A 144,179-nucleotide genomic window follows, 5' to 3' on the forward strand; every position below is an offset into this window, starting at 1 on the left:
CCCCATACAATCTTCACACTAAAACATATGTATAATTCTTGCCCAGAGTTTCATTGATTCCACAATCAATACAACTTCCCAAGCTGTACACTTTCAGCTATCCTCAACACACTGACCCTTTATCCTTACCATTCCCGCACAAAATGCCTTTTTTTTTTTTTTCCACCTCTATCTCACTCAGTGCCAAACCAGGCAGCTTCCCTTCTTAAACCCATCAGCTATTACACATTCCTTATCCTCTGCACCACATTAATATACATTTCAACCAGGAAGATGCATAGAAACATACGGGTGTTTTATGACTTTCACACTGTGCAGAGTAGTGGGATGTTATTATTTTCTAGCCATTTAAGAGAACAGAGAATCTGACGCTATTCGTCTCTTGTGGAGAACCTCACCTGCCATTTACAGGCGTTTACTTTCACCACAAATGTCGCGCGAGAGCAAGTGAGCAGTGTTGCAGTACAGTTTGGCCGCTAATGATTTTATTCAACACCACTACTGTATCATGATGCATAATGTGTACGGGGCTTAATACCATTCTTCTTGCATTTTAATACTTTTTTTATCTATTTATTAATTCATTTTGTTTTCTTTTTTTAATACATGGGCTCTCTTCTTTCTGTATTTCACTTTACTTCCTCTTATTTCTTCCTAATGAACACCATGATGTTCTTTGGAAGCTTGAATTTCAAGTCAGTGGCCCCTTTGGTGGGCTTGTTCCATATGAATAGATTTCATAATAAAAGGAAACCCTTATTTAATCAATACACCTTAAAAACAGAGGAAATATTTAGCAGCAAATAGATGTATTTAAAAGCGTAGAAAAATAATCGTATAGAGATCATTTTTAACAGGTAAAAAATGCGCCGAAGTTTCCTCGGCGCAATCGAGTTTTCTGTACGGCCGCTACAGTGTATAATCAAGGGCACCGAAAATAGATTTATCTTTCGATGGTCTAGGTATAATACTGTGTGACCAGCGGCCCATGAAACTTTAACCACTGCCCGGTGGTGGCCTATCCTATATCGTTGCCAGAATCACGATTATGGCTAACTTTAACCTTAAATAAAATAAAAACTACTGAGAATAGAGGGCTGCAATTTGGTATGTTTGATGATTGGAGGGTGGATGATCTGCATACCAATTTGCAGCCCTCTAGCCTCAGTAGTTTTTAAGATCTGAGGGCGGACAGAATAAAGTGTGGACGGACAGACAGAGCCGGCACAATAGTTTTCTTTTACAGAAACTAAAAAGTAAAAGGTTAGGCTTCTATCACAACGCATGTAAACATTTCTAAAACAATCGGAGAAGTTTATTGTCAACTGTATAAAGTTAGCTTTGAACTTTACAGAAATTATTAACCTGAAAAGGGAATCCTAAAGGTTAATAATTCGTCTAGAAAAATAAAACAAATTTACTTTGCAAAACAGTTGGCAGTTAGTCTCAATTACTCAATGTTAAGCTAATTTCTTATAGGCCTAAAACGCCTGATTCCTGTAATTTGTAAGTTCGGCTATCTCACGTGAACCTCTCTCTCTATGTATATATTACTCATATGTATGTAAATACACACTCTCACACACTATATCTATATATATATATATATATATATATATATTACTGTATGTATGTATATATATATGTATATATATATATATATATATATATATATATATATATATATATATATATATATAATGTATACACATCAGTTACTATAACCCTGGGGCTTTCAGTACTAAACACAGGGACATTTGATCCCCTAAAATACATTTGACCCCCAGGGCTATTACTAGACATGGTGAAGTACATTTGATCCCCCGGGGACTAGTACTGAACACAGCAAAATACATTTGACAGTCAGAGGCTAGTACTAAACACGGCAAAATACATTTGATCCCCCAGGGTCTGGTACAAAACACGGTGAAACACATTTGACCCGCCAGGGGCTAGTACTAAACACAGTGAAACAATGTAGGTGAGTCACTGCCTCCCCCGTGTTTAGTACTAGCCCCCGGGGGCATCAAATGTCCCTAAGTGCAATTTGCTATCTGCCTAAAATTTCAGGCAGTTTGCGAAATGCCTGGTTTCCCAATCATATGTGTGTGTGTGTGTACAGTATATATATATATATATATATATATATATATATATATATTATATAAACGCATTGATGCTGCAGTAAACTATGGAATATTGATGAAAATGATGTAACTATTTTGAAACATCACCGACAGCAAAAATATTGCTAGACTAATGAGTGGTTAATCCAAGACAAGGGGAAAGGTGAGAAATCTAATGCATAAGTGGTTCATTCAAACCCATGGAGAAGTAGGAGAAAGCGCTAACAGCTAACAAAAAGGAAAAATTAAAATAAAAACACAAGAAATAAGACAAAGATACTTTTCGAAGCAAATATCCGCAGCTCTCCCGTAATATGATCGTTCGTCTCTCCCACAATGTGTGTTTGCGTGTGTGTGTGTGAGTGAGAGAGAGAGAGAGAGAGAGAGAGAGAGAGAGAGAGAGAGAGAGAGGAAATGTACACGTTTGTCTCAACAGGAGATTCAGCTGAACAGAAAATAAACTGCGATGTCTATCTAACAAGGAGTAATATTTTAGGCCTGGTGTCAGTGAAGAAAACTCCTTGTTATTCATTCTTCCAGTCATTTCCCGTTGTCAGTGGAGGCCGGGATATGTGTAATGTTTGTATGGGCATTCAACAATGACTTCTGACAAGTCCCTGAACTGTCAGGGAGATGTGACATCCATTATACATTAAAAAAAAAAAAAGATGGATACTTTACAACTCCCTAGAAAGAGGGAAAATATAGACACACGTGGCTTCTCAGTGTTAATGATCTTCGTGTACGAATTTAATATTCCTGGAAGTGTATGTTCATACTAATTAAAAAAATGATTCAAGTCTCCTTGAGACTCTGCAGTTTGGTCTAAGTCTGAGCTGAAGATAAATTGAGTGGGCTTTAATTAAGCCATTCACAAAGTGAGGCCATTGCACTAAGTCAGAAAACTTGCTTACCTGCTCCTCTCTTCCTCGTCGTCTCGATTTGATTTTCTGCTTTCCAAAACCAGAAGGATTCCAAATGGTCGGTTTTAAACGAAGATCCGTATGTCTGGACTCTTACTGGTTTGTTCCCATTCAGTGCCCGATCGCAAAGCGGAAGATCAAGTTAGCTACAGTTCTCAGGGACAATTTTCAGCCAAGACGTGTCCGTTGATATTCGCTTCGGTGTACCTCCTCCTTCAACCTCAGCCCGAGAGCGACTGACTATGTCCTAGACCCATCCGCTCCGAGGGAACCCTATTTTGACCGCGGAGGCGCCGCTGCTCTCTAGAATGCGAGAGTTGCTCTTTCCGTTGGTATTTGCCTTTGAATGGGTCCAGGAAAATGTATCGGAAGCTTGTTTTTGAAGCAAATTTCCGAACCGGTAGACTTCTTAGGCCTACGTACATATTAGATTTTATACCCGTCGGGACTGGTTCGTTTATAATCTGAAGTAGATTTTACTTTGCGCGAATTTTATAAGCCTAGGAAATTTGTATTCCAAACTTGTAGGTTTAGATTTTGATAATATGAGTAATAATTCATAAGTGCTTTTGAATAATTTATTCATGTGGTATAAGGGTAAAGACTGATTAGCAACGTTGACACTATGCCCTTGGAATAACCTGCCGCGCGACGTTAAGCTTGGAATAACTAAATATATCAATAAGATAAAAAAGATTAAGTGACATATTAAAGTGAAGGAATTGCAAATAACCAAACAGTATGTATGTCTGTATATATGTATGTATGTACACATATACATACAGTATATATACATTATATATATATATATATATATATATATATATATGTATATATTATATATTTTATATATATATATATATATATATATATATATATATATATATATTGTGTGTGAATGAGCCATAGGAGCTTAGGAGTCTTATTTGAACAAATAACCTTCAAAATAGATGACTACTTTTTAGTGCCTAATTTTAGATTGCCTACTAAAAAAACAAAAAAAAAAAAAAAAAAAAAAGTCTAATTGTACAGGTAATGCAGCAATCTTCGAATTGAATTCTGGTTTGTAATTATGTTGGTCTCGCTGGACAAACCCCAGTTTTCAGGGGACAGAATTTTCTGTCAGAAGGAAGATGTTGTAACTGATGGAACAGAGTCATCGATAGTCTTAGGACTACACCTTTTCTCCCCTTTGACTTACTAGCTTAGGAATTCTCTTCTTTCTTCTGTTCTTCCTGACACACACACACATGTATACATATATATATATATATATATATATATATATATATATACATATATATATATATATATATATATATATATATATATATATATATATATATATATATATATATATATATATATATATATATATAGAATCGCAGGGGAAACAGACCCGACAAACATCTCAGGTTGAAGAGGTAAAGGCATGCATGTCTCTTACAAGATTAAGTTTATTCTGCCAACGTTTCACATCACATGATGCCTCATCTTCAAGGCTGGAAAATTACAGACAATAAATACTTAAAATGTCACTTATACAATGGGAAAAACTTCTTGAAAAGTCTAAAAATTTAAAACATTTAAAATATACAAAAAATTAAAACAAGAACTTGGAAGGAACACCTACCAAGGCAAGAGCTCAAAAGTGAATAGAAAGACAGGGAGAAAATAAACAAACGTTTTAAAAAGAAATGTAACGAATTTAATTCAACAAATTGTCAGCTGTAAATTTGAAACAATTCCACGAAATCCTCTAAATATCCGTCCTTTTTGAGTGAAGGACATTAGTTTTTATTCCTTGACATCCAACATTATCTATAAATACACCGTCCTTATGTAGTCTGGGAACCTTTTCAAATGGATGCACGAGGAGTACTCCAAATCTTCTGGTTCCAACCAAGGTGTCAGCTTCAGGAGATTGACAATGTCAACCCCCTGAACATTCTAAGACCTTGATGGAACCCGAAACGGATATAAATGATTTGCCTGTTATTGTCATCCAACGTAGGTTCGACTAGTTGATCTGGGACAGGTATATTTATAAAAACTAATGTTGGAACACTAAAGGGCACCAGTCGTCCTCAACAAAAAAAGAACAGATTTTTAGCATAACTGCCCGTTTGTTTAGCCTCCAGATTTTATAGGTTTCTTTTTGTTTGTTTATTTTCTCCATTTCTTTTAAAACTTTTGTCATGAAGGAAAGGTGAACTCCATTCAATTCTTGTTTTAATTTTTTTGTATTTGTAAATGTTTTAAATTTTGTTTTCATTTTTTGCCATTGTAAGAGCATTTTAAATTTACTGATGGAAATTTCCAGCCTGGGATGAGGCATCATGTTGATGTGAAAAAAATTAGCCAATAAACTTGATCTTGAAAGAAATGTATGCCTCCAGCTGGAAGTCAGATATATATATATATGGAGGATATATAGATATAATTCAACTATAAAATTGAAATTACATGAGCCATAAAAATTGGTGTTAGGAAACAATCGTAAAAGCCGATTTTTCCTTGAATGCTGGTTTGAAACTCATTATTTTCTTGATGCGTAAGTTGAGAAATGATGGATGGCGTTACGAGTTTCTTTCAGTCATTCTAGCAAACGAGTCAGGTTGGGATGTTGCAGCAAGCCAGCTGAGTTCAAAAGGAACCGTACCTCAAAATCAGGTCCAGGGCAGCAGAGCAGAGCAGCACATTTTTTTATAAAATAAAAATACGTTAACCTCTGAGTACAAATCCGATGTTGGATACAAGGTTCACTGACGTTATTTGATCATTTTATTTTGCGGGATTATTTAATTGATTGCCCTGTTATTTTACAGTTTTTTCATTATTTTTAATTTTTTTGCCAAGCGGGTTTTATCAAAATGGAAGAAGTTATGCAATTCTTATTTTTAACTGACTCTGCCTAAATGTTATAAACCCAACTCCCAACAATTTATTTGTTTATGGATTTAATCTTTTTTTGTGTTCCTGAAATTATTGAAATTGGTTCATGTTTAATTGATTTCATTTTTGAGGATTCATTTTTAGTACTGACTCTATTTTATTTATTTTTTGTTTTTGATTGGGCTGCTACTTTAAGTAATTCATTTGTAGTAATGTTCATTTTTGAAGGAAATTGAACCTTGACTCGACTATACATTATGTAAATCTTAAAGGTAAATAAACTGCAGTTTTAGATAAGCAGGACTATGTTTTGTTCTGCTCCTCCTCTCAGTTTGTCACCTTCCAGAAATTAACACCCCAATTTACTTGTTTATTTTAAAGAACCCGTCGATCTCGACATTTTAAGTATTCATTGTGTTAATTTCCAGAGCACTTGAAGATGAGGCAGCATCATGTGATGAAAACACCTTGGCAGAATAAACTTGATCTGAAACAGGCATGTATGCCTTTACCCACAAGGACCCCATATATATATATATATTATATATATAAATATATATATATAAATATATATATATTCCATTGTATAGATATATTACCAATAATCTTTTAAAAAAGGTGTGAACAGAAACAAATTTCTGGCTCACATCACTTGTTATGGTCAGTTTCAGACGGAGTCCTGGTATTTCACAAAAGACCTGGAGTTCTGACCCTGATCGTAAAATTTATGATATAAATTCCATCCATGTATATATGTATAATGTTTGTATGTGAATCTGTGTGTAAACAACTGTTAGTGCAATTAGTCTACAGGAAAGGTGAAAAGAAACGGCAATTAAAATTCACAAAACTAGTTATTAAAGTACGTTCACTTGCGGGAACCGTCGGAGGACATACTGGACTACATAACAGCCAACGTCTATAAAACTTCGGTGCGCAGGAGGCAACTTAATGTAAACAACAGGACGACAGAGGAATACACTCACAACGAGGCCTATTTCAGAGAGAGAGAGAGAGATTTACTACTTGATGGCCTCTTTAAGTCTGTACTCTTAATAAAAATTCCAACTTAGAATCTAATATATGACAACATCCCAATATTATTTATCAAAAGAAACTCGAACTAGATTTATAATTAACGCCTCGAGTAAGGAAAATACACGCAGACTTTTTAATATTCCTTTCCGTAAAGTTAAAGCAACCAGAAGCGTTCTTGGCCTTATTCTAGTCAATTTTGGAAATGTATTGCTCCAGTTTGTTGAGTTTTGTTCCTATTAGTGATGTTTTAGAATTTTTACAAGGCGAACTCACACACTGCGTTCTAACTTTGCCTGTTAGCGTTATTCTATGCCTAATACGTCTGTCTGTTGTTGTTGGAATGCAAATGGACAAATGTATATCGACTGTATTGTCTAATATATGCATAGAATGTTTTGCAGGTAGGTTAGTCAATGGCATTTTAACAGACAGTGTTTTGTGGGTGAGATAATTTATGAAGATGTTTTTGACATCTTAAAACAGGATCATAATATTGCAACTGTAATCAGACGTGCAAATTCCTTCAAGTTCCAGGTTTACAGAAAAATCTCGCTATCAGTGCTTTATACTTCCCATCCGTTCTCTTTAAAACAGTCTTCCATGAGGTCAATGAATGCTACTTTGGCTTGTTAACTACGCCCATCAAGGTGTCAGCTTCAGGATGGTGCTAGTACAAACATAACTGAAGCTCCTGGGAACCATGTGTTTAGTACTAGCCGCTTGGATCAAAAATTTTATATAGAACCATTTCTATACTAATAAACGATATCTTCATGGTGCTTGGAGTTGACATTTACCATAAACTGTTTAGTACCAACACTAAACACCCAATAACGTCGTCCACAGCACCAGGCTCTGAGTACGCTGCCCGAATATTTTGATGAAGGTATTAACACAATCTGTTGCTGGTTATTCTTATAATAATTTCAAAGCACAGGAAATTGACCAGCGTTTTAACCTACGATAGAAAACATTTTATAGTGAACACTGAACCTAAGATTAGTTGTAATTACATATCAGTGCCTTGAAAGTCTCTCTTTCCTACGCTTTCACAATTAGCCTCATTGTAGTCCCAAATATGATGGTGTTATATATGATCCAGGCAGATAGCGAAACCAGGCATTTCACAAACTGCCTGAAATTTCAGGCAGATAGCGAAATGCACTTAGGGACATTTGATCGCCCAGGGGCTAGTACTAAACACTGTGTGATGTACATTTGACACCCCAGAGCTAGTACTAAAAACAGTGTAGATGAATCACTGTTTTGCCATGGTTAGTACTGACCCCCGGTGGGATCTAATGTCCCTAAGTGCATTTCACTATCTGCCTGTAACATACATAAGATACTTTGTGGTTGTAATAAGACCTGGTTGGACCTGACTGGGAAAACAATTGAAAACATAGATGCTAAATATAGATGTAATATAAATAGAGGGGGTTTAAAAATTTTAATTTTCAAATTAAGTCGAATGAGACAAAGAAAACGTTCAATTGCTCTGACTTTACTGAAATGAATGTTGCAGAATCTGCTTCTGTTTTCCTTACTCGAGGCATTCGTTGCAATTCAAGTTCGGGTTTATGTGAATTAGATCTGGCCGTCTCACACATTTTTTAACCAGAGCCCCTCGATTTGTAAAAATCTCTCCTTCTGTGGACATGTTTGTGTGCATATTCTCTTGCAGTTTTGTTTTCTTTATGTTACGATATCGCCTACGTAACTATCTTTTAGGGACATTGGCTGGTGTTTGGTAGTATGTTTTCATGATGTTGCCTTGTAATATGTATATCAACCCATAGTTCTGATATATTTACTTTTCTATTTATCATGCATTATGTGCAATGATAATGATTGTTGAAATATCATATGTAACTGGGTCTAATATCATATCTCAAAGGAACTAATAGATTTAAATATTAACAGTGCAATGTAAATTAATAATACATTTTTAATAGTAACATAGTATATGTGTGTCCTAGTGAAGGGTTTTGTTCTTATTTCAGCTGTCAATTTTGGAAAAGATAAAGCGCTGACAGGTTGGGATAATGATTGCTGATCCAACTCAGATTTTTTTTGTTTTGTTTTCAAAAACATGCCAGTCATATTACCCACTTACAATCTGTTTGACTGCGTTAGCGTTTTCTGTAAACGTCTGCTTTGTCTGTTGAGAAGAAATGGACAAATGATATCGAATGATATAGAAATGTTAGAATGTTTTGCATGGCTCTGGTCACATATGCCCTTTTGTGGTCACTGGTATTAAATATAGTTTTTGAGATCTGAGTGTAGGTAAAAATTTGTAACAGTGCAGGACAAAAATGTGTTTTGTGAATCAAAAGCAGCTGCAGGAAATTTTACAAATTTTCAGAAAATTGTGTAAGGTAAAGTGAATTTTTCTTATTATTACCATGGTATAAAACAGGTATATTGAGCTAATTTTTGTTAACTAAGTGCATCACCTACCCGAGGTTGATAAATCTTTTGTGTCTTTTTGTGTGTTCTTGTGTTTGCATTCTGTATATTTTTCACATTTATGTTGGTGATTTAACATTTATTTACTTAACATTTTAAATATTTCTTGATAATTTAACATTGCATACTTGATTTAATTTTCATTTATGAAGATTTTCTTTACTAATCTTGAGTAATTCCTGGTAGTTTAAATTTTGCTTGATTAATTTAATTTCCTGATAAATTAAAGTTTTGTGAGTTAGTTTTGTTTAATAATTTAGCTCAAGAATTAAATAAATTTTGTTTTGTTTTCAAGTAATAGTAAATTTTTCTAATTATAAATTTTGAGTTTAAAAATAAATTTTTGTATTTAATGTTTTTAAAAATAGTGTTTCATTTGTTGACCACCAGTGAATAGGATTAATTCATGGATAAGGCAAAGTGATAAAATGTTTTGTTCCTTTAGTTTTGCTGAAGTGAATTAAGACAAGGAAACAGTTAAGAATTGTTTGATGGAGTGATGCACGCATTTACTCTGGTATATTCCATTTTTAGTTGTTGATACCTCACACTAGTCTTGATTAACTTAGTTTGATTCTTTCATGTGATTATTGAGTTTTGTAAGGGATCATTGTTACCTTTAGAGTACTCAGTCGTAGTTCTTATTGTTATGAGAGTTCAGGTATCTGGATGAAATGAGGTACATTTTTTAAAATTTTCTGATTAGTTGTGTAATAACCAGGTACTTGGTACACATCGTAACAATGTCCTCTGAATTTTCTAATATAACTGAGCCGACTTTTAACGAGTTTTGTTAATTTTAATCGTCTTTTGTCGAATTATTTCAACTATCTCAATTTTCCATTGTACTTTGGAAACCACACCGTTTCATGTTGTACCTCATGTTGTATTTCATGTCGTATGTGGTATGATTGCACATAAGTATTTCTTTGCGTCTATGAAGATTATGCATACACACACATCACACACACACACACACACATACACACATATATATATATATATATATATATATATATATAATATATATATATATATATATATATATATATATATATATATATATATATATATATATATATATATATATTGAGTAGCAATTGGATTATTATTATTATTATTGTTATTATTATTATTATTATTATTATTATTATTATTATTATTATTATTATTGAGAAGATAAACCCTATTCATATGGAACAAGCTCACAGGGGCTATTGACTTGAAATTTAAGCTTCCAAAGAACATTATGGTGTTCATTAAAAGCTAAATGCGTGCAGGGATTAACTGATTTTTTAATTTTTACTATCATTTCCCCAAGAGGTAGAAACTCTCTCTCTCTCTCTCTCTCTCTCTCTCTCTCTCTCTCTCTCTCTCTCTCTCTCTCTCTCTCTCTCTCTCTCTCTCTGCACCTGAAGAGTAACTTTTCATGTTGGAGATTCACTTATACACCTACTACTGTACAGTTAGTGCTTACTTCATATAACACCTCTCTCTCTCTCTCTCTCTCTCTCTCTCTCTCTCTCTCTCTCTCTCTCTCAATGGCTTTCACGGCCGCTGTCCTTTGAGCATAAAAACTGTGTCTAGAGAATTTTGACTGCGTGGTTGAGATCATTGCTTTTTAGAGGAATAAGCGAGAGACATGTGCTTTCACCACTTGTGTGGGATTACGTCAGTGAAGAAAAGTATTAACTGAAATTGACAAAGCACATTCGAAAGTAACGACCCAGCATGGAATTACCACTTTCATAATTCGCAACATATCACTGCTCGGAGAAACTTAATTTTCTTTATTGTTTTTTTTCCTATTGTCAAATTCAAGTAGCTATTTCCTGTGCTGAAGCCGTTTTTCAACTTAAATTGTGCGAATCCTTTTCCGGTGGTGGTCCAACTTCTAAGCCTTTTTTTTTTTTGTTCTTTTTGCGATACAGGTTCAACGCCATTTCAAAATACTTGCTGCCTTTTTCTCCCAGTGTGACTAATTTGGTTGCAAGAGTCAATCAAGAGAGAACGTAACACCATTCGATAAAGCAAATGGGATCCCACTAGGCCTATGGGATAGTCAATAGGCTTATAGGCAAGTATATGACACTAAATCTAGATGATGATGATGATGATGCTTATGCTTTTATTAATGTTTTATCGCAACATTTCATAATGTTTATTTCAAAATCAATAAAAAGAACGTTTAAACGATACAGCTACAACGATTACTTGGGAAAGTGAAGAGAGTAAACATTCCCAGTCACGTTTGTAAAATAAGTTAGAGAGTCACTATTATAACCGTATCCACAAGTGTTGTCTAAAGTAAACCGGCGCGTCTAAATCCACACCTGAAGCCGTTCACAAATAAGAGTACCATAAACGAAAAATATTTATCGGAATAATTATTATTGTCGCCCATCTAGAAGTAGGGCTACTGTTTCGGATATCTTACTTTTCTGTGGCTTATCCCATTTCTTAAATTCTTGCTTCTGGCGATAGATTAAGTCTTCAAGTATCCTTCCATATCCTTTTTCTGCTTCGAAATTAAAAAAAAAAAATCGACTGAACTGCTCTCATCTAACAACATTTTGGGTATCTGGGATACTTCAGAATTTCTTGGAGAGATCTTTTTGTAAACTTTTTTTTTTTTCTCAGGTTCTTGGCCTAATAAATACCCGTGCTGCAGATTCTCGTATACTAAGTGTGCTTAATTATTTTATGTCTCCCTCCTCAACAGGTCTGAATCGAAAACGCATTATCTGATCATTCATACCTTCTTTCTCGAGCCAGTTTCTCTCTGCGAGAAGTTGGTTTCTCTGCCAGTGATTTATTAAACTTAACTTCTAAGAACTGAGTCTTCCATCTTATTAGGTGGGATCATAACACTTCCCTGGGCACTTTATCTCATGATTACGAAATTTTTATGTTATGTGTACAGTACAAGTCGCGATGAGCACAATCTAGATGTGACGATGTACTGTAGGTCATGTTCAGCCGTAAAACACACTTTTAATAAAATTTGGTGTAACCGTTTAAAAGTAATTTTTAAAAAGTTACAAAAGAATAAACAGAATTAGTGATATCACTTGAAGCCAGAAAATGTACTGCACCTTCAAGTTAATAGCAGAGAACAGGGATATTAAAAAGAGCACGAATTGACATTTTGTGTGGAAATATACATTAGGCTATACAAAAATATTTTTTGTTTTCTCCGACCAATAACCTATGGAAGAGAGGTCTGACATACAAACTAAAAAGTTAATATTCATTGAGGGATGTGTAGGGAGGAAAAGTAAACGTTATCTCAGATAATAATATCTCTAGCGTTAGAATAATTGAAATTACGCATGCTGATACTGCCGAGTGTTGCAGCATGGCTGTATAAGGGGTCCTGCATTGAGACTAACAAAGATGTGAAAAGCTAACCGACAACGCTGATAACGACGTCCAGGTTTTTGTCGCATGTCTAGGTTTTTGTCACATGCAACCATAGCATTTCGATGGATGATGATCCGTTAGACCTGTTGTACTCTTAGAATTTATATAAAGGAAACGTGAATGGTTATATTAAATACATCTAGGTAACATGGCTGTTAGAAACGTTCATATTTCTAAAATTCTCGATCATTAGCCAACGACTTGCCGTAAGCTTGCGCCTTGCTGTATCGATAATATTTTAGCGTTCGATTCCAGTGAGTCTCCTCCTTTGAAAACAAACCAAGTTTAAATTCGTTAGATTATTAAGACCTTAAGACCGGAAGTCAAAGTAGCGAACGTTGGAATGGAACATCGTACATCTGGTAAAGTGCAGCTTTTGAAGATTGTGACACTTCTGGGCATGTATACGACAAATTCGATAGGACGAATTTGTGTTTTACTCAAAGGGCATTTCAATTATTTTTTTATTTGGTTTTACAGTTTTCGTACATGGCAGAATTAAGTTTTGTAGAAGAAATTTGTTCCCGGATTTTTTTGATTCATTAGAGTGTTTAAGATATTTTGTGCGGCAGAATTCTCTAATTATAACGATTGTTAATAAGTTTAAAATAACTTACTAATACGTTCATACCATGACACTTACTTGCTGCACAAAATATAAAGAAATAACAATAACGGCAGAGTGTCATACAAACATTTCAATGATATTCAAGCGACTTCACGGCTAAGACTTCACCCAGAACCCATCGACTGCGAAGCCACATCCCGAAACGATATAAATTTCAAAATCCTCCACAGATATGAGATAAAAAAACATACCAGCGTTCAATCAAATCATTAATTACGATAACGAGCGAGCTTGACGTTTCTGAAAGCCAGCTGGAATTATAATTGTGATAGGTTTTGGGTGACGAAATTCGCCGAAGTGGCAACTCTCCGTCCACAGACATTCACCCGTCAATAACCACAGAGTCACAGACACTACCCAACACCAGGCTGGCCCGTTGCGAATATTGATTTCAGTCCTCGTTTATAGGTAACCGCCGCGTTATTTCTTCGTTTCAGTGGGTCTCCTGGGTACTTTAGTGCGTGTCCCCGTAGATTTAGGTCAGTAGACGCCTTTGCAGAGGAAGGACTGCCCTTAAATCGCCCTTATTGGAGCCGACACTTGACGGGGCACTTCTAGACCTGGCGGTGTTGTGCTCGAGTGCCACGAGTTTGTTTTGGTTGGGGTAGGCCCTTATACGCCAGGTGTGTGTCTTTAGGTCCCTCACCAATGATGCCGATTGCATGACCTGGACCATTATTCTCTCCTATATAAGATTAGTTCATGAATTACTGCCTGGTTCCCGGCAGTCGGCGACCGTGTTATTTGTCGCCTTCTGCGTTAGGCCTAAGTTTCGTTTGGGCTTCTGATACCGACAGTCTTTTGTTCGTGTTTTTACTTTCATCCCCAAAGGACGGGTGCTGAACAAGGCAGCCGTTTTCCACGTTAACCGGTAGTTAACGAACCAGAGGGGCGCTGTAGTTGTCTTCGGTTAGCCTAGGCTAAGAAGGTCCTTGGCAGACTTGGGTATCGGGTTGGGTACGCTAGGCCTGACGGTAAAGAATGCTCTGAACTCATAATAACCAAGGACAAATATAAAACGTTTTTTCTTGTTGTTTTTCATGAGACATGGGACAAATTTGTTTGGCCCAAGGTCTGATAAGTACATTGGACCAGTAGGCAGCTTCCAATTCGTGGATGCAAAGTTGTACCCGACCACAAGGGCTTTCCCATCTCCCTGGATCCATCCCAACTTAACTAGACCTATAAAATATAGGTAAAATTATACTCTACACCCAGACTGCCTCTCAGGCTACACACGATATTTTTCTTGCTTGTTTTGATGGTTTTTGCATGTTTCATAACCATTATTGTTTTAGGAAATGCTTAGTTTTTTACTTTTTTTAAAGTTGAAGGTCATTGTTCGGGAGCCTCCAGCCAGCATAAAAATATTTTTTCCAGTTTTCTTGTTTTGTTGTTTTCTGATGTTGTTATCTTTGGCAAAACTATCATTTTCGGATTGTCACCACCTCAACATAACCCAACAGTGTGGGTTACACTATTTTTTTAACGGTCATTTTTTTAATGTTTCTGCTTTCAGTGTGGGCGTGATGGAACGGCGCTTTGTGCCCTATCCGCATTTTGAAAGATTCTTGGCAGCTCGTATGATCTGGCAGGCAGTAATGTTACGCTGACCACGCTAACCATAGGAGTTACAGAAAACGAGCGATGTGAGGAAGGTAGTAACAGAAAATGAGGTTATATAGGTCTATCGTATATTTGCAACTTTTCAACATTTATCAATCATCTCTCTAAACTATTAATTAGGGAATGGAAAGATGGGGTGTTTTGAACTCCTGTCATTGCATACTACCTATCTATGTGGGTTTCATAGTTGGGTTGCAGACCGGGTGTAAAGTAATAATACCAAAATATATATTAAACTTTAAAACTTGAAACTGCCATCACAAACTACTATCACACCCCAGTAGGTTCAGCAATAGTACCAGCCCCTTGGGATTAATGTAAATCATGAAACAAGGATGGTAAATACCATAAACATGAATGAAACCATGGACAAGAAGCAATAAATAGTCTTGTCAGCAACACCAGTCCATGGTAGTAGTTTTATCAAGGAAACTAGGCCCATATCCTAACCTTGGTCCAATTGCTTGGAGTAGTTTTTGGAACAGTGGGAGCAGGCCCTGACACTACCTCTGAGCATGTTTATGATGTTTTGTTATGGGGAGGGAGGTCTCTCTCTCTCTCTCTCTCTCTCTCTCTCTCTCTCTCTCTCTCTCTCTCTCTCTCTCTCTCTCTCTCTCTTCATGACATTGCACCCTAAGTCAGGTTAGGAATGTAAGATCTGGTTTGGTCATGACATGGCATTCTAGGAAAGATTTTTTTTTCTCTCTCTCTCTCTCTCTCTCTCTCTCTCCATCAGCAGAACCTGTGTCCATCTCTCTCAGCTTCCCTCTTTGTTTGCTTACATAGTCTAGCCTATTTGCTTTCCACAAAACTTACCCCAGCCTTAAGATTATGCTTTTTCATCTATGCCCTCCATTAGTAAGTAACCAGTTGCCATGGAGATGTAAAAGTTGTCAAGATTTCATTGTAAAACTAGAAAAATGTATGGCCTGGCCATTTTTGAATTGAAATTATGGTATTTCTACATTTCCACACACTGTTTATTATTAAAAATTTTTGTTTGAACCATAAAGACAAGGCTTTATATAATGCAGTACAGGTGAGATCATTTGAGAAATTTATGGAGATAGAGAAAATTCCCAAGATAATTTAAGAAATTGCAATCTTTTGTTTGTTTTTACATTCATCCTTGAGGAGTTGGTACTAAACCCAGCACCTGACTGAGCTTTTTATCAGGATTACCAAAATTACTTCAGATTTATCAGGGTTCTTTGACCTTTACATATCCAAATGCAATTTTGTCAATGCTGCAGAATAGTTACCCACCTGTTCTGCTGTACAAAGCTGTCCGTGCCAGGTCAGGGCATAACACTAGGATAGGTTAAGTTACAGGAACGTGTTTTTGATCTGCTCTTATGCAGATTGTGACCCATTGAAATAACATGCATAGCTCTTCTGTACTTTCACCTTGACTAGATGTTAAATAATTCTCATCCAATCTAACAGATCCCATAGAGGGGTAATGCCATCAGTGCACCTCATGTGATGTACTGTAGGCATTACATAAGCTTTGAAGCGTACCTTCGGCCCCTAATTACAGTCCATTCCCTTCCTTTAACTGTACCTCCATCCATATTCACTAACAGCTTTCTTTACACTCTTTCTTAACAATTGTTTCATTGTGCAACGGCAATGTTTTTCTCCTGTTACAGCTTTAAAAATCTTTCACCCGCAATTTCCCCTTCAGCGCTAAATTACATCTTAGATGCCAACACTTGGTCTTTGGCCTGAATTTTATATGTCACTCCATGCCAAGCTAACAGAAAAACCTTACCATAGGGTATTTATTACTTAAAAATCACCTAAAGTTAGCCTGATTGATTACTTGTGTTCAAATAGGGTGATTTTTCCTAAATATCATTTTCAAGAGAATTTATTTTTATTCAAAGAGAACTTTTGTGATGGAGCTTAACAGAAGGTATTGAATTTTATACCTTAGGAAGACAAATTTTGTAATGGAGCACTTGCCAAATCCTGCGACTGAGGTGATATTGATATATGTTTTTTATCATAAGTAAAAATTATTTATGTAGTAGTACTGTATGTAGCCTATAATTTGTTTAATTATTTTCATCTCTAATGTAATGGCCAACGTAAAATTTTCATGAATTATGAGAAACATAAATACTGTATTCAATTATGTATGCAAATGTTAAATGTTTTAAGGTAAGCTGTCCACCAAAACACTTGTCAAAACTTTTTCCACATATCAGTCACCTTGATCAATAAGGCTAATGCTTTCATTGACAGAAAATAACTTCAGCTGGTAGGATCTGCTGGTATGAAATCAGTCGGTTTACTGCTTAGTTCATATAGAATGTAATAACTTCCATTGTGGTTGGGAGTTTGTTGTTGGACTATCAAACGGACAATTCTTTCAATAACCTCTATTCCATCCACTCTTGGAAGGAACTTTCCACAGTGCGGTAGTCCTTTTCGGGTTTGTCATTGGTATTATGCATCCCACTACATGTCATAGGAACAGTTGTGGCCTGCTCCTTAGTCAGCCTTTATCCTCAGCTGTTTGCACCTGGTACCAGGTAAGCCTTTCACAGGTGTTGAGCATGGCAGAAGCCGTATGTCTGACCAAGCCATGCTGTTTTGGAGGCAGGTGATCCCTGTGTAGTGTATCTGCCCACTGTCATGGCAGTCTTGTCAGCTTTCAAGTCTCATCAGGCTTGAATCCTGTGAATTGTAAAGTAATACAAAATTACTGATTATCATCATAATGGTTTTACTGTACAAAGTTTCTTCTTTAATGGGATTTACTTGAATTCTTATGTGGTTCAGGATTTCCATGGTTTTCTTGGCCTCTCCTGGTCGTTGTCAAGGCTTTTCCTTATCTGCTACTAATCTGAATTCAAAACTGATCATTTCCCCCCCTCCCACCTGTTGCCCAAATCACCTCTGTGAGATCTAAGGCTCTAGATTTCCCAGTAGTAAAGATTTAAATTTTTTTTTTTTTTTTTTTTTTTTTTATGCTGAATAATGGTATTCCCTTTTTACAATTTCTAAAATGGTATTCAAATTACTAAAGTACTAATTCCTCTACATTCATTCTGTTTCTACCCTTTCTTGCTGTCTTTCGATACCAGCTTCTCAATACAAAGCATTCCCAAGGTAACAGGAGTGTTCTACCTGTTCCAAGGCATGGTTGTCATCTCCTCCGTCTATTTGCCCCACATCAGGTTGGAGATCAAAGTTCCTTCTTCATTTTTGGGATGAAAGGTCATGTTTTAATATGCATTCTGCAATCTGAGCATCTCTTATGCCATTATTTACTGTCAATGGGTACTGCAGTTCATGCCTAGAAGTCTCAAATAATAAAGACAGTACTTTGTGCCCCTGAAAAAATTTATTTTTTATTCAGTTCTAAGCATTCTTATTCTCTGTTGAGAAATTTTCAGTGATCAGTGTGAGAGACAGTGAGAATGCAGTGAAAAATTTAGAAATACTGCCATTTGAATTAACTATTGACTACAGTACTGGCAAACTGCCACTGCCCTCAGGCAGAACTTGTTTTCAGGATACTTAACTAAGAGATGTGAAGGGCACTGCATTTTGTTTATGCCACAGTAGTACTACTTTATCATTAAAAAAATTTCACTGCATTCATTTTATTTTTTTATTCTTTTTCAGACATGTCTTCAGATTCAGAAGAAGAGAATGGAATGCGTCATGATGGAGATGAAAGTGACGAAAGGCAGTCGAGGTCCCCATCAAGGTCTCGATCCCGATCTCAAAGTCGCACACAGTCCCAGTCTCGTTCCCGCTCCCGTTCAGAGTCCCCTGCGAGAATGGAAGAGGATCACGATGAAATGTCAAATGTTAGGGAGTCCAGTCTAAATCGGGAAGAAATGTCAGATTCTAAAGAAAATGGAACTAGGAGGGAGAGCACTGATGAAAATGAGGTTCGACGTCAGGCAAGCCGCTCAAAGAGCCCCGAAGACAACGAAGCCTGGAGAGGGACAGCGGAAAAAAGGGCTTCACGAAGCAGAAGCAAGAGCAAACCCAAGGAAAAAGAGCCTTCCAAAGAAAGTGATAGAAAGTCAAGTGGAAAGAAGAAGTCTAGGTCAAAACGGTCGCGGTCAAGGTCACGCAGTAGGCGCCGCTCACATTCCCGATCTAGGCGTTCCCGTTCTCGCAACAGAAGGCGGTCACGATCAAGGTCTCGCTCACGTGGTTCTAGGTAAGTTGTTTTACTTTGCCTAGCATCATTAATTTAATGATTTGTTTTTTATTTTTTATTTTTTTATTTATATTTTTTTAATTATTTCTTTTTTGGGGGGATGCCCAACAAATTCACCCGGTTATTTGAACTTATGCCTGAATACTAACCTTCACTTTACACTTATGTAAGCTTCAAATAAACATTGAATTTACCATTAAAGAAAATAAAACTGCATGCCATAGGCAACCTCCATGATACTGGTGTTAGATTTGTATAAAGATGAAGTGATACAGTATTTGGTTGCCAGTTATTGATATGGGTACACAGATGTGGTTATGAAGTTTTTTTTTTTTTATGTAACTCACTCCATTTGGAGCATACAGTAGCCTTGTAAAGGAAAAATTTTTCTTGTGAAAACTGTGGAGAAGTTAGTAAAATCTCAAGAAAGTAAAGAAATTGAGACCAGAAATCTGTAAATCCTTAAAGAAAGAATGAGGTTGAGTTTGATACCTGTGGTGCTGCATGGTTTTCATAGTAAGAAAGCAGCCAAAATCTTTACCTTACAATTAATTGCATTCATTTATAACTTCTCTTCCAGCCTCAGCATCATCATACTTTGTGTTTTTGCCTATTGTTATTTAACATCAATGGAAAATGGTTTTACTGATTGTTACTGTGTCTGTGGAAAAAACTTATGACAGCCTGTCTCTGAAGGTTTTTTTTGTAGAACTACACTTACATTTTTCATCCAATTATGAAGGTAAATGTATAGTTGGAGAGTTCATTAAAATTCCTGTTATGTTTGAATAATTTATTACTTTGATTATTTTTTATAATAATTAGGTAGTAGGTAGTATTGAAGATACAATTTTGTTGTATGCTGTATAGGGTAACAAATGAAAATGTGGCTAGTAAAAGTGTTAAGAAGATAATTCAGCAAACGAGTTTACTGAGGGTAAAGGTTTCCAACTTTGCTTTTTGGGGGATTAACTTGAAATATAGACGTGCTAGGAGTAGTATGTATAAAAATCATGAATTCCCACTTTTTGAAAAGCATTCTGGTGCATCCTTGTTATACAGTACCCAATTTCCTACCACCTTTACACTCACATGCAGAAATTTTGTGAAGGCTTTTCAGCACACATCTTTCCAAAAACTGAACTTTCTAGAATTTATTCTGTTGGTGGGGAAGCTCTTAACTTATCTGATTCCTGTAACCAGTCATGATTTTTGTGTTAGTATAGATTCACTTGGCAAAGTATAGGTGTGGCAGGAAGTTCCAAAGTTGGTCAGGTGAGAGTAAGGTTTTGTCAGGTTAGAATCAGAATTTCCTTGCCTTGTTTGTTGCACGCTCAGCTTTCGTTTCTGGCTTGCTTGCTCAGTCTTGCCTGGCTCTCTCTCATCTTTCCTATCTTGTCTTCCTGTCTTGAGGCTTGTCCTCCCTCCCAAGTGCTTCCTCTGTTCAACAGGTAACATTCTCTGTTACTGTTCCTTTGCAAAAACAGGCGCTAGATCTCATTTGAAAATTTATAAAATAGGTCTGAGATGTAACTTGTGTTTTTTTTTTTTTTTTTTTTTTTTTTTTTTTTTTTTTTTTTTAATGTAAATAAGCCTGTGCACTTATCAGGTATGGTAGAAGTTTTATTAGAAGAAGAAAAGATATCTCTACAGGTTTTGTAAGATAATGGTGTTATAATTCTGTTAAGAGAAAAATAATCAAAGTAATATTTTTATTGCATCGGTTGAGATATTTGAAAACATCTCTATTATGATAAAGGTTAATTTTGTTTAACATTTTTTCTTAAATATTTAGGTCAAGGAGGAGATCCAGGTCCAGATCAAGGCGCAGAACAAGGTCAAGATCTAGAAGTGGTACTCCAGTTGATGGTGCTCGACTGCATGTGGCAGAATTAGGTAGGGAAAGTGTAAATGTGCTTGTTATTACCATAAACAAATTCTCCCTTTGGTCATTTTTGAGTTTTCAAGGATTATATAGTTGCTTCAGTAAACCAGATATTATTTTCCAGGTCTTATACACTTAGTGGGAGAGATCTTTTGAAATGGCTCTTTTCTGTGTTACATTTCCGTGTAAAAACGGATCTTATGGTTATAAAAGCCCTTAGTTAGTTTGGATAAACACTTAATTCTGTGCCATATACAGACCACTTGTAAATACATTTTACCGAACAGTATGGTAATGTTTATGAGTACAGGCAGTCCTCGGTTATCGGCGGGGGTTCCGTTCTGGGGATATGATGGTAACCAAAAATCAGCGATTTCTGGAGCTTTTTCAGCGATTTTCGAGCTTATCGGCGCCGAAAAGTGCCGATTTTCAGTTATTGGCACCTCTGTTAAGTATGTATTGGCGCCAGTACCCAATTATCAGCGCCGATAAGCGGAAATCGGCGATTTTCGTCGCTGAAAATTGCTGATTTTCGCACTAGACAAGCCCCATAAAACCAGATCACCATTAACCGAGCCCACCACTAACCAGGGACTGCCTGTAGTCATGAATTTTTTCATGAGGCTTTGAGTCTCTTTCTTGGGAAGACACTTGTACAGTATTAGAAGTTTTGTAGAACCCAACTACATGTTTTTTTTAATCTTCATACTTTCTGGTATGTAATAAAAACTTGAATGCATCCTGGTATATAATAAAAACTATCACAAATACTTGAAGTGTTCCTAGAAAAGAATACAACTAATTTTAATTTTAAAATGTCACTTAAATTTAGATGTAAAGAACTTGAGATACTACCTGCTTAAGAACACTACCTTTGAAAGGGTAGATATCACTAAATAAAGATGGAAATACAGAGTATTAGGTAATCCTGGAGTAAGGAACAATTAGGAAATGTTGCTCAGGTAATAACAATTTGGTAGACAAAAGTAAGGCAAGTGACTAATGGGTACTCAAGGCTCAGCTACTACATTTGCTGTCTGTTAGACAAGTACTGCATTAACTAGGACATTTGAAGACCACAAATGCTGGCATATACATTTGAGATGTATTGGGCTTTTCTACTTTTCTTTTTCCCAAAGGCCCTTTTAACATCTTCAGTTGTTTTCTATTGGTCCCTCTATATCATGCCAAAACTTTGCTGTTAACAACTTGCTCATTCAGATTTTCAAACTTTTCACAATTTTTCCATTTACTTTTCAACTTTGATATTTCCATTTGCATTTACAGTATGTAAATGCCTCTTTTACATCTTTATCTTTGCTCAGCAACTTCACTCCTGAATGTATTCTCATCCATATGCTTTGTTGAGGTTGTGATTACCATCCTCCTCTCTCTCTCTCTCTCTGTCTGTATGTATGCATGTCCTCTTCCAGAGCTTAAAGGTAACTCCTTTCCCTTTTATTGCCTTTTGTACATCTAGGTCACACTACATACTAAATTTGCTGCTTTTTGTATGTTATTTTTCTGTGGTTCCTACTAAGTTTTTTTTTCTGATGCTCCGATTCCTGATTTTCAATTCCATTCTCGTAATTTTTTGTTTTAATTATTTACCTTTAACCCTTACTGGCAAATTGGTTCATAGCACTCAATGTAGAATTAAGCATGGCTCGCAGGATGTAATAGAGCAGTCTTTTCTTTGATGCTGTCAGTACCTTTCAAAAGAAATAAAACTTTTCTGTTTCTTCACTAATGCAGATACACACATAATCAGAATATATCACAGAAACACACACACAAAAATAAAACAAAGCATCAATAGAACAGGAAGTGCACAGAAAACCCGCCGTTATGCTAGAATGGGTAGAGCACATCTTGCTTGAAGACTGTAATGGCCTGCTTTGAACCACCACACTCTCAATACTGTCAATAATAGATTCAGTATTTGCTAAAACAGCGATAAAGTCCACAATGGGTGGAATCTTGCAGCTACCACAAAGTGTGCAAGAGGATTCAAGGGGGTAAACAAACACTGACAAAAAAAAAAAAAAACAATATTTGATACCTAATCATCCGACAGAAAAAACATGAACCTCGTAAATACATAAATGAACAACAAATACCCTTAATTAACAAAACCAAAATACTCATACACTATTTTGGAAAGCAGGCAACACACATACTGGAAAGGGGACCCAGAAAGTAAGGGAGGAACGAAACGAAGCAGAATATCCCAACGATATACAGTACACTTTAAATTGTACTGATAAGATGTCATGTTCTCCTCAATAATTACAATACCAAACTCCACGTCTGGAGCTATCTCAGGTTGGCTGGAATATTAAGGCCCAAACAGGTAGCAGTAAAGCCCAAAATGCCATGATCACATCAAGCTGATGACCTCGCCATGAAAAACGGGTACCTTACCAGATTGCAGTGAGGTCCCTCTGAAAGATACAGAGCCAGAGGCGATGACAAAACTGATGAGAAAATCCTGCAGATGCTGGAAAGGATAGCTCAACACAGCCAGCTGCAAAGGCCAAAGGCAGGAAGGATATCCAAAAATATATAATGATCGTGCAGGGCAGCAACATATGAACCAGATGCCTGGAGGTAATGGCTCAGATAACAGAGTGGTTTCTTACTGTGAGGAAGCATGGGAGGAATCCTTGTCAGCAGGCGGGGCATAAACAACGTCCAACCAAAAAAAGAAAAACAACGGTAATAACAAGTTGACAATTGAAGGGCTGGTGAGGAGGAAACTGTAAACCCTACAAATTACTGACAAAAAATTACAAAATAATACAATACTAAGGTATGAAAATTAAGAGCAAAACGGGCAACATACTGACAAGGCGGTTTGAGAGAGAACTGGCGACTCACAGCTTATGCGAAGGAGGGAAGAGGTCAGGCCCCACCTACTTGCTCCACCCACTGGCTGATACACTCATGCCACTAAACATTGTTCTATTTTTAACCAGATCCAGCTGCGGTAGAGAGATTTTCCACATACATAAAGACCTCAGGTTTGTTAGTTAAGAAAAATACAAATTGATTAAAAAATTTTCACATTATCAACATTAATGCTTAGGTTATGCAGAATAAATTTTCACATTATCAACATTAATGCTTAGGTTATGCAGAATTCTAGTACTGCTTTATCTTGGGCAAACTGTTGCTGAAATATGATAGTTTGTGACCACTCATTGTTAGACAAAGGCCTTGCTGAAGTATTTGTTCTTAAATGATAATTAAATATGGAATAAGGTTAAATTGAAAAGGTTTGACAGCTAAGGGAAAGAGAGATGAGGTGCTGAACTCTGGAATAGGCATTATTGGTAAAATTATTATCTCATCAGAGAGGGCCAGCCTTATGAGAGCTGAAAGTCAGCTCAGTGGTCTGGTTAAAGTACTCTAATATTAATAATAATTTCATCAGAGAAAAAGCAATAGAAATCTTAAGCACAATGGGAGAACCTTTGCCCTACATTGTGTAGGGTCTTTTTGGATGCCTTACTCAACCCATCATATGCTTTCTGTTTAGTATTTTCTATACATTTAGTGAAAAAAGCAAAATTTCCATAGTGAAAACAGTAAAATTTCCTCTTGGAGATTCAGGTTGACCATCACTACTCCAGCAATCAGTAGTCCGGAACAGTCAGTAATCCGGCACAAAATTCAAAATTCGGCTAGAGTAATTTCTAATGTTTCCGCACTAATTTTCAAATTTCCCGTGTCGCTGCGCTAACTGGCTCGCCAGCCGCTTCAATTTGGTGGCGCTGTGTGCTGCATCGACAAACTGGAGGTATTTGTAAACGCAGGCATGCTTTTGCTGTTCCATTTTTTACATTTATTATTGTCTTTTGGCCTACGCTATGGTATATTGTATAGGCTACATATACGGTAGCCTAGCCTATATTATACTGAACTCTATTCATATATTAACAGTATTATACAAACATCAACTCAACGAATGTGCATCTTTTTCATGGATCTTTTGAAAAGTTATGCTTTACTACATTGTATCCAATTGCGTATATTCTTATATTGCTTTTGTATTATAAATTGCGATCAATGTTTTGTTTTGGGAATCGATAACTTAGTGTTTGTTTCGCCGCATTTAACTCAGTTCATGGCGCTTTTTTTGCTTCTAGTAAGCGTAAATGAATATAGATACTTTATTTATTTGGGACAAGGATATTTTTTGCTATACAAAAGTGTTTTTAAGTCGAAATATAACTTAAATACGTCTTGTTGTGAAATTAATTTAGCTATTTTTTTCGTTAATATATGACGTTCGCGTGAATCACGGCTGGCTGTTTTGGGGCATGTTTGTTTTGTGTAAAAAAATCAAGATTCCGTTCGCTATTTTCTCTTGATTTCATCATAATACGAGCTTTACGTATTTATCTTTGATCAGCGTGAAAACAGCAGTAATTTGTATTCTTTCATGCGCGGTAGTTTTGATTAAATACATTCTCTCCAATTTTATTTACGGTCGAGTTTCATCCATGTTGCCGATGCACGATAATTTATAGTCATTAGCAGCTTGAACATTGTTTTCTCAGCTTCAGCTACAACTTGCAGCTTAAAGTTACTGTAGCAGTAATTTCCTTGCCAATCTTTTCTCCAAAGCGAATAAGGGTATAGTGTAAAAAATATATCAGTCTTATTGTACAGTACTTAACGTCATTTGTAACATAACGACAGTAATTGTTTAACCGTACAATGGTTGAAATACAAGCAAAATAGTTGTTATCCGGTATGATTATTAGCAAAACAACAGTTTCCCGTTCGGTTGTTTATGGCTGTACGCATTTACGCAAGAGTATAACGTTACTAACAATACTGTTATCATTCTCTTTTACCTTTTTAACTAGCAGATGGAATAAAGAGGAGGAGGAAAAGAAGTTGGTCTATTGTAAGTTGATATCTCTCACTGCCTGCGCCTGCGCGAAATCTAAAAATATTTCCTAAATATTTTCGTATCGGTATTAATTGCTAACCCCATCGTAAATTCGAAATATCGTAAGTCGAATTATCATAACTCGAGCACTACCTGTATTTGATAATTGTCTTTTCTTTATTAACCAACTTGTACTGATTTATGGGATATTTTAACTCTAGGATGAGGTGCTTAGCTACTGGGTTTCGTGTATTCTAGCCTAATAAATGGCTAATCCGGCACCTTCTAGGTCCCATTGATGCCGGATTAGTGATGGTCAACCTGTACTCCAATGATATTCGAGAATTAACCAAAGATTGTAGTAGGTCTTAGCACAGATGTTTTATTCCCAATGCAGTATGAAACTTTGATGAAAGGTTACCGTTTCCTGAAACTGCTGACAGAATTGCAAGCAGGTTTCAAAAAAGTCATTTAGTTTAAATTTTTGTGTTTAAACTTCAATCAAATCTTTCATTTCAGACGTGGATACAAGAAAGAGAGATCTGGAGCGGGTATTTGAAAAATATGGCCGTTTAAGGGAAATATGGATGGCACGCAACCCTCCGTGCTTTGCATTTGTTGTCTATGCTCATCAGAGAGATGCAGACAAAGCTTTAAAGGAGACAGATGGCATGTAAGTTGAAGATGTACAAGGTGATTTCAGAGCATGACATTGATTTATATATAGATTTACATATATATGTTTTTGAAAATTATACTGTCGATAGCTGTATCTTTAATCTTAAATTTTTTTCAAATTTCAGTATGATTGGTCATTGTCGTATTAAAGTGACACAAGCACGTCCCAGGGTCCGCGGAGGCCGCATGAGAGGTGGCTATGACCCTAACTTGAGATGTTATCAGTGTGGGGAGTTGGGGCATTTTTCAAGAAACTGCACAGACACAAAGTTTGGATATAAACGACCTCCGACTCCACCAGGGTGAGTTATTGCTTGTCCAGTTTTCTCTTAATTAATGAACCATCAGTTGCTTTTGATTTCAGTCGGTAGGTAAAAGCAAAAAGATATCATGTGGTTATCTCTTCAATTCTCTAAGGTCAATAGAAGTAGACAGTATAGTAATGGAAGTTGCCCCTTTTGATTAGGGTAGGATTATCATCATCTGCTTCATCCATTATGGACAAACTTCATTCTTCAAGGTCATATGTCATCAGTAGTTCATATGGCACCAGCTATCATTATGTTATTACTGATTAATTTTTTTTTCATCACATATCTACCAATTTTTTTACTAGGATTTGTTGGTATGGGTCCCTCTCTCTATGTCTGTTTCAGCCAACTTTAATCAATAATTTTTTATGTTTATTTTTAGCTTTAAAAAGTTAATGAGCACAATTATTTTACCTATTGTCATAGTATTGATATAGTTTCCCTAATTCTGCAACATTACTTCAGTACAGGCTCCAAAAGTGTATTGAATGTTCTTTCATAGTATAATGTATTTGTGTTGAAAGCTTTGCAAAGAGAGAAAGTACAGTATATTTCATTTTGAAATAAGCAGACTCCTTGAAAATAAGCTATTTCACTTTGAAAGAGATGCTTTTTAATTAGTCTGTGGATGGTTTGATATAATACGTACAGTACATTTTGAATGTATCCCTGTTATATAATTGCGGTGGTTAGGATACTGTGTTACAAGTACCATAAAAACCATTGAGCTGTGATATGCGTGATAGGGGTGCAGAAATTTTCCTAGTCATTTCTTATTAGCCTTTGTCCTTTCTAAAACTCATTGTTATAGATAACAGTACCAGAGCAGTGAGCACTATATAAAATCACTGTTATATACATTAGGAATACCAATTGAAAAAATTTTATCTCAAATATATATCACATAGTACAATGCCTTGGCTTGAAAGTCCCAGGCCATGACTGAAAGGTACCATTTCAGTGTACCAGTTTTAAACATTCTTATACTGTATTGTATATTTTACATACTGTGTACTGTACTGTATTAAGAATAGGCCTAGAAAGAAGTGATCAGAATAAAAACTTTCACAGCCATAGCTGTCATTTTTAATCTTCACAAGTTTCCAGACTGTGGTTTTTTGTTATTATTGCAAGCCAAGCTGCAACTCTAGATGGAAAAGCAGATTGTGATACTGTAATACTGATTATAATCAATGACCATTTGACTTACAATGTATATAACGTATTTATCATGAAATTAGCCGCGATAATTTCCATCCACAGTGAGGGACGTGCGAGCCGACAGTAGGCTACACACCTGGTGGTATTTTCCAGCTGAATGCCACAAAAAATCATCTCTTGATTAAAGTGTAAAGAAGGTTGTGAGATTTTCATACTATTCCCCAGTTATTTTTTCTTTCGTCTAAACTTCACATATATACAACATTAAAAGAAAGCATCCAAAGCATGATGACAGGACTATTTTAGTTTGCAAAACCAAAAAGGCATCCAACAAAGAATTAATTATTCCACCAATTATATCTGACCATCTCTGTTGAGGAATATGTAACACTAATTGTATAAAAGAATACAGTATATACAATGTACATTTGAAAAATTGAATGTTAGTCTAACATAAACCAAGGCTAAATGAAGGGCGGTCTCTACCCATTTTTCAAGGGGTTGTGCTATGTATAAAATTTCAGTCCTAATTTGCCATTTTCAAGGTGAAGACATAAAGAAATTGTCTATCTCCTAATGAGTTGTTTTGGTATCTAGAAAAGTTACTGTACATGCAGCAGTAAGTGAAGAATGAAAGAATAGTTACTGACATGCAGCAGTAAGTGAAGGATAAAAATAATAGTTTCATAACAGAACTGTGTTTCATAACAGAAAATAGCCACAGGAAATAGTTTCATAAGAGAAACTTGCAATCAAATTTGACTGCGTACCTCTTGTTGATGGTTTCACTCGGGATGTAATAAAATTGTTAATCCTAAGAAGTTGTTTCAGTGTGGTAAAAAGTTTTATTATGCACAGTTGTAAGAACAGAAAAGAGAGAATGAATGTTTGTGCATGTAACCATGTAATTGTGTATAGAGGTGAAACAGTGATTTGCCTTCATTTTCAGTGTTGTACATTAACAATTAAATAAATTTTGAGTGAAGACATTGAAGACATTAATTCAGTGAGCAGGGAATGATAAATATTGTAAATGAATCCTTTAGATAAATTTTGTCAGAATCTTCAACATTTTTCAGTATGTCCAGCCATAAAATGATTACAAAGCTGTAGTTTTATCATATAAAATCTAAGCAATCTTATTTCTTTTATAAGAAAAACACTTGGGACCAGCCCTTTGAAAGAGATTTTTTTTTTAGTTGAGGCTTCTGGTTCAATTACCTTAAAAATGGGCCAATGAATGTTTCAGCAAAGGGGGGGCCTCCCCCCTCCCAAATCTGGCAATGAATCTGAACAATAATTTTTTAAATCAAGAGTATAACAAAAGTGTTTTTAAAGTTTGTATCTTGAAGTCAGTTAACATAGATAATCCATGTTTAATACTTGGTAAAATAGTTCTAGTTCATTTGATTACTTGAGGTTATTGGGAATGAACCCACTGAATATTCAAAGATAGAGCGCGAGCGCCTGAGCCTACTTCTCTTTTTGACGAAGTATTACATGTGTACAACAGTGTTAATTACCAATAAAAGGTTATTAAACATGGTGTGTTTTCTGTCAACATTTTTTAAAACATCCCTTATATGCTCTTGAGTCATGCATTATAGACAAAGCTATGGATGTCAGATTGTAACTGTCATTTCATTCATTAGTATTGCTTTGCATACATACATACATACCTGTTCAAATCAGCTGATTTTAAGATAACTAACAAATAACCCATTAGTGCCTAATTCACAGTGGGAATTAATTCAACAGAATGGCCTGCTCTTCCCACAGATCCACCAATTTAAGGTAAATGAAAAGCACTTGTTTTATTTTTTATATACATAATGATAATCTAATACTGTAGCTTTGTAGTAAAATACTCAAATACAGTAGTTCTTTTAAATATTGGAAGAAACACCTTGCAGACTTTAATGTGACATTATGTACATACATAAAGAAAAACTTGAAAATAAGAAGAACCATTTGGTAAAAAGGGTCAACCGTGTATTTGCAAGTAAAATGTATGGATAAAACATTTTTTTAGTATGGGACGAAAATGTTAATTTCGGTCACTGTTGGAAGCCATCCAAGGGTTTTAGTAAACCATTTTAGTCAATTATCAGTTGCAATGTCACCCAAAGTGCTTCACAGTCATCTTTATTGGCTTTCAAACTATGCAAGGTAAAATTGTCAACATAAAGCATGCATCGTTGATATAATGGGATGAATTAAAGACAAGAAATACACATACCACAAATATATAAAATGCTGAAAGCATTAGACAAATTTTCTTAGACATAACATGTCTCCAGGCAAAACAAGTATATAATCCTTAGAGATAGCCACCTTTTATTTCAGCTGGAAAGGAAATAAAAAATTCCAAGATCAATACTGCCTAACTCATGTTGTGACCACATATTGAATGCTACAGTACTGAAAATTGAAAAGAACTCATAAATTCACTCAGATGCAAAACCAAACAAAGGAATACTGGAATAGGGTGAACAGAAGAAATTACCCAAAAAATGGGTTAAGAAATTTCAGTAGAACTTGACAGTTTATGATATGCGTCAGCTGCTGAAGACCAAACCTTAGAACAATTTTCAGAGTGTAGCAGAAGAAAATAAACCATTTCAACAGGATAAGTAAGCCTCCTAAGTTGGAAGATTTCTCAAATCAGTTTGACGAGCGATTGAAGAAGAGAGAATGAGATAAGTTTATCAAAAGTTAATTTATAGTTGAGAAAAACATCTAGTGGTCAAAATTAATTACCGAAACACTGGCAGTGAAAAAATCTGATGGGAGGGGGTTGTTAGGGAAAGAAGTACTATTAAGATCAATCATATGAAGTTCATGACCAGTGGATTTCTGTATGACACTGAAAAGAGAAAGAAGTGCCTCACAAGTATTGAGGCACCAGCAAAAACCAATCTAAGCAGGGGACTGTTAGGCATTCAGATGTTTAAGCCACAGACATTCACATACTTGAGGTAACATGGAAGTTATGGAAATTGGGTGGTAATTTCCAAAGGGTAAAGCTACCAATCCCAAATTTTGCTGATACAATAACACAACCTATTCACCAACATGTGCTAAAACAGCTCTTTACAGCTAACTTGAGAAAAATTACAGCTTATGAGTGATGATGTAACCAGTAATCTTCACAAAAATGAAAAATTCTATTTGGGTGCCTATGTAAAGTCCAGGTCAAGTATGAGATTCTTGAATGTCAAGGGTGGAAAAGTTAACATATTCAGTTTAGCTTGAGGAAAACAGGGGTGAGTCATAATGAGTTTTACATTACATGGCTTGCTGTCAGATTCATCACCCAAAGGGGTTGCTTTTTCCTATTGGATATTGAGTCACAAAGTCATCTGATTTAAACAAAGGAGCCTCTCAAGTCTATAGACCACCAAAAAAGGTCGATCTGAGAGTATCTCCGAGCTGTATCAGAAAAGTCCTCGTTATAATAATAATATTGGTTTATTTAGACCATTGAGTCTAGTAAATACTCATTTTCAGCTTTTAGTTATTCCATGTCTACCTATTTTTACAAGTAGGCACGTTTACAATCATAATTCAACTGGGCTTTGACATATATATGATGATTCAGCTGCCAAGTAGGAAGTTGCCTATGAGATATGTCACTCATTCATTAAAAATCAGGCTCCACAACTGTTACTGATTGAGATATGGAAGGTCATTAAAGGTTCCTTTCCAATCTTGAGGTTTTTCTTACATCTTACGAGAGTGTGAAGGACCACGTGTTTAATTTTGATTGCCAAAGAAACTATGGCATGTTCAGAAGTCCCATTCCTAGGAACAGCAGTGCCTTATGTACAATTTGCTCACAACCAAATTCATTAGCAAAATCAAGAGATCTTAAACCATGGCTAACAGTACCATTTAACACACAAGTGTTATTTTTGAGGGGAATCTTCTGCTGGGGTTTAGAACTAATACAGTAGATATTTCAGCCATAGTTGTCTCTTGCGATCTAATAGACATTTCAGCCATAGTTGTCTCTTGCCAATAGAAGGTAAGAGATTATAATTTTATAGCTACAAATATCCTGTAATTACTAGGTTTTGATGGTTCATAATTGTGTTGGAATGAAAGCTGGTGTTCATTTTTTTTTTTCTCTCTTTCTCAACGAGGCAAGTTACTATCGTAATAGGCCAGCAGCAGTGTGGATCATTGTTATGTACAACACATAAAATGTTTAATTCCATATTCATAGGGAATGAAACAAAAGTAATACTGTAGCTCAATAGCATGTTAAAAAAAAAAGTGCCCATTTCTTTTGACACCCACTTTAAACCAATTGTTTTGACCCCTTCACAACTCTAAAGTAATTGTTTTAATGCATTGATTTGTTTTGCATTAGGTTATGCCAGTGCTTAGAGATTTTTATTCAGATTGCTTTTCTGTGAACTTGTTTGTAAAACATAAGGTCACATGCCAAGTATGTTGTAAAGTCCGTAAAATATTCTTTTAAGTTGATGGAACCCTAATATATGCTTGAAAGACATATTTTTTTCTTTTTACTAATAAGAAAAGAGCATTTCCAGCCCTAAGACTGTTTACATAAGGGTGTTACTATGTAGAACTAACTTTCTAACATATTTGTTTCTTGAGGTAATTGTGTTACTAGTTTTTCTGTGCAGTTTGCTTGTTCATTTTGAATATAGTGATAAGGTTTATGAAATATACTGTAGAATGTGATTCAATCAGATGTTTAAAATCCTGCCTGTAATGAAGTTTTGTTCTCAGAGGAGTGGATGTAGAGATAGGGTAAGGGTGTGAGAGCCTGTGAAATGGGCTGCGCTAGTAAACAACCTTGCTCTGCCATAGGATGTGTTATGGTTTGGTATTGTGGTCATGTGGTTGGGTTATTGGTGCGGTGGGGAGAGGCGCCTCCAGAGTGCCTTGAGAAGCTTCATGATGGCACAACTGCGGTGGCACTTCCGCGCTTAACTCTGCACGTAAGTCTACCACGCCATCTCTTAGGTGAGAACTCATGCCTAGCATATCCCAGCGATCCTATGGTGGGAACTTAGGCTGAACACAGTGATGTCATTAACACAAAAACACACACAACACTTACTGGCTACGTGAGGTTACAGGAAAATGCTGAGAAATTTTAAAAAGTCACTTGATTTGAGGCTTTGATAATAGAAACTAGAGGAGTTGGTGTAATGAAAAAATGAATGTTAAACATTTCATCTCAATCTATTCAAGTAAAAATCTTGACTGTAGATTTTTTTAAAAGAATATTGAAATAAATATCTTTGAGACAATGAAAGATTTTTTTTTGGTGGATTGGAACTGGGTAGTATTTTCATCCTTCTTATATACTGTATATGCCAGTGTGTAAGTTCACCTGAAAATTCTGAAGTGTAGTTCAGGTTTAGGCCTATATTATTGGGATAAGTTGATTTCTAAAGTAAGGGAGTAAGGTGCCTGTTTGACTTTTGCCTGAGTTTTGCTTGTTATTGTCTACAAACTGATACTCTTTATCAATAGCGTTCATTCATTGCTCTTTATTGGTGGGTACAGTGTCCCTCATATATACTATACAAATAAAATTTATAGACTGTAGCCTAGGTTTGGCCATAAATAGATCATGGGTCAGTTTTAAAACCTGATTACTGAAATTTTGACAAAACTATCTAAAATTTTATAAAATCCCATGGAAATATTTCTGAAGCATAATAGTAGAACACAGATTTGAGCTCACCTCAGAGGCAAGCAAGCTCTAATTAGTGATGTTGAAATAGGCAGCAAATAAAATGTAAATACAGTGGGAAGAATGCTGAGATTTTAGACAAATTTACTGAAAATATCTTAATACAAAAATTAGACATAGAATCACCATATAAGTTGCTGTTGCAAGGCTATGTGATTTATCAGTGTCTATAAAACTTGGAATTATCATTACTGTATAAGTACAGTGCTGTGTCAAAATTAAACTAGCACAGTAATAAGTACATAAAAATTAATGATAATATTGGTAACAAATCTTAAACTTAGGTTTTAATATTAAGTAATTAACCATAATTTGTAAGGTTTGTTGGCAGTGCTACAGTAGTAGAATTCTTTTCTGGTTTTACCAAGTGCTTAAAGCTTGGTATATAAGATGACCAGTTTTTAAGTTAGAGCATATATTATGTTTTAGGTGTTGACGCAAACAGTGGCATATACTGTATGATATATGTAAACTTTGAGTTTTTGACTGTTATCTTTAGGTTGAATATAATTGTTTCTCATAACCTGAAAAAAAAGTTTGTAAGACATGACCAAAGCAGTGTTTGCTTGAGGAAAAATAAAGAGGAATTCTTGTGCTTTTCCATGTGAAATTTTATGTTGACCTTATCAAAATGATTGTAACCTAGAGAGAAATGATAATTTTATCTTGAGGGGTTGAAATTAAGGGGGCCTGTTTTACTGATTCTCAATATTGGAGTCATTTTGGGCATTGAAACCTTGCTGTAAATGATAAAGTGGGCTCAAGATTATGAAATTCAAGCAAAACAGGCAGGGCAGTTGGATGCTTCTGTGTATTGTTTAAATTTTATTTTGCAGTTTGTTTCTTGTATTTCTCAGTATTTTCTCAATTTACTGTGGCCATAATGTTATAACTTAGATGTTGGTTTAGCAAGGCTGGGATGGAGTCAAATAGTTAATACTTGAGTTTCCTTATCTGAATGGAAGCCACCTGTAGTATCTACATACATGTTTTTACTGTAGAAAAGATGCCAAAGCAAAGAAAAAGAAGAAAAATGTGAAGCGAGAAACAGGGTTCATGAAAAGGTAAGGTGAAGTTAGATACTACTCAAGAGGATGTAATAGTTTTGAGTGACAGCCATCAAAGGAGGCGTTAAACCAACATGCTAAATTATAACTGTTTGTGTAACTTAATACTCTTAATAGTACACAAAACCCCCTTTTATTGGTTATGTACACTTGCAGAAAATGGGGGTCCTTTTGTGAATTAAATTCTATAAAAGTATTTTGATTTTTTATTTTGAGTACTTATGAATGCAGGTTTTATTTTAAAACTACATTTTTTTGACAAATTACAAAATTTCCACTTACTCTAAATTATTATATATACAATGACTGTTATTACTGAATTATTTAGTTAGGTATGTAATAATGTTATATCTTAAATGTAAGTGTAATAATTCAAGTTTCTCATCATTCCAAGAAAAGTTTTTAGTATGGGAAATGTGCAAGTAATGACTTGAAACTAAAAACCATACATATTTAAAGTTGAAAATATACTGGATATTAAGAGTTTTTATCCTTATTTGATGGTGTAATGAAGTAGGATACTGTTTTCTATTATTAATAGCAGAACTGTAAAGTATAATTTTGTTTGATTTTTATTTTGTTTAATCTTTTTTTTAATCTGAAGTTTTCAGTAAAACTTTGGTTTTGTTCTAATTCGAAGGTGCATTAGAGTTATTGCAGATTTGTACTACTAAAGAGAATAGCATTCTATCTTGTTTCTTGATTAGTCAAAGACTAGCAAGTAAGCACTGTCATCATCATGCGTACTTGTGTAAAAATGGTGTTTTGTCTTTAGTTATCACGTAGTTAATGGTTCTCAGAATGCTCATATATGCTGATATATTTCAGAGGTGTGAGATATGGTTGGTTCTGCAGCAATGGGGTTAAGCTGGAGTCTTGTAGATTGTTGTAACTGTTGTCCACGTAGGGTGTGATGTGCCATGGCAAAGCACTCAACATACAGTGTGTGAGATGGACTCCACGTTTATGGTGTGTGGTGGTGATGATGATGATGATGGTGGTGATGATGACAAAGCGCTCTCTCTCTGTCTCAACATTAGGTGTGATGATGGTAACAGTTACTTCTCTTAGTGATGAGAGACATTCTGAAGAAATCTTCACGAATGGGTGAAGTGACGTTAAGTCCTACAATGCTAAAATTCATCCATTTCAGGTTATTCTTAAGGTTGATTATGGTACCTTAATTCTAGTATCATTACTAAATTAAGTGTAGTACCCTGGGCATGTTTCAAAATACATGCTTGTCCTATTGTGTTGAAAGAAGTACCAGGCATCTGAGTAAAATGAGGAGTAAAATGTCAGTTAGGGTCAACATGTACTTCTCAAAAGGAAGCCAAAGAAGTTCTTATAGTGTCAGTTGTGCTTTTCAGGTAATCTTCAGGTGATTATAAAGTGTTGATAGTTTTTAATTTATTTTCATAAAATATTGGTGAGCTTTTCATTGAATATTAACTACTGCCAAATTTTTAGCAAGTTGGCATTTAATACCCAGTTTCAAACAGCACTGAATTACTGATACAGCCCATGCCTGTAAATTGTGCTCTTGACTACTGTACTCCAGTTTGACAATTATTAGGTTTGGGTGTATGTGGATATTCAAGGTAAGGATTGCAAATATTGATCTGGTTGGGAAATCTTAAAACAACCAAAGCTTTTAGAATACTGTGTTACTCTATCATTGGGGAAAGGTACTTTAAATGGTTGTCTTCATTCTTTCCTTGGAATGGAAATTTAGTGGTATGACTTGTTTACATATTTAAACTAACCAGCATTGTCAAATCTAAGAATTTGACAAATTTTTACTTAGATTTCATTCTTGTTTTTGTAAATGGATAATGAGCTCTTGGGAGGAAGAGTTTCCACGTGAATTTCTTCAGTAGGTAAAAATCTCCTCTTCTTGGTGGTATCATTTATTTGTTTTTATCATTCACTTCAAACTCTGGTTGGTTTTTATGTGCATGTTGTGTGCAGAACTTCACAAATTTTTCAGTTCAAGAAATCATGCAGTCTTTAGTTTCAGGGTAGAGGCCATGATAAACGTTTGTCATTAATTTTAATTGTTGCTTTCATGTAGTATTTCCTTCATATCTTGGTCATAAAGTTGTATTTAAAAAGTTGTTTCCGTTTGTTGCGTTGCCTTTTTTTCATAGACATTTCATGAGGAGTAATTGATTCTGCAGATATTTTTACGGGTGGTAATTTATATGCTCCTAGTGATCTCGGAGAGGAAACACACTTCTATTTAAGTGGTTAATTTGGTATTCTTTGTGTTTTGGAGAGTTTACCATGTGGTACCATTTTAAGCATGTTTAAGGTTTTAGGTAAAACCAATTTAAAATTGTCCCTCAAATTAATTATCAGTTTTACATTTATTTCAGCTTTGCCTAGAGTGTTTTGTAAATGATTTTATTAAAAACTAAGGCATGGATATATGACATTATTTCAGTCAAGTATTTGACAAAAATTACAGTATGTAGATTAATCCTTGTATTGATTTTTCTCTCTTTTTACAGTTGCATTTTAACTTTTGAAAGTTTTGAGCTAATCATTTTGTTTGGTAAAGCTTTATTTTTCTGGGATTTAATGCAGTTTTCATATGAAGAACCATAGTGATGCCAAATATTCTTACTGAGCATGCATACATTTTTCATAGGTAGACTTCTCTAATGTAGACCAGATTAGGAGTTTGTCATTGCATCTTTTAAAGTAGTGAATTGTATTCTCTATAGCCTTTTTGAGGTTAATTATCTTTGTAGAGTTACTCTGGTATTGTTTGCAATATCATGTTGCTTTTCCTATAGTGTGGATTAAGGTCTTAATTTTTTTTTTTAGAACTTATATCCTTTTCTCTGTTGAGAGGTAACCAGGATTTAAGGGTATCTCTTTTCTCAATATACCCCATCAAAAGTCAGACACGTTATTTTTAGTGCATTTGTTTTTAGTATTGCATGTATTTTTGTATCTTGAAACGGCAGCTGTGTTCTTTTACCAATATTTTGATTTTAGTATTGCCTTTCAACTTCTGAATTAATTTATACCAGCAGAGAAATTAGGTAAGTCGAATGCTTGCTTGATTGTTTTAGCTTTTTAGAGAGAATCAATAATGTTCAACTTTTCAGTGGCCTATGGAAAGCAGAGAAGAGTTTTGGTAAGCAAGAGGTGTGGTGCTCTTAGGTTACATGTCACTGATAAGCAGTCTACTAAGGTTTATTTGAGAAAGGTTTTGAAAATGTGTTTGTTATTTCCATTTGCCTGAAATATTAAAATCTCTCTCTCTCTCTCTCTCTCTCTCTCTCTCTCATGATAATCTAAGTATAAGGGGTTCATTATTATTATTACTGTATAAAATCTCTATTCATATTAAGGATTCCTGTGTGTATCCCTCTCATATATCTAGACAAGTTAAGCCAGAGCCATTTTTATCATATAAAGAGTTTGGAAAGTAGGTAGAAAACTGCAGATTTGGATTATCATAGACATTCATCCTTTTCTTGGGAAGTGTAATTCATACTTTCTGATAGTTCATAGTTGATGAATGAAAGTACATTGTAGTCAGGTTCACAAATGTCCCAGAATTTGGCCTATGCTAGAATTATTACTATATAAAAATGAAATGATGTAATAAATTTGACCCCAGCGATATCATTGAGGAGTTTTGATCATTTATGAATGAAGAGAATGTCAAATCAGAGCATCTAACATGAATTAAGGATTATGTTACTAGTGTACTAAATGTGGTTGAATACTAAAGTGATTGAAACAGGAATTAAGACAAAAAAGCAGATAACAAAAATGTTAACCTACTTTGTACGCACCATAGTCTGTTTCTAGCCAAAGAAAAGCAGTCTACACTTCCTCTTGACAAAGAGGTGTGATAGTGTTTTTAATACTACTGGCTCCTTCTTTGTCATGCGGTATTGAATTTTTAGTCATCTTGGTCTTAGCAGCTTTTCCAAGCAAACTTCCACAACATTTGATGGATATTCACTGAGTATTCACAACTGTTTGAGCAAAAAATATAATTCAGTTGCCAAGATTGACTTGAAATTACTGATGTTAATGATGCATGATATAATAATTCCAGAAACAAAACTTGGGAAACTCCAAGCTGTGTAAATTATTACAGACCAGTCTTCCTGATAAAGTTCCCTGAACTTTTTAGGTTCATTATCCTGCTTGGAAGTTCATAAACACAGGATTTCAACTCAAGTTGAAAAGTGTATATTTAGCTGTAAATGCACATTTATCAAGACGACAATGTGTATATGGAAAGACCCACTTCATAAATGACTTGAATGAAATGTTTTCATACAACATGAGTTACTGATAGGTCAACTTTGATGTAGTTTATAAATTTAGATATTGTTGGGTATCTGGCCCAAATTCAGAAAGTGTGACTTCAGTACATCTTGAACTTATGCAAAGTTCAGTAGTTTAAGTAACCTGTCAGGTAGGAATTGTTTAAGGAAAGATATTTTCACAAAGCTTACTCCTCCATTTCAAGCCCCTAAACTTAAATAATTATCCAAAATTAGAATCTCCTCCATGTCAGGTAGTTTACAGCTCCAGTGAGCAGTATTTTATGTATCAACAAACTATGCATGCTAACATAAATATCATATGGCAAAACGTGAGACGGACGCGTACTTGCAACAATTTATGCTGTTGTGTTAGTCTCTCCTTTCTGTGTTGATTGTTTTGGCATATCTTGCTGGAAACTTTTCAGATCATATTCCTTAACAGAACTGTTTTCACTACAGAACTGTCTACAGTATTGCTTGAATTATGTCAGTGATTGAGAAATGTAATTGCTTAAGATCTATTGACTTGAAAGCCATCTAGAACAATGTTTTAGATTTGAAATATAATTGATCAAGATCTGTTGACTTTAAAGTCATCTAAAAAAACACTTTGGGTATTAGATAAATTTATTACTCTATAGACTGACATGTGACCCATTCTCATGTAGAAAATGCTATTGGTTTCTGCAGTTTTATTTCAATATTGGACTTGATTATTTGTAGTAAATGGTAGATGTAGTGAAATAATAGGCCTGCTATTTACAAATTATGAGTCAAGCATGTTGAACTCATTTGAATTTGTTATTCATTTCCAAGACATCAAACTGAAGTAATTTTGTCCCATGCAATAGGTAACATCTGTCCAACTGATGCACATTTGGTTATTTTTTCTGCCAATTATTTTTCCCTTAGTGGCTTGTAGGTCCCACTGCCCCAACTTCAGCTTTACTTTTCTCCAAATTTTAGTCATTATTTAACCCAATGAAATTTTGATGGTCATTTGCAGTGCTGCAAATGCCAGTTTGAGATGATAATGATTGCAAGTGGTGATCTATAGAAAATTTTCTGTTGAATGTCTGTTCTTGCTGTTTTCAGTTCCTTAACATAATAAAGTACAAGTATTCAACTTCAAAATGATACCATAAGTAGTTTTATACCATGAAATATAGGTATATAGCAAACAAAAAGAAAGAAAAAAATTGCATTACCAGTAGGCAATCATTGTAGGATTTGCCAAAGGCAAGTTTTGAGACACCCAGAATTTCACAGGATTATGAACAAATCCCACCAAATCTTGAGTCTTGAGAAATGACTCCATGGTTTCAACTACTTTACATGACCTAGTTCCCAAGTGTTCTTTATGTATACCTCAACATTGAAAGGGGAAACTGTTTTGTTTTGCTGTGCTTATTTTAGCCAATCCTGAATACAGAATTTTACAAATAGCCTTAAATATTTTTTACCAAAGCTTTAATTTTTTTAGTGAAGTTTTTAGTGTAACTTACTAAATATGAGGTAAAATATATCTTAAAACTGAAACCCTAGAATATTATCTCTGTCTGTTTAAACTCAGTCCCAGTATGGTTATAATGCATTTTAACATTGTTGGTAAAACCACTGTACATTATTGTGATTGTCCAGATGCCAATAAGACGGTCAGTCTGTGGCTACTCAGACATTAAAAGTACCATTCCTTTAAGTGGTTATTTTACATCTCTGAAACCCATCTTTAATACATGGCAAACGTAATGGAATTTTGTTGGGTAATAATACTTTCTAAAAAAAGAATATTTAAATTAATTTTATCTCTGAATTAATCACACTTTTTTATCTCCTCATCAAATTAGTCACACTTTCCAACTTTCAGTGGAAGGGGGAAAACTGCTATTAATAGGACTTGAACGGATATAGCATTAAGGAGAGAGAACCACATGAAATGGGCATTTTGGAAAACGGGTGATGTCAGGAAATGAGTTGTTTGAAATGTCAAGGAGAGCAGGGAACAAGGGAAGTGTGATGTTGGATTGTGAAATAGGCATTACAGAGGCTAGGAACAAGACCAGATACTGCTAATGGTTATAAAGAGAAAGCTATATTTTTCATCTGGCATTAGGGATAGAGCCTGTAAAGAGGTACTGAAGGTAAGAATGATCAAGAAAATTACCACAATAAGCTCTGTTGGAAGAATGTTTCGTCTAGGCAGGAAAGTGGCTTTATTCCAGACCAGAAGGGTACATATAGTGCATCCATTGTTTCATGTAACTTTTCATCCTGAAATGCCCTGCAGAAAGTCTGATGAGGCAACTCAGCACTGTTGTTACCAGACGTACCTTCAAATTCCAAGGGTTTTCACAGTCAATCAGTTGCTACTTTCAAACATTCTATGGGTTTTAGGATTCATCTCATAGTTAAGCTCTGTAGGATATTTTATTTCAAGTTAAGGAAGAAAGTGATTATATTTCCCCTGTATTTGCCTTTTGTATGCAGTTCAGTAGTTTAGCGTGAGAAACTCATAGAAGGTTGTCAGGTGACTGTGATGTGTAATCACTTCCAGAATGGAGGCCATGCTTTTAGCCATATGTCATTCAAAATCATGGGAAACTCATACTCTTTTCTGTGTAAAAAATATGAATATGTTGCTTTGTTAGTAAAATGTAGGGAATCGGCAGGTTGTAAGAACAGTTATATAGTGTAGCTTAGATCTGGAAGTTTAATCACTTAAAACAGGAAAGTTGAAAAGTTTTGAAGTAACGTGTGAGCCAAAATTTGTAGAAGTGAGAGAAAAGGAAAGGAATAAGGTGGTAGAGTTCAAACTTTATCTGGGAGGCACAAAACCCAAGTTACAAGATTCCCATTCAGATGTGTTCACAAGATCCTATCTTGTAAATGAAAAAAAGTTTTAGAGATGAGTTAACAAGAGGAGTGACTTGAGATTTGATCTCTCAGTGAGATGATGATCCCTTTCTTTGGCTTCCCTCACTGGAGTTGGAGGACAGTGGAAGAAGAGACCCTGTTGCAGAGGTTAAATAGCACAGTCCTATAGCTGTCAACATAAAACCTCTGAAAAGCTGTTCTCTTCGCCTTGGTTGGCATCTATTTAGTTGTCAAGGAAGCAGATGGGGTCTTAAAAGTGACAAGTGTCTTTTGAACAAGAACCAGGGAGGTCTCGGGCAACAGTGAACAGTCCTCTTACATTACCTTATTATGCCTGAAGAGGTTGAAGAGGAAGGTACTCAACCAGAGCAAAGAAGAAACTGCCCCTTATATCAACCATGCTACTAAAGTTTGAGCTCTGTCATGCAACAAATGACTGGTTAACTGCTTGACTTGGTGGCCATTATAAGGCACTGATGAGCAGAAAACCCATCGAAAATCTCTCTCCCAGAGACATGAGTATCTTGATGGTCACTTCTCATCTTCCCATCTGAAGATGAGAAATGTTTCAAATGCCCTGCATGATCAACACTGGCAATCACTGTCCTGGTGGCTACCTTAAGCCTTGCCAGACTTCCTGTTGGTCAGTGCTAACTCCCAAGATGACCCAAAAGATATGCACATCTTCAGGATCCCGTACGTGGATGTTATTGCACTGCTTGCACTACAACTTTTGCAGGACCCAGATGAGAAGGCAACTAGGACCTGGGGACAGGATATCTTCGAGCCTTGGCTGCTGCGCCCAAACTGCAACAGGAGTTCTTATTGGAATAGAAGCAATAAGCAAAGCTGAAAAATTGGACATTGCTGGAGGCAGCAGGGCAAGAGACTGGGTCACAGCAGTAGAAGAAACCTTTCTTACAGCTGCATGTTCAAAACCTCTGCAGTGAGCATATCGTCTTGTTATATTGCTTCTGGATGTAGGAAGTCTTTCATGAAGACAATAGCTTAATATTGTATGCAGTCAATTGTTGTATGCTGATTGGTCTGTTGATGTGGAGGTTAGGGGTAAAAAAAGAAATTATTTTTCAGTCTGCAATCTAGTTGATATTGTACATCCTTGTAGTATGGTACAGTACACTGTTGGCTTGTGTATTGTACTGGAAATAGAAAACTGTACCCAAAGAAAATACAAATACCAGGGAAGTCTGGTAAATGTTTAGTATGATAGTGGTGTACTTTTGTCCACTACCTATCAACATTACTGGTAATTTGTATTTTTTTTTTTTTTTTTTTTTTGTGGGATGATAGTTACTTGACAATGAATATCTGGTTTGGCTAGGTAGGTTAGGATATTGCTTGCTAATGTCTTTTTTGTTTTTTTGTATTCCACATGTTATGAAAAACATGGATAATTTTTGTCTAGATTCTTTTCATTAAGTGTATTTTTATAGGCTAGCCAAGGTTGGGTTAGGGTATGGGGTAGCCTAGAGGTAGCTCTTCAGTCATTTCCTGTGATGACGTTCCCACTCTCTTTTACTTGGTGCAAATTAACGAAGGCTTACTGTAGTAGGTAGTTGTTTGTAATTACTGATGACTGAAAATGTCTGGTAAGTTGAGAAGATCACACTTTTTAATGTTAATTCACCAAGCTGAAAAGTAAAGAGTACTGAAATGAAGTGATTATTTGCCATTAGGAAAAGGGAGATAAATATGGATGGTTGATGGACAAATGACGGACGAGTTGCTGAGCAAACAGTCTGGGGAACTTCTGCACAGAGCTGGCAATAGCACTAGACTTGAGAACCTGGAGAATCTTGCCAGTGGATCCAGGTGGTACATACATGGACTGTTGTCTTTCTCTAGTAAACTGGTAGACCACAACCTGATAACATTCCAGACTTTGATTGTGGTCTAGGTATAGTTGATGGAACTGAAACATATGATTGTTGGTTTTGTAGGACAGTGGACCCCTATCACTCACATCTTTTCATGGACAAGGTGACTGTTAGTGAAAAGTGACTGTTAGTTACGTGGAACTCACTTGAAATATAAGAATAATTCTCAGTTTGTAATTTACTTCCGACAAACATCTGTAATCTCTCTTCAGTTTTGCAAAAATTTATCAAGAGCTGAGGGACTTTTCTTCTCTTAATCTGCTAATGTTCTGAATGTTTCCCAGTGTGGTCTTCAGCAGCTAATGTTGTTGAATAAAAGTTGACTATTAAAGTTCTTATCGTAGTTCTTGGTAATAACCTTTGGCACTTTATTGGATTACTTCATCTTGCATGCTTCATCAGTTTTTTGTCATTTTAATCAGACCATACCATATATTTTTTTTATCATTTCTTCTTCTTCAGTGTGATTGGATCACATTTTTCCAGAAATTTTATTGTATTTTTGACCACTGTGGCACTTAATTCATTCTGCTTGCACATTCAACTTTGCTGTGCAGGCTTGCACAAGTCTTCTTTCATAAATCTGTTGTTTTGTTAGTTTTCATTTATATATCTTACAGCTTATTCTTTACCTTGTGTTTGTTTTTCTGTACTGGTCTGCATTTTTGTAGTGTATGATTATTAACTAGTTTAACCAGACCACTGTGCTAATTTATTTAGTTCTCACAGTGCTGACCCAAGAGGTTTGTTTCTAACAAGTTTAAATTACAGATTTTTAAAAATTCCATATTTTGGTTAGTTGAAAATGGTGGTTATGGAAAAATTTCATAGTGGTTTGTGTCCAGAACTTTGTTTTCGTTATCAGTTATATTTTGGAAACAAAAAAAAAATATTTAACTGGTAGTTCTACTTTGCATTCTGTACTTAAATGGATTTGATCATGTGGACTATTCATCAGTCATCTATGAGTCAAGTGAAGGGTAAACAATTGTAAAGGTGCATCCACAGTACCATATACATAACAAAGAGGTTGAAGACAAGACCTTAATTGTAAGTTGAGAACAAGTCTAGCCAATAATGGATAATTGTATGAATTGCTGGTTAGTATTACCAGTAAGTCTTTTGACTCTTATTCAACCTGTTTGTAATATGTGTGTATTAAGTAGCTGAAGTATATTCATGATATGTTTTAGTATAGTGGGGAGTCAAAATTGCTTGTGTCATTCCTTTTGGTTTGATGGAATTCCATATTCCAACATCAGTCTTGATCTAGTTTTGTTTTTATTATTTCACGTATGCTGACAATTATTATAATGGGTTTTACATATGTTGAATTACTAACAGGAATATTTACATATGATCTTGTCAAAATAGTTGCAGCTTTAGCTACTTAATAGCCTACAGGCTTGAAGTGTAGAGTTTACATCTTTGGTTGCTGCAGCTTGCTAGTAATAATTGTATGCAGTCGGTCAAGATTGATGATTAAGCACTCACAAGTGAGATGGGGAATGTTAAATGGGATTTAATAATCAGAAGAGAAAAAAAAACCAAGCTTAAAGGCCAGTTTTTGTATAACTCAAGAATTTAGCAGAACATGGTCTGGGCAAATATCTTGTTGATATTTTATTATATTTTATACAAATTAGTGCAGTGAGAATGCTGAACCAGTATTAATTTTAGATTCTCACAATGTTCATCTGAAGGATTTGTTCTTGAATTGGAGGTAAATATTGGAGCAAGGTTAAGTTAAAAAAGCTGGGCACTTGAGCAGAAAGAGACCTGAGGGAATGGTGCGATAAATAAAATGCAGAAAGTAATGCTGCCAAGGCAACATTGCTTTAGTATCATCCACAATGTTCCATACAAGGTGCACTGGAAGTGGTACCCTTATGGCATTTGGGGCAATGAGAACCTTACAGACAACAAATCTTGTGGAGGATTAGATAAAGGCAGGAAGGTCAGAAGTATTGTAATATCTGGGAGATGAGTATTTTTTTGTAAAATATATGGGCCAGATTGTGTTTCCCTGAGACTAAGCTAAAGAACATAATGACCAAGAATTGGAAAGCTGAACTGCACCAGAAATTATTGACAACTTTTATTTGAAAAGAACCAGAATTTATCAGTAGAAAGGTCAGAATGTCAAAATTCATGTTATTACAAATAAAACTTGTTCCTTTGAGATACAGCAGTTCCTAGTGGACATTATTTAGCTTTATCAACAGCAGAAGTAGATTCAAGGCATGCCATAGAAACAGGAACAGTCACAGCAAGGGTTACATGGAGAGTTTAAACAAGAGCCCAAGCCTTGTTTTTAGTGTTTTACTTCCATTTACACTTTTGCTCTGATCCTACATAGCTGCCCAACTTCTTTAACCTTAGTCTTGCTCCAGTTTTAAACCTTCATTTAAGAACAAAGTCTCCTGAAAGTAGTGCATCAAATTGGTCTCATGGTAGTCAAACTATACTTTAGTGTAATAATACTACATACTTTGCAGCTGTTTATGGTGTACTGCAGGCATTATTAAAGTTATTTTGTAGGATCCATTTGACCCCCATTTTACATCTGTGGCATCCTTTCCTCCCTTCTTGCTCAAATTTTCATTCCTGATTTAAGAACAAATCCTTATGGGATAGTCTACTGAGAGAAAAATTAACTGCTTTTTTGTTTAGTATTGTAAGTATTAGCAGTAATTGAAAATATTTTGTAATTTAGTTTGTAATTATCACTACTTGAATGGACAATTTTATGGTGTACTGTAAACTGTAATACCAGCTTACCCATAATCTGTGTATTGAGGAAAGCTATTGGGGCACTTTGCAAATTTTCGTTTGAAACCATTTTACACATTTGTCCTTTTCACTCTGAAGATTTCCCCCATCCCTTTGTAACTGAAATTACATAATGTAGGATGTACATATTATTATTAAGAGGCTAAAAATTTACTATAGACATCCAGTCACTTTGGCAGATCGCAGTCTGTTATTCCCTAAGAGAGACTATGGTGTATTGAAAATGCTTTCTAAACACCTTACAGACAGCTCATGAAAATTGCCACTGTTTAATCTTCCTGGAAGACTTTACCCAGATTCTTGCTGTGTACATAACCCTCAATTTCAGCTAAAAAGCATACAGTATAAATCATTAGTACTCAGTTTCTTCCATTATTGTTATTCTTAACCTTAACCCCAATCTGATAAAGAGAATGGCTTCTCCACCTTACTCATTTGCAGGTTTTTCCACAGGATCTTCCCTTGTTTCCATTTATTAAGCATCTTAAGGTATCAGCCTCTTCTGATGTTCACATGGTTTAACCACCACAACTTGCCTTATTCAACAAACCTCAAAACATTACAGTTTCTCCTGATATTGTCATTTCTTCATGTATCCAGTCTCACGACAAATTTTATTAATGTAAAACCTTTGTTTCAGCTGTTTGTAATTGGCTCTAGTTTTTGATGCAAGTGTTCAGGACATGTGGCCAAAAGGCAGGATTGATCTTATAGAGGTACATATTATTGTTTTTGCCTTCCATGGTTTATCTTTGCCTTCTCATAATTGAATATAGCAGGTGGAGGTTATATGTAGGTGACTTCCAGTTTAGCATCTTTATCATCACCAAACAACTTCAGACATGAAATTCCTATGTTGATGTAGATCTTGGTCTACCAGTGAGATGTTCATTTACCTTAGTTTTCTTGTGAACAACAGTTTTGTGTTTTCCTTTCATTTTCTTACCATTTTGATGTCAGAATGTCATTTTGCTCTTCCAAATCATTCTGAAGTTCTTATTTTTTTTACATTAATGCATGGTCCTCTGGATAAATTATAGTAAGGTAATGGCTTCATGAATGAGGTTTATCCCTCACATTTTCTAAACCTAAAAATTCAGTAAGGGTGATGTAATATGTAAAAGTATGCAGCTTAGGTTCTTTTATATATCACTGTCACTTTTTGAGGCGTAATATTTTGATTTTCATATGGATTTGTTCTTAACGAGAACTGAAAATTGGAGTGCGGTAAAGTTTAGTAAGTTTTACAGCTAGGTAGGAAAAGACCAAAGGGAGTTTTATTAAAGCTACCAGTGTAAAATGCCTGTTTTAACCTCAAACTGATCTTCATTTTTAAACCAAGACTTTGCTGTATGTTGAATGTGTGGGTAGGTGTTAAAATTCTTCCTTTTAACATTGTGGCATTTCACAGTACTACAGTGTCTGTCACATATGAACCATTTGTTGTAAGTTTGTAAATTAGAATTTACAGATGGAAATTTAATTGTCTTCCGTTTCATCTCATCAATTATTATTTCCAGGAGTCAAGATCATACCTAAGGTTTGTCTTCCATGCCTAAAGATGTTTAGTTCATTCAGTTGGCTCAAATACCCTTTCATAAACCCTGAAGGAATAAAAAGAAAGATATCCCACCATAATTTGACCTTTAGATCTTTTTCTCCTTTTTTGTAAACAGGTCATATCAAATCTCCAGTTAACTCTAATCCATTAATCTGTTAACCAAGAAGATCCAACATCTAAGCATTGCTTTTAAATCCCATGTTTTTGAGAAACTTGAATCTGATTTATGCCACAGGTTTGCCCATGTTTGGTTGGGTGCTGTGTTCAGAATAGATTTTAATAGTTTCTGTTGAAATAGTGATGTCTGGAATATGTTTCAAAATAATTTTTGCTCATAGCATATATTCGTTGTTGATTACGCTCCATTCCCTCTTCAAGCAGTTTCATTCATGTTGAAAACAGTGACCCAACCTTGCTCTTGTGTAATGATCCATTAATTGTTTTGAGCGAGTAATAATACAAACAAGTCATCTGATTAGAGAGATGTTTTTCTAAATAATCATTACCACTATTCCATTGATAGGGAAGCTGCTGCTTTTGGGGATGCATATGAACATGACTACTGAGTCCCACTGTGAGACTCATGGGTGTGCCCAAAGGATTTTTTCTTATATGAGTGGAAAATTGGAGTAAAGTTTAATGATTTGGGCCACTAGTGGAAAGAGACCATAGGCAGAAAGCAGTATGGCTGTAACTGAAAGATAAATGCAGAGAACCTTGATGTACCATTAATACACTCATCTATCTCACTTCTGCAGAAATTTCCCTTACATCCCAGAGTATCAAATGTATGGATTATGTACTACATGGTTAAAGGGCCACACTTTACAACCATCCTCAGTCTTGTTGAAATTCTGTTAAAATACATCTTTGTATGGTTGTGATTTCAGCAACACTTGTTTAAAAATTCTTGTGCATAACCACTCTATCTTATGTAAACACAATACTGAACTGTTCTGGATTTCTGCTCATGCAATTATTAAAATAAAAAAATTTGCATAAAATAGCCAAATCTGCAGATTATATAACTAGATCAGGCTTTGAAAAATATTTTTAATTGATTAGTAGCATCAAAAAACACTTTAATAAATAAATGGTTTGGAATGATGAAATCTCAAATTAAAGGGAATTGAAGCCATGGGATTAATACAGTCATGAGTACGAATTGATTAGCCCATAAGGTGGTGGTATCCTGTCATTGAGAATTGTGTACACCCATTTAACGATTATTAGAGCTACCCTGCTGAATTCAGACTAGGTCATAATCTCCATTATCTGTGCAGTTATAACTGTTTTGAAGTGACTTTGAACCTCAACCCACAGTGAGTTAAAAGTCTTGGACACAAATCGGTGAAGGATACTGTCTTAAGAACTGTAAATTCATTCAGTTACTGAAATTGTAATTGTAAGATAGTACTAACCCCCTGATAGGTGAGTTTGAGCTCAGTGACCTGATAAGACCATTTAGTAATACAGCACATGGAGTGACACTTGTATACTTTCATATCAACCAGTCTCGGATCTGTACCTACAACTTTTGTCTCATTTGCATATCGCATAGTGCATTTTTGGAAGGTTAGGCTTGCCATTTGTACTGCATTTAAAAATTATTGAATTAAAGGTATTGACAAAAAATTTACTGTTTATCTAAAAAGCAACAACTGCCAGCTTGGAACAATTCTTTTTCATTTCTAGTCAGCTGTTTCTCTTTCGTCATCCAACTTCAGTCTTCTCAACCCCATCCCACCGACTTGATCTTTCACACCAAGGATATGTACAGCCATTTGTGCAGGACATAATATTAAGAATGATTTTGGAAAATAATAAAGTTCATCATAATTCATTCTGAACTTCTAATAAAAAACATTACAAATGGATTGATATAATGAAAACTACTTCGTTTTGTGTACTAGTAAGCTGAATTGTTTTCAAATTTTACCTTGTAATTTACCAGTTAGTTAGTTATAAATTATTTGTTTAACCAGACCTCTGAACTCTTTTGAAATGTGATCAGTTAGTAATGAAATACATTTTGCCTTACTTTTTTATTGTTCATCTTTCAGTTGTTTTTAGTTTTTGGTATTGATATTTAAGTGCACATCTTCATACTTAACTTGTTTAACTTGTTGACACTGACACAGTATTAATAACTAATTTGATGTGTGAATCCTAGCTTAATCTTTGTAATGCTTTAAGTAGCATACCCTTTACTCCTGCAGTTTAGACATACCACACACACAATTTGTACTTGCTCATGATGCAGTGACCCCAAAATTTGGCTAGATTAGGTACCAGAAAGTTACTTTGTAAATGAGAATATTTATGGTAAGTATTGAAGTACTCTGAGATTTTATGACTGAATACTGTTCTCCCTCTCTTTAATAGCTTTCAAATGAATTTCAGTTGTAGATTTTATCCCTTTTCCAAACTTTTTTTTTTCTTTCTTTTTTGTCAGCTATTGGTTCTACCAGGGTGTATTTGTTTCATGAGCATTTGTAACATTTATCTACAGCATTTTTCACAAATGAATACTCCATGCAGAGTGCATAGTACTCTATGCAGGAAAAGTTAAAAAGCAAGGAAAGGAAGGTATCTTCAACAAAATTAATTGTATAAACAGGTAGTTGGTATGTATACCACCCAATTGACAGTCCTTGTTTTACCTGTATGTATTCAAGGTAAATGTTTTTAAAACTTTCAAAAGTGCAATAAATGCAAGGAACAGTTTTAAACAATATCTGTGACTTATTTTAGTTGCATTCAGGGAAAGTGTATATTTTATCTATTTACCAGAGATTAAATTTGGTGATAGAAGTTGCACAGAATTGGATGCTTCATCGGAAAATTGTGGTGTACTATCATGTTTTGAGATGTAACATTGTGTATAAGTTACAAAAGTAAATTAATTTTAAGAATGTTTATGAAAAGTCCTATATATGTATATATATATATTTTTTTTTTTGTACGAAAGTTAGGAGCATATTTCTCTCCATTCCAGATAGTACCTCTCCTCATTGCCATACCCAGCAAAATCATGTGATGTGGTTCATGAAGCACTGAGCTTACTCATGTTAATGGCTAACAACTTATTCTTTTTTCAGATCCCATCGAATGGTTGGGAGGTATCGGTATAGGTCTCGGTCCCACTCTCGTTCCCGTTACAGTCGGTCACGATCTCGTTCATGAGGAAGAGATCAACAAGGTATATTTGATTTCATCTTAAGTAGAGTTAATGGGGCCTTGAGAACTGTGCAACAGCTCTTAATGTGAGTGAGAATCTTGTGTCCTGATGTTAAATGGCAAGTCAAACAGTGCTTTTAAAAGAGCCAGTGAAATCCATAGGCAGATTTAACAGATATATAAATACTGATTTTTTTTTCCCATTATATTAAGTTTTTGGTTTTTATACCAAGCTACTTAGCACAAATGGTTTTTGTAAGTATAGTTGCATTTTTTCCATTTGTTTTAGTTTTTAAAAATTTCATTTGTCCAAGTGTTAACAGGGTTGAAAGTTTTATGTTGATTTACGTTCAGTTGTTAACATAGGAATCTTTTGTTTACTAAAGTATATCTTGCGGTGAATAATACAGTCTTGATAGATTTGGAAACGGACACTGCTGCCACTTATGTCTAGGCAACCTTAGGGTTACCAATTGTATAGTTCAGAGTTGTGACATTCTTCAACACTTAGGTTTGGTGCCTGGGTAGTTTCATCAGGTAATCATAAGGTTACTAAGTATATAGCAGATGGTTATCTTAAATTAACTGGCATTTAGATTGCTGAGGTAAGTATATGAAAACCATTATACCTGGCATGTTCCAAGGAAATATGCTTGCTAGTTCAGCCAACATCATTGAAAATGGCAGATGGTTGTCATATGAATCTAGTGAAAGTTGGATCCTTACGAAATGAGTGGATGCCAGTTTTGCTTGCAGAGGAAGTTTATACAGTAACGGTGTACTTTTAAGGGTAATACAGTATGTGTAGCACTTTCAGCTTGATTGTGATAGTTACTTTTATACATGATTAAATTTCTTTTATATACAGAGAAATGATTCCAATGTTGGATACTGTACCTTTTATTACTATACTAAATTTTCTGCCATTTCAAGATTTCTAGGTTCACTAGTTCATTGATGGTTTTAGAAGATAGTATCCCCAGTTATATTAGAAATATAAGAGTTGTAAGTATAGTAATGTTCATAGAATCTGATTACTGACTTATTTGTACTTTATGATCAGCATAAAGTTGGTTTCATCACTTGATAAGTTTTGTTATTTGCTAACCTAACTTTTCCAGTAAAGAGTCACACATTTTTCAGTAAATTTAATGCATGTTCATATGTGGTAAGACAGAAGTTCTGGCTTTAAGTTGCTTGTGGTAGATTTTATCATTTAAGGTCGAGCAGGGTACTTATATTTTTTTGTGATGTTCATAATGTAATCCTTACTATGTTTCAGATACACATTCTGTTAAATATTGCAAAATTGTTAGGTGTTTGATTGTTACTCTCTCATCAAGATATGTAGCATACTTCAGTTATGTTAGTGTTGTTGAGTTTTTGGTTAAATGTTGCATGTGGCCATTTAACATGAAATGAGTTTGTAGTTACATGGTTTTGAATGGAAGTTTTTATAATCTTATAATCCCCTTTGAGGGCATGTGATGTGTAATATTTTCGTACACTGCTGTAGATTGTGTGACTTAGGGAAAGTGTTGTACTTTGGAACATGGCTACAACCGTTATAGTTTTGAAGTGCTCTTTGGAATAAGTTCCCCTTATTGAATTGCAGTCTTAGTATTCCCTAATGTTAATATGGAGGGTGGTAAGTGGTCATCCAAATTGTGTCATGTGCATTATGGAAAATTACATAGAAGTTTTAACAAGCTTTGCCTTGTGAGTGTTGCTTTAAAAGAAGCAAGATACTAGTGATCAGAGTGAAGAGGAACTATTAAGTTTGTTTTGAAATAGAGTCACAGCTGGATATCTTTGTATCAAGTTTATGTATTATACTGAGGAATGTCCATGTAGATGTAATGTTTGTGCATTAACATTTAGTTTGTGTGTGTGTGTGGAAGGAGTCTTACATTTCTTATCAGTAGCCATTGATTTATTGTTAAATAAAATGATTTAATTTCTGGTAATCTTGGTCTTAAAGAACTGGATTTGAGAGTCCATCTGTGTTCATACGGCAGGTTTGGAACTTTTCGTCTATTTCTGTGTATTTCAGTTGGTGTTGAACCATAAACACAGAGCAGAAATATTGCATATCTTGAAGGATTTTCTATTCTACATTTCCAAGTAAAAAGTAAGAATTTAAAGGTTGTTTCTGATTCCTTCTTGTTATTTAGTAGTGTAAGAAGTTAATTACTGTTGAGTTTAATGATGTAGAATGTCAGGTGATGGCATTGGAAGGAGCTTCACACCACACCACGTGGTTTTGTCCAGTAAGGTAAAAATATGATTATAAAAATACAAAATTTGGGTTCTCCTGTGCTAATGACTCCAACCAATACATGCCTATCATAGATATAGCTTCTCTTAAAATTTAAATATCATACTAGTCACTGATCTGGAAATTGTTGGTGGCCTTGATAATTATGAAAATATGAAATTTCCACATTGCTGTAACATACTCTTATTTTACTCCAGATTGTATGTTGAATATTTATCATTTCCATCTTCCAATATATGCTGAGTAATTAGAAGATAATCACTAGCATTCATACAGGGTCAGGAATTGCACTGTTTGCCTTGGTGTTGCAGTGCTTGGTGTTTATATCTGCACAAGTTGGTAAATTTGCCCATTTTTCCTTTTCATTTTTGCAGTATAAATAAAGCACAGAAAAACATATCTTAGAATTTACAATGATTTCCTCAGTTTATTTGCAAGTTTTTTATGTGTAGATCATTGACAGAACCATGCTTTTAGTATTAAACTTGGATTGTAATATGAATAAAGGGAAAGGAAGAAAGTTGAGCTCAGTCATGAAGGAAATAACTGAATATATATAACTTGAAATATTACCTGAAGGTAATTTGAAAGATTTTCCTAAATAAAATCTTTAACTGATTTTCATGAAGTAAATGTAAATAACTCACTGGCAGGGATTACAAGATTGCCTGATAGGAACTGGACAGTGACTTGACTTGCTAAAAAGGAGAATGGATGCCACTTTCTGGCAAGTAGCAAGGAATCTGAAGAAGAGTTCAGACCAAGATTATTGACTAGGCATTGCTTGTGATCCATTGTCCAAGAAGAAAGAAGCATAAAGGCAACTTAGTTTTGATAAAATGTTTTAAGTGGGCCTTTAGTGCTGATATTAAAGCTTTGGATTTCAAAGAATTTGCAATAAAAATTGTTGCTCAATTTTAATATTAGACTTGGCAGTGTTATGCTAAGGTTTTTAAGAACAGAGTTTGTGTTTAGTTAAACGTCAAAACCTTCCACTGGTGTAAAATTTGTTGCAGTAGCAACTGACAGGAAAAACTCTGTTTTCTTATTATCTGAATGGTGGTAATAAAATTATTCCGGTGCCTGGTCAGATTATATTTACGTAAACCAAGTCAAATCAAAAGACCACAGTAGGATTATGGTAATCTTCAATAATCCTTCAATATAAAAAGGAAAGAGATACTGATCCATCCCATTTGAGAGTTGGGCCAACATTGTTACTTAATGGCCACCTCTCATGAACCAGTTTCCATTTTGTTAGGGAGCATAACACACAGCACAGCAATCTACTTGCTAACAACAGCAGTAGCCACTGGATCAGTAGCAGGAAAAGGTTTCCTATTTGCAGCTAACAGTGCAGCAGATGAGGTGCCAGCAACAGTAATGTAGACAGAACAAGACAACAGAAACCACAGGCAAGGCAGTGAACAGTACACTTGTAGTATGAGGCTACCTAGAACAGACAACATTGCAGGAAGCAATGCAATGGCAACAATATCACATTATGATTCACAGTCTCCAGAGGCTAACCAATCAAAAATCATAAACAGAATGCTTGTCCATCCATGTCTGGTTCCTCCTCCTGTAACAAAACTCAGTCAGCAGATCAATCCCAGCAAATGACGGTTGAGCCTGGGCAAACATTGCTGGTCTTGACCAGTATAAAGGGTTGGGGGGACTTTCCTCAGCAAAGAAAACTAAATGGTAAACTTAACCTGGTAATTTTAAAAATGTTCTCTGAAGCATCACTATTTTTATGCAGTGGATGTGTTATTTCAGCAGCACAATTTATAGTGCTGCAAAACGATATGTACGAGTATGTGAATTACTGGTTTACACTAAAATATATTATTTATTTATAACATATATAGAACAAAATATAACCTTTAAAATATATATAAGCATAAAAACAGAAAATACTGCTGGGAAATGAACTACAAGTATATAAAGTACCAAATATGATAGGCAAAAAGGGATGGGGCTTTAATAGTGATTATACATACCGATATGAGTGGCAAAAGATGTGGCTTTAAAAGTAACAATGCATACCAAATATGAGATGCAACAAGATGTGGAATAAAAGTAATAATACATACCAAGTATGAGCTGCAGGAGGAGACAGGGCTTGAAAAGTAATCATACCAAATATGGGAGACAATAAGAGAAGGTAATTTACCAGCAATAATTTTTACTAAATATGAGGCACAAACAGATGGGGCTTTAAAGTAATAATAATACAAACCAAATATTAGAGGCAAAAAGAGATGGGGCTTTAAAAGTAATACATGCATACCAAAAATGGGAGGTACCAAGTAATAATACAGTATAGTACATACGTAATAATACAGTATAGTACATGCGTAATAATACAGTATAGTACATACGTAATAATACAGTATACTGTAGTACATACCAAATACGAGAACCGACAAGGGATGGGTTTCAAAAGCAATACTACATCCCAAATATGAGGCAAAAAAAAAAAAAAAAAGAGATGGTTCTTTAAACAGAATAATACATACCAAATATGAGAGGCAAAAAGAGATGGGGTTTCAAAAGCAATAATACATACCAAATATGAGGCAAAAAGAGATGGGCTTTAAAAGTAATACCCCTGTAAGGGGTTAGCGCCGTCAGTGCACCTCATGCGATGCACTGTAGGCATTACTTAGGTTCTTTGCAGCGTGCCTTCAGCCCCCAGCTGCAATCCCTTTCGTTCCTTTTACTGTACCTCCTTTCATATTCTCTTTCTTCCATCTTACTTTCCACCCTCTCCTAACAATTGATTCATAGTGCAACTGCGAAGTTTTCCTCCTGTTACACCTTTCAAACCTTTTACTGTCCATTTTTGTTTCAGCGCTGAATGGCCTCACAGGTCCCAGTTAAGTATACCTTAGTTTTACCAGACCACTGGCCTTTGGCCTAAATTCTATATTCAACTCAATTCAATTTAAAAGTACATAGCAAATAGGCGAGGCAAAAAGAGAAGGGGCTTTTAAACACAATACAGTAATACATAGCAAATATGAGGCAAAAAGAGATGGTCTTCAAAAGTAATACTGTACATGCATACGAAATATGGGAGGTACCAAGAGATGGGGCTTGGCTTTAAAAGTAATAAAACATACCAAATATGAGAGGCAATAAGGGATGGGTTTTAAATACAAAAATGCATACCAAATTTGAGATGCAAAGAGATGGGGTTCAAAAGCAATAATACGTACCAATATGAGAGGCAAAAAGAGATGGGGCTTTAAACACAATAATACACACCAAATAGTGTATATGAGGCAAAAAGAGATGGAGTTTTAGAAGTAATAATACATACCAAATATGAAGGGCAAAAATAGATGTGGCTTTAAAATTAATGAGACAGACTTTGAAAGACAAGGGTAGGTCCTATTTGGTAGTGGGAGACAGTAACAAGAATTCAAACCTGGAAAACATGCAATTTTAGTACAAAATAAAACTTAAACCTTGCTGCTAATTAGTTAAACACATAATACAAAATAAAACTTAAACCTTGCTGCTAATTAGTTAAACACAGACACAAAAAATTACCAAATTAATATATTTAATTGATAATATAATAATAAACCATTAAAAATTATACAGTGCATTTCTAGAGAATGGCAAAATAAATAACTAATACTCACAGTGAGCCACTGAGACACTGTAAGAGCTTTTGTTACTCTTTTTCGGTGGTTGTTCAAGGACTGTATCCACAGGTAGTTTTTTTTTTTTCACAGGTCAAGACCTGATCATTCAGAGCTCTTTGTTTTGACAGAAGAGCATAATGTACTATCTTGATACTATTCTTCTCAGGACTTCACAACATACTGGCAGACATATATGTTGTGAACTCTTGAGAAGAATCGTGTCACAATGACAACATTATGCTCAGATTGGTCTCTTTGCTTAGATATATGCAAGACCCTCCTGCAAGGGTGGGGAATGCCCTATCTGGATCTTTCCCTCACATTACGGCAAATGCCTGAATGCCAGTGTTCTGTTCTCCACAGTCAGACACAGCGGATGTAATGCAGTGCTACAAGACTGGGGCAGCCTTTGCATTCATTAATGCCTTTCCTGTCTGATCCTTGGGGTCAGGTGGCAGCGAAGTTTCGAGTTTTGGTGAACTCCTGGGTAACACCCTTTGTCCCTGTTTGGCCAAAGCAGGAGAGGTTTCCAAACCTTGTCATGGCTAATTTTTACTTGGGAAAATTTTCTGAAGCATTCATTCTTTCATCATTATTACATTATCACTTTATCTTCATGTGGAGGTTATCTTAGGCATATGTCACAGCAGGATCTATCACCACCCATTACTTATCTTCATCTCTAGCCTTTACCAGGGAGTTGGTTTTGAGCTTCCATTTCAGGGATGAACATTTTGTTTTTCCTTCATGAAGAAATTATGTCTACACAATGTGGTTATAAAAATTAATTTTGAATATAACCATACAACACATCAGTAACCGAAGTTATTATGCATATTCACCAAAATTTTCTGTCTCCCTAATTCTTATAATTCTTTTGGGAATCACTTTATTACCCTTAAACCAAAAATGATTCCTGTCAACTACAGTAATAACAAATAGAAGTGCTGTTTTCTCAATTTTGTCAATATTTCGATTATTAATTAGTAGCTGCTCTTTATATTATATGTACATAATTAAATTTGTGCTCTTCAAACTGAAGACGGTAATGATCAAACCAAATATGATGATTTGGATCTAACTGAATTGAACTGGATGGGCAAATGAAGCTTGTTACATAACACTTCCCATCTGAGTAAAATTTCTTGTCACATACAAACTTCATAACCAGAATCTAGGGATTTCTGTAAGACAACAGAAACTGAAAGAAGAGCATCACAAGCACTCAGGCCCTTGTAAAAGCCTCACTGTAGTAATTATCTTATTAAAACCACACTTTAAAAAAAAAATGCAAACAAATTTCTTACATACAAACATTTCCTGAAGGAAAGTAAAACCTTTTGTTCTATTCTTTTCACATGTTTCATAAAAAAAAGATTGATACATTCATTCCATACTTAAAGGTTTAGAGAACTGCCCAGATACAGTACCAAGGCACAGCAGGGGTTAACAACTACTAAACAGTAAGAACACAATTCCCAGAGGTCTAAAATGAAACTACAGTATAACTACATTACAACCCTAATGAAACTAGCATAACCTGTTATAAGTACAGTGAGAAAAAGTCATGCATCACTGAGATCAATGATTTAAGAATACTGGGATGTTTAAATAACATGGAGTGACGAGAACCGAGGAAAAACAAAAAAATATGAAATACTGCTTTAGCTAAATGTCATACAGCGATGTGTATGTGAAATGCTCGTGACTTTAAGGGGGCTGGACTGGGCAGTAACTGAATGATAGAACTTAGGAAAAAATAAAAAATAAAATTTTTCTATAGCTAGGTATACCAAATGGCCACGTGTACACTTTTTCTATCGCTAAGTTTGTCATATGCCATGGTTAAATGAAGTATTACACCAAAAATTTCTAGTAGTTTTGTAGTTGTGGGGGACTTCTTGGGGGCACCCTTAAAATTTGGAGCATATGATTTGTATTAAGTTGGTTACATACATATTTTTTAGTACAAAGCTTCCCCAATGACAGGCAACAACACAAAAGTGGTACTATTTAGTTATCTCGAAACCTTGGTCCAAGTAACTCTATGATGCATCAGACCACAGTCAGGTTGCTCAAACTTTACAGATTAGTGTCTTAGTACCAAAGTATTACTTAAATATAACTTCCAAATTTATTTTTCCATTTTTTTAATAAATTTTATTAATATTCCACAAATGACAGCCCTAAATCTGTTCAACTGATGAATTTTTTATATCAGACAATCCAATTCTGGCAGACTTTTTTCACTGATGGTAAAAAATAAGATTATATTTTCTTAAAAAAACACTGATATAAATTAATATTTCACCATATGAGAGACATTTTTTGCAAGTGTTTTGTATAATATTACTTTAAAGCATATAGTACAACAATTAGTTTAGGAAAGTTGCCATTTGATTCTTTTTTGGGGTGGGGCAAAAAAAATATGCCACAATGGATTTCTTGGGCTAAAACAGAAGATATACAGTAAAAAAGGTAAAAACCTGATACGTATACCATCAACACGAACAAAACTCTTATATCAAAACAGAATGCTGAAATACATATAAAAGTTTTGCTGCAGCTATGCTTCTGAATTTTAATTTCTATAATGTACATCTCTGAGAACCTTCCAGCACCAAAATGAATGATGAAACTGAATAAAAAAAAAAAATACAATACAAATATTCATGAGTATTAAATTAATTTTGATAGAACATTTACTGGAAAATGCTACATTAATATAATCAACAAAGTATGAAAAATAGTTATATTACACTGATATTGATTGCAAGTATGTATTTATAAAAAAAATACCATACCTATACTGTACATTGCAATTAACAGTTAAATGTCGATGCTAAATTCAGCCTATATGGAGACTGAAAACAATTTTGTCCATGCAGCCAGTAAAACACAGTCATCTTTGTGCAAAGTCCTATTCTACTCAGGTCAATTCCTTTATTAATTTTTTTTCATGTTGTTGGAGCAAATGATTATCTGAGTACTGAAGCTACAAACTTCCTCCCTAAAATGAGTCTTATTTGATGTGTTGAGTGTGTGTGCATTTAAAAGACAGCAGCTGTGCACTGACCACTCGCTGCATTTACGAGTCAATTCATTAATGAACACTGCATAAGGCAATAAATATCACTTGAAATTGTTCAGAAGCCACGTAAATGACAGCACTCACTAAGAGACTACACTATCATTCTCACTTTACATAAACTCAAAATAATCAAAATGTTAATAAACACTTACAACTGTAAAAATTTCTACTATCCATTACCTTAGATTCTGGAAAATAAACTCTGCTACACCTACTACACCACCACTACATAAACATGATTCTGAAAGCCTAATACTGCATAATTTATAAAAGTATATAAACTTCTGTAAAAAATAACAAATTGAACATATTAAAAAATGCATTCAAAGCTTCAACTTTTCTTTTAATTTTAAACAGAAGTTGACATAATATCCAGTGTCCAATTTATGTACAACTCTGTTCTGCGGCTCTTCAAACAACGTAACACCTTTCAAACCTTCAGCCTCCAACTTATCAACAATTTCCACACCTTTTCCTCCAGTCCCAACTTCCCTGTCAGCTCCAATCTGCAAAAAATTTGCTTTATCAGCAATTTCCTTACCCCTTAAATGCAAAAGCTTTTTTAAATATCCAACCTTCCTATTTGCTGCTTTGATCCGGAAATCCACAGGCTTTCCAGCAGCTTCCTGAAAAAGATATGCAATTATGAAAATAACTTCTTACGATTTAAGAAAAGGGAGAAGTGAACTCATGAAAAACACCAAATACACAGAAAGGGCAAATCATATCCAGCCTTGAGGAAAAAACTCAAAAGTTCTAAAATCAATGCCACAACTTAGGCAATTCACAAAATCTGGTGCTGTTCTACAATTACGGTACTGCTATTGACTCCACATACAACACTAAAAAGGCAATTCTTACTTCTGTGCATAAATTTCACAATGAAAATCAGAAAACAAGGTAAAACATAAAACAACAGAACAAACTGAATAATGAAATTGTGCAATACATTACAAACAAGGCAAACTAATGCAAGCAAATCATATATTAACATGCAATACAAAAAATGCTGTGCAAAAATTAGGGAAAAAAGCTTGAGATTTCTATCTACATGCCTCAATGCAATGTTCAGCAGTTTTTCATTAATAATGAAGTATTCCAAAATGCCCTTAAGTAACTACAAACACTACACCAAGGCCTTTATTCTATTTAAAAATGTTAAATGAGAAATTTCCATTAGCAATTAAAATGAAGCATAAAATGGATGTTGTGCCACATCTAAAACCCTTCATCAGAGAGATCTCACTGAAGAACAAGTTCCAAGCAAAAGGGAGATAAGCAAGAAAGACAAATATATATAGTGTACTGACTGTTACATGAGGTCCTCAAAGCACCAAAGGAAAGTCAGCAACAGCATTTTACAGATGGAACCATGACCGAGCAGTTTAACCCCTTCCAAGATCACTTATTTCAAACAATGCATTGCAATTAAACCATTTATATGCTAAACTAAGAAAATCAGTCTGGGAATCACAAATTATAATATGCACTCCTAGCTATACCCCTCCAGATATTCATTAGTAAAAGAAAAAATAAATAAAAAATACAAAGTTCATCACAAATTTTGCTAAATGACAAATGTATTAAAAACGCAACAATATGCATCAGCATTTTGTCAGCAAAATGGCTTTCAATATTGCTGAACATGGCTCTTCTGAGTGTTTAACTTTTTTTAAAAATAGGACTCGGTTATAAGAAGTTGAAAGTTAAACTAAATTCATCCATCACAAAGAGAGCAAAATTCATAATCCATTGACCCCAAAACCCACAGGCTACACCCCAAAACTAGACTGGTTAGAGTCAGACAAAGAAAGTGACTTTAAACATGCACTACAACCATGTATAGCTGGTTGAAAAATAGGAAAAAAGCCTCAACATCAAGCTAGGTTGTGTTTGTAAGAGTCCTGTTGCACATGAACACACAAATGTATTACATATCCCTAAACAATAAGACTTTATATCCAGCTAAATTAACCACAGCGTTTGGTTCAAACACCGCTAAGCATGGGACACTAGTAATTCTGCAAAAAAAAATACATAAAACAAATTAAATATGGAAAACAGCAATGCAGCTTAAGAGTAGAAAAAAATGTTGCAAAAGCATTTTAATACCACTTTGTGTACCCTGCAACCCGACCCCATCTGCCTAGGAGTCCTGTAGAATGTAAAGATACATGGCAAAGAATTTTTTTTAGTAAATCTAACTTAGCAATTTTATGTACATGATGAGATCGCTGTTAGTGAAAAATGAACATTTTCATGATAAAATTATCTGGATACTTACCTACTGTTAAAGTTAGTTTATATCTTCGCGCCGTTAGGTGCGATCGGCATTCAAAATATTCAAAATAAAACAAAATAACTCTTGGCTAACTCGCTAGGAGTGTCTCTGTAACCACCTGTTTCCCACCAGGTGGCACTGGGACGTTTACGTTCTTGTCAGAATTCTTCATGACCACCCACTAAAATGTGGGAAGGCTGGGTGGGTTTCCACTTTAACAGTAGGCAAGTATCCAATTCATTAATTTTATCATGAACATTTTCATTATTTGGAATGAATCTTACCTACAGTTAAAGTTAGCTGACTACCATTTTGAATGAGGATGGTGAGTTAGTGCAGCCAGAGAAACAATGTTCAGCCAAGTGAACTAAAAGCTTTTTAATGCGGGGAAAAAAGCTTCTCAACATTCCTGCCTGTTGTGTAATCCTTACTGGCAAGTACTGTAGCCAGATGTTGGAATCACAAGGTGTAAGGTTCTCATAGCAAGACTTGTCAGAGGATCCTTACAGGGAAAAAAAGAACTCTACCTCGTAGAGTACAGTACTAGTGATTCCTGTGGCTGAGTCGAAAGCCATAACCTACAGTCCAAAACCGAAGACAACTACCACCTTCATATATGAAGGTGCGCTCCTAAACACCAATGTGTACCTCTATGCTCCCAGAATTCAACAGCAGGATTTCCTAACAACTATCGATAAGATAGAAAGCAAGGTTGCTATCACATCTAGTTCAGGAGAAAGTGTCCCATGCTAAATTTGAACATTTTGCAAATAATATGAGTCAACAACATTTACATCTCCCCTCAGCTGCATGACAACCTTCTCTAGCAAAAGGTTTTAAAGGATAAAAAGACATTTACAGTATGGAAGTCAAGAGGATTATTTTTGAAAATGGTAAAAGATCGGGAATCAACTGTATATGTACTGACTTAAGCATTCTTGGACATAGGAGTGTCTGGTCTCCTAGCACCACAGATAAATACTTAACTCCTACACTTAAAGGTTTATGCCCATCCAGGTAATTTTAACAGGAGCCGAGGTAGAAGTAAACTAAAGAGCGCAGGTCAACAGATTCATCTTTGGCAAAAGGAAGTGAAAACGGATGAAACCCCTAAAGCTAAATGGAGGAATTGAGATGGAAGAAAACGGCAATCTACAGACAATAACGGTGAGACAAAAAAACGCTAGAGAAGGGAACATACTACGGATAAATAAGCGGCGGAAGAGGAAGAGCCGCTTTTATGAAAAGGAAAACTGCCACAAGGTGATAAATACGAGGTGATAGAAGGGAAAACTGAGTAAGAAGGGGGGAGAGTTATCATCCACTCAAAGGACGATGCCGGGTGAGTAAATGATAACATAAGAATTGACTCGTGGCTCAGAACTCCCGAGACAAATGTAACATGTCTGTATCCCTGTAACTCTACTGGTTCATATACATCAATATCACTTTCTCCAAAACAGAACATACGTGAGCTGGTGAACGCGAGTGCTAAACTACAAAATAACTCCTTCGGAGAACACGTCGAGTTAGAACCAGAGAGACGGTTGAGAAAGGTGGCGAAGGGCACAGACCTTGGTCCCAAGACATTCCATGGTTCCCTGTCCATGTAGAAGACCAAAAGACCCAGGGCAGTCCAGAGGGCAGGCTACAGACAGATGCCAAGACTCTGACACCTCCTCTCTCGTGCGTAAATCTCGATCACTATGAGGGGGTGGGTTCACCTTAATATATACGGTCAATTCTAACCATAATATAATATTTCTAAATTATCTATTATTTTAATCAATCCTGAACAACATACGGAGCACAAGAAGGCAGAGCAGAAGTGAGAGTGAAATTAACCTAAGCTAACAGGTAGGCTAATGGAAGAAGAGGAGAAGCAACACCAAAGACAACAAGAAAAAATAGGCTATGGCATGCCCTAACGAATTATCTATGTAATCTATCGGCCATTAGCATCTTCTGATACTTCACAAAATTTTCATCCTCTCATCAAATCACTCCCTATTATCTTCACATCAAGAAAACCACACTCATGCCTCAACAGCTAGGCTAACAACACGTGGCCACCATGCACAACCGAAACATTCGGTTTCCACAAACTTTCCTATACAGCCTAATACTTTCATCTCTGCTTGTTGTAGATGACATAATGCAAAAACAGAAAACAAACACAACATCGTACAGGAGAAAATCAGCCAGAAATAGCCAACAATATTACTAAAGCCAATTCACACCATCTGCACAAGGACATGGCATGAAGAATTCTGACTAGAACGTAAACATTCAAACACCACCTGGTGGGAAACAGGTGAGTACAGAGATAGTCCTATGGGGTTAGCCAAGCATTAATTTGTTTTATTTTGAATGCCAATTGCACCTAATGGCACGAAGATATGAGCCAACTTTAATAGTAGGTAAGATTCATTCCAAATAATAAGGTATCCTATTTCTTTATAAAAACAGGAATGGGATTAGAGGGGCTACCAGGCACAGAATATAGACCAACAACCTAGAATCCTGCAATACTTTGAACAGGAAATAAATGGGATATTTCACAGTTTAAATTCTATATTCGCTGCATTCACTATTACTGCTCCTGGTTCTGAGGAATGAGGGGACAAACATAGAAAGATTTTTCAGGGATTGAAGAGCTGTATGTCTAGAACCATACCTGAACTGACTGTCAGTTTTTAAATCACATACTGTAATGTACATGGCTGACAGGAACCCTGTACAAGACTTGCAATGTTTGTCATCATCATAATCATACTTTACATTTCTGTTCTCTGTACAAGTTTAGACACGCAATGACTTTCCTCCATTCTTTTCTGTCTCATGCACTTTTGCCTCAATTCTCATCCAATAAAGGTCTTCATCCATCCCCTTCCTCCATTATTTTCTAGGCCTTCATATTGACTTCTGTCATAATTTCATGCTTACTGCTTTGCTAAATACTGTAATTGCTCCTCTTCCATTTTCCAGACATCTCCAAACCAACTCAATATTTGAAGTTTTTCCCTACTCTCCAGCCACTAGACACCTCTCAGCAACTTCCTCATTCATACTATGACCTTCCTCAAGTACTCCAGTAAGGAATCTCAGTGAGAGTATCTTGTTTTGCAGTTACACCTCTTAAAATCTCAAATTTTCCTTCTAAGTTCCCATTTCTACTGAATAGGGAAGTATACAGTATTACTGTTTTGTATCATCAAAGTTTTCTGTGTGTATGAATGGGTTATAATCTACCTGTGGTCCACCAATCTCATTTGAACTTCCACAGTTCATCACAGAGGCGGCCTAATAATTACAGTCTGTCAAGCTGCAGATGTCTTTACATAATTTGAAATATTGCTTAAAATCCTTAATTATTATTGAGGAATCCTCCATCTAAGCAGCTCACCCCCACTGCAATTCACCACCTGGTATTCCACTTATAAAATATGCCATGGAAAACATTGGAGTTTGTATTTGTGTAAGAACTCAAAAACTATAATACAAAATTCTTGATGCAAACACTGCACTGTATGTACAATCTTGTTTTTACAGTAATTAACACTTGCTTTTAAATAGAGAAGATTCAAAAGCCCATGCTGAATGTTACGAGCATCTAAGTTAAAAGCATCTCTAAAATCAATTTAATTCATCAAGACTTTGGACAGAATGCATATCAGAAGACTTTAGATACTTTAGGATACTTTACATAAAGAGCCTTTCAGTAGCTTTAGATGGAGAGTATTTCAAGCGCACCAACTTCCACAACTTACCGCTAAATACTTTTTACATATTGTCTTAGCTTTTTCTTCAAGACTCTGGAACTCCATTTTATACTCTTCGCACTCTAAGTAAAAATCTATGTACTTTGTGTGTTCGCCCTCTTCCCCTGACTCATCTTCCATTTCTTTCAAAAACGCGCGGAAAGCTTCTATTCCATCACGGTCCTGAAAGCAAATCCACAATTGAAAAACATTTTACAAAGGTGTTAGTATCAACAAAATGTACAGAGTGCAAGTAACTGTCTGGATTCAAGGGTGAATTAGCAGGAAAAACTGGAAATGGCCTCACTGAATCAGTCTCTAAAGCATGAAAAAGATATGAAGAATGGTGCAAGTACATAATTGTAGTTGAAGTTCAATCATATTTCACTTTGTGACTTTTTATTTTCAAATTGAATGATGAAACATTATTCTAAACATCCACAGTCAGTTACCTCCACAAAAAGCAGATAAGTTACTTGCAAACATATGATATACAATACTATCTTTTAATTAACTTTGATTTTAATTTAATCATCATCAATAACTTTATGGGCAAACAGCAGATACCATATGCTACCTTATTGTAAAACTTTGCAAAAATCCGTCTAACCCCAATGACCCCGACCAAATGAATAAAAATTGTCTGTATCTTGGAACCTTTACTTGCATCTCATTCACCCCTATATATTAAAGCAACAACAAAGGAAAAATATCATAGATATATACATTACAAATACTGTATGTCATAACAAATGCATGTACAAAGCTTCAAAATAAATAATCAATAAAAAAGTGCTATTCATTATAATAAAGCATATTAAACAGACCACTGAGTAAAATTTCTGAATTGTCAACAGCTGGCCTGAAGGATTTCAACTAAACAAAGAGTGAAAACTGAACAAAGAGCAAAAACTGAAAGAAGACATAGTTAAAGATGTTGGACAGCTGGCTGGGAAGAAAATAATAAAAATAAAGAAGTAAAAAAGAAAAACGGCAATGCTGCTTGGGGATGAATGTGGCAAGTAAAGATCGCTGGAGGTGGTCTCTTACAAGAAATAAAAGCAAAAAATTTACAAGCTCCTTTTACTCATAGTTGCTTATTTCAAAATGACAAGCTTACCCTTAACAAGCAACTTATGGATGATGTCCACTTTTCCATTTGTTCTTTAGTGGGAGCAGGCTTTGGCCGGTTCTCAGTTTTCTTCTCTTTTTCCTTGGGTACTTCATCATCCGGTGATTTTGGTGGACTGCTACTACTTTCAGCATCAGGTTTTGGGAATTCTTTCTTCTTGTCAGGAGAACCTAAGACGCGGGCTGTTTTCTCTTTGATGCGACTGATGTAAGATGCCATGCTAGTAGGTGCCTCCTTACACCTACAGCTCCTGATAATAAATAAATTATGTAAATTAATTTCTAGACAACCGGCAGTCATAATTAGGACATAACATAGAATGCTCATTAAAACATAAAGCACCTTACTCTTTTTCCAAATGACTACTATTTAAAAAAATCTGTATACTATACTGTACACTGTAACATGAATTGTACAAGGACATCAGTTTTCCCATTGAAATGTGCACTTTGCACACAGGCTAGCTTGAAAGGAATACAATTCTGGCCTAGCAAAGGTCAAGGGGAGGGAAGAAGTTTCCCAACTCACCTGCCTACCAATAATTACTATACAGTAATCACCTCATTGCCAACTCGCACTGAAAAATGTTCCTACATAAGAGGCAATGTTCTATATTTCCATCGGAACAGCTATGCAAATTTGGAGGTCTGGGCAAGTGTACAAAAGAGCAATACAATAATTTTTTTGGCCTTCTAAGTAAAGTTATGCAGGGGGGAGATTGGCCCTTGGCCACGTAAGGGCCTAGTGCCCCACTCAAAGTTAGGTTAGGTCTTGGAAGGTTAGGTTAAGATGTAGCTACTGTAATTTAGGTCAGGTCGTGGAAGGATGTATTCTGGTAATTTATTAGCAACCTATGGATCTCTAGGATAGGTTGGATATGAGATCCTTCCCCCTTAAGCCAGGTAAGCACTTATGGCACTCTAGTTATGTTAGGTTGGAGGGTTCAGCATTAGCAAAGCCTCCTGCCACGCAAAGCCCCAGCACATTAAAGTTGGTCAGATTAGGACTATGATGAACCCATGTACATGTATTTTACTCAGTGACACCTGGCATTCCAGGTTAGGGATGGTTACATTAGAATTATCTTTGAAACTGTCCTTGCTATATTTTCAAGTGCTTTTAGTGTTCAACCCAACAAAAACTCGTGTATTCCAATGGGGTCTCCCTTGACTATTGGACATGGGGGAGGAAAAACAAAACAAGAAGTCTGCACTACAAAAAAAATGGTAAGCGCATAAAAAGAAAGCAAATAACCAATCAGAAAAATATATGGCTCACATGTCTGCCTAAGAATTAAGCTAAAGGAGTTCACACTATCTATATTACCTAATGAGATAGTCTATCCAGTGCACAGCTAGGTAGAACATGTCAAATTATGTTATAAAGGTTAGGTGGAGGGAATGCAGAGTGAGGGGTCAGGGATACTGTAGCAGGCATTTCTGCACAAGTATTTCAGAGGGAATACAGCCTAACCAGGTTTACCTTTACTTAACCTAACCTTGGATGCAGTTTCCTAACCTGGCTGGGAAGGGGGATGGGGGCTCTTCGCACTCCCCCTGAATTTCTGCAAGTAAGCTGCGAGTATTTTACACATTTAAATTAGCATATGCTAGGCTATGGTCTATCCAAGTAATTACTGATGACATAATTTCATGTTTATTTTTCTCTGCGGTTAATAAGTAGGCTACACACAGCCAAAAGGCCTATACCGACAAAATAGTTTTCCATTGGCTTCTCAATTCTTATTACTTACCTGACCACTCCTCTGGGTGCACTCCAATTGCTTTTGGCCTAACCTCACTCAATAGTCATGAAATACTTGGGTAAAACTTAGAACCACTACCGCAGTGGCCTGGTTCCTGACAGTTGCCGACCAGAATATTTTTGCATTTTGTCCATGTTTCTGCTTATGTACGTCTTTTGTTTATGTTTACAACATTTACTGTATTTGTTTTATGTTGACGTTCATCTCCAAAAGGCTGGTACTAAACACCGCACCCATTTCGCACATAAACTGAAGTTACCAAACCTAGAAAGGTGTGGCAGTTTCAAGTTTAACCAATACTTTTATACGGGCAGGGGCCTGGTAGGCTAGTCCCCTTGGGGCTGGCTAAATACGCTCCTACCCAAAGCCTGAATGTGAGTGAATGCAAAATAAGAGGGTACACTAATGTAGACCTAGCAGGCGTTTCAGAGGGAATATGACCCAACCAGACTTAACTTGCCTGACGTAACCTCGGATGCTGCGTCCTAACCTGGCCAGGGATCTGCGACCACACTCTGGACGCCCCCACGTAATTCGTGACCCCTTCCCCTGTATTCGACCCCTTAAACGAGACAAAGTGGCCCAGACCCAATTATAAAACTTAAAAAAGCTATATTTGGTGTTTGTTTGATGTGTTAGGTTGTGCCCTTACAGGCCACGCTGACTCAAGCTAAGGTAATCTGTTCCTTAAGCTAAACCAAACCAAATATTGCCTACCTTTTGTAGCCATAAAACTTAGCCTAGTGGTCTAAAAATAGCTTAGCCTAGCTCGACACCGGTTCAACTTTCAAGTAAAACACTCAAGAAGGTGATATTATCGCCCTTACCTATGATCTCTGCTGTATCTGGGAGAATACCGGCTATATTTCGGCAAGCAGTCGCAAGCACGATTAGGGGGCGTACCAGCCATTGGCTTGTTTGTTTACGTTTCCAAGTCGACTACATTTCCGACTGCCATTTGTCAAACGTCATTTGTCATGATTTATTATTCACAATTTGCAAAACCAGTCGGAAGAGCTTGAAATAAATATTATATTAATACACAAAATAATTTTCGTGACTTACTAGGGGAGAAAAAACGGCGAAAATAACCTAAGTTGGAGACATGGGCAATACGACCTATATAGACATCGACATGACTCTCAATTCTTCTTCCTAAACTTTGCAAGGAAGTTGGGATAATCCTGAGGTTAAGTTGACAGTAAATGTGACCAAAATATTAATACCTTAAGGCACTTAGATCACTAGTGGTTTTGTACATAAATCATCAGCCTTGTTTATTTTTGGATGCCTTCTTTAGATCCTAAGCCAATCCATTTATTAGTTATAGCCTACAGTTTTGATGATTAAATTTTTAACAGACATGTCTCATTTCTTCTTAAATTTTCATAGTTTGTTTTAGCCACTGGGGCAACTATTAAATTGTCTGAATGTCGTATATATTATTTCATCTTCTTTGTTGAATTTTTGTTCCATTAATCTGTTCTTGCCCATGGTACTGAGTGTATTAAAGCCTTCGCTGGTTCAATTCTGAAAGAACACTTTTACATATTTTATGTTTAATTCCTCCTTTGATAGGTGGTCAGTAAAACTTCATATGTATGGGCGTGCATTTATTTGGCTGATTTGTTGATTGAACCCTGCAAGTTCGTGAACCATTATTAAGACTGTTACACTATTCTGGTCTCAAAATTAGTAGCTCTGGACAAGTTTACTTTAGTGTCCGAATTTATGGTTTTCGTTGTAAAAACTATATTTCTCAGGTGATGATGACCTATTTTCACTACACTTAGGATTTCATCAATTAGAACACCTAAGTTCTCGTTTTAAGAAAGCTATCTTCCTCTTTTGTGTCTTCTCTGAATGATGGAGAGTTTTCTCTAATTTTAATTTCTTTCTCAACGATAGAATTAAGTTGATTGCAGTTTGAGCTTGTCAACTGGACATTAAAATGGACATTTACACATTCACTAGCAATTATATTACTTTTTCTAGTTATGTCATTCCAGAAACAGCCTATGTCTTGGAAATTTTGGAACATAAGAGGCACTTTCTACAGATTTAATTTGGTTAAATGTCTACATGAATCAATCGTAGTTGCTTACTCTTTCAAAATGAGATGAAATTAATTATATTATGAAATGTAATAATACATAATGTAATATAATCCCTGATGCAGGTTATCAACAGATGAAGCTATCGTCATTTCAGACGTGCATTGAGCAATATGGCAAACGGCTCGTGATTCCATATTTTGAAAACTTTAATAACGGGATATTTTTTTAAAGTTGTGTCGATAACCATACATGATATGATGCTGACTCACTGAATTAAGAAAACATAAGTCTATCAAATATTACCAGAATTATGGAAACGCTCTAGATCTGATTAGTATCAGATGAACCAGTCAAGTCCGTCTCCTATAATAGTACTAAGTTATCCTGCGACAGTGGCGAACCACTCCTCATTATTTGGCAGTCAGATTTAGTAATTGCTTTGGGGTTTGAAATAAGCTCTCCTTATCGGAATATAAAACTTTCTGGTGAAACTTCCTCGCCTTCACATCCACCGTGCCTGTGACAACAAAAAGAGAGCTATGTTCTCTACATAGGCCTATCTGCTATAAACTAGTATTACTTCCGAAATGAGTTACTTAGGTAGGAAAATCAGGTCATACTTGGATACATGGCATTAGGTTCAGGTATATTTTTCTTAAGCAGAGAGAGAGAGAGAGAGAGAGAGAGAGAGAGAGAGAGAGAGAGAGAGAGAGAGAGAGAGAGAGAGAGAGAGAGAGAGAGAAGCGTTATTCTGTTCATACGAAGCATTTCCATTTTTACGACCGTTGTTTATAAAGAATTCTGAACTGGCATATCAAGCCCTTTAATTCATCAGTTTATTGAAAAATTAGCTGAAATCCTAACTTAGAAGAAAAAAAGACCTGACTGCCATCGGATTGGAGATCTAATCGTCAAACTCATATGAATTTACGTTTCATGACTCACAGCATTGTGATCATGATGTCCTAATGATTGACAAGGCACTTCATAGACTTGTCCGTAAGGATTCGGCGATTTTATCGTGACGTTATTTCCCTGAAATTTCCATCATTCCCATAAGCTGATGCACAATTAACGGAGGGCAGTCCAGAATTTTAATGCATCACGTTCAGTGGAGATTAAGCCAAGAATGTTGACAATATTCGTTCTCGCGTTCGTACGATAATCACACACGAAACGAAAACAAAGTCTTAACAAAGGATCGTCATAGCATTTTATTATTTCAAACTTCACCTGTACTGTTGTACACTTACGTTTGCCTGTCGGGTAACCCACGCAAGCACACAACAGGCCTAAATGTTCACAACATGCTCTCTGGCTTGCTTGCTGAGTACGCCTCAGCGAAACGAAAGCGTACTCACACACTCTGGCGGTCAGTGAGAGACCAGCAAAGTCATGGATGAGGTGTTATGATTCTTTTCTGTCCAGATTCATCTTAATGTGAATCTGGGCAGAGAAGAGCCAAGGAGCTGTGCAGGTTGGTTCCTTATATACCAGTATTTTTGCTGCAGTCAGCAACCCAAACTCCACCCACATTCTCACCCACAGCCCCCCAAACCAACCCCCACATGTATTAGAAACCCCCCTTCCCCCAAGTAGGCGACAGTGACCGTCTAAGTCAGCTCATAGCATGCATTTCACGAGGTACCTTACTTGTGACTGATAATTAAATAACCCTTCTTTATTCATCATCTGGAGAAGAGAAGTCTCGGATACCTTAACATTTACTGCTTTACTTTGTTCGAGATTCGACAGTGACAATGCTTCATTTTTAATGAGCATTTGTGGTACCATAGTTGTATCTAAAAAAAATGACTAAAATAAAGCATGTGGAAAATGTTCATTCGTTAGCACAGCATCCCTCTTCGACTCTTACGGTCACCTCCGTATAACTGATAATTGAACATAGACGCACATTTCTTTGTTCTTCGGATATATATATATATATATATATATATATATATATATATATATATATATATATATATATATATATATATATATATATATATATATATACACATACATACATACATACATACATATATATGTGTGTGTGTGTAATATATATATATATATATATATATATATATATATATATATATATATATATATATGATGTGTGTAGCTATTACGCTTAATTGCCACACTCAACTTCGTAACATACGAATCTGCTGATAACTTTGCCGTCCTTTGTATCCATCCTAATGTTTAAATGTTTAGTCTGACACATTAACGGCTTTTGACTCATGGCACTAAACCCCCAAACAACAACCCCAGTTAACCCCTTCCTCCTTCTCCCACCCCTACACCCACGGACACGTTTCCCCAACCCCCACAATGCCGCGTAAACTCCTTCCACTCGTAAGGGCTTGCCTCTCTCCATCAGAGACATTTTTGCTGGTGCAGCACGTTTTTTTATGCTAAGCACGGTCTAGCTGCCACTGTCCCTTGTACGGCACTTCATTATTTAAAAGATTGCGAGTAACATAAGCTTTAACGAAAGGAAAGGGCTTTTGGAGACATTAAATGTCCGCTAGGATCGAGTAATCTCTTCCGAAAACTAAGCATTTGTTGCTAAACAGACAAATAAACAAACACGCTCTATCGTAAACATAACATCTCTGTCGCGTCGTAGGGAATCATGATCCTTTGACTGGGTTCAGGATTTTATTGATCGATCCTTCTAGGAATAATTTCATGTCTGTTGTTTACCTGATATGGGTAATTAATGATAAATAATCATCACTGGCCGTTGGAAAATCTCTCTCTCTCTCTCTCTTAGATTCACATTTTAAAAAATTAAATGATCATAAATAGTGAGGTCGTCTTCGTGATAATGGAAAAAGTGGCCCGCTCTAATTCTACTTTCTTTTATATCACGAGAGAGAGAGAGAGAGAGAGAGAGAGAGAGAGAGAGAGAGAGAGAGAGAGAGAGAGAGAGTATGGGGTTACGTTGAAATGTCGCTGAGGCGACAGAAGTCGAGACGGCGATAAGACAGGACCGATCTTGCAGGAATCCGTCATGCAAATCTCTATAAGTTTACTGGTTACTACCAACGTTTAATATATCATTCAAATAATTAAATTTTTTAGTTAATTATAAAGACATAAGTAGCAACCGTGGTCATTCAACTTTAGAATAAATATGAAGGTTCAAAATACGAATTTCTTTTTCATATGAAATAATTTTTAAGCATTTTCAGCAACTGGTACTCGTCACGTGTTATGGAAATAAGCTAAGATTCTGGATGCATGGAATTACTGAACCGATTTGATGTTGCTTATGTTTTTAGATTACGCTGGCCTTATGCCATCAGAAGGCTCTTGCTCTTAAAATTCTTCTGGTGATGATTTGATGAAAAGTATAGTGGGGAATTTCAGCTGATTAAAGTTGAAAAGGAAAACTTAAAAATGATCTACTATCCCAAGAGCGAGTTTTAAAAGGAAAAGAAAGATTCGTATTCCTTGAAATGACGTTTCCTGATGCTACTTTAAGAAGACATGAATAGGTTTGTACTTTTTGGATTCTCCATTTTCCTTGCGAGGTGAATGTTAGCTGCAGAGAGAGAGAGAGAGAGAGAGAGAGAGAGAGAGAGAGAGAGAGAGAGAGAGAGAGAGAGAGAGAGAGAGAGAGAACTACTCAACATTTTTGCTTTACTAGAGATAATGAATTAAATCAAATGTGTCTATAACTTAGGAGAGACGAACCGACAGAACTAAATGACTGATTTAATCCCAATTCAGGAGTGGGAATGAGCGTAGCTGTCTATTCAGCAGGTAGCAGTTCCGTCTCTCTCTCTCTCTCTCTCTCTCTCTCAACGAAGACCACCTGACTTCTATTACGTCCTCTTTTAAAGCGGCAGAGGTCACTGAAACTGACAACGTAATCGTCGTAATGTCCTTCCCTAGCCCAGGGCTGAAGAAGAAGAAAAAAAAAAAAAGAAAAGGGGAGAGGGTAAATGAAGGAAGAGGTGTGGATCTTAACAAGGGAGGAAACGTTAAAAGAGATGGGGGGAAACAGGAGTACAGAGAGGAGTTCCAAAGCCTGTTCAATAAAGGAAAGAGTTAGTCAGTTGTACATTAGGTTAGCTTCTGATTCCCACTAAGAATAGTGACTGGAGTAATAATTGTAGAAGAGAGTTACCTGTGGATGCCTTTGTTTATGTTCAGTTTGTATGTAAGATACGATGATTTGACTATGTATTTGATATATGTATATATGTATATATATATATATATATATATATATATATATATATATATATATATATATATATATATATATATATATATATATATATATATATATATATATATAATTAATCTATAAGGATGTTGGACGATGTACACTAAGTGCTTTCATTGATTATAATCCGTATCCTGTTCATCTGTTGTATACTTTTGCAAGAGCGCTGACAAAGCAAAAAAAAAAAAAAAGAAAATTGAAAACACGGATTGAAGAAATGGGTCTTCTAAGATGAAATCTCATTACCTGAAGAATATACCGATAAAAGAATGTGCTAATATCAGAGGCACTCACGAAGTTATTTAAAGCGAGACCTTCGACGAGGTGAAATCGATCACATCGTCAATAAATGTCAACAAAGAAAGCGAGCTGTAGGGTAGTTGCAGGAAGTACTCTCCGAAATGTTTAGTTGTTGTTGTTGTTCTTCTTCTTCTTCTTCCTAATCTCAGATGGAGTCCGGAGTTATGATAATTGAATTATCACGAAAATTTCACGCAATATTAGATCAAAAGGACAGTATGTAAACATACCATTATTTAAAATTGGTTAGGATCAATGTTGATAAATACAGGCCATGGTTAGGATACGCTCGTACTAAATCGTTCTGGGGAAAGCCACAAGGCTTAAGGAATTCGGTGTCACTGTCGATGGGAAGGTAGTAATTCTATAACAATATCTGTCGATTCATTTTTATGTTTTATTTATTTATTTATTTATTTATTTATTATTTACGTACTTATTTATTTATTCATTTATTTGTAACTTGTCAAAATTAGAGTACACTTTTCAATGCGTCTTTAACTAATCTTTTCTCCTTGTATCTTCCCGTTCATTTTCCTATCTTAAATTTCTTGACTTTATTTTACCTCTATTCTCTCAACCCCATAGTTTCACCTCATTCTGTGTGAAATGTCTTATTTAATCATTTATGTTCTCTTGATTCCTCAGAATTCTAATTTTTATTATGACCAAGTTTGGTTCCATTGTCACGAATCTTCCAATTAGACGGCGTTCTTATTTACAAAAGCTCGCATCTGCCCTTCACCGAAAAACACGCGATACAAACTTAATTTCTGGGATAAAACTTTGTTTGACAAGTTTACGATAATGTCGTATAGTTGTATTGGCTTTGTTGAGGCTCCTCTATTTTGTACACTTTCCGGGGGAAATAATCATATGCTCCTATTCCGATAGCTTCTGAATATTTCCTAATTGGCTGTGATTAGATGTTCCCTTTCGTTGGATTTCTACCTGATTGAATCTATTATACAACCACGTTTTCATATATATTTGCGTAATTTCTAAGTTTTTTGTGGTGGGGGTGTGTGTGTGTGGGGCATGCAGCCTTGATCATCATTTCAACAATGTTAAATCATAAGTCTCTATATGGCTAAAAATACTTTTGTCATCTAAGTTATTATCGTTTTTTATATAAAATCTTTAATGACTCCCCCTTAACAAGAAATAGCATACCAGTGTTTTTCTTATTTTTTTAAGCGTCATTTTTTCAGCTTCAGTCCTCCGACTGCATTATGTAAAACGTCGAGTTTTGAAGTAATCAAGTAAGGTAATTTTAACTGGTATTGTATCTTTATAAGCCGATTTTCAACATTTCTCCATGGCTCTGTTTTGTACATTGGTAAAAATATCCTCTTCTCTTTCAGTTTTGTAGATCAAATTTATTCGTTTATTCTGTCTGTTCTGCACTTTTCAGAAGACTGTTTGAAAAGTTTTATGTATAACATTAATTTTCCTTGATTAGTCCTCTTAATCCAATGATGTTTACATTTCGTATGGCGTGTTTCCTTCACTAAGCTTATTTTCAGGGTAATAATTACTTTGAACACTTTTATTCTCTTCAGCCATTAACACATTTTTCTTCTATCCTCTGGGGTACAAATGAGACACAACTTAGAAAAACGGTAAAAGGTAAACAACTGACCATTTGGTGGTTCTTCTTCTTCTTTTTGTTTACCTTTTACAGGGTTTCACGTCATACGTAGCAGGCATTACGTTCTGACAAAGTTCTTTTCTGAGCACCAGATAATCGCACGTGTACTAGTAGTTTATCATGCTGGAGTCAAGCATGAAAACGTTTGCCGGAATTGCATCATGGTATTTTATATCTCTTGGCGGGTTTGTTTCGTCAGGAACTTCCTGAAAACGACCAGAGGAGGACGAAGAATTGTTTGTTCTTATGACATTTTCACCTTTCTGCCTTCTATTTTGCTCTGTTCTTCTAGGTCAAATTTCGTAACTAAGATGACTTAATATTTACTTCATCTCTCTCTCTCTCTCTCTCTCTCTCTCTCTCTCTCTCTCTCTCTCACACACACACACACACACACACACATACGCGCACGCACGCACGCACGCACACGCACACTCACACATACAGTAATAAAATATGAATGCCATTAGACATGATGTATGTATGCTTCATTTTTTTACTCTTAAGTGGAAATTGGAAAGATGATGTTTCATTCTTCTTTTGCTTCTCCGTCATTCAGTTATATTCCTGTGCACTTTTCAGCATTGCTCATGCATACACAATTCTGATTTCAGTCCGTTTGACAACAATCAGCTGATGCAATGTACTGCAGATCTAATGATAAGCTTATATATAATCTAGCCAGAAGAGACTGGTCTTGACTGCATATATTAGTCAGTCTCATAAAGATCTTAACTTTTATCATGGGAGTCCTCTTGTCTTCCTTCACTTGACCTAATCAGAAGAAAAAGAAAATCCCACGGAACAAATTTTGGTCTCAATAGTAGGACATAAGTGTCAGATGTCCCAACTTTTGACAATAAGGTCCAATCATTGTCTCGAAGTAAGAATTACATAGCGGGATGACACATGACTGCAACTTGCTTTTTTTTCTACTGTTACAAAGAGTTACGACTTATAGATTAAAAGGTACTGTCAAACAAAAAAATTGGGCTTCTTAATGGACCATGTGATCAGGTCCTCCAAAAATAAACACCGATGGTGAGGGTGGAAATCGCCAACGAAATGTCGCTCATCTATTAATTCTATGAGGTATACCGATCAAGTTATTGATGCTATCTTTTAACTGGTTGAAGTAAACGACAATAATAATCTTAACTATGAAAAATGTCGCAAGAGTCATGTTGGATACTGCAACATTGCGCAAGATGAAGTCATGATCTGTCCCAATGGAAGACGCCGGCGAGCCGCGAGTGTCGGCTGAAGGCTCCGTCGAAATCAAAACATTGCCGAAGTTAATGGTCGCTTGTCAAGGTGTCGCCATGTGATTCCGTTTCCGTGACAGGAGGGTAATGATGAGTGTTTTTCTAGGCATTAACGGGACGTAAATGTTTCTCTGGTGTGAAAACATCTGCTGTACGCGTGGTTTTAAGTGACCTGGTGTAGCTATTGTTTTTTTAGCATGACCCCCTCCTAAGGACTGGTTCCTGGTATCCTATGCTTGGGTAACCTGATAACGCATACGAATGTATTATACAAGATTTTATGCTGTAAAGAGTTCTGTATTATGATCATTCTTATATTGCAAAAATTGAGTGATTTGACAAATTTACCAGACCTAATTTCACTCGAAATTCCAGAGGCATGTTTTTTTTTCCTAAAGTGTCCTTGATTATTTTGATTTGTTGGAGCATACGAATTTTCTTTTTTTTTTCTTACAAATGATGGTGACTCTACAGATTGCGGAGCACAGCTGGTGAAAAATAAATGCAAGTTGTGACAGAGCATCCAGTAGCTTAGGTTAGGTTAGGAGCATCGTCTGCGTGAACTGTCGTGGTCACTGTTTGCATGAAGGCTAAAAGGGGTCACCTCTGTGATAAGAGTTCATTTGGTCCATTTCCATGTGGATGCCACACCCGCTCCTGTGAACAGCTTGTTTAGGAGACCACAGCCACTCCCTTGAACAGCTTGTTTAGGGTACCACAACTACTCCCGTCAACAGCTTGTTTAGGGTACCACACCCACTCCTGTGAACAGCTTGTTTAGGGTACCACAACCACTCCCGTGAACAGCTTGTTTAGGGTACAACAGCTACTCCCGTCAACAGCTTGTTTAGGGTACCACAACCACTCCTCCAGCCGTTTAGGGTAACAGCCACTCCGTTGTGTTTAGGGTACCACAACTTTTCCCGTCAACAGCTTGTTTAGGATATCACAACTACTCCCTCCCATGAACAGCTTGTTTAGGGTACCACAACTACTCTCATGAACAGCTTGTTCAGGATACCACACCCACTCCCGTGAACAGCTTGTTTAGGGTACAACAACTACTCCCGTGAACAGCTTGTTTAGGGTACCACAGCCACTCCCGTGAACAGCTTGTTTAGGATACCACAGCCACTCCCGTCAACAGCTTGTTTAGGGTACCACAACCACTCCTGTGAACAGCTTGTTTAGGGTACCACAACTACTCCTGTCAACAGCTTGTTTAGGGTAGCTTGTTTACCACTGGCCAGCCCCTGTTAACAGCTTGTTTAGGGTACCACAACATCTCCTCCCGTGAACAGCTTGTTTAGGGTACCACAACTACTCCTGTCAACAGCTTGTTTAGGGTACCACACCCACTCCTGTGAACAGCTTGTTCAGGATACCTAACCCACTCCTGTGAACAGCTTGTTTAGGGTATATACCACAACTACTCCCGTGAACAGCTTGTTCAGGATACCACACCCACTCCTGTGAACAGCTTGTTTAGGATACCACAACCACGCCTGTGAACAGCTTGTTCAGGATACCACAACCACTCCCGTGAACAGCTTGTTTAGTATCAGCTCCAAGGGAATGAATGCTGTAATTTAAACTAAAGACAGGGCAAAATTGAAGACTATTACCCTGCCCCTCTGGTTAAGCAACTGTCAGTTTACGTACAAAAGTTGTGCTGTGTTAAGTGTCAGCTCCATGGGGATGAATGTGAAAACATAAAGAAAAGATTGTAAATATCATAAACAAAAACAAAAGGCACAAATATAAACAAAAACATAAGCAAAAGGCTGTAAATATTATAGTCGTTGACTAGCGGGAACCAGGCCATGGTGGTAGTCTTCAGTTTTAAGAAAGGCAGTGAATATCTCAGGAACAGTAAATTTGCAAAAGGTGTGAGTATGATTTATCATTTTTGGCATATTGAGAAGACCTGGGAGTGCAGCATAAAAACTCCAACTGTATCAAGTTGTGGTATTACAGCAAAGTAATACTTAATTTTTCTAAAAGCATGAAGTATAGCTTAGCCTGTAGGCTATAGTGATTAATGTATTTTGCATTTAACATACATAATACAATGTATAATTTTTTCCACTCCTTATTGTGTGTGTTTTATGTTTTTAACAAATATTACTGGTGCAAGTCTCACTTTTGTTTCCCCTTCCCCCTGTACTTAATGGATATAGAGGACCACAGTGGAAGACTGGTTTTGGGGTGGGGACAAATAAAATATAAGTTATTTTCGTTGACATGAATGATGAAAAATATACACATAAGATAGTCAGGATAGTGCTTGTCTCATATGTGTGATCAGTAATAATCAGGAAACAAACCAGGTGCAAATATGTGATAGGGGCTATTATGGGGATACATCCTAACCTAACCAGGGGTTCAAGCTCTTACCTGACAGGCCGATGGTGACCCTCACTACCATAGACTCCCAACTAGCCATTCTTAGGATGGTGGATTGTTCTTCCTTCCTAATGGTGTTTTGGTGAAATTGCACTGTAAATTTTATGGTCACATCCTAACCCAAACAAGGGTGGTGAGTCTTACCTAACAGGGGCTTTGATGCTGTGGTTACTCCATCTTAAATTGACTGTAGGTGATGGAGCATTTTCATATTTCATAATTGTTTTGTTTTATTTCCAGATTGTTAACAATATGAGGCGGATGAAAATCCGGGCCGTGCCCAACATTGGGGCCGGTGGGAACGTACAGCGAGTTAACCAGCCTAGGAAGCCTCCTGATGTGAATCCTGAAGCTCAGTCATCCACAGTCAGTTATCAGTTCTCTTTATGTTTATAGAGTAGGGATGATGATTTTTTTTTCAAGCCTACAGACACCACCCTACTTACAAATGAGTTACGTTCCTGACAACCGTTTGTATGTTGAATTGCTTGTAAGTTGGTTTCTGTACTCTTCATGCCTATATAAGTACTGTACGATTTAAAGTCAATGCAGTACTGTATGTTTTTTCATCCTAAAATGCAATTCACTGTACATACAGTACTGTTTTATAGAATAAGCACACAGAACAAAATTTGAACTTTTGGGTGGCAAAGGGGAGTGCTCTGAACACAATTTTAATTTGCGATCGTGTTTGTTTGTGTCTCTGAGTGAATATAAGTTGAATATTAGTAAGTAGGTTGGTGTCTTTATATTCTTGTATTTCATCTTTTGATATGAGTCTGTTTTATGCTTGAACCGTATCTGTTAGAGAAATGCTTTTATGCTTAAATAAGGGCAAATATTTGTAGACTAAAACTGGTTTAGAATAATGACAAACTGCTGTGCACAGGTATTTTAACTTGGGCTAATTTTTGAGTATATAGGAGATATTTACATTTTTTTTTTATCTATATATGTTATCCTAGAACCTTGTGTGGCAGCAAGAAATGTTCCGTGAATGGTTCTCTCATCACTTGAACATTTGTCACTTTGGCTCAGATGCCAGTGATAAACTTCAGTATTTTGTTCTTTTGCATTATATAGATAGGTCTTACTTAAATTTTTCGTTAGGTTTTGATTTAGTAATTTTCTTTGTCAATTTATATGCAAGCTTGACACAAAGACTCAAAGTTCTCACATTTTCAAATTATCTTGTGAGCAAAATGAACGTGATTTGTTGTAAATGAACTTTTAAGAAGTTTTTAAGATTAATTCACTATTTCCTAAAGTACAAGATGCTTGTGTTTGTGTGCACATACCTTCTGTCCCCATTAATTAACATTTTCTTTTGCATTTTTGTCCAGATAGTAAAGGCTTATTCAATTTTGCCAGTTCAACACTTCTGTACACAGCATTTAGATAACTGCACCTCTTCTTAAATACACATTTAACTTTCCATTGTGGTTCTTTGATACTGAATCACTCCCATTTAGCATCAGCAAAATTATTTGTAGACTTTGAAATCCTTATAGATAGGCTCTGTCATAGACTAGTATTTCATTGTGCTAAGGATGATTTTTAAAGGCAAAAAATGTTGTGAAATTGATATATGTCACCTATTTTACATTTTGTTATACCTTCAGTTATATTTTACTAAAGTTAATTTTTATTATTTCATTTGTTGTTGACAGGAAACTTCAAAGACGAGGACTGATGCTCATGGAACTTATGAAATTGATATTTGTCACCTATTTTACATTTTGTTATACCTTCAGTTATATTATACTAAAGGTAATTTTTATTATTTCATTTGTTGTTGACAGGAAACTTCAAAGACGAAGACTGATGCTCATGGAACTAACACATTGCCTGAACAGTCTGTAGCAGGTACCTCATCAAAAACTGAGCCAGTTGGCAATGAAGAGACTGGGAAGAATGCTACCATTACAATTGAGCTAGATTCTAGTGATGTAAAGCAAGTTGGATTGGAAACTGTGTCCTCTAAGTCTGATAGTCCAACATTTCGCTCACGTCAGAATACTTATGGCAGTGAAGACTGTAATGGAGATAAAATTTGCTCAGATGTAGAGGTGCTACCAACATTTTCCCCCAAGAAAAGAAAAGAACCATTATCAAATATTGATGATGAAATCCAAGAAGTTGCAGCCACTGAAAGCATTCAGTGTTTGGGAACCTATAAAAGATTACATTCTCCACTCAAGCCAAGTTCAACAGAGCCTTCTGCAACTTCAGGCAAAGTTGGAATTGCTTCAGAGACTCGGAATGAACTATCAACCTCATTTGAAGGAAAGACAGTCGATGTATCACTTGATAATGCTGAAAATTCAAAGTCCAGGTCAGCATCTGATGGAAAGACAGTCAATTTGTCATTGGATAATGCTGAAAATTCACAGTCCAACGTTAGAAAATCAAATGAGAGGAGTCCAGAATGTGACACAAATCCATCATCCTCTGTTAGTGTTGTAAATTGTGTAACAGATGATGGCAATAAAAGAAATTCAGACAATGTTAGTTCAGTAAGTGCAGAAGTGGTGATAGATGACGACGAACTGAATGGCACAGAAGCTGGAAAAAATGTTATAACCTTAGAAAATGATGAGGTACGTGGAGATAGAGTAAGTGTGTCCTCAGTTGGCATAGGTAAGGAGAAGACACCACCTGCACCCCTGGGAACACTTACTAGGAGGCCTAAGATACGTGCAAAACCATCATTTGTTAGTATTGTAGGAAAGAAAACATTGAGCCATAGCAGAAAGGAAGTAAGTGTACCAGTTACTCCTGTAATTAAAGCACAGACTGAAGAAGTGGTATTGGATGATGATGATAATAGTAATGGTAATTCATTAGCCAAAACCAATGAGGTCACATCTGTTAAAGATGGAAATGAAGTAGAAATTCAAGACTCTAAAAGTCTTGGTGTAAAATCCCAGGAGATATTATTAGATGATGACAATGAAGCAAAGGGAGTTGGTAGTGGAGATGTGTCAACTACAAAAAGGAAGGGAGTAATGGAATTCCAAATGATCACTCTGATGTCATGTTTGAAAAGGCAGTTTTAGGTAAAGGAGAGATGTCAGTGCCATCCACACAGATTACTTGCCCAGAGAAGTCATTGCCGAAAGCAGTTGGTCCAAGTGTCAGACGACGTAAAATTAATGCAAAGCCGTCCATAGTGAATTTTGGAAGAAAACAGACACTTGGTGTTGAGTCTTCAAGAACTTCTGTTATAAAACATGAAAAATCAGATCAAGACAAGGAAATTACCCAGGTTGCTGGTGGTGGAACCAGTAATAGTGGTAGTAGCAGTAGTAATGGGACCTCTGAGGTGGAAGAAAAAATGGCAAAGCAAGATGTTGAAAAGGAAATTAGTGCCAAACAGAAAAGAGAAATTATTACAGAAGAAAGTTTTAACTCCTTGTCATCAATGCTAACTGAAAATGAACAGGATTTGCCAACCTCAACGGAAGATAGTGAATCACTTTCTCCATCGAAACTATCACAGTCTGACTCTTCTGAGAATAGTGGCTCAGGGAAAGTAAAAACAACAGAAAGTACGCTACCAATCAGTAGTGTGGAGAGTACACCGTCCATATCCTCGTCTAATAACATAAGGCGATCTAAGATTCGTGCGAAGCCTTCCCTCTTTTCCAAAAGAAAGACGCTTCAAGTTGAGGTTCAAGAGGATTTGGTGGAGGTCAGCAAAGAAAATAAAGTTGCAGAAGGTGCTAACGACCAAGTACAAGCAAGATTACTTGCTGAAAAGATATCGGAGGAAAAAGCAGGTGAGACTAGAAATGAAAATAGCACAGATTGTTCTCTAGCAACATCAGATAATGTCAATAACCAAACCCAAACAAGAATACTTGCTGAAAAATTATCAGATGAGAAAGCTGGTGAGAATAAAATTGAGAAAAACACTGATCATTGTGATGCAACGCTAGATAGTATATGTAAGTCGAATGAAGCCTTGGAGCACACAGTCTGTTTCTAAAAGTAGTACAATTGCTAAGAAAAGACAGTTTTCTGAAGGAGGTGTTAATTGTGATACTAAAACGAAAAAAGGAACTCAGCATAATAGGAAAAAGGTAGATATACATGAATTAGCCATTAGTGATGATAGTGGTGGGGATAAGGAAAATTCCTCTAAATGCGTAAGTGTTGGAAAAACTGCAAGACGAGAGCGCCACGTTAAAGAATCAGGCAAAGTACCAACCTACGCTAAAAGTAAATCAAAATTGTCGCGACATGACTCCCAAGAAAAAAAATTGACAGTCAAATCTGAAAAAAAGTTGAATTCTAATGATAATTTTGATAGTGATTCTGAAGAAAGCATGCAAAAAAAGATATTCAGGGAAAGGAAAGAAAAGTTCAGAAAGAAACTTAGTCAGAGTCAAGGGAATATAGAACGTGGTCAGATGACAATGTTTGATTTAATCTTTTGGAATCCGATAAATAACCCTATGCCAGGCAGAACTGAAATTAATAAAAAGAAGGATAATCTTGTCAGTTCAGGTGGTGTAGATGATGCAGCTTCAGATATATTGGAAGAGCAAATGGTTGATGACCTTGGGTTGGAGTGTAAAAGTGTTGCAGGAGAATCAAAACCCAATTCACCTGGTTCGCAAAGAGATGAAGTAGAGGTGTGTGAGGAAGATGCTTTATCCCCCAAATCAAACCAGCCTGATACTGAAAATTGTGAAGGAGAGGAAGACAAAAAAAAAGAGGATGATGAAGAGGAGTCTGTTCGTGATGTTTTTGCACCTCAGGTTAAAATTGGTCCTAATGGACAAATTATTTTAGATGAACAAAGTATAAAAATCCAGACAACAGCAGCAAAGAATCGTGATGAAATCTTGAGTAAAGCTGAGGTGGTTGAAGAAAGCAATGACACTGCTCATTATGGGAAGTGGAATAAAAAACGGAGACGTTCATGTGAGTGGACCATGAAGGAGACTGCGCGGTTTTACAAGGCATTGTCCACAGTAGGGACTGATTTTTCTCTCATGGAAACTCTTTTTACTTGGAGGTCTCGAGCAGAATTGAAAACAAAATTCAAAAAGGAAGAGCGCACTAACAGGGATCTTGTGGATAGAGCTCTGAAGGATTCTACACAGTTTGACTTCACACCATTTGATGAGGAGTCTGGTAAGCTCAGCAAAGTTTAGTCTGTAGTCAGTGATAAGGGATGATATAGTGATCATGTATACCTTGTCTTCTATAAAACCTAAAAAAATGTCACCTTTACTTAGATTAATTTTGTATGTAGGCTTTAGTGAATTGTAAAATTAGTACTATTTGGTGGATTTTTAAGGAGAATAACCAGCAGTTGTCATTGAGCTGTAAATGGTCATCAGTAGTATAAGCATTGACAGTTAGTGGATCCTGTAAGAACCTCCTAGCAGATATTCTTATTTTAAGCTTTAGGAAAATGCTCCAAGCAATTGCTCAAGCGTTTGCTTAATGTAGTATTTGGGGAGGATGGTGACATTGGTTGATAAGTACCCTTTTTGACAAAGACATTGCCAATAAAGATATAGAAATAGGAAGGATATTAGAAAGGTACCATGGAAAATTTTATTTTCAGTTTGGAATGAAATATAAATTTTTATGCTGCATAATCTTTGTTTTAACACAGATCATATCAGTTTACATATACCTAATCCTGCAGTCCATGATCTCCAGACATGGACCAGTTGGCCAGGTAGACATCCAGGGACCACAGTATACCTTTATCCATACTTGTCTCTTCCATTTTGGTATACAGTAGTGTGTTTGAACTATCAAAATAGTCAGTTTCAAGCATTTTTAGAGGGGTTTTAAGTACAGGTATTCGCGGATTTTAACTATTTGCTGGAGGTTGTGGTACACATCTCTTGCAAATACTGTACTGGGGGTTGACTGTATGTTTGTACTGCTAATACAATCTTTTAAATTAAAGTTTTGGTACGAGGCTATAATCATTAACATAACTGCAGATTATGACCCAGAGGAGGACAGGAAGGCATCCGTATCGCTGAAAGAGCAGAGGCCAAACGTAAGCGACTTGAGATGAAGCAGTCGCAGAAAGAGGAGGAGAAGTTAAGGAAGAAAATGCTTGTCAAAGAAAATAAGAAGAGAATTAAAGAACACAAAGCAGTAATGAGAAAAATAAGGAATCAGAAAGGTATAGTAGGTCCTTTATATAATGATGAAAAATTATCTAAGTTGTTTGCAGCTATGGAAGTTGAAATATAATTTTGTCTTGTGTCTTACTTCCAGTTGCCCTAATATTATGTTCATGGTGTTGTTTGCTATTTTTTTATTTTTTGCATTATCAGTAACATTTTTCTTAGATTAATGGTTTTAATATTGATACAGTAATTATCCTGAAGGGGGTCTGTTAAAAGAAGAACTGGCATATTGTTGTTTCTTCATCAGTATGCCATGCCTAGGACACTGTAGATAGTAGTAAAGATTCTTTTGCAGCAGCCAGTCAACCTCCAAGTAGATTGCTTTCTTACTTTTACTTTTCATCCGTTCTGAATGTTCACTTTCTGTCCTAGCTGTTCAGCTTTTCTAACTTTTCCTTGTTGCAGTTTTCACCGTGAGTGATGCCTGTAAGACTAGATATATAACATGGTGGTCTCCTTAAGCTGCTGTACGTCAATGTAGTAATAATATGGATGCAGTGGCTCATCACTTTTAACAAACATTTTCAAAGATCTAGCCTGTCTATAAGTATCAAAATGTGTTTTTTTGACGATGGCATACAAGACAAACCTAGCCTGTGGCCCTTCACAGCATGATCCCAATGAAACCTATGATTTACAAAGACATTTATTTGGATACAGTATTAATGTTTGTTGAAGCCCTTGACCTAAATGACAGCACTTCAGATCACCAAATACTTCTCTTTTAAATGTCAAATCATGTACCTGTTGCAAAAAACCCTTAACTGTCAGTTTAAGGACTTTTTATATTATAACAGCAATGGGAAAACTAGTCCAGAAGTAAAGCCTTCATGTTTACATGCAGAATTTTGTACAATGCAGTATTTTCAGCTTTGATGAGGGAGATGTTTTTTATTATTATAATTACAAAGTTTAACAAGACCACTGAGAAATGTGAAATGCATTGTAATTGTTTAATGAAATTCAGTTGCTGATCTTCTAAGATTTGGACACAAGAGGGTTAGGTTATGAGTAGGAACCTGTTGTTGCCCATGCTTATATGAGAGGCGGTGTCATATTTTTTTCTTGACTGCTGGCCACAACTCACAGAATAAAAATAAGGTTCCTAATATCCAACTTTTTTTATAGCACAGTAGTTTGTCCTGCTCAGTTGTTACACTGAAATGCTCTATAGTCAAGTCATGACCATCTTGTGTGGCAGATAACTTGTACAGTATCTGTGTCATGGCTTACTGTCTGTGTCAGCATCATTGTCTTTATGTTTATCCTAAGGGTCCACCATTTGCTAAATTATTTCATCCTACAACAGGCCTTGGCTTCTTTGTCTTTGTCCAACTAACCCTCAATGTTGGCCTCCTTGACATTGTCATTAGCAGGCTCAAGGGTGCGGAATCAAAGCCAGAGAAATTTTTAGGCAGTTTTTAATATCATCAAGCTTCCAATCATTGACAGTGTTTGAGGCTCAAGAGAGTTCCTCCTCCTCCTCCTCCTCCTCCTCCTCCTTCCTCCTTCCTCCTCCTCCTCCTCCTCCTCCTCCTCCCTCCTCCTCCTCCTCCTCCTCCTCCTCCTCTCTTTTACTAGGACCACCATCTCATCATTGTTTACTAACTTGTAAACAATTTCAGAGTATTTTATCATAAATTTGTTATTTATTATACTTCAGAGAACCATCTGAGCAATTGATTCTTTGCTACAATATTTTAGAAATTGGAAAATAACTCTAGTGTCATGAATAACTTTAGACTGTTATACAGTACAGTACTTTTGAAATTTGAATTACTGTAAGAAATAAAGTAGTTATTTCATTGCCTTTGCCAATTTTATCAGTAAAGTGTATCCAAAAGTACTTCTTACTATAGATTTTGAGATTTTAAAGATTATGAGTGTGTCTTAAATATTACTGAATTTCAAGTGTAAGGCAAAGAAGGTGCATTGTGTGTTTGTTGAGATTTCAAGAATATGCTATGTTTTTCAGCTAAGGCAACAGCAGATACAGATCGGTTAAACGATGCAGTGGATAATGGCATTAGTGCTAGCGATTCAGATGTTGAATATGAACCTTCCCAGAAATTAGGATTGAAGAGTAGTGGCCAAGATCCTGTACCAGTTTCACCAAGGAAGAGAAGAGTTGTGAAACCAAAGTTGAAGAATAGCGATCAAGATTCTGTAGCAGACCTACCAAGAAAAGAAGAGTGTTGAAGAAGAAAAGACCAAAGACATGGTATGTAAATTATTCTTCTTTCCTGATGATTTGCTTTTTGTGATGTGTCCTGACTACCAAAATCTTGACTAAGTAATAATGGTAATAAGTAAAGTCATGACATCACCAGGTAGCAACATGATGTGATAATTATTCATTCTTGTAGGAAATTTGAATGCTTAAGTAAGCACTGTCAGCTGTTTTCTCAAATCAAATACAGTAATTGCATACTTGCAGATTCCAGTTTTGGCTATTATGTCATTTATGTACAGCGTAAAGTAAGAGCATTGTGATTATAATATTGTAATATTTTGTGTACTAAATATTGGGCTAGAAAGAAATAAAATGTTTGTTTTTCTAGTCAGAGCTATGACATCTTTAGGAAAATGATGTAGTGATGCAAGTTCAGTCATGGGGAATTCAAATTTGATTAGGATTAAGCATACAGATAGTGACTCAGTTCAGTCATGGGGCATTCAAATTTGATTCGGATTAAACATACAGATTTTTAAGGCTTTTTATAATTTTTTCATTTGTCCCATGTAAAGAGAGAAGCTTTGAGTATGATTTGTTGCTTATGTTGTTAATGTACCCTAAGTGGCAAATTTATGTAAACAAGTGTTGGAACTGGGACAAATGAACCAGCCTCACCTCAAAATATCAGTGTTTAGATTTGAAAATTTTGCATGCATGAAGCATGGATGTGAATTTATGTAATCTTTTTCATTGCAAGTTTTTATAAAGATAGTGGGCAAATTAAAGTAGGCATATTATTGACTTTTCCCTTTTGTAATCAAGCATTCATAGTTTTGGGAACAGCACTGTCGAATGTAAAAGATTCTTTCATGGCAGAAATGGGAGCATGTAGTCAGTACTTGAAGCAAAGTCATATGGCACTCTTGTGTTGTTGCATCGACTTTATATATCATTGATGACAATGTAGTACAACTTCATAATCATCAGAATTTTTCATATGCTTTTGTTAATGAAATGTTCACAAGTTTGCCACTGAGGGAAATTGGGATATTTTACTTGTTTTTAATTTACAGGAAATCTTCCAGTCCTTTGGAAATCAGTGAAGTAACAGTTACTGTGGAAACAGTTAAATCTCAAAAGAGTGAGATGACAGTTCCTGTTACATATGATACCGGTTGTGAAATGACAGTCTGTGAGGACGTATCCATGTTAGAGCCTACCGGATTAGACAAGGAAAGAAGTCTGGATAAACTTAGCACAGATATCGCAACACCTAGTACGTCAGCTGATGTGATTGAAAGCCCTGCTCATAAAAGTATATCATCTGAGTTAAAGGACACAGTTGGTAGTTCAGAAGTCAGAGTTATTTCATCATCAATTTCATCGACTGAAGAGCCATTAGAAAGCAAATCAGGTGAGGTTATTTGCAAGAATGTAACTCATTTTCTTAAAAAGTTTGCAGAATTTACTAGTGGCAGGAGGGCATCTTTAGATGTAAGCATATATTGAAATCTACTACACTTGAAAGCAGGAAAACGAACCTAGTTCATTTAAAAAGGGGTTTACACCACAGGTTGGTTTTATGTGAAGTAATTGGGCAAGAAAACCTTGCATGTGATTGTATGTTATCTGAATTAGGAACCAGATTAACAAAAAAATTATGAGTTAATTTTCAATGTATGTTATCTGAATTAGGAACCAGATTAACAAAAAAATTATGAGTTAATTTTCACATTTTACTTTTACTATTTTTTCCTGAATATTTGAAAGGTTCATTATCAGTTATCCTCTTTTTACATTGAGTGTTATTTCATCCCTTTGTACATAAGGTACATAGCTACTTTGTTCTATCATTATTTCTGTTTTTCATAGATTTGAGTCCTATCTCTCTTTGTATATGATTTATTTTATTAATCAAGCTTTGTGAATCATGTAGTGTTCTTTGGATAAAATCAATATTACATCCATACTCAAAGTTTGTCAAAGGCCTCTTATCATTATTCTTCCTCTATCTCTGACCATTTTTTTATTATAAAATCTGCCATAAATATAAGCAGCTTAGCTGATGCAACGCCCCCATAGTACCTCTCTTCTTCTCAGTTCTAATCCCAGGTTGAGGTTGCTACTTTACAGCAAATTCACTTGATGAGACTCCATCTGCATGTACTGTACTTCATTCATGGATGCTTTCACTTAGGTGTATATATTCAACAGGAATGCCAATAATGATATAAGAATTTCCATGATATTGGTCTGAGGACTCTATCAGATGCCTTGTTAGAAATAGTAAAAGCTTTCAGAAGGAGATTCATGATTTTATACCCTGCTGGCCAGTTTATACACTGCTGCCCAGTATGTCCAAAAATAAGTAATTAATCCCAATAACTCCTGCCTTTTCTAAATCCAGTTTGTTCGTCTTTAAACATTTCATCAGGCTGATTCTCTAGCGTATCAAGAATATGCAGTGACTCATTAGTTTCCAAATGTTTTCAGTTTACCTCTTTTGGTACCTTTGCTATGACTTCTAATTCCTGATCATCAGGTTTTGTTATTTCATTCCATGTCCTGCAAAAGAGTAGTTTGCATATGACTATCATTTCATTGTTTGAAAAAATCATCTCTGCAGCAACATATAGCCCTGTGCTTTCTGTCAAGTTTCTCTATTACTTATTCCACTTCATTAGTACACAAAAAGCTTCTGCCCAGTGTTGTCTTTCTTCTTCTGATACTGTTATTAACCTATCCTTCCCTTTGATAGGCATTTTCCACTTTTCATCCAAGGATATCTCAATAATAATTCTCTTGGCTACAGCAACACCAATTCTGCACACTGAATACATGGCTTTGTCAGCATCCTGTTGTATTAAAAAAATTGTTAAAAGATTAATTTTTCAAAAAGGGTTAATTTTCTCTCATGTTTGATGACATACATTTATTGGTAATATCCTTCTAAGATATTCATAAATTTTTATTTTTCCAGGTTTTGGGAATGGTAAGATGTGGGATGTACCTCTCTCTGCAGTTAAAGTGAATGAAGATGGAACAAATAGTGTTAGTATTCCAACTGAGACTGGTGAGAAAATGGTCCCAGTGCCCCACATACCTCCAGGAACGTCAAGCGTTTTGGTTGTTGCTACGAAAGGAGTGGAAACCCAAGGCGATTATATATACCATGTATATACAATTTCACCTTCACAAGAATAGCTACCTCATATTGGGACTAAAATAATGCCTGCTCACTGTAATTGTAAATTTGTTTGTATATACCAAGGTTATGTTTTTATATTTATTTATATTTGATTGTATATATTGTAACTTTTACTTTTGAGTATTTTTATATTCATGAGGATTTTGCATTGTTTATGTATTTAAACAGTATTTTCTATGCAAATTAGCTTTAAGAAAGCTTTGTGTAGTATACTTATGTAAATATGTCTTATAGTATTTAAGCATACCTTGTTACTGTATATAAAAAATGTATAGCGAATGTAATTTATAAAAGACAATTTTGTTTAATTAGAATGTTTGGGTTATGTCAGTGCCATAATTTGAAAAGATTTCCAAGTGTAATTTATCAAAATAATTTCCGTGCAAGGGTTCCTTTGTAAATGAATGTTTCCTGTAATGCAGCATCCAACAAATGTTGTTATTTTATTCACCTAACAAATATCTGTCATCATAATTGTTAACAAATTACAGCTTTTCAAGAAAAATTATTGTGCTAGTCAGTCCAAGGCTTCTGTTCTCTACATGCAATAATTCTGTGGTATTTTGTGGCTCAAGGTTTCTGTGGTTCCAGTAAATGTTTTACTATACATTCAATTCTCATTTGAGTGGATCTAGTTTAACAAATATATTCTTCATTCATGACAAAAGGCATTTAGGAGTTTCAGTTGTTTGGAACATGATAAAACTAAACAGTTTAAACCCCCCTCCCCCGGTTGTGGTAGGCATTGGTCATGAATGAACAAAAAGACTAGATAAATTTTCCATTTGTTGTTAATACAATTACTTAGTGCAAAGACTGGCTGCTTAAAGAAGGAAAATTCATATCGGCTGTTACACATGATATATACTAGGAATTAAGAGAAACCTTATACAGTGATTGTTTTACTATAAACTCCTCACTATTACTACCATTTCATTAATACTTTAATGCAAATCCTAGAAACTAAATTCTTTTAGAAGAAAAACAAGGCATGTAGGTAATTCAGTGTTTGTTGTCCCCTTTGTGGATCTGCTGATCGGTTTGCATTTCATAAATGTAAGGTGTTCAGTTGAACTCAAATATATTTGACATCACTGGCCTGAGGTATTTTTCAGTGAACTTTGTAAATAGGCCTTCTTTTAGTTATTAAGGTATCTTATTTTGTTTCCATTTGAACATTCTGTAGCATGTGGGATTTTAGGCGTTGGTTGCTAAAATCCCCAAAGCCAAAGAATGAATAAAAGCAAAATAGCCAGTGCCTAAATAACTAAAGCAAATAGCCCTGGTCAGCAAAAACAATGCTTATTTATAAAGTCTGTTGAGATATACCTCAGGCCAGTGAAGATATAAACTATTTGAGTTGAGGTTCTGCTGAGTACCTTGCATTTGTGAATTGCCAACCAGTCAGCAGACACCCAAAATGGTTTGTATACACAGGCACTGACATACCTATATCAGGTGTTGGTGGTTAGCTAGCAACAAATTGTTGTTATTTTTTCACTCAATAACCACTTGATCTCAAATAATATTTATATACACGGTAATTAGTTTATAGAATTAATGTGTTAATGGTAAGGATTTTGTTAAGTTTTGAGTAAATTAATTTTTTCATATTTATTTGTTATTGTAGCGCACAATATCCAGCTAGTGCCAATGTTTGTACCCATGAAATATAGCAGAGTGACAAATTTGCTCAAAAGATAGGACCAAGTCCTTCCCACTGATTGGTTTGCATTGGGATGTCTGTGAGGCATGGGAAAAATAGGTGAGAAGTCATCAACCTTGAGGATTTTATGACAATTGAGAAGAGCACCTGAAACTTGGTGTGAGATACAGCAGTTGCATTAATCATTAAAAAACAGGGTCAAATTAAAGTGATCATTGCTATATTACCCAGCCCTTGAAAATATTAGGAGTGGATTTAGTTTCAGGCAGCTAATGTTTTAATTTTCACAGATCTGTCTTGGAAGGTATTTGAAAACTGAATTTTATCGAGGCCGACTTGGAAGATAAACCATGAAACTGTTCCAAAGACGAATTCATATCAGTACTACTACTGGTACAACTTGGTTTGCACAAATATTTTTACTGTGAAAAGGCAAACAAAAATTTTCAGTATATTGTCCTTTATTGTCCATCACTTGACAATGTTAGGAAGCGATTTTGATTAATATAGGAGTCATATCGAAAAGGTAAAGAGGAACTAATTCAGCAGTAGCTCATATCTTACTAATAACACATCCGTCTAGAGAGGACATTGAGAGTAGGAAGGAATTTATAATATATATATATATATATATATATATATATATTTATATATCACTGTATATATTTAAAATATATATCACTTAAAGAAGGGCAACCTCAGGAAAAATAGGAAGCACAGAAGAGCCGTTTCATAGGGCAATCCCTCGATTACTACTACTATTCTAGTAACTAGGGGAATTACATGTTGAACTACTCAAACTCGTGCTCATTCAATTGCATACGTTGTTTTTCGTTTGTATGTGTAAGTTCAGCAGAGATAAATTCATGGCTGCCTATTTTAACATCAAAGTTAATCAATTAACAAACGTTGACTTTTGAAAGCTAGTAGCAGGTAGACTCTAAGCCAATAGCCACAGCCAAGGATCAGCGGTGATGTTTTACTAAACCGTCGTATTTTCTGTTTGAAAATGTTGTTTCCCCTTGTTTTAACGTGTGCTTTGAACATTTTGTTGTAAAAAGAGAATTAGTATTTCTAAACAAGAGCTCTGCACGGACTGTTACCCAGGAAATTGATTTGTCCTATACTTTTAGTGTTGGTGATGAGGGAGGTGGTGTTGTTTATTGTCGGTCAATTGTTATTAACCCCATATGCCCAACATGGTTGGGGACCGTTTGGGAACGCAGGTTTTTGGAAATGTTGGGAGAAAGACCGTTGTTGTTATGGAAAGGTTCCACGCATGCGCAAGTCATCAGAGAGCCATATGTTCAGGAAGGGATTGGCAAAGGAAACCTATTATAAAAGGAACTATACTAACCCAACGTGCCCAAACCTAACCAAACCTAGCAGGCCATGTTACTTAGCTGGGGTCCCCCGGTGTCCCCAGGGAAACTCCACTTTTTGCCAAAAGCTCCCCTATACCACTGCACATGCATGATAACATTTCAGGATGGCCAGCATACAATTTCTGAGGTTAATCACAGGTTAATTGCAGTTGACCGACAAAAAAATAATGGTAAATTTTCAATAAGCAACCAAAATACTTTAGGAAAAATCAATTTTCAAAGTAATAAGCATGCAGAGCTGTTGCTTAGTTCTACCTAGGTTTTTCCAACCACGCCATTTAGCCTAGGCTATGCTATTTCTCCCATGGCTGAAGCCCATCTTTTGTTTTAAACTGTTCTGACTTGTTGGTGCAAACCATTGCTTTGTGATACCCTGGGGTTGAGGGGAGGGGTTTGCCCCCTCTGCCAGGTTTGGGTATGGGGCTCTGGATTGAAGTTCTGCTGTGACCCTGGTCAGTACTGTGCAATTCTTCTGTGCCCTTACTAGGAAAAGTGGGGTTTTTTGGGTAGAGGGAGGGTCAAAAATGAATAAATCACAAAATTAGCCATGGGAAAAGTATCGTTAGACCTACTGTGTGTGATCATTAAAATGAAAATGTGGCAAGGGGAATTAGTCTAAAGAGATTGTACAACAGCCCACAATCATGTATGTCATTTATGTATTTTTTTATGTGTATACATTAATATGTGCAATAACTTTCCTTCTACATCATGTCAAGTGTAAATGCATACCCGTTACCGAGGTGGTTTAAGGGATACAGAAATTAAACATCTACTTGATAATTATATAATATGTAACCAGTGTGACTGGTGTTTTCTTAAATATTTTTTCATATGGTTCCTTCTATGTTTAAACTGGTAGGTGGTGTAGGCTACTGGTGCTACTTTTTTTTTAGGATTCTGGGATCCTTGAATTTTTCAGATCTGTTTTGTCAAGAGCCTTTCATCCCTGTTTGGTCATTACACTGCCCCTTGGTCAGGAAGGACTTGGCATCCTAGGTTTTGTTAGGTTTTTGACGGTAAGGTTGTGATGTATAATTGCAATGAATATCTCCACTTTTACTTACTTTTTCGTTTTCCTCACTTCTGAAATCCCTGTTTCACATTGGGGTCCCCCAAATTGTTAGCCATTAGGATGGCTGGATAATGAGCTAATAAATGATAACTAACAATAATGGATGGGAAAATCATTCACAATTCATACAGGAACTATCAGGAAAACTACATTTTATACTGAATTCAGTTATGGGCAACTTGTCAAATTTTACCATTACATCCTAACCTAACGAAACCATGGGCACCAGGTCCTACCTAACCTGAATGACAGTACTGAAAGTCATGGAGTACAATACAGAAATCCATCCTAACCTTTCCTTCCCTATAAGTCAGTAACAGCTAAAACTGTTCAGATGGCAGTGATTGGTCTATCCTAGCTAAGTAAAATATAAATGTATAATCTGCATTAGACAAATCCCCCTTGGTAGCATAATGGAAGGTGTATGGATAAGTTTGAGAATGCTTGAAGAAGTGACTGTTGAGGATGTTTGGAGCTGAAAAGAAGCTGACAAATGGAAAGACACAAGGAACTGACCGGGGTAAGGTATGTCTGGATGCGGGAAAGGTCCTGAACGAATGGATGGGAAGAATACTTATTCCTGTGTGTAAGGGTAAACTTTGTGAGGATTACAGGCATTCCTTGGTTATTGGCGGCCTCAGTTATTGGCAATCCCAGTTTACGGTGCTTCTCTAGCAATGACAATACAGTAACTGGATTTTTGGTGCTGATATGTGCCGATATCCTCTTATTGGTGCCGATAACCGAAGATCATCGTCAGTACCCACTTAACAGAGGCACTGATCCCCGCTTATCGGCGCCGATATTTGGCGATTTTCGGTTATCGACACGCTGTCGGGAACAGAATCCCCGCCAATAACCGGGGACTGCCTGTATATGGGTATAAGGATATATAAAATTGCACTTCCCAACATTTGTCAATCACTGCTGTGATGTGCTACCCATTAATCATGGAAGTTAACCAGGTAACTTTAATATAGTCTAGACCTAGACATATCTGATGATTGAAAACTTTATATCGTGGTTTTCTTTTTGACTCATATTTTCTATCACCTATACAGTATAACTGGTGATTTGACTTGTCAGTCTGCATCTAGACTGGATATAAGGGCAATGATAAGTGATAAGATTTGTTTCTATGAAATGTTAGCATTTTTTTGAAAATATCAAGATTCCTTTCTCAGCCTATTTGAAAGATTGTGTGTGTCATTAAATATGAAGTTTTTTAATAGGTGTTTTTTTAATTATGAGTACCGTAAGTTTTAGCAGAAGCTATACTTATAAGAAATTAATGACAGTTGTGGACAGTTTCTTCAAAAAATGGCTTTAAATGATATTGTGATGATGGCCGTAAATTTTGAGTCTTGATACCATTCTTAACCATTTGTTCAATATGAAGTACACCTGTGGTAGAAACTAGATGTATTTCTTCACTGTTTTGCAGGGTTGGTGTGAAGAATGGCTGAAGAATTTCCAAATCCACCCACTGAGAGGTATTTGAGGAAAGTTATGAGGCAGTGGGAGTGTGTGCCTCTAGATGTCATTCGCCCACTAGTTTCAAGTAAGTTTTGTTCCCGTTTCATCTTCAATATTAATACTATGGTGCTAGTAAACATAGAAATTGTAGCACATAAACATAAGAGGGCAATTTGAGCAATTAGAGAAATTACAATTAGCAAATTTGGATTTTGCTCAGTGTTGCAGAGGGAAATAACGAGACTTGGTAAATAACATTTGCTCTCGTGTTCTTGATGACCCATGGTATTGAAAATACATTGATGTACCTTGATGCCTACCCATAGAATTCTGTATTGTATTTTTCCAAGTATTGTTCTCCATGGTTTAAATATTCTTATCTTGTGTTCGAATGTTGCCTATTTGCAAACTAAAAAGTATAAAAATGATTTTTAAAAATGCCCTGACTAGTGAGCAGTTAAGCATAATAATCAAAATTGATGAATTGCTTTAGAATTTATTGTGCTGGTTACTTGTAAAATGGGTAGAGGTAGACTTTACAAAAGGCATGATATAATCCTTCCATGACATACTTTAACCTACAATACAGTACTTCTATTCCCAAAGTACAGTATTGATGTATCTAAGTCCTTCCTTTGCCAAATTTCATAATGTAAAAATTTTGGAAGCTTTAAAACATGATTGTGTTCCCTGTTCTGAGATAGTATCCTTATCAGCTTTAATGTTATCACATGAGATTAAGCAGGTATGAAATTAGTCTTTTGAAGAGGGACTGATAAGAAAAGGAGGATGATCTGGAGAGTAGAATCTTGTGCCTGTGAATGGGTGGGACGAGAGGTTTTTTGTAATGGATGAGGAGATATGTTCTTATTCTTGTAGTCAGACTTGAAATAATCTATTTCACCAGAAAGTGAAAATATTTTATTGAAAGTGCAAAGCATAGACATTTAAAAATAGAATTGTTTTAAACTTAAAAATTTTTATTCATTATAAAATGAAAGCAAATGCATTGAAATATGTGTCATATCTAATAAGTTAAAGAAAAGAGAAAAGCAATGCTTTGTAAACTGCTTTGTAAACCAAATTATTGTTAAGTTTAGGCTTTTGAAATGTTTCTGTCAGTACAGAATTATGAAACACATTTATTTGTCTATAAATTGCACTGTTTTATATTTGTTTCTTAATCCATGTAAGTACTATCTTCCTCCAGTGTATTAATCTTGTTTCTAAAGACATCATGTCAAGTAATAGTGAGTAAACATCACAATAATGTACTGTATATTTTGTTCTTATGTTAAATAATTTTCATGAACTGACATTTCCCTGCTGTGAAGATCCTGGAGAAGGTAGTGCAGTAAAAACAACAGTTTTTATAATTGATAGATGTCAGTTTGGCGTCATGGCAGAGAAGCCAGCAACAGGAGGTGTCTGCATAGTAAGGTAACCCCAGGATCCAGAAACGGCATCTAACAGAGCATCAAGACAAGCATTTTGGTGGATATTACAAAGGTAGATGGCACCAGAAAGACTTTTTAAGCCAGCGATGTTACTATACTATAACACAGAATGTAGAGTTGAGACGGTAGCAGTTGTAACAAAATTCGTTTGAGATAAATACTTTCCTCCCTTAAGGATGAGCCTCGAGTGGTTTGCTGTTTATCTTAGTAATAATGGTGAAGACTATAAAGGAATGCAGAAAAGGAGTTCCCTGGGACCTGCCGTCGTGTTGACAACCTAGTATTAACACTAGAATGTGATGAAAATATGGAAATGATTAAATAGTGAAAGAGTGAAGCGAGGAGGAGAGGACTAAATGCCATCATGAGCAAAACAAAGCTTATTGTGACTGGAATGGAAGCAAAGGAAATAGCACAGTCAATAAAGTGGCCTTGTGGGTGATGTGGGAAAGGAGTGCTGGTGATTTTATTGCCACCTACTGAATGGAGCAAGGAGTTACGAGAGTTATTTGGGATTTCAAAGTAGAAATTTTGCAGCATGAAATATATCAGAGCAAATGGGGACAGGTGGAAGTGGTAAACCACGTTGCAGTAGAGGGGCAGGTTTTAGATGTAGAACATTTCTGTTACTTTGGGACATTTGACTGGGAAGTGAGTAGGAAAAGAGTATCTGTACTGGATGAAGTGGCAAGAGAGCCAGATTACCAGTAAATGAAAATTCATTCTAATGTGTACACATGCAGCAGACCCATGGGCACTTCCAGAAAAAATTATTGAAAAGTTGTAACTTTTAAGGATTAAGATTTATAGTCGAGAGTGCATGGGAAGATCGTGTAATGATTGAGGAAGTGGGGAGATATGTGGCATGCAGCAGCTGGAAAAAGGACCCAGATCTGAAAGAACGAGAGTTTGGACATGTGATGAGAAGGAATGAAGAACAGTAACTATTGGGACAAAGACTTGAGAGGACCAAGAAAATCACAGAGAAAGAGTGCAGTAGAAGACCTTCCTTTGAAATGAGTTCAGATGCAAAGTGCACAGGACAGAGGAGGTTAGGGAGAAAACACGTCATGCCTAATCCTGTAACGATATAAGTAGATGTACAAACATCAGTTTAAATGGCAGTAACCTGTCCTGTCAGGTCTCAGCATAGGAAATATTGTCAGAGAAAATGCTTGTGGTCAATTCATGCATAATGTTAACTATTCCTTTTGAAGTTTTTCAAAATGTTTAGGTGAAAGATGTCATAACTTGAACTTCTCACGCGTATGAATCTTCGTCTGAAGTTTAGTGAAATGAAAGCATAGGCAAATAGCTTGTTTACTAGGAAGATAGCTAGAGGGGTTAAGCATGAGCTTTTCATTACCACTGGTCAAGATATTTTCTCCATATCTCTTCAATTCTCTCCCTCTGCCGCTTAATGAGTCCACTCTCCCGAATCCTAAGGGTATTCTCACCCCTAGCAAAATAAATTTGACATTTTCAAGTCTTCAGTGTGTAGGTGAGATAGAAGACTCCCTCAGCTGAACCAAAGTTCATGTATAGTTATAAGTGAAATTGAAGATGCATTTGTTCTCTGAACGATGAATTTTGTCAGAATTTTGTATTGTCAGTGTAAAGATAAAACACAGGAGTATCCATATTTTCTCAAGTTAACTTTAATAATACAGGATTCAAAATGGTAAAAAAGTAAGCTGTGCTGTCATTTTTCCACATTCACTCTAAAATTAAAATTATAGATAGCATTTTAATGAATGTTTGTTGTCTGTTTCATAGGTTCACTTGAAGATGATGAATTAAGAGGGGACATCTGCTGTACAAAATGTTTTACACCCTGGAAAGCGGGATTATACAGATCCCACCTTCTGAAGCGCCCCAAGTTGAAGAAGAGCCAGCTTATTAAAGCCTTGCTGAGGAAGGAACGAAAAAATGTAAAAAGGCTAAAGAATAGCGAGAAGCTCCGACTCTCGCTCTACCGCACTCGGAGGAATACCTTGGAAATTGAGTGCTTAGTGTGTAAAGAGAAATTTAAGGCATATTGTCCTCTACCTGAAAATATGAAGAAGTCATTACCAGTGAGAGAGCCAAGGAAAACAATACAAAAAGCTGTGGACATTGGTTTGTTAACAGATAAAAAGAAGAAAAAGAAAAGAGCCAAAGAGCTGAATGCTGGTTTGCTAATATCATCACCAAATAGTGAGTACCATAAAAAACTGAAGAAAAGTAAACACCGAGAACAGCTTAAAGCAGACAAACCTCCAGGAATAACAGAAATATCACCACAACGAGATAATTTATGGAATGGTAATTCTGAGGAGAGCAAAGATAACTCTGATATTGGGGAGGTACATTCGAAAAAGGATGTGGTTGAAAGAATAGTTGACACTTTACCTGTTAACAAGGTTTTAAAAGTTCAGAGTGGGTTATTAGTGAGTAAGAAATCTAAAACTAAGAGCAAGGAGCGAGACTTTTTGAATAAAACAATTAAGTTAAAAATGGAAAAAGATGTGGACAGGAGTTTGAAAAATAAAACTGCTCTTGGAGACTTCCTATCATCATTGATTTAAAGTAGTGGAAAGATCATAATATAGTTATTGGTAATATTATTTTTTCAGATTTATAATGAAATTTACTTTGATTTTAACTAACTTGCGAATTATTTTCCAGTGATGTTAATTAAAGAACTTCTATATACAGAAAGTGTGTGTAATTTGTTTTTCATTCATAAATCCTGAAACATTTATTGCTATTATCCATTAATGACAAAGACATTTATTACCATTATCCATTAATAGCGAATGGCAAAGAACTTTTTAGTGTTGGTTTCATGTGGCAACAGGGAGTGCCAGTGAGCTTTGAGTAATCTTTTGAGTTATCTGGTAGCATTTTATTTTAGTCCCTTTCTGTACCTCTTGTTTATTTGTTCCATTGTCAGAATGTTTTTAGGATAAATGTGGTTGGAACCTAGAAATAACCTTGCATACTGGTGTGTCCTGAATGGAAACAAAATTTGTTTTAGTGGTTTGTAACTTATAAATTGTGTTCTTCACAGTGCTTACATTAACCCTTTGAGATTCTGAGGAAGTCAAATGATACCATCCTATTTCCAACCCTTGAGTTTCTTCACGCCCTTTACTTTTTCATTGCTTTGTTTTCCACTTCTGAACATTCTACAATAAAGGGCAGGTATTCATCTTCAAAATGAAAACAAAACCAGTTTTGCATCCCAAAAAATGAGTTCACTGCAAGCACTACGAGAAAAACATTGGTGTGGCCATATTCAGTCAGTGTGGTCTTAGACACATTGACATTTTGAGACGTAAAATCTCAAGGGGTTGAAAGTATTTTGGTAAATGTTACAAATGGAAATATGAAAAGCTAATATACAAATACTTGTATACAAAATGATTAATAGTATAATAAAAGAGTTTCGCTATATGTTACAAACCTGAATACACTAGCCATATTTGTCTTTTGAAAAGGAGAGACCATACTTGAAAACAGATGTTGAGAATCTACTGAGACACAGTTGTTAAAGTTATGGGTTGCTTATGAGAGGCATTACCATACTCATTTTGAGGAATAATTCACTCGATATGATTAGATGGGAACGGAAATATCTGTTAAAATGAGAATGAAGGATAAGGCCAATTTATGATTATGGTAAGGTCAGTGATACCACAGAACTAATTTACCTGTATTCGTAAGATTTGCTGCCATTTGATCCCCATATTTTCTCTCGTTAGACAAACAATAGACGAATGGAAGCGAAAGTTAGCTGGTTTCGAGTCGTATGGTTACGGGTAAACAAGCCCCTTTCACTCTTCGATCTGGAAATACCCACAAGTGAAAGCACTTACCGCTTAGAGCTGTGAACTGACTTGCCTTATAGGTAAAAGGCGAAAGAAGGTAGGAGACCATTTTCCTGTTTCATTTTTTGCCACCAGACCGATTGACTAAAATACTTATCGCCGTTTCGGGAAATTTTGCTACAAAAATGTGACGGGGAAAGTTTTTTTTTCCAATTAGGTAAAAGGTAAAAGGAAATTGTATCACACGCATAGTAGGGCGAAGAAGAAAGTTGTTTTGTCAGGAAACGTTGTGTTGCAAGCATATGGTGTTTCATAATATGTGCAGGTGATTTGGACCATCGACGGATGGTCTCTTTGTCATTCATAAGTTGTAATTTAACGGAGATCTTTCACATATACCAGTGACTCCTGATCCCTCTTTCGTGCCGATAGCGACCAGATTTGCTGAACAGCTGTACCAATATGCAGTAAATGTGCCTCCCTGTCGAACTTTCAGTTCCAGATGTCCGTTATTCTTCCCCGAGGATGTCGTGCGATTGGAACTTCAGAAGTTCTAGGGAAGATGCCGTGCGTGACTACCCTAATGCAGTTCTTGCATTTTAATAATCTACTTACATTTTTATTTATTTGTTTGTTAATTTATCTGTATTCCTATAACTGATCTCTTTCTGTATTTCCCATTACCTTCTGTTACATTTTTCGAATGAACACCACATTCCTTGGAAGCTTTAATTTCCATATGAATAGGATTTGTCTTCTGAATAATAATAATAATAATAATAATAATAATAATAATAATCCAGTTAAAATTTGTGCGGCAATTGAGCAGTTGTCAAGGTGGGCAAAAAATATGTAACGAAATTTCAAGAAAGTAAGCTTTTCTGTTAATCAAAAGTTAACCGTTGAAATTTTCGTCCTTCAAAGCTGGATAGGCTAAAGCCAGTGTCTCGGTAATCTTAAGGAACATTATTCTTTGACCGCTCTGAAAATGAATTAATTTTGTTTGATTATTGTGCAGTTTTATGTAAAAATTGTATAAGTAATCAATGCACACATTATATATAATACACACACACACACACACACACACACACACATATATATATATATATATATATATATATATATATATATATATATATATATATATACAATCATGAAGCCACAAATGTCACAATATCAAATTCACGCTACCTCAGAATATCCCCGATGGGAATTATCACCGAAGGGAATTTATAAGTGATAAATGGACTGGTACTGCCGAGTCGAATGTCGACTGGAGTCGCTGGATAAGTATGTGTCTGGGTTCGAGACTCGGCAGTACCAGTCCATTTATCACTTATAAATTCCCCTTCGGTGATAATTCCCCATCGGGGATATTCCTGGAGGTAGCGTGAATTTGATGTTAAGCGACATTTGTAGCTTGATATATAAACCAGGGTGTGGTAAAAATTATGTATATATATATATATATATATATATATATATATATATATATATATATAATATTTTCCTACTATATATATAATATTACATGTATATAATATTATACTCGATGTTTTTGTAACTGGAAATTTATTTGTTAGTTTTTTATGCGTTATAAAACAACTCTGGTTATTTGAACAGGTTGCCTGAGTTTACTTTAACTTTTGCAAACTTTTTTTTGCACTGCTTTTTCACTTCGTTCTTTTACTTACGTCATTGTTTCTTGTCCAAGTCCTTTGTTCAGACTTGTTTTTTCAAAAGCCACTTTTTTAGTTTTGGTAAATTTCATAGCTTTTTTTATGTGGTAGCGAGTGAGAGGAATGAAGTGAAGACAAAGACTATTTTCTATTTGAACTTACCGCTGCTGTAAAGCAGGGTATTTACTGAAAATGAAAACGTACCCAATCTCCCGTTTTCAATATGTGCGATTATATTCACCGGGCATTATACCTTTGCCATAAATATATATAAAAACGGAGGGTAAAATTGAAGACGACTACCGCGACCTGCATGGTTCCCGCCAGTCGCCTACCGGAATATTTACCGTTGATGTGTTTATATAATTTACCGTCATTTGTTGATGTTTTTACGTTCATCTCCCTGGGCCTGGTGCTAAACAAAAAATTCCGTAGGGGGGTTGTACCGCCAGTGCACCTCACGCGATGCGATGTAGGCATTACTTTCCGCCCTCTCGAAACCATTGCTCGTAGTGCAACTGCGAGGTTTTCCTCCTGTTACACCTTTAAAATCTTTTACTCTCAATTTCCGTTTCAGTGCTGAATGACCTCATAGGTCCCAGCTGATCTTGGCCTTTGGCCTAAATGCTCTGTTCCCTCCTTCTGTATATGTTTTGGTAAGTTAACCAGACATTTGTAGTCTAGGTGTGAAGAAACGCGCTAGTTATGTAATGTGTGATTTTGAGTGTTGTGTTGACGCTGGAAGTACGTCAGTAAAGGAACAGCGTTGTTAGGAACGTTACACACACACACACACACACTCTCTCTCTCTCTCTCTCTCTCTGTGTGTGTGTTTCATTTCACACGTGTGTTGTCAGAATTGCTTTGCATTATTTTACTTATTTAAAAGTTTTTATTGAATTATCTCTCTCTCTCTCTCTCTCTCTATTTGTGATTAATTACTTATATATGTATACACATATTTTATTTGGATACACATCCATCCATCCATCTATATCTATCTATCTATATCTATTTTTCATTTTTAACAATTGATCTCTTCATTCTGTGTGTCCCATTTCCTTCTGTCATTCCTTTCTGATGAACGCTATAATATTTTTGGAAGCTCAGATTGCAAAGTCAGTAATGGCGCTTGTGGTGGGCTTGTTCCAATATGAATAGGGTTCATATTCTGAATAATAATAATAATAATAATAATAATAATAATAATAATACTAATGATAGCAGTAGTAGTAGCATGTTCCTTAATAATAATAATAATAATAATAATAATAATGATAGCAGTAGTAGTAGCATGTTCCTTAAAGTGGAGAAACAAATCCAGTTATGTATATGTGCATATATTCAGTTATGTATATGTACATATATTTAAAAGATTAAAGTGTACAGAGATAGCTTCAGAGGAATCTGTACAGTTGTATCGTTAAATATATGTACATGTACATAACTGTGGATTTGTTTCTCCAGTAATAATAATAATAATAATAATAATAACAATAATAATAATAATAATAAACTTAGAAAGGCGAAAATAGAAAGGACGATAAGTAAGTTCGCGAATTCATAGGAAATAGAGAACTTCTTCATTGTATCAGACTTCCGGTGTGCACATATCCTGAAGAAAAGAGCGACTGTCGTTACGCACGCGTTTCTTGTCAGTGAATTAGCCAATAATGATTCTCGTTACTCATTACCGTAATGGTTGTTGACGGACGTGCGAAGTGTTAGGGGGCCAGTTGGGGCGGGCGACCAGAGAGGTCCTGTTCTTGCCCAGACCCGAGAAAATAACAAAAGGAAGTAAAGAAAGGAAGTTTATGACTTCACTTTTTTTATCTGATTGTTTACTATTATTATTATTATTATTATATTATTATTATTATTATTATTATTATTATTATTATTATTATTATTCAGAAGATGAATCCTGTTCATATGGAACAAGCCCACCACAGGGGCCATTGAATTGAAATTCATGCTTCCAAAAATTATTATTATTATTATTATTATTATTATTATTATTATTATTATTCAGAAGATGAATCCTGTTCATATGGAACAAGCCCAAAAGGACCACTGACATGAAATTCATGCTTCCAAAAAATATTATTATTATTATTATTATTATTATTATTATTATTATTATTATTATTATTATTATTATTATTATTGTTATTATTATTATTATTATTATTATTGTTATTATTGTTATTATTATTATTATTATTATTATTATTATTATTATTATTATTATCATCAGAAGATGAATCCTGTTCATATGGAACAAGCCCACCACAGGGGCCACTGACTTGAAATTCTTTAAGCTTCCAAAGAATATTACGGTGTTCGTCGGAAAGAAGTGTCAAACGGCTAACACGACAGACGAGATCATTTATTAGAAAAGAAAAACAAATTAAATTAACACGAATGAATAAATAAAAATGTCAGGAAACTGTAAAATACACACTATTACCCGCCATTTGACGTCGATCTATTTTTACGCATAGCTGTGGGCACTGGGCACTGGGCATGACTATTTCCTTTGGGGAGAAAAAAGGGTTAGTTCCTGAATACATGATGTAAAAAAAAAAAAAGCTTCCTGACCACAGTGGATGATCCTGAAAAACACCATTTCGAATAGTAGCTGTTTTTTTTTTTATCTTTTTTTTTCAGGTACTATTGCATCATCACATATTACGCCCACACGCACGCACGCACGCGCGCTTGCGCGTTATGCTTTCGTAAGGGCTTTTGTTGTTGTGTCTCAATGCTTCCTTTCAGGTGTGTGTAGTTCTATATCTGTTCTTTTGGTTTAATTCACGTCTTTGGGCGTTCCTCTTACATGGCCAGTGTGTATATAATATATATATATATATATATATATATATATATATATATATATATATATATATATATATATATATATATAAATTATATATATATATATATATATATATATATATATATATATATATATTTATATATATATACACCTGTTACCACAAAAGAAAATTCCTCGCTGGGAGAGCGGGTTCCGTTCTCAGCTACCACTCTGTTGGTCGCGAGTTCGAATCTCCGACCGGCCAGTGAAGAATAAGAGGAATTTATTTCTGGTGATAGAAATTCATTTCTCGCTATAATGTGGTTCGGATTCCACAATAAGCTGTAGGTCCCGTTGCTAGGTAACCAGTTGGTTCTTAGCCACGTAAAATAAGTCTAATCGTTCAGGCCAGCCCTAGGAGAGCTGTTAATCAGCTCAGTGGTCTGGTTAAACTAAGATATACTTAACTTTTTAACCACAAAAGAGATGTTGACACTCTTGCATAGCCATTGGTGTTGAAACGGGTTACATGGACAGAATATTTAAAAAAAAAAAAACGCAATTGAACTCATTACACACATAAAAAAAAGTTACGGTACACACATTAGATTTCCTAATCCAAATGAACTGAACTCACACATACTATCATGTGCAATCAAACCAAAACACTTTTTCTGCCTAAACTCTAAAATTCAATCTCTCTCTCTCTGGAGAGAGAGAGAGAGATTTAAAGATTTCAGCAACTCATACCACCAACATACGGAAGAAGACGTTATTGAAATCTTTCAAAATCTTTCCTAATGTATTTTGATAAATCGAAGTATCTCTCCTGAAATTAAGAAAATCAGTAAAAAATCGAGAGAGAGAGAGATAGAGAGAGGGACGTATATAAGAATAGGTATGGCCTCTGCAAGTAACACACTTCAGATATGGATTCCAGTTTGAAGAAATTTTGGCCTTACTTGGCCTTGGCAGCAGCTGTTGTTGGGACTCTGTGGTCCAGATGGTCTTCGCAACACGGAGAAAAGTCCAGCGCAGGAGTAGCCATCTTGTTTGCTGTAGCTGCCTATTCACTGATGAGGTTTCTCCGGACTGATGAAGGAGCTGAACAGTCCAAGGAAACGGAACTGAACGAGAGAATTGTGGCGTTCCGAGACACCGTCCAGTGCCAGAGGGAACAGCAGGTGAACATGGACAGGATAATTCTTCAGCTGCAACAGAAGCTCGACTACTTTGAAGAGATGCAGAAGGAGGGCGACAGGGACCAACGCACTCGCGTGATACAGATCACGAAGGAGGTGATGCAACAGCAGGCCTGGAAAGACAGGGCTCACTTGCTCGAAGCTGAAGCGCTGCTTCTGAAGAAGGAGAATCATCAAGCGAAGATGGAGAAACAACAGCTGAACGGCAAGATCCTTCAGATCACAGGAGAAAATCAGCGGCTGTTGGACAACGCAAAGGAAATTGCTCGGAGAAACGATGCGCTGTGTGAGAAGATGAAGGATCTGACTGCGCAGTTGGCAGAGGCAAACTGCCAGCTCCAGAGGCATGAGAAACTCCTACGACAGAGGGAGAAAGACCTGCAGCTCAAGACCGAAGAAGCGGCGCAGATGGCGAGGCTCATCCAGGAACAAAACAAAGCGACCGAGCAGCGCGAATTCCAGACGAAAGACCTCGAGCTCAGGTTCCAGCGCCTGCAGAAGGATGTGGAAGACCTCTCGAAGGAAAACTGTCGACTCCAGTGTAAACTTCAGGCGGCGGAACTCAAGGGGAACGAGCTGACATGCCTGTTGGGGGAACGAGATCGTCTTCTTGAGTCGCTGGAGAGGAAGGCCGGTGCCCAGGACAAACGGAACGACCAGCTGGAAGATGAGGTGGAACAGCTGCGAGGAGCGAATGAGAAATTGCTCTGTGAACTCAAGAACGTCCAGGAGAAATACGGACGCCTGGAGGAGGCCAACTGTAAACTGCAGAATCAGCTTGAGGTCTTGAGGGAATGGCGCAACGAAATCTGCGCTGGCCTCACGATAACAGATCAGATCCTGAAGTTTGAGGAGAATGTTGGTTGTCGTACGGAAAGTTTTACGTTTATTTTGTAAAATAACTTTTTGTTAGTTCTTCCAGGAAATTGTACTTGAACGGAAATAAAGTTATTAAAATGTTTTCTTAGCGTTTTATTGATCCACTGAGAGGGTGTTTACCAGGAGCTTTGACCTAAGAGGTCAAGGTCATTTATAAGAAATAAAAAAAAGGTCATAAAGTAATATAACCATGACTTCTGGAAAATTTACGGGCCCTATATTTGTCTTGTATATTTTAGTGATAAATTTGATGTATAATGTAAAGTCAAGGTAAAAGATCTAACCTGATCTTTGTAGACTTCATACAGGGCATTTCTCAGCCACTAATAAAGCCATTTAGCAAAATGTATTACAAGTCAAGGTCAAGGTAAAACACTTGTGGGTTAAATAGGAATTTAATCTTTTTCTAAAATTTACATACACACATACAGTATATATATATATATATATATATATATATATATATATATATATATATATATATATATATATATATATATATATATATATATATATATATATATATATATATATATATATATGTATGTATGTATAACTGATTCACGAAAATATGGAACGTGATGAATACATAAATAAAGACAAAATCCACTTTGCCAAATGGCTTTATTAGTGGCTGAGAAATGTGGGTAAAAGTTCTAACCTGATCTTTGTAGACTTCATGTCTTTTACCCTGACTTTACATTAAACATCGACTTTATAACTAAAACATACAAGACATAAATTCTCCAGAAGTCATGGTTATATTACTTTATGACCTTTTTTAATTTCTTATAAATGACCTTGACCTCTTAGGTTAAAGCTCTTGGTAAACACCCTCTCAGTGGATCAATAAAACGCTAAGAAAACATTTTAATGAGTTTATTTCCGTTCAAGTTCAACTTCCTTGAAGAATTAACAAAAAGTTGTTTTACAAAATAAACATAAAACTTTCCGTATGACAACAAACTTTCTCCTCAAATTTTTTAGATCTGATCCGTCTTCGTGAGGCCAGCGCAGACCTGATCGCGCCATTCCCTGAAGACCGACAGCTGATTCTGCAGTCTACAGTTGGCCTCCCCCAGGCGTTTGTATTTCTCCTGGACGTTCTTGAGTTCGCAGAACAATTTCTGATTCTCTCCTCGCAGCTGTTTCGCCTCATCTTCCAGCTGGTCGTTCCGTTTGGCCTGGGCACCGGCCTTCCTCTCCAGCGTCTCAAGACGACGATCTCGTTCCCCCAACAGGCATGTCAGCTCGTTCCCCTTGAGTCCCGCCGCCTGAAGTTTACACTGGAGTCGACAGTTTTCCTTCGAGAGGTCTTCCACATCCTCCCGCAGGCGCTGGAGCCTGAGGTCGAGGTCTTTCGTCTGGAATTCGCGCTGCTCGGTCGCTTTGTTTTGTTCCTGGATGAGCCTCGCCATCTGCGCCGCTTCTGCGGTCTTGAGCTGCAGGTCTTTCTCCCTCTGTCGTAGGAGTTTTTCATGCCTCTGAAGCTGGCAGCTTGCCTCTGCCAACTGCGCAGTCAGATCATTTATCTTCTCACACAGTGCATCGTTTCTCCGGGCAATTTCCTTTGCGTTGTCCAACAGCCGCCGATTTTCTCCTGTGATCTGAAGGATCTTGCCGTTCAGCTGTTGTTTCTCCATCTTCGCTTGATGATTCTCCTTCTTCAGAAGCAGCGTTTCAGCTTCGAGCAAGTGAGCCCTGTCTTGCCAGGCCTGCAGTTGCATCATCACCTTTGTGATCTGTATCACGCGAGTGCGTTGTTCCCTGTCGCCCTCCTTCTGCATCTCTTCAAAGTAGTCGAGCTTCTGTTGCAGCTGAAGAATTACCCTGTCCATGTTCACCTGCTGTTCCCTCTGGCACTGGGCGGTGTCTCGCAACGCCACAATTCTCTCGTTCAGTTCCTTTTCCTTGGTTGGTTCTTCGGCCCCACCATCAGACGTCACCAACCTCATCAGTGAATAGGCAGCTACAGCAAACAAGATGGCTACTCCCGCGCTGGACTTTTCTCCGTGATGCGAAGACCATCTGGACCACAGAGTCCCAACAACGGCTGCTGCCAAGGCCAAGTAAGGCCAAAATTTCTTCAAACTGGAATCCATTTCTGAAGTGTGTTACTTGCAGAGGCCATACCTAGTTCTTATATACTATCCCTCTCTCTATCTTTCTCGCGATTTTTCATTGATTTTCTAAATTTCACGAGAGATATTTCGATTTATCAAAATACATTAGGAAAGATTTTGAAAGATTTCAATAACGTTTTCTTCCGTATGTTGGTGGTATGAGTTGCTGGAATCTTTAAATCTCTCTCTCTCTCTCTCTCTCTCTCTCTCTCTCTCTCTCTCTCTCTCTCACTGTGCGGGATCTTTCTAACTCTGTTTTAGAAGTAAATTCGGACATTTTTGCTGTACGTATCTCTTTTGGATGACTCTCTCTCTCTCTCTCTCTCACTGTGCGGGATCTTTCTAACTCTGTTTTAGAAGTAAATTCGGACATTTTTGCTGTTTGTTTTTGTCTAATGGCTTTTGGATGACTCTCTCTCTCTCTCTCTCTCTCTCTCTCTCTCTCTCTCTCTCTCTCTCTCTCTCTCTCTCTCTCTTTCTATTGGCTGTTTTTAATTCAATAATGGCAGTAAATTCGGGAATTTTCCTTGTATGTATCTTCTCTCTCTCTCTCTCTCTCTCTCTCTCTCTCTCAGTGCGGGGTCTTTTTGCCTCATTTATGGCAATAAATTCGGGGATTATCTTTTATTTACCCTTTTGTCTAATGATAGTCTCTCTCTCTCTCTCTCTCTCTCTCTCTCTCTCTCTCTCTCTCTCTCTCTCTCTCTCTCTCTCTCTCAGTCAGTTGGTCTCAGTATCAAGGCAGATGAAACACTAATTGCAGAATTTAAAAATTAATTTTCATTTAAACTGAGGGTCCGATACATTCGTTCAGAATCTCAGACATTGCATTACAGTCTCTGAGCAACAAGGCTGACGGAATTGCGTCTGTCTGTATGTCTGTCTGCTTCCCCTGAAACGTAATTTGACCTTTGCACAAGGAACCAGAAACTTCAACAAGAGTGTGTAATTCGGTAGTTCTCGTCCGGGTCGCAAATAAACAAACAAATAAATATTTGTCGTTTCCTTCTGTACGAGAAGGAAAACAAAACCTGGGTTGCGTAAGGAGACAAGAGACGGGCGATTCTGTACTTAGTCGGACAATGTTTATTTTTTGTTTTTAAGAAGTTTAATCATTTCCTGAGGAAACACTTCGAAATTATATATATATATGGGCATATGGACACCTGCTAAGTGCGTAATTTGAAGTTCACACACGCACATAAAAGCAAACAAACTCATACTCATTCTCACGTTCTCCCCAGTAGGGGCGGGGTTAGTATCGTCAGTGATCCTTGTGCTGTGCACTGTAGGCATACTTTAAGGTTCTTTGCAGCGTCCCTTCGGCCCTTAGCTGCAACCCCTTTCATTCCGTTTTACTGTACCTCCGTTTGTATTCTCTTTCTCCCATCTTACCTTCCACCCTCTCCTAACAATCGATTCTTAGTGCAACTGCGAGATTTACCTCCCGTTACACCTTTCAAACCTTCTTACTCTCAGTTTCCATTTCAGCGCTGAATGACCTCATAGGTCCCAGTGCTTGGCCTTTGGCCAAAATTCAGTGGCACTGACAGACACACTCCCTTTGCCCTTAGACCCGTGACTCACACAGGAGACCCCTTTTGCAAACGCAGTTGTCGCAAATCTTCGGTTTTTCTGCGGCCGGTGAGGATTTCCTGAGGCCGTTCTCCAATCCCTTATCTCTCGAGATGTTGTAAACGGTCGCGTTCGTCTTTTTCGTCAGTGGCTTAGGCTTCGTTTTTGCCTTCGATTCCTCGTCTTCTTCTCTTCCTCGTGCTGGAAACCGAACGAATGGCAAGATGACAGATGACAGATAGACGGAACTCGCGAGATGTTCGTTTATATCTTTTGGCGTCACTCTCTTGTGGATGCATTGTACAAGCACAGTGCAGGTACAAACTAATTATGCCTTTGTGGTTTATGACGTTATGCAGTTAGAACATATATGTATGTATGTATATATATATATATATATATATATATATATATATATATATATATATATATATGTATATACAATCACACACATATATAAATATATATATACATATACATACACAATCACATACATATATGTATATATATATATATATATATACATATACATATATATATATATATATATGCATATGTATTGTGCGTATATATGCACATGTATGTGTGCGTGTGTATGCACAAATGAGCTGGATGGTATGCACAAACAGGACAAACACTACTCACTGATACAACATCATTTTTACCTAAACAATACACAAGCACCTTATGACGTCACACTCCATAAACAGGGAATCCCACTCTAGCAAACGATGAAATAAATAGATAAATAAATAAATAAATAAACAGATAAATAAATAAGTAGATAAGCAAATAAATGAATAAGTAGACAAACAGAGAGGAAACCACGACTGAGCAGAAAGAGGAAACCGAGCCCTTGGATTTTCCTCCATAAAAATTTTTTTTTTTTTTTTTTTATATTTTAATGTCACAAAATATTTTGGTGTGGAAGAATGATTCTTCAGTCAAACAAAAAAAAACTTGAGTTCATTGAGTTCAGCAACGATTTCAGACTGAAGTTAGTTTAATTCTAAACTTGGAAGATAATGATGATGATGTGAAAGTTGAAAAAGAAAAATGGATGTAAAGTTTTCCTCCTCAGAAACTTTGTATATTTTGGCGTCACAGATATTATGTATTATGGTGTGAAGACTGATTCTTCAGCAAAAAAATAAATAGATAACTGAATAAATAAAAGAGTATTTCTTCAGCAAAAGAGAAATAAAAGACTGAGTCTTCAGCAATAAAATAAGACTGATTCTTCAGTAAAAAAATTAAAAGACTGAACCTTCAGCAAAAAAAATAAAAGACTGATTCTTCAGCCCCTAAAAAATAAAAATGATTCTTTAGAAAAAATAAGACTGATTCTTCAGCAAAAAAAAATTAAAAGACTGATTCTTCAGCAAAAAAAATAAAAGACTGATTCTTCAGGGAAAAAAAATAAAAGACTGATTCTTCAGCAAAAAAGATAAAAGACTGATTCTTCAGCAAAAAAATAAAAGACTGAGTCATCAGCAAAAAAAATTAAAAGACTGATTCTTCAGCAAAAAATAAAAGACTGATTCTTCAGCCGCCCCGCCCAAATATAAATGACTCTTCAGAAAAATAAAAAGACTGATTCTTCAGCAAAAAAATAAAAGACTGATTCTTCAGCAAAAAAAAAAAAAAATAATAAAAGACTGATTCTTCAAGCAAAAGATAAAAGTCTGATTCTTCGGCAAAAATAATAAAAGACTGAGTCTTCAGCAAAAAAAAAAATAAAAAATAAATAAAAACTCCTAGCTCAATGAGGTTTGTGACGATTCAGAACGAAGGTAATATAATTTTTAAACATCAGGATAAAGATGACGTGAAAAATAAATAAAGTTGTTTTTTACGTGAAATTTGTTGTGGCTTCCGTTACATCACCACCACAACAATAATGGTGATAATAATGGCATTAGCAATCTTACTGCTACGTCCATTACTATTGATAATAATCGTTGATGGTAGCTCCCGAGAGAGAGAGAGAGAGAGAGAGAGAGAGAGAGAGAGAGAGAGAGAGAGAGAGCGCAAGCATTTCCTGTTCCCGGCGTAAGGTATGCTTCATCATGTATGACTAAAACTCATGTCACTGGAAAGATTACACTTTGCTTTGTGTGCAAATGTAGAAAATCATACGCCTACACACACACACACACACACACACACACACACACGCATTTATATGAATGCATGTATACGTGGCCGCACCCACACGCCTATATATATTTATTTACTTATATTTACACACTTTAGTCCTAATGACTGAATATAGCATTCATACCACCTCTTATTCTCGTAAGTTTTTCTTCTTCTCAAAGTTCGTACTTTGAAATTATCCTTGCGAGTCACTTTAAACTGGAAATGTGGAGGACGAAGTTTAAAAATTCCAGCTGCGTTTAGACCCATATGAATAGTTATATCCCAAAGTCCTTTAGAAACGACGAAGTTTGTGGTAACTTAAACTTGAACAATTCACTTTGTAGAAGTGCGTTGCGAATGAATTATTGAAACATGGGAATTCAGATTGGAATAACATGCAAGGTCGATTAGAATTAGGAAATACGCAGAAAACACTTCATGCGCAGGAAAAACTTCATACACAGAAACCACTATGCATGGTGGAATGTCTTGCAGTTGATAAATGACCTCTCTGAACTCTCCCCCACCCACCGAACTCCAACCACCCTTACCCCCGAAAATGCATCATTCTGAGAAACTCATTCATTACCTCTTCCTTAAAAGGGAATCCTCACTTCTCTCCGGGTGAGGAATCTCTCCTCCTCACAAATTCCTCACCTAGAGTCAGGACTGGTCGTAAGACTGTTAAGTAACCTTTGTAACCTTCAATCTTGGCGTTGGGTGATGTCTTTTGTATCGTAAAATCACGCTGATTTTATTTTGACAGATTATTATATTTATTTATATGGTTATGATAGATATTGTAACATTCCCTTAAATAGAAGACAATGTTAACAATATTATATATTCTGCAATTTAGTGCCTTGAACTTTTACACTGAATTTTACACCATAACTGATATCTCTCTCTCTCTCTCTCTCTCTCTCTCTCTCTCTCTCTCTCTCTCTCTCTCTCTCTCTCTCTCTCTGCACACTTTGCAAATAGAAAACAGTTTTGGATATCCCATATTTCAGTGTTTTCTACTTTTTCCAATGATTTTTGTACCATAACTGATGACTCTCTCTCTCTCTCTCTCTCTCTCTCTCTCTCTCTCTCTCTCTCTCTCTCTCTCTCTCTCTCTCTCTCCATTCTAAAAGAAAAGTTTTATATATTCTATAATTCGATGTTTTCTCGTTTCTCACTGGTTTTTGTATCATGATTGATGACTCTCTCTCTCTCTCTCTCTCTCTCTCTCTCTCTCTCTCTCTCTCTCTCTCTCTCTCTCTCTCTCAACAGCTCCATTCTAAAAAAAAACAGTTTTATATATTCTAGAATTCGATGTTTTCTAGTTTCTCACTGAGTTTTGTAACTGATGACTCTCTCTCTCTCTCTCTCTCTCTCTCTCTCTCTCTCAGAAACGCAGTTTTATATATTCTCTAATTCAGTGTTTTCTAGTTTCTCACTGGTTTCTGTATCATGATTGATGACTCTCTCTCTCTCTCTCTCTCTCTCTCTCTCTGACACGACAACCTACCTTTGCACTCACCCCATTTCCCAGGGTGACACATTTAAATGCAGAAAACTCCCGATTTGCAACGTAATTATGGAGGAACATGGCTAGGCAGCGTGATCTTACAATTATCAGTCCTGTACCAGTAAAAGGTTAGACGCACACGGATTTAACCAATCAGCAATTTCCCGCATGAACTAGGAATAAAAAAAAAAAACTTGTCTTCATCCTTTAACCGGTGAACTAAGGATGAACACCCTGTGCAGAAATATTCCATTGTACCACTGCGCCCCTCACCTCTTACCAGCTAAAGGTTGAACACCCACAGATTTAACCAGTCAGCAATTTCCCGCATGAATTAAGAATAAAAACAACTTTCGTCTTCTTCATTCTTTAACTGATAAACTAAGGATGAACCCCCTGTGCAGAAATATTCCATAGTACCACTGCGCCCCTCACCTCTTGCCTGCTAAAGGTTGAACATACATTTTTAACCAATCAGCAATTTCCCGCATGAATTAAGAATAAAAACAACTTCGTCTTCTTCATTCTTTAACTGGCAAACTATGGATGAACACTGTGCAGAAATATTCCATAGTACCACTGCGTCTACCTTCTACCAAATAAGGCTAAACTCACACAGATTTAACCAATCAGCAATTTCCCGTATGAATTAAGAATAAAAAACAACAGTGTTGAATTCGGACACTGAAGAGAAACAGCATGGACAAGTAAAAGACTTAGAAAGTGTTTGCAAGACAGGTTTTTGGGACTAAATATAATGGATGATTGTTGGAAGAACTAAGTCACCGAAAAAGTGAAGCAAGGAAGGTATAACAGGCTGTATGCAAAAAATGAATAAATAAATCAATCAATAAATAAATGGAAGAGAAGTGTTCGTGAAAACAAAAGTTGCATTGCACAAAGGGATTAGTGAGCCAACTCTGAATGTGAATGAAAGAATGTATATATGTATACACACACACACACACACACACACACACACACACATATATATATATATATATATATATATATATATATATATATATATATATATATATATAATATAATATATATATATATAAGGTTTGTGTGTTTAAAACAGAAATGAGTCTCTTGAATTATATAATACTGTTGTCTGCATTATGAAAAGCATAATTGCAGTATAAGTCATTCTTATTTAAACTGTTTTCAGTTATCATTATTGTTATTTACTGAGTTTTTCCCACGGGAAATCTACAAGATTATTGTCCCCAATGTCTAAGCACAGGGTAATATGTTCACTGGGACTTTTGACAGAAAAGGGAAAGAAAACGGGCGGTGGGATCGGCCCTGACGTCACTGGGGCTTCCCAAGTGTTTTCTGGTTCTGAAGGAATTCCTCTCAGTTACCAAGTAGTCGAATAATAATATCTTTACAGTTATCTCGCGACTGCTTCTAACAATAGGCATCCGTATCTATAAATAAGTAAATTTAAAGAATTTGTTTTATAATCTGTAGTTGTAACGTCTTATATAAGAACGCATTATCCCTTATTTTAATTAAAAATGATTTGGCACGTACACAGGCTCAGTTACCAACTCGCAACCGTAGCCGACAGCCAACCGGACCGTAGAGAAGATTGAGACCGATGTAAACACTCGTAACACCCCTTTACAATTTCCTGTGATCTGGGACGGCCTGTGCGTAGAACCTGGAGTTCCCATCGGGAGTGAGTGCAGGACTTCCTTTCTGGACTTAATTCTGAGTAAGCAGAGACCGAAGAAGATCGTTTATAAGGAGGCGCACTGGCTCGCTGAAATTCACTTAGGAAGTGACGACTGCCCAGACAGCAGGTAGGTTCTTCCGCAAGTGAATACTTGGTGCCCCTTTTGTTTTTGTTGTGAGCGGAAGACGACGGGAATTGTAGGCAATGATTGTGGTTTCTGACCAAGATATTGTTGGCAAGATATTGCCGAAGGAACAATCGTATGAATTGAGAGCTTAGTGACCTCTTAAAATAGAGGATATTTCTAACCAAATTCTCATTTCTTAAAGAATGTATTGTGAACTAAAGCTTTCTCTTAGAAACTCTGGAGTTGAATAAATGAAAGTGAAGTGATGGAGTTCACTGCTTGTTCACTTGCTCCCGTGATAAAACCATCTCAGAAAATATGACAGCCTGTAAGTCCACAGTGTAGTGCTGCCCCAAATGTTTAACATACAGTAGTGAGATGAAAGATGTCCAGTAATATTCAACGTCCAATGCTGACCGTCTAATTTTAAACAGCCGGCTATTGTAGTGACATTGTTGAATAAAACCCCGGAAACAAATGTCTATGAATTTAGTTGCTGAGATCAACAAAATCTTCAGGATTAACTTTTTGGTACCTTGTGACTTGACAACTCACAAATAGGCAAACAGGTAAACGCAGTTAAAACTGAAATGAGTCACTTATCAACGTAAATCGGTTTTAGTATTTTCAATGAAGTAACATTCAGATCGAACAAGGCAAATATTTTCCATAGAATAACTAAAACTAAGTGAATTCAGAAAAGGCGTTGTCTTCAAGGTAGCTACGTGTCTTTAAATATGACTGAAAGCATTGTGCGTATAAGTCTAAATGTTTTTAGAACGTTGGTACCATGAGCAACAAAAATATTTTTTCCCACTGTGGAAAAAAATATACACAAAATATTTTCCATTATTTGACGGGTTTCCGAGTAAAATTTTATTCATGCTGTTTACTTCAATTTTTTCTAAGTCATATACATTTTGGAGAATATGGAGAACTTTTCTGAAACAGAGAAAGTTAAAAGTCATAACATAAATGCTTTAGATCGTTGCAAATTTATGACAGGTCGTAACTTTCTTGCTGTCTTAATTTCTTACATAAAGAAGTAATGCCATAAAAGAATTGAGTACCTTTTCTCATGTTTCTGGTGAGAATGAAACCCTCAACTTGTCACGTCTGCTTGTTTCTGAGAGATTAGGAATTTTATCTGGCAAAATAAGTTCATTTTAGAAATTCCATCTTATTCGTCTTAGATTTTCCTTCCATATTGAATAATTAAATATGTATTTTTTTTTTTTTAGATAATCTTGTACATATTAAAACAACATTGCCATAGTCTTATTTCCTTAAATTATAGTGAGGGATCGTATGTTACTGATAACTATGTAGGTTACAGCACACTGTTTAGATTAAAATATCTAGTACTGTCAGTGCACCTAATGCGGTGTACTGTAGGCATTACTTGAGATTATTAGCAGCATCCCTTCGGCCCCTAGCTGGAACCCCTTTTCGATCCTTTTACTGTACCTCTTTTCATATTCTCTTTCTTCCGTCTTGCTTTCCACCCTCTCCAAACAACTGATTCATAGTGCAACTGTGATGTTTCCTCCTGTTACACCTTTCAAACCTTTCAGTGCTGAATGACCTCATAGGTCCAGGCCTAGCTTGGCCTTTGGCCTAAACACTCCATTCAATTCAACTCATGTATTCTTGTTCTTGTGTTTACAGAATGAAGACTCTAGTTCTGACAGTGGCCTTGCTGTGCCTGTCAAAATGCATTGCTGGACCTCTTACCCCAACAATAAGATTACACGCCAGACGAGGGTCCACTCTCCAGCTGGGTGATATTATTAATGAGGTATGTATATTGGCGCCCAGGGTCTTTGCCTAATGCTTTCTGTTATGAATACTTTTGTTGTGCTGCAGTGTAATCCAGAATGAGCCAATATTTTCAGATTCTCTTACATGGAACAGTAGTTTTGTTGTGGATGATCTAATTGTGGTTGATTTATAAAAAAAAAAACCTCCACATTTACATATTTTTGTGAGGCTCTCAGTTTTTGGGTTGTATTGCAGTGAAGTCTTGTACAGAGCTGCACATTTTGTCTAAATTTTTAATATTTTGACATGGGGGTAGCTAACCAGAAAAAGAGTAAAGAGTTTTTCTCATTTCAAATATTTAAAGAGGAATTGATTTTCTTATGTCAAATCACATTGAATAAATCTGATATTTTTTGTTACAGTTTGCGCTGGATATGTCTGAGGTCCTGTGGAGGGAACCTGGCAATGTTGCCTTTTCTCCGCTGAGCATCGCATCCTTGATGTCTCTGGTGATGAGTGGCAGCTCAGGAACGACCTACACACAGCTGAGGAATGCCCTGCTCTACTCTGCCAGTACCCCAGACATCATGATCCACAGCAACTACAGAAACATCTTACAATCTTTGGCAAGGTTGAACAACGACGTTGCTGTCAACGTAGCTACTAGACTGTTTCTAGCCTCTGGTGCTAACATTCTGTCCAACTTTACCAGACTAGCCCAGGAGCATTATGATTCATCTGTGCGTGTGCTCAATTTCCGTGATGACCCCTTTGGATCAATGGAAGCTGTGAACCAGTGGGTGAGGAGCGAAACCAACGGAAAAATCTCTCAGCTTATCAGTCAGCCATTTGACGCGCAGACGTCCTTTGTAGCAACAAATACTGTTTACTTCAAAGGGGCTTGGGAGCAGCCATTCGACCCTCAGCAGACCCAAGACGGCTTTTTCAACACCGGCTCCTCCAACATCACAGTACCCATGATGCGCAGCATCATGACAGTCCCATTCGTCGAGATGCGCGAACTGAATGCCGAAATGATCGCCCTTCCATACAAGGGGTACGAATATGGCATGTTGCTGATTAGGCCTAATGGCCCAGTGGATGACTCGACTCTGCAGCAGGTCGAGTTCGCCCTCGACGCCCAAACACTCAACAGATACATCGGGGAGATGCATAACTCGACCAGAATCGTCACCCTTCCCAGGATGCGGTTGAATTTCAAGACTTACCTGAAGAACGCACTTACAAATCTGAACGTGGTTGACATGTTCAGCCCTTCAAGTGCGGATTTCAGTAGGCTCACCGCCAACAGGCAAGTTTGGGTTGATAACGTCATCCATCAGACTGTGGTTGAAGTCAGCGAGACCGGGACTGAAGCGGCTGCTTCCACATCGATCTCTTTCAATCGTATTGGTACCTCCAGAACCTTCGAGGTGAACAGACCTTCAATCTTCATCATCAGACACATGAGGACAGGCGTACCTCTCTTCTGGGGCAGGATAATGAGCCCTGATCCTTTGCAGACATCTGGATTTTAATTATATACTGTATATATAGTCCATAATGCATACATACATATGCGTATGTACAGGTATGTATGTACAGTATGTATAAGGGGGCAAATTGCATTTCATTACTTTTCGTTTTATGATGTGATTGTTTATATATATATATATATATATATATATATATATATATATATATATATATATATATATATACATATATATATATATATATATATATATATATATATATATATCATGTACTCGTGTGTTTCTGTGTAATTAAATAACTTTAGAGAGTTATTCCTATACTGTTTTCTCTAGTCAAACCAATTTTCCATTGAGGTCGACATATCAGAGTCAGTCTGTGATATCTACTTTCAAATTCAAATAATTCCCGTTGTATGATAGAGTAATTCGTAATATTCAACTAATGACACTGAAAAATTATTTTGAAGCTAAGAATTCCGAGCCTTTTATAATTTTTAAATTTACCTGCGACCAAAATGGCGTAATTTTTCATGTGTTTACCGTATGTTAATCATGTATTTTTCACATTCAAATTGCTTCATACATTTGGATGTTTTGCCGTTGTTAAATAATCTTTTTTTGTGCAATATTGAGACAAGTGCAAAGTTTACTTGTAACAGCTCTTCCTAAAGGAAGACTTTGACATTGTTCTTGAAACATGTTCACTGTTAATTCTGGTAAAAAAGAAAAAAATCTGTGTCCTTCAGCTCGAGAAGGAAGAGGCTGACTTCTTCATGGTATGATGAGCATGAACGAATTCGTCCACAGCTAGTGGCCGCGCAGTTCGTACACTGCAATTACTCTTGTGCACTAGGCAGCGTCTGTTTTAATGTTAAGGGTAATGATAGCCTTTTAATGCTATGCTCCATGCATCCGTGTATAAATGTGTAATTTATTTTACCTTTGCATCATGTATCGCAAACTTTTTTTTTTTTTGAAAGTTGAAGGAACATGTGAATAAAATGTTCAGTCATTTATTTAGTCAACTTTTCTTTTCTCCTGCGAAGTACTCACTTTTTTTTTTTTAGTTTAAAATAAATGTTGAATCAAAATTGGTTATCAGTCGTAATATAGCTGAGAATTTATTGTTGTTTAGTCTTATTATTCCACGTCTGCCAGTAAGAACTTTGCTTTTTCCCATGTCTAAAGGCAGTCTAAATGTTGAATCATTTATGCAAGTTACTATACAACACCCAAATAATATTATCAACTTAGCATTAGGCTATTGGTCCCTAAGGCAGTATTGATGTTAAAGCTGCAACCTGTGAGAAACCTTTATCCTTGAAGAATTTCATTTCAAAAAGTAATTCAAGTTTGACAGTGTCATGTCTTAGGTAAGCATGGTACAAGAAATATGCCACTTTTCCCCATTATTTATCAAGAAAACGTTAAGAACGACTCCATAGTCTTTACACCCATTCCCTGAGCGTAAATCAAGAAAAGCCTTTTTCTTTCAAAGACATCCAGTAGCAAACCAGAGGATTGTTTATCTCTTTTGCGGCTGGAAAGTTAATGTAATACTTAAAATAACTATGGAAACCTATTGGCCACCAATCTCATTTTTTCAGCTTTGACCAAGGTTGTCTAATTACTCAAATTTTGATAATTACGAGGGTAAATCAGATCATGTTTTGTCATCTGCCATAGGGTGCGTCCATAACCAACCTTTACATTATGGTACTGCATTATCAGTGGAAAAATTGGTTTCCTGATATGTGCCTAGGTCTAATTGAGTTCTTCCTAGAAGCTAAATGACGCCCAGTATGGGTCTGCTATTCCCCCACCCCCTTTCCTCTGACAACCATAAAAATAAGTGTTTTTATGACAATGCTTTTGCAAAATGCTATTTCGTTATCTATTTATTTCATTTTCTGCCCCAGAAAAAATTAATTCTGTTTCGTTATCTATTTATGTAATTTTCTGTCCCAGAAAAAATGAATTATGTTGCATCTATTTTAAGTCATTTTCTGCCCCAGAAAAAATTGAATTCTGTTTCGTTGTCTATTTAAATAATTTTCTCTCCCAGAAAAATGGAACTAGCTATTTTACATTTACTTAAGGAACATCTAGGAAGTGTAGGCTACATACGGAAATCGAAACCATCAAAGTCAAAGGAAGTAGATTTTTCTTTTTCCGTCCGACGTCACATCAAACCGGATGGAACGGAACTTTCACGTCTTTGTATTATTCTCTTAAATGTCTGCGTATTATCACGTGCAGTTCCTCTTGTCTATCTGCCTTTTCCTGTTGAGTCCAGCGCATATGGAAATGTTATCATTTCCTTATCACTTCCGGGGGTTTCGTTTATACTGTCATTTCTGTGTTTAGTAAAGTCTTTCTTTAGCCTTTTTTTATTTTTTAAAACACTGGTAATAATTTTGGTAAATTTAATTATAACTGTTACCTAAATCGTTCCATAGCCATAACAGAGATATGAATAATAGAATCAATTGTATGCAACCAGAGGGAGAAATAAAATATGGGCAAAGTTGTGTTACCCAAGTGACCCAACTCATTCAAGGAGATTCAATCTTTTTAGGTCATTTGACGCTAAAAAAAAAATAAATTTATCTACTTCACAATATTGATAGCGTTGATGATTAAAAAGCTCTTCTGAAAATTGTGCTTAAATGCTTAAAAATATATAACATTAGCACGATACTATACTGTATACAGTAAGCTGTAGATTTTTGTTGTAATAAATATTTTTTTAAAGATCGCTCGTAATCGCTCAGTACCTCGGTGGTTGTGGCTGTAATTGGTAGAGCTATAGGAAAATCTTTTTCGTGATTGCTTGTTATTATAACGTGTAGAATATAGTGCTTCAGCTGTGCTTGAAGGATTTAGTGGCCAAGAATTGTGACACTAAATATGAGTGTCTTGTGATTCGAGTAACTGAGCCAGAAAGGGAACACGGAAGTCAAGTCTGTGCACTGGACCTGTAATAGGCTGAGGTAAGTTTAGAAAATGGTTGAACTTTTGATTATACTACCATTATACTGTTTTCGAAATTTAGTACACTTTTTACGGTTATAACTGAATTTGATGCTTTCTGATTGGGTTTGATGTAGCTTCACATAACTATATGTAAAATGTAACAGCTTAAGCCTGAGCCAATGTAGCCAAACTCAACCTACGAGAAATTGGCGTAATAGTTTTAACAGTGCCACTTCCACGTTAAATTGAGCAACAGGTTAATATATGACATTTTTTTAACGAACAGGTTACATAAATTTTTGTGTATGGCTTAGGTTATTTTCATCTATGAAGGAACAGGCATAATATCCTACATTTAATTTTCTTGATCATCAAATAGAGGGTAGGCCTAATGGTGCCTGAGGTGTTTTTCCACATAGAAAGTGAAAGGCCACCTACTGGTAAGCTAAACATTTCCTTCATATTGTAAATATCTTAGATCTTTTAGTATTACATGAACAGTCCCCTTTCCAATAGTCAAATCCATGGGTATTACCATATCAGTTTATGCCCAACAAAAAAGTTTTCCCATGAAGTTCCACAAAATGGCAATAGCTGTCCTTCTAGGGCCATTTATTGTAAAATCTTTAAAATCTTGACGTTTTTATAGTTTGCAATCACTACTGATTTCCGTAAATGCCTTTTAATCCCTACATGTACCCTCCACATAACGTGAGCATCTAGGTCTTATTGTACACGGGAAAGATACTTCGATAATTTTATAGGTACAGACATTTTCTCCAATTACTCTGTCTAAATTGGGTAGGGTAACGATGAGGAATGCCAATACTTTTGCTTAATGATGCCTTATGCACCTCATTTCTCCAATTGAAATGTATAAATACAAAAGATTAGATGGAGCTTCAACTTAAACTCTGCACCCCAGGTTAGGTTAGGTTTTGTTGTACCCTTGTAAGCAGCACTGAAATTTTTAAGACGAGGTTAATGGGTTGTCTACAGGGGCCAAGCACCCTTTCAAATAGACTGCGGCAGGCTAGCAAAGGTTAGGTTGGGGAAGGGTAGGTTTAGATTTATCCCCGTAAACAGCGCTGGCATAATTTTTAGGCAATGTTAAGGGAGGACCCATGGGTAGGATAGGACACAGCACCTGAGGTTAGGTTAGGTTGGGCTGCAATCCTGTAAATGACACTGTAACATTTTCCAGATTTTGTTTCATGATTTTTTGCATGTGATTCTTAGTGATGACATATATGACCTATGTGTGTTTTCTGCTGTTTTTCATGCTGTTTTGAGCAGATATCACCTTTGCTGTTGGCACTCGTCACTCATTTTAATGTTCTCCACCGAAAAATCCTTGGTTTTCCACTTTGGTCCCATAATTAGCAGATATTAGCAGATATAAGGATAAGAGTAAGACTATAATGAATAGCTTTCCACAACAATAATGGTGTAAAATGTATCAAATTCTTGATAAGATTTTGGAAAAAATTATGGTTCATGTGTTTCTTGAGGATTAATCTATGAATATAATTCATAATAATACTTTTTATTTATTTATTTATTTATTTATTTAGCCTATTAGGGCCAGTGTAGTCTGTTTTAGTATTTATCTCAAAACTATTTTTTTTATTTTATTTTGATGCACTTAAACATTTGCTGAAGTTTCAGGTAATAAATAGAAGAAACTTTAAATGGGTCGTTAAAGATTTTTGAAAGTAACTGAGCTATTTTTTTTTTTTTTTTTTTTGACGGTAAACGTTTCAAGATTGCATTCTCAGATGCAGTGGATGCTATTCTGGCCTTTTATTATGCATTATTAAGTAACGAGAACTATCGTGTTTTTATGAAATAACAGAAAATGTGGTTTATGATCTTGAAGTTATATGCTAAGGAGGGGTATTTTTAGATATAGGGATTCAATAAGTCGATTAGCTCTTAGCAGGTAATGGTCTAATATGAATATTTATGAAAATATCTTTCCTTCCTTGAATAATTCCTTGGTTGATGAGTCACTTGTTATTCATACGTTAGGAAGCCTTTGTGTAGTGATAGATGTGGTTCAGTACATGTAGCTTGTGCAGATATTTAAGTAATACTTGAATATTCTAGTAAATATTTCCAGGTCTTTCATTATATAATAATTTCAAACTTTTTAAGAGGCGCTTCTGATACCGATCTATATATCGGAATTCTATAATCTATACCTGTTTGTAACTGTTGCTTTGTATAGTAACGTCTAGATTGATATATTAGCTCACCATGTTGCATGGAGTACATCTTTATCAGTTTCAGGAAATTCTTGTTTTTCCATTAGGTTTTTACGTTAACTAAAATACTGTATAATTCAGTAGGTTTCGAGGAATAAACGCTAAAAAAGAACTTCTTAGGATGAGAGCGGTTTCTAAAGATCTTGAAAGACCTAATGAACGTACCATTTTTTTTTTTTTGTGCAATCGAAGAAAGAGTTGATCTGGTATGTTCCTGGAAACCAAACTTGCAGTCAGTTACGACACCTGATTTGTTGGAAGTGGCGTTATGCTAATGACCTCAAACAAATCATTTGGATATTTCTTAAAAATATTTTTCCACTTAGGCCATGTTAGAAAGGTTATGAGAAGGATACAGGTTTTTACGCGCCGTCACACACCGCTGAAATATGTTGACATTAATGCACTTAATAAGTGCTATTTTTAGTACGCGTTTTGTGTTTGCTTGAGGTTCATATCTGAGGAAAGAGTAATGATTCAGAGGCTTTTTTTTCGAACTGATTGCGCTTACGTCATTTTGTTGGTGTTGGTTAAGCTTAAGAGATATGGAAAAACACATACCTACAGTATACACTTTCATGCGTGGACGAAGCAGTATTCAATAACAATGGTCCAGCGTTGCTTTAGAAGTCAAGATGAATGTGATAGCAACTATTGTTTTGCTTTCCTTTGAAGCCACCTCCTATGAGGGAAAACAAGGTTAATGATGATTTGCTTTTGATATTTGGTTCTCTGGAAAGCAGTTTCATATAACCTACAGACTAAGAAGAAGAAGAAGTAGTAGCCTGAGCCATGAAGCTCTGTAAAAGGCCTTTAGGGTTGAATGTCAATGTTACTTTCGATGGAAATTGTTGACGCGATGCCAGTTAACGTTTAAAGTTAGTTACGAGAAATGACATTGTAAAGGAAAATTAAGGTAGATTTATTCATATATAAATATAGATGTTAAAGTATCAACAAGCCCCCCAGCGCTTGGCTTTATGCCTAAATCTCATATTCCATGGCTTTATGTCGGGGGCGGTTGGTTCTTGTTTAAATTATTGCCAGGTTTCTTAAAAATAATCTTTTTCAGCACAGAGGTATTATTATTATTATTATTATTATTATTATTATTATTATTATTATTATTATTATTATTAAAAATATGCGTTCATCTATGTGTATTAGGTAGCAATTATTGCATGTATGGAGATTTACTATCTCCAATATACTTATAGAATACCCTTATATATATATATAGGAGATAATGGAACCTAGAGCAGAAAGAATAAAATGCAAATTATCACATATACATTATATATGTATAGGCTATTGTTTGTGTGTTAATTTGCATTTTACTGTACTTTTCTGCTCTAGGTTCCGTTATTCTAGATGTATATAAGGGCTATACTGGATATATATATATATATATATATATATATTTATATATATATATATATATATATATATATATATATATATATATTATATATATATATATATATATATATATATATATATATATATATATATATATATATATATATATATATATATATATATATATATATATATATATATATATATATATATATATATATATATATATATACTGCATATGTACAGTATGTGTGTGTGTGTATCTATGTATACTGCATATGTACAGTATGTGTGTGGGTTTGTGTGGTGCATGTACCCGTTGGACCACTTACGAAATTTTTGAACATGTGGAAATAATATCAGTCGTCTTGGAAAAAACTAGTTGAGCAACACCAGCCGACTTATGAATCGTATTTTCAAGGTTATTTTTTCCTCATAAGTATGACAAAACACTATATTTAGGTGATCTCTTACTGATTAGATTTTTTATTATTAATAATAATCACTTGACAACTATTGAAATGATCATTATGAAATTCTCAAGATGTATCTGTATTTTGTATCTCTTGAACCTACAAGAGCTGTATTTCCCGAACCAAGCCTAAAGTTCGCGTGCGTCGTATTTCTTACTCAATCATTCATCTCTTACTCATATTCTTTTTCCTTAAACGCGGTAAAGTTGAGTAACGGCATAGCAATGAAAGATTGATCGATGTTATTTCATAATCCGGCTTCTTAGTAACAGTGACCTAGTCGCTGATTAGTGAAATTGCCAGTCTCTCACTCCTTTTGACAGGAAGAGCCGTTGCAAAGACATCTTATTACCATGGCTCTTGTGACATTTCCATGGAAAACTCGGTGTGTATGCGTATGTACGAATGCATTCAGGGGGAAACTGAAGTTTCCCCGCTGTTAACCCAAGCTCTCTGCACCTTTTCCGAGTTTTCTTGACCTACCACCAAATGACGAATCAGTGAACTGGTTTTTGTTCACGCTGACGTCACGCCTGGCTTGATGAGTTTGCGTATTTTCCAGGGATTGGGATAATCATTTTCCCCTTTTGCCTCTCCACCGGTGTACTGGAACTTGTTGCGTCTTACGAGAAGTGTCTGAAATTGTCAAGCAGCGAAAATCGCAACTGAGTCATACTTGTATAACGTGCAAGTAGGAGCTGATTCAGTAAAAGTTTGTAGGCCTTATGCTGCTGGGCATTTACCAGCCCTGAATGACTAGTCTAATTTCTCTTATTATCCTGAAAAAACAATCACACGTATGCCCTTCGAAATCATGCCGATATCCAAAGTAACTCGACATTGGTGGTCGCACGAAGGCGTACCGGTATAAACTGGTTATTACTGTTAGTACCAGTTTTTCTTCCCTGTTATGCCTCCAGATCCGAGAACTTGTTGCGCGCTATCGGAAAGTAATCGAAGAATACGTAGAAAGTAAAATGGGAATTCTGTCTAGGGAAAGGAGGTTTCATTAAGTGGTATGATTAGGGAGATGAGTCACCGAGAATAGTTGCTTTTCAGGCCTTATTGCAGTCCATTGCCGCTACCACCAAACTCCTAAGGTTTGTCGAGCGTTGCAGTCAAGGTTATGGCAGATTTGGGGAATATGGTGAGTGTATGTTAGTCGTTATAGTTCGGTTTTGTTATTCATATCGTAGGTTAATGGTGATTTCATTAGGAAAGATTTGAGGTTAAAAGGGGGAAATTTGCATTGCTTTACTCTAGTGCTAAGGAAACAAATTGCAAAAGATTATTATTCATTTTATATTTCAGCGATTTCATATATACTGTATATATGTATATATACATATACGTATATATGTAATATATATATACACATACATACATACATATGTACATTATATATATATATATATATATATATATATATATATATATATATATATATATATATATATATATATATATATATATATATATATATATATATGGCTGCAAAATATTTCTCATAAATAATCACTCTCAGAAAATATAATTCAAGCTCCCAAAATATCGAACTGATTGTTGGTGAGCATTTAATCATAAGAAATTACTTTACTTTCATGTAAGGCGAATTATGTTACGAGACGTATACTCTACACTTCTATTAGCTTTGGAATTCTCTTCCTGCTTCTGTGTTTCATGACATAACTTTCTTCCTGTGGTGAAGTAGCATCTTCCTTCTTTTTCTTGATTTCTTCGGATTGATTGTAAGTTATCTGGCCTTTTTTCGAGTCTGGCCTAGTGCTAGGCATGTGGCATTTGAGGTACTGAATCGTCCGTATGTGATACCTTTAAAACTCCGTTTTTTGCCGTGTAGGCGTAAGTGTTACTTTCAGACCAGGTTTAAGGGGCAAGTTACCCCCAAATATAGATATTTATAAATGAAAAGCATATGGAAAGGTCAGTTATTTACCTTAAACAAGTAAAAAATGCGCTGAAGTTTCTTCTGCGCAATCGAGTTGTTTGTACAGCATATAATCAAGGCCACCGAAAACAGACCTGTCTTTCGGTGGTCTCGGTATAATGCTGTCTGAACCGCGGCCCGTGACATTTTAACCACGGCCTGGTGGTGGCCTGGCCTATATCGTTGCCAGACTTACGATTATGGCAAAATTTAACCTTAAATAAATGAAAACTACTGATGCTAGAGGCCTGCAATTTGGTATGTTTGATGATTCGAGAGTGGATTACCAACATACCAATTTGCAGACCTCTAGTGTCAGTAGTTTTTAAAATCTGAGGGCGGACAGAAAAAAGTGCGGACGGACAGACAAAGCCGTCACAATAGTTTTCTTTTACAGAAAACTAAAAAACGAGTGGAAATACGTTAATGACTTTATCCGGGCGCTTATCAGGCCATGATAATGTTAATAGAATTTTGGATCACTGATCTGCTCAGCGTCAGGCAAGCATCAGTTGTTCACGCAACTTCCTAAAGGTCACCGGCTAATTAAATCAGGTAGTTGTTGCTACAGCACTCAATATCTCTGTTTTTTATTTTCAAATAAACAATCATATTTAACTCGTTTACGTAAAGGTGTCCTCCTTAATTTGATGGGGATTCCATTTTGGGGAAAATATTTATTCGTGTAAAGAGAAGCAACTTACTTCGAGTTTTAAATACATGAGGCAGGAAGTGAAAAGATATTTTAGATTATACAGATTTATTGTGGAGTATACATTTGAAATATTTATTTAAAATTTGAATAAAATAGATTTAAGACAATTATAAGTTTAATGATAAAACAGCTGACGTGAATTGCGCTGCGTAAAACTATGTTATTGCTGGAGTTATGAATGAAATGATAGCGAACATTTTGCAACATTCGATGCTAATGTATTAATGTCAGCTACATTCTGCACAATGTTAGAAATTCAAGTGACTTTGTTGCATAATATTTAACACCTCCGTAGCGGGGTAGTGCCGTCAGTGCACCACGTGAGGTGCACTGTAGACAGTACATAAGGTTCTTTGCAGCGTCCCTTCGGCCCCCCTAGTTGCAACCCTATTCTTTTACTGTACCTCCGTTCATATTCTCTTTCTTCCATCTTACTTTCCACCCTCTCCTAACGATTGATTCATACTGCAACAACTGCGAGGTTTTCCTCCAGTTACACCTTTCAAACCTTTTTACTGTCTATTTCCCTTTCAGCGCTAAATGGCCTCATAAGTCCCAGCAATTGACCTTTGTCCTAAAGACTATATATTCATTATTCAACGCACCAAAGCTTTGAATGTGTTAGTTATAAGGTAATTGTACTTTATACCTGCCAGGATACACAGATGCAGTACAAAGTCACTGCATGGCGGAAGAACTGTTTCTGCGAGGAATATCATCATTCTTAAGAAACTGAGCTGTGCATAATTTTCAGAATAGTCTAAAAACAACCCAGTAAATACACTTCAGTATACCTTGATGAGAGCTACACTGTCTAGTGAAGATAAACCTAAAGAGGTTTCAGAATTCATGGTTGCAAACCAATAAAACAGACTCTGGCCACTTGGAACTATTGTAAGATTGCCAGAACTTTCAGTAAAGAATAGTTCTCCAGAGGATTAGTAGACTGCATACTCACCAAGCAGGCTGAGTCATTTGACTTGAATCAGACTAACCCATTTTCATTAACATTAAGCAAGACATGAAGAGTCATTTATGAGTATCCTCCACTGCATGCTCTGCTGTGGGTTTGGTGCTGAAGTAGGAACTAGAACTGTACAAGAACACAACCAGTAGACTAGAGTTCAGTGCTTTTAGTAATTTGTGTCCTGATGTCCCTAATACCTGTACAGTTTCCACCATTTCTTCAGAATGACGACAGAAAGTTTTAAGCTGGTTGATAAGATAGGAATGTCTATCAAGAAAATAAGCACTAACTATAGATGTTCCACTGGAGTTGCAGGAAGGATAGCAACATTTGCAGATTATGGGGTGTCTGATCTCTTGGATCTTGGAGAGCAGTGTGCTGATGAACAAGATTTATTTAATCAAATCCTGAAGCTGCATAGTGTTTTCACTGCAGCAGACTTGTGAAGACTGATCAGATAAACGAGGGGCTTGGCAACATTCTTGATGCAACCCGACTTGACTAAGTTTCTCAACTTGACTTCCCCGGTGGGAAAGGTTTATGCAGAATTACCTAGAAAAACAGTCCCCTAGACTGGTGAGTCATGTAAAATAAGACTGTGATTTGAATTGATGCGACTCATTTTGGAGGAATGTAGCCTAAGGAGTAATTCCCACCTTTTTCTGACAGCTGAGTAACCTAACCTTTTAAGGCATTGCTCCTGCGTAAGATTTAAAGACGAGTTTACTGTAAGCTATGTAGACTTGCCCAGTCACACACACACACACACACGCACACTTTTGTTTGTTGTTCACAACTCATGGTAAAATTTCATGGAGATTCAAAATGATGGGGACCAATGCTGGGATCCACATAGAAATATGCGACCCAGTCGTGCCTGCCAGTTTATGTCAGTTGATGTTCTCAGCACTGGACTGTGACCACTAATCTGATCATAGGCACATGCCCATGTCTGAAGCTCCAGAGTGATTTCTTTGCTCCCATTAGCCATTCTTGTCAATTGTACACAAGGATGAACATAGGCAATTCCTAATTACTTGTTTGTGAATTTACTTGTACTGATAAAAATCATCACCAATCTCAGTAAAGGTATTTTCAATGTTCAAGGGACTGTAGTCAGTAGATGGTGGGACAGGGAACATTGAGCTGTACTGCCATCAGTTTAAATACATTTGGAAAGGCCTCCCCATCTATCTAAATGAATTAAATTTTTCTGATTTTTCTTTTTTTTCTAGGGGTCACACTCATAAGTTTTGATATTTGTTAACAATAGCTTGAATATTCCCACGATTATCCCACTTTAAACCTTGCAGTCCATGGATTTTTTGTTTGAAAGAATTTTGAAGATTTTATTTTACCAGGCACTTTCATTAGAAAATAGTTTCATAATGCTCTTCTGGTCTCTGTATGCAAACAGTTATAATTGAAGCTGAAAATGCAAGTGCTTGAAAATTCATAATTGGATTAGTCACAAACTAATTACCCATTAAATGTTGCAGTATAAAGCAGTTCAGGCAAAGGTTAAGTCCTAACTACATAATGCCTTCTCACACTCAGAGTCTGTTTGAATGAATCTCAAGAGCCTTGTAAGTTGAATTTAGCACTTACAAACAAGATTACCAAAAATGAAATGAGTAACTTCACCTACACAGTTTATTAAAGCATTTAAACAAGTCTGAAAAACTTCATGCCCATATTACCTACGATAACTATGTACATCAGTTTGACTTATAAACACATAAGAGAGTCATCTCTTTAAAAAAAAAAGGTCACGGTAGCCAAGTGCTATTAACATCACCTTTTTCAGTATGATTTTCATATATTTTTTCTGTGGTGGTATATGTGTCGGTACCATTCCGTATCAGGCTGGTATTAAAATTTAGCTCTGGAGTTGTTGGATAGCCACTTCGTTTAGAGAATTGTTGATCTTCAAAAGAGTCTTCTTGATCTTCTATCCTGCCTGAGCGTGGAACTTTCAAAAGAGTAAATCTGTATGGGGCCCCTACCGAAAAAGTCTCACCTTTTAACTCTTCTAATTGAGGTACTGGTTGTTCTAACCCTTTGATCCAATCTGGGTAGTTATTTTTAGAAATTTTGATTTTTTTCACAGGATCAGAGCCGTTCCTTACACTGGACTGGTTAGGTTCAGTTCTATCCTGTCTAGTATTCTGAGATTGTGCTGTATTCCTCAAGACGTTCCTTGTGTTTGCTGCATGGCTGATGTTTCCAGTTACAGCAGATACTCTTTGTCGATCAAGCACTTTATTTTTTGTAATTTGTGAAATATTGAGTTGTTTCCTTGAATTTCCTGTGAAGTTAGTGTCAGATTCTTCTCCGGATGTAATGTTATGCTTTTCACTTCTTTTTTTAATTGTTTTTGGGGGTATTATTGTTCTGTGTGTTTTTATGTGCATTAACATTTCACCGTCATCACTCCTTGCTGTTAGATTTAGTGGTATTCCATTTCTTGCTCTCAGATAACTTTCAGGCACTCTAATGTAATAATTCTGGATGACCTGAGGTCGAGAGGCAAAGAGCTGGGTCGAGAGCAAAGGACCAACGTGTCTGTTGTCATTTGTTCCGTTGCCTGGGGGTATCTGTTGTATGATTCTAACTATCTGTTTATTGTTAGGATCAAAATCAGAAAAATTCTGGTGAAATGTCACTTCTACGGGTAACAGAGCTGATCGTTCGCCAGTCTTTTCACCACTTCTGCTGGGGTGATGCAAATTTTTTGTTGAATTTAACTTACCTGGAAGATCTGGTGTTGTTTGAAGAAGAAAATGAAGTTCATTGCCAACTTTTGAGCCTACAGAGTTTGTAGGATTTGTCTTGATTTGTTTGGAATTGATTCTGGAATAAGATGGAATGTTACATGGGTTGAATTCTTTGGTGCATCTGGTGGTGTAACAAATGAATGTTGTTTGTTTTGGGGTTGTGTAGCAGAATTAGTACTGTGATTTGTAGCTGACAGGAAGACAGGGACTGGAATAATATGATGCGCTTTCTTGGTTGCATTAAACAATGCAGAGTTATCCAGGTCTTTTGAGTGGAATTGTTTGTTTATAAGGGAGGTCAGATTGTGCAAAACAGCACTTTCTTTAGGTAATCCAGTCTTGTTTAACACATCATTCAACAGAGATGATTGTAAGAGACTGCTATAGACATGAGATGCTGGCTGTACTTGTTGCTGCTGGGAATGAATACCATGGACCTTGTTTGTTAATGATGCAGCATTTTTGTCATTTCTCAATAAATTGATTATCTTAAGTAATTTTTTCTGTGTCTCAAATTTGTCATTATTGATGGATGAAGTGGAGAAAGCATTATGAGGGCTACTGGTGGATTTTCTGACCAAGTTTATTTTGTTTCTTTCTTTGTTTATATCAGTTTTCAAGGGAAGTGGAAGTGGTATTATCTCTGGGGGACGTTCATCTACAGTTTGCAGCCCGCTTCCTGTTTGAGAGGCAAAAATAAATATTGGAGAACCATGATTGTGTATTGTCGGAGTGTTACTTGCTTTTAGATCTGAAACCTTTTCATCTCCTTCAGATAGCTCTGACTGACTTTGGCTTCCTATGTTGAAGGACTCCCAGATATTTCTTTAGAACTTCATAGAGCTCATCAACAGTAATGGTAGCTGTTGCATACTGAGATACTCCTATGTCTGAATTAGGGATAAATGTGACCAGTCCATTATCAACGGTAACTGCAACATTCATTGGTTTAACTTTGCCATCTCTCATTACCCGACGAAGTGATAGATTAAATGTGTTGTTTCCTGCTCTTGTTATTTCCAAGCCATCTGGTAAAGATTCTAACTCTTTCAGGAATGCCTCTTCATCTTCGTCATTTCCCAAAGTTGGAAACCCTTCGAGTGACTCTCCTCGATTGAAGTTGTACAATAAGGCGTCAAGCAGTTGCTGGCTGTAAATTGATATCTTTTCTTTATTCTGCCTAACTGCACGTTGTAGCTCTGGTGGAGAAGTTATTGGACCGAGGGTTTGAAACTCGCCAGGTTGATGGAAATGCTCTGTTACAAACTGAGGCGGGGAAAGAGTTGTGGAAGGGCTTAATTCACTCAGTCCTTGAGAAGCTTTGTTTGCAAACACACTTGTCGTCATAGTTATTATAGGCCTGAGGGTAGTGGTTATCGTGGATTGCTGGAATGAAGATGTCAGAAGTGTTGGTTGTGGACCTTGTTCGTTTGGAAATAAATGATGTCCTTGTCCTTGACTATTCAGTTGAGTATCAAAATTCAGTGGTCCCAAAAGACCAGTGTGAGGCTTGTGTTGCTCGTTGACAGACTTTGGAAAAGTAAGGGTTGTTGATGGATTCCTGTTTTCATTACCATGTTTTTCACTGGTCAGTGTGCTGTCAGGCAAGTCGCTCAGTAGTTTGTCAGTTCCTTGTTGTCGGATGTGACAAAAACATCCTGAGGGAACTTTGAAGGCAGCAAGGAAAGTATCGTCTGATGAAGCATCAGGATCCTCAGCAGTCATTTTGTGAACGCTGTATCTTTGCCTGCATGATGAGGTCACACCTCGTGGCAGGAAGCTGCATGGTTCACCAGCACTCCTAGAATAATTTTTTATGTTGAATTAGGCTTCAAAGAATAATTGCTTACATTTAATTAGACTTCAAAGAAGGAATTGATTTTAGTGTAAAGAAAATGTTAGAATTGTTATAAATGATTATATTTTTAATTTAGATTTGGCACCGTACATGTGAAATCTTACTGATAGATAGTTTGTGTTTCTTTAGTATTATTGACTCATTTTAATGTTCTTGAAAAAATATTGAACAGAATATTGGAAATGAGAAGTTTTAGAGTTGACATCTTGGTGAGAATATTAATGAAAGATTAATTTTACAATATTTGAGATATATTCAAGATCACTTATCCTTACCTGCAAACTTCCATATGAATCTTTTGAGGAAAGGCATCTGTGTTGACTATTTTTAGGAAGCTGCCATCCTCTGTGCGAGCCCAAGCTGGTCGAACCTCTCGTACATCAGCTATACATACGTAGCTGTGAATTAAGGTGTATGAAGTTACAGAGTTGTGAGTCAGGCTTTGGGAACTGTGAGTTAAGGTCTCTTAGGTTAGAGGGGCTGTGGATTTAGGTGTTTTGAGTCACAGAGCTGTGAATTAAGGTATATGAACTTAGAGAGTTGTGAGTCAAGGGTTGGGTACTGTGAGTTAAGGTCTCTTAGGTTAGAGTGGCTATGGATTTAGGTGTTTTGAGTCACAGAACTGTGAATTAAGGTATCTTTGAGTAGAGAGCTGTGTATCAAGGTACCTAATGTTAGAGAACTGAGACTTAATACATCATTTTTAAGAGAGCTGCAAATGAACGGTCTTGGGGTAGAAAACTGTGAATTAAGGTGTGCTTTGGAGTAAAAGCTTGAAAATGCAAAGGACTTTGTTTGTTGGAGTGCTGCAAATTAAGATATGTTCAATGAGATGGCTATGAATGAGGAAATCTAAGGTTAGATGATGATAGGCTCAGGTTACTGAATGGTTAGGAATCCATTTGCAAGTATGTAGCAATGCGTAAGAACTGCAGAGTTTTCCACGTTCTTCATACTGATATCAAATCATTAGCCTAGTGTTCGAAGCAAAACTGTTGGAAGTGGTGGTATTTTTTTTCCCAGTGATGGAAATTATGGTTTAGACCATCATTAGAGGATATTCCTCTTGACAGCCTTTCCACAGCCTTTTGTGTCTTGTCTCCAAAGTTAGTGCGTACTAAATAGTTCTCACAGAGTATTAAGGGCATCCACATTCTTTTGAAGTTCTATAGGATTTTTGTTAGAGTGTTAAGTATCTTGGGGCTCCTTTTTAGTAGAGAATCCAATGCTACTTTTAAATACAATGCCTAATTACATTTTTTACGAATGATACGTATTAGTTTGTTGGTCTGCTTATCATTTAAAGTTGTTATTTTTATTTGTATTTTCTCAGGTTGTCTACGCCTGTGAAATATCTCTTAGGGTTGTTTCATATTGTGAAATACACATTATAGAATGATAATTGTGACTGAACTTGTAAGAAACAGTGTACCAGCTTACTTGATTAACCAGACAGTGAGGTTGGCATTACAATGTTCACAGAACTGTTCCAGTCCTGTGAAAATTAGGACAGCATTCAAGTGGTGAGTTTAAATCCAAAATAACCCCAAGGTCTATCAAGTGTCAGTAACTAGAATTAATTCCCAGAAAGTACCAAGTTCCATAAGATATGGAAATGATAATTGAGTTATACTAGAGGCCATTCCAAAATTTTGTAAAATGCATTGGGGGTGAAGGTATCTTATTATAGTGTGACAGGGTGTTGCATTTGTGGAGGGTGATGTCTCCTGAGTGTTATACCCTGTCACACTACTTGTCTTCTCAGGTGTTACACCACATAACACTAGGTGTCTTCCTAAGTGATACACCCTGTAAATCGAGGTGTTTTCCTAGTTGTTATATCCTGTAAAACAAGTGGTCTTCCAAAATATACACCCTGTAACATTGGTTGTCTTCCCAAGTGGTACACCTTGTAACAATGTTTGTCCTCCCAAGTGATACACCCTGTAACATTATGTGTTTTCCTAAGTGATAACCCCCTTTAAACATTGGTGTGATCTTCCAAAGTTATACAACTGCAAAATTAAGTGTTATCCAAATTGTTACACCCTGCAAAATCAGGTGTCTTCCAAATTGTTACACCAGTGTAACCCTAGGTGTCTTCCAAAGCTTTACACCAGTGTAACCCTGGATATCTTCCTTATGTGTTACACCCTGTAACACTAGGCAATAAACCCCAGTCCCCAAAATGTTACATAATCTTTAAACGTACAAACAAATCCTTAATTCCAACTCTAGCTCAGTACCCAATCCCCCCAAAAATGAACCAATCAGTGAAGTCTTACCGGTCATTGGGTCGATTTTGGTCGTAGAAGTAGGAGTCATTGGCTGGGGAGTGGAGTTCGGAGTAGGTGAAAATGGCCACATCTTTCTTGTCCCTTCCTCTTCGTGCCATTCGGACGCTGTGTGGAGTGGAGTGGAAAATAAACAAGTAAAAAATGTGCTGAAGTTTCTTCAGTGCAGTCGAGTTTTCTGTACAGCGTATAATGCTGTATGAAACTCTCAGCCAAGGCCCGCTGGTGGCCTGTGTTTTTTGGCACCTATAGCGGTGCCAGACGCACGCGCATAGCTAACTTGAACCTTAAATAAAATAAAAACTACGGAGGCTAGAGGGCTGCAGTTTGATATGTTTGATGATTGGAGGGTGGATGATCAACATACCAATTTTCAGTCCTCTAGCCTCAGTAGTTTTTAAGATATGAGGGCGGACAGAAAAAGTGCGGACGGACAGACAAATCGCCATCTTAGTAGTTTTTTTTACAGAAAACTGAAAAGAAAATGATAGCGTATATATGTTGGGTATAGTAACAGATTCTAAGTAGAGATAGGCCTTGATTGATTGATTGAATATAGAATTTAGGCCAAATGCCAACTCCTGGGACCTAAGGTCATTCAGCGCTGAAACGGAAACTGACAGTAAAAGGTTTGAAAGGTGTAACAGGAGGAAAACCTCGCAGTTGCACTGTTAATCAATTGTTAGGATAGGGTGGAAAGTAAGATGGAAGAAAGAGAATATGAAAAGAGGTACAGTAAAAGAAACGAAAGGGGTTGCAGCTAGGGGTCGAAGGGACGCTTCAAAGAACCTTAAGTAATGCCTACAGTGCACCGCATGAGGTGCACTGTTGGTACTAAATCCCTACGGGGAAATTATTCTTTGGAAACGAAAGAAGACTTTTGTAATGTTTCAGTTTTGTGAAATGAAAGTGAATGTTAGTTGAGGCCTTAATATTCTTATATTCTTATTTTTTCCCATTACCTCCCCTTACTTTTCTTATTTTCCCCAAAGCTTGAATTTCAAGTCAGTGGCCCCTGTGGTGGGCTTGTTCCATATGAATAGGGTTAATAATAATAATAATAATAATAATAATAATGAAATAATAATAATACATTTTTCCAAATTTCATGACACAAAATTTTCCATTTCATCACAAAATAATGAAGATCACTGAATCAAATATTACATAATGCTTTAACGTACAATGCGATCAATATGGCCAATGATTTTATCAAACGTTGCATGCGAAGATGTGACGAGAATTAAGTGAATACTTTAGACGTCTTCGTCAAACAAGTACGACAATAAAATTAATTCCGGTTGTGCTGCCACTCACCCACTGGTACCGGTATTCTCTCTCTCTCTCTCTCTCTCTCTCTCTCTCTCTTTATTCTCTATATATATATATATATATATATATATATATATATATATATATATATATATATATATATATATTTATTCACCTATAAATACATACTGCAAACCATAAGGTAACATATGGTTCCATTTTCTGACACACACACACACACATATATATATATATATATATATATATATATATATATATATATATATATATATATATATATATATATTATTATGATTAGCAAGAATTCGCTAGCAAATTACCTCCCCCTCCTTTGTTGTTGTTGTGTTTCATTTACTGCCAGCCGGCCGATCGATAGACCATCTGTCTATCGACTTAAAACCAAGGGTTAAAAAGATTAAAGGCGCTCCCATTTTTGATAAAGATCTTTCCTTCGAGGCAAAAGTAATCTGGCTTGGGCGTTTCTCCTACAGGCCAAAACCTCCCCTGCGGGCAGCAGGTGCAATGAGTCAAAGCATCTGTGTTGGGCGCCCCCTGCCCCATAGGAGGGGATAAAAGGCAAAAAGCCCACGAGGTCTCAGACACACGCGGGCTGGAAGATATGGAGTGAACTTGTGAAGACGTCCTCAACACCTGGCCCCATCGATGCCCTTGCATCCTAACCACGTGGCCCTTCCCAAAGTATACTTCTCCTCATGCCCTTCAACCGTATTCCTCGAGCCCACACGCCATTGCTTGGAGTTTCGAGGAGTCCCCATCGCCTTGCCCCTTTACGGAAGCCCTTACATCTCACCACGTGGAAGAAACTCGCCCTCGGAAATTGCAAGTCATCCACGCACCGCCTTCTACGCGCCCTCGGAAAATCTGCTAAGGTAAAGTGCCCTGGAAGAGCCCCATTTCAGTCACGCTTTTGTCTCGTAATATTTTCTTAAAGAGAAAGCCAGAAATCTCCCTTGTCTAATGTCCGTGCGCCTCTTGCATCGGCAGTATTAATTCTTTATTACTCCTTTGGCACCCTCAGTGCAGCTTCGAATTCATTATTCTTTTGTCTATTTTCATTACTGGCGTATAATGTGCATATCTCTCATTTCAGAGGATCCTATCGTGGAAGCTTCTCGGGCTGTGGCTGGAATTCCCCAGTTTCATTCAATCTACTGAGTTCCTCTTTCCCGTACTAATGTCATTTATGTAAATACACTACTTTAAATGTGCCCACGTGTTTTACGTAATATTTCCCTCAGTAACCAGAGCCCTATGCTCATATGAAATTCTCCTTTGTTTTCCTCTTTTTTACGTTTTCCCGTACCCACGAAGTCAGAATCACAAGGCTAAATTAACTTAAATTGTTGCTACCTGTCTCACAGAGTATATTTCAAAACTAAAACCACGGAAAAACGTAAAAATGGCGACCTGGCCATAGATCTCGTTTTGCAGTTGCAGTTCCCCTAGTGTTGCTTTATTGCATTTGCAACTTGCCAGATCAGCTATTAGCAAAGCTAAGCTGGGTACGAGACAATTACGAACCTTTTGTGTAAAACCAGCACACAGATCCAGAAAATTCCACGTAAGTAATGTGTTAATCTTAGCAAAACCTTTTTACAATCGTGACTGTTCCTAGGAATTAGAAATAGGGACGCATGTATTCACTGAGAGAAAGAACCGCCGTATTAGATTCGTTAATGCATGCCTTTCAGGATAGGTAGTTAGGACATAACCAGTGCTAACCATCCTTTGCTTCGAGGAATAGTGCGAAATTCCTCTGTGTTAAAATCCTTGCCATATTCTTGCTTCGAGGAATAGTGCGAAATAAATTCCTCTGTGATAAATTTTACTTCGCATTTCGAATTAGCGAACTGTTATTTAGGCGCGAATAAAATTCCCACGTGGGACACGACGAAGTCAGCTTGCATTGCTGAAAATTCTCTCAGTGTAGGCTAGTTAGTATTCGAGTAGGTGTTAGGAAAGCGAAATTTAACTCCGCTTATAGGGAAAATTACTAGGCCGTTGTACTGTTATCCTCTCAGACGACTGGGAAATTCCCCGGAATCCCAGACGGTATATAAACATACGGGTTCATTCACCCAGAATCTAAAAATACCTCCGGTGTTGGCCAAACGACCTGCACCCCCCCACCCCCGCCCATGCCCGCGTGTGTAGCATTTTTTTTTTTTCTTTTTCCCCATTCATTTCCCAGCATACATTTTTCTTTGGGTTTCCCGTTAGTAATTTCTAAGTCCTAAAAT

The 144,179-nt window shown here is 36.2% G+C and overlaps 7 protein-coding genes across 23 annotated transcripts; 5 read left to right on the forward strand and 2 right to left on the reverse strand.

Annotated features, from left to right (window-relative positions):
• The first annotated feature begins 13,591 nt into the window (after positions 1-13,591).
• LOC136833655 (transformer-2 protein homolog beta-like) lies at positions 13,592-53,813 on the forward strand. 14 transcript variants are annotated; one of them, XR_010851540.1, is made up of 9 exons: positions 13,775-13,913; positions 18,771-19,320; positions 21,116-21,216; positions 26,628-26,781; positions 26,912-27,088; positions 33,101-33,256; positions 35,891-36,102; positions 47,569-47,644; positions 51,591-53,813. XR_010851540.1 is itself a non-coding variant. In XM_067095807.1 (6 exons), exons 2-6 carry the CDS (start codon positions 18,773-18,775, stop codon positions 51,673-51,675), a joined length of 1,065 nt encoding a protein of 354 aa, XP_066951908.1. In that variant the 5' UTR covers positions 13,592-13,913; positions 18,771-18,772; the 3' UTR covers positions 51,676-53,813. The 14 variants fall into 14 exon arrangements, 5 of the variants coding, with proteins under 5 accessions (XP_066951908.1, XP_066951911.1, XP_066951909.1 ...); XR_010851538.1 differs by having other exon boundaries at positions 33,101-33,231; XR_010851539.1 differs by lacking the exon at positions 35,891-36,102 and having other exon boundaries at positions 33,101-33,231.
• A 5,131-nt stretch (positions 53,814-58,944) lies between these two features.
• On the reverse strand, positions 58,945-70,809 carry LOC136833656 (regulator of G-protein signaling 8-like). 3 transcript variants are annotated; one of them, XM_067095814.1, is made up of 4 exons: positions 70,702-70,809; positions 67,860-68,121; positions 66,749-66,922; positions 58,945-61,323 (listed from the first exon to the last, which is right to left on the reverse strand). In XM_067095814.1, the coding sequence occupies exons 2-4, from the start codon at positions 68,088-68,090 to the stop codon at positions 61,021-61,023; spliced, it is 708 nt and encodes a 235-aa protein (XP_066951915.1). In that variant the 5' UTR covers positions 68,091-68,121; positions 70,702-70,809; the 3' UTR covers positions 58,945-61,020. The 3 variants fall into 3 exon arrangements, with proteins under 3 accessions (XP_066951915.1, XP_066951916.1, XP_066951914.1); XM_067095815.1 differs by having other exon boundaries at positions 58,945-61,203; positions 70,464-70,780; XM_067095813.1 differs by lacking the exon at positions 70,702-70,809 and adding an exon at positions 70,464-70,618.
• Positions 70,810-81,816: 11,007 nt separating this feature from the next.
• Bdp1 (transcription factor TFIIIB component B'' homolog Bdp1) lies at positions 81,817-93,551 on the forward strand. The gene is given in 9 exon segments (XM_067096140.1): positions 81,817-81,930; positions 83,367-84,530; positions 84,563-85,546; positions 85,548-86,709; positions 87,540-87,566; positions 87,569-87,727; positions 89,710-89,932; positions 90,984-91,324; positions 92,891-93,551. Coding segments are annotated over 9 exon segments (4,398 nt in total). The 3' UTR covers positions 93,115-93,551.
• A 2,703-nt stretch (positions 93,552-96,254) lies between these two features.
• Positions 96,255-102,887, forward strand: LOC136833658 (uncharacterized). The gene is made up of 2 exons (XM_067095818.1): positions 96,255-98,805; positions 101,954-102,887. The coding sequence occupies exons 1-2, from the start codon at positions 98,703-98,705 to the stop codon at positions 102,742-102,744; spliced, it is 894 nt and encodes a 297-aa protein (XP_066951919.1). The 5' UTR covers positions 96,255-98,702; the 3' UTR covers positions 102,745-102,887.
• A 6,531-nt stretch (positions 102,888-109,418) lies between these two features.
• On the forward strand, positions 109,419-110,588 carry LOC136833840 (golgin subfamily A member 6-like protein 25). The gene has a single exon (XM_067096141.1). The coding sequence runs from the start codon at positions 109,419-109,421 to the stop codon at positions 110,586-110,588; it is 1,170 nt and encodes a 389-aa protein (XP_066952242.1).
• A 965-nt stretch (positions 110,589-111,553) lies between these two features.
• On the reverse strand, positions 111,554-112,672 carry LOC136833841 (uncharacterized). Its single transcript, XM_067096142.1, has one exon. It carries the CDS (start codon positions 112,670-112,672, stop codon positions 111,554-111,556), a length of 1,119 nt encoding a protein of 372 aa, XP_066952243.1.
• A 6,805-nt stretch (positions 112,673-119,477) lies between these two features.
• Positions 119,478-124,010, forward strand: LOC136833657 (leukocyte elastase inhibitor-like). Of its 2 annotated transcripts, none has more exons than XM_067095816.1 (3): positions 119,478-119,737; positions 121,406-121,535; positions 121,921-124,010. In XM_067095816.1, exons 2-3 carry the CDS (start codon positions 121,407-121,409, stop codon positions 123,034-123,036), a joined length of 1,245 nt encoding a protein of 414 aa, XP_066951917.1. In that variant the 5' UTR covers positions 119,478-119,737; position 121,406; the 3' UTR covers positions 123,037-124,010. The 2 variants fall into 2 exon arrangements, with proteins under 2 accessions (XP_066951917.1, XP_066951918.1); XM_067095817.1 differs by lacking the exon at positions 119,478-119,737 and adding an exon at positions 120,129-120,306.
• The last annotated feature ends 20,169 nt before the right edge of the window (positions 124,011-144,179 follow it).

Source organism: Macrobrachium rosenbergii, chromosome 52, assembly GCF_040412425.1.
Source record: "Macrobrachium rosenbergii isolate ZJJX-2024 chromosome 52, ASM4041242v1, whole genome shotgun sequence".
In the NCBI taxonomy this organism is placed as follows: Eukaryota; Metazoa; Arthropoda; class Malacostraca; order Decapoda; family Palaemonidae; genus Macrobrachium; species Macrobrachium rosenbergii.

Coding starts and splice junctions, on each gene's coding strand:
- LOC136833655 (XM_067095807.1), top strand. CDS start 18,773: ATGTCTTCAGATTCAGAAGAAGAGAATGGAATGCGTCATGATGGAGAT. Junction 21,217..26,627: donor ACTGCATGTGGCAGAATTAG/GTAGGGAAAGTG, acceptor CTTTCATTTCAG/ACGTGGATACAAGAAAGAGA. Junction 26,782..26,911: donor TTAAAGGAGACAGATGGCAT/GTAAGTTGAAGA, acceptor TTCAAATTTCAG/TATGATTGGTCATTGTCGTA.
- LOC136833656 (XM_067095813.1), bottom strand. CDS start 70,546: ATGGCTGGTACGCCCCCTAATCGTGCTTGCGACTGCTTGCCGAAATAT. Junction 68,122..70,463: donor AGATACAGCAGAGATCATAG/GTAAGGGCGATA, acceptor ATTTATTATCAG/GAGCTGTAGGTGTAAGGAGG. Junction 66,923..67,859: donor CCATAAGTTGCTTGTTAAGG/GTAAGCTTGTCA, acceptor ATTTGCTTTCAG/GACCGTGATGGAATAGAAGC.
- LOC136833658 (XM_067095818.1), top strand. CDS start 98,703: ATGGCTGAAGAATTTCCAAATCCACCCACTGAGAGGTATTTGAGGAAA. Junction 98,806..101,953: donor CATTCGCCCACTAGTTTCAA/GTAAGTTTTGTT, acceptor TCTGTTTCATAG/GTTCACTTGAAGATGATGAA.
- LOC136833840 (XM_067096141.1), top strand. CDS start 109,419: ATGGATTCCAGTTTGAAGAAATTTTGGCCTTACTTGGCCTTGGCAGCA.
- LOC136833841 (XM_067096142.1), bottom strand. CDS start 112,672: ATGGATTCCAGTTTGAAGAAATTTTGGCCTTACTTGGCCTTGGCAGCA.
- LOC136833657 (XM_067095816.1), top strand. CDS start 121,407: ATGAAGACTCTAGTTCTGACAGTGGCCTTGCTGTGCCTGTCAAAATGC. Junction 121,536..121,920: donor TGGGTGATATTATTAATGAG/GTATGTATATTG, acceptor TTTTTGTTACAG/TTTGCGCTGGATATGTCTGA.